Genomic DNA, 138009 nt, shown 5'->3' with positions numbered 1-138009 from the left:
TAAATCCAATAGAAAAAAACAGGCAAAAACTATGAATAAGAAATTTGCAAAAGAGGAAACCTCAAGTGTCCCCTGACAGGAAGGGGATGGTCAAGGGAATGCAAATTAGTGAATATTTAATTCAACAAAATCATACCATTATTTTGCATCATCTTGATGAAAAATTGAAAGGTCTGACAGTTCCTTAATGTTGATGGGCAATACAGGTAGATGGGGACTCATAGACTGCCAGCGGGGGTAACTAGAAATGTGTATTTGGAGCACTGTTAGACAGTATCTAGTCCATTAAAAGTATATACCCTACATGCCCAGTATTTTTGCTTTTGCAAATATACCTTAAACTCTCAGACATATCATAGGGAGACATGTGTGAGGATGTTTAGTGCAGCATGTTTGCAATAGCCAAAGATGCCATTATAGTGGAAAAGTTGTAGAATATAGTCCTCTAATGCCTACATGCTATTAAAATTAAGATGAATTAGAGTTATATGTGTTAATGGTGATAGATCTAAATGAGTTGCCAACCTTATTTATGTACAGTATGAATCCGTTTGTGTAGACTGAAATACACAACAGCCGAAGAATCTAAGGATACCTATGTGGGTAGTACATGCATAAGATTCCAGGACCCACAGCCCAGGTGTGCTTATCCCTGGGTGAGGGGGACGTGTGATCTGGAGAGAGGCACAAAGGCACTTCACCTCTGTGATAGTCATTTCCTAAAATAAGGTTGGAAGCACATGTGACAGAATGCTCGCACTTGCTCTTGTTGGGTGGTGCCTCCTCCATGTGTTTCCATACTTAGTTTTCTCATAAGTAAAAATGTAATGCATGGAGAAGGAACAGAGGACAAAAATGTCTTTTTAAAAAAGAGGAAGAGCTCTGTGTGACCGATAGAAAAGATGCTGTTTAGAATACCCATCAGCATCCTGTGGGCCACGAGCTTGTTTTGGAGGTGAGATCTTGCATTCCACAACAGCCGCTGACGCTTCTCACCATCCTGGTTTTTGCACAGGATGTTGCAGCCGCTGTCTTAGACTGCATCCTTGCAAACCTCTGAGTGCCGCCAGGGCCGGTTGGGTGGAACCTCTCTCCTCAGCTAGCCTCTCCAGCTTTGGAATGACTCACTGCCTAGAGAATTGTGAACTTTTTGTATGTGGCTCTGGGAAAAGTCCCCAGCTTCAAATCCTACCCTTCGGAGAAATAAAAACCAGGTCCTCACACTCCAGGAACCTCGTCTCTGCAGGTTGACGCAGCCATGTTCCTGGGCTGCCCGCCCCCCTGCAGGTCTGACAAGGGAGGTGCAGGCAAAGAGGTGGTCTCTAGGTTCCCTCTGGTCTCGAGAGTCCCTGGTCAATGCTGGTACAGCAGATAGACGTTGGCTGCATGTGGTAACCAATCAATACTTCTAGATGAATCTGCACAAAGTTTTGAAGTTGTTTGGGATGAAGAGAATGCCTTTGCATGACCATTTCCTCCCTTGGGTGGCATTGTTAGAACAGTTCATAGTTTCTTCCCAGGGGGTAATACACTTTACGTTTAAGCAGTTGAGTTTCTTTATTCATGAAAATGAGCATAAAATGTGCTCCAAACACAGACCTCACCCGCTTGCTCACGTTGTGAGCAGCTGTGCTCACAGATGCTAGGATGGCAGGGTGCAAGCAGGCTGTGATGGCCTTCCTATCTGAGCAGCACCACAGCATTCACTGCCTTCCCTGTAATGGCCTGGAAAGTGCTTCCAGACCCTGGAGTCTGCTTTTTCTCTTTTCTTCGAGTTGGTACCACATGGCATTGACAGCTAGGCCTCATATTTTGGCATGAAAGCCTCTTGATCTCTGGCAGTTTGTGGAAAAATATGTCTTAAGTTGGTCCAATCTAAACAGGGTACCTCCTAAAAGCTTAATATCTCAAAACCATGATAGGTCTCTCTCTGTCTCATACACACACATTCTTATTCCTTCCTATGAAATTTTACTCTCCAGCAGCTGGTCTCCAGGTGTATACACATTCTCAGAGCTGAGAGAGTTTGTACCTGAACTCTGAGACAGGATGAACAACTGACTAGTTTAGTTCTCTGCTGTCTGTGGGATCAACAAGGAGAACGACCACTGTATCTGGGTTATCCACATCCTGAGGCCCATTCTGCTGTATTAGAGGAAAAGAGAGCTGCAAGAGAAGCCAGTGCTAACATTCATTCAACCCTTGTGCCACTGTCCCAGCCCATGCAGCAGTCTCCCTCCCCTCCGTCTGCTCCGCTCCCCCCAGCTCCCCTCTTCTTCCATCCCCTCCCCTCCCTTCCCCTCCCCTCCCCTCCCCTCCCCTCCCTTCCCCTTTCCATCCTTTCTTCTCTTTCTCTCTTTCTACCAGTTATTCTATTGTAGGTTTCTCAGGGCATCTATTTTAAGCAGTTTCTCAGGGAGTAGTTGCTGAATGAGGGCTGCCTTAGAAATGGAGATTAGGGTCATGAGCCACAAACAGGGAGGGAGAAGTTCAGAGGATAGGGCGCACGCACCTTGACTCTGTTGCTCAAGTCGTGGAGTAATAAGTGCATTTAGCTTTCATTTTACATGCATGATGCAGTGTAGTCTGCAAAGCTTTAAGAGAATTTCCGTTATTGGCAGTGCTTTTCCAGTGTAAAGACACAAGAGACTCATTTCACACCTTTTCTGCCAAGCACAGAAACGAGAATGAAGTTGAATCCTATGGCATTTTGCATGTGTAAAGAGTTTACTGTAATCCCTTTTTATGCTTCTGGCTTCCAAAGATGTGGAAGAGACTTTCATAAAGGGCCAACTAGGGCCATCCAGGGAGTGAAGTGATGTTGTCTCTGAGCCTGTAGGAATCTATACCTTGCAGAACTCATATGGGCAGCTTTAAAACATTGAAATGAACTGAGCCATAGGAAAAATCCATCACAAGCTCCCTTTGAAGAGTCTAGTCATTAGGGTTATTTTCCCTTGGGGTGGGCCAGAGGATCTCTTGCTTCTTTTAAAAAAGCAAAGAATATAAAATTTTGTTCAAGAAATATAGCAAAAATATGCTTTCATTTCATATAACAGACCGATGGAAATGGGATGAGAAGAGGGGCAAAGGGAGGGTTTGGAGGAAGTGAAGTTCCAGAGAGGGGTCAGGAGACAGTGCCAGTGAGCACATGGGGGTTGCCAGCTGCTAAGCTTGTCAATCTTTCTCTTGGCGTTACCTGAGGCAATGCCTGCCAAGGCTCTGTAGGGTTGGGAACCTTCTTCCCAGAACAGGTTGATGGTAGGTGCAGTTTTGAACAAAATGGCACCAGGCAACGTTACCTGAAAGCCTGGATGGAATCAGACCTGAATCCCCACATCTGTTCCCACACACACACCAACTAGTACCCCCCAGAGCCAGGTGTGGCACCTGAGAGGCTTAGGAGGCATCCCTGGGCCATCATCAGACCTGGTCCCTGATGGGTTCTGCTTGTCCCTAAAACAAGGCAGCTAAGACTCAATAAAGCCAAATGACATTTCTAATAACAAGGCAACTGTGACCCACGAAGGGGGTCTTTGGTTCGTATTTTGAACATACATCTTCACGAAACCAGTATTACAAGTTCCTCGGACAGCCCACAAAGGGGCGCAACGGGCCACCCCTTGCCCCCAAGGGGGCTTGTTGAAACGGATGGTTGAGCCGCTCTCCCAGAGCTGCTGATTCAGCAGCTGGGGCGGGCCTGAGACTCTGCATTCTGTGAGCTCTCGTGGGCACTGCTGCCGTGTGTGTGGAGTGACCGCTGGTCGTAGGCTGTCTGCTTCTCACGGGCTCTCATTTCAGTTTCAGCCCCAGGTTAATGAAATGCCCTTGCAGTAAGGCCCTGTAGGGAGACTGATGGAGTCTCTGGAAAGGGCCCACCCAGGCCCATCCCTCTTGCTGACCCCACTCCTGCTTCCTGGAGGAACCTCTGGGAATTAGGTTTCTAAGGCCGAGTCTCCAGAAGTGTGCTTTGCACATGGGGCACAGCAACGGAGGTGTCCTCTCTGTGGCCACCTGCTCGGGCCTCCGGCTGTGACTACAGGAACTGTGTGTCCCTTGTGCAGAAACACCACTGGTTACCTCAGGGCCAGGCCCCTGTCATTCTTCCCACCCTGGTGCTCTGACCACAGAAGGAATGACTGATGAATGGAAGAGACGCAAAGATGGCAGGTGAGTCTGTCTTCCAGTGAGTAAGAACAGCTGCTGATAGTTATTTCCTTTGTGTTTTATATTTCCACTCAAATCAAGGCCCTTTGTAAAGTGTTGTCCCCAAGCAGCTTTGTGAGGTAAAGGAGGGGGGTTGCCACCACCTCTTCCTGCACTGAAACGTTGAGCAGTGGAATAAACTATAACCTGGGCACAGAACCCTGCCCACCAGAAGCTCACCTGCAGGCAGGTCTCCCATGCAGGTCCTAAATCGCAGAATGTAGTGCCCCCTCAGGTTGGGAGTGGCTGCATCCACATTTGCGGTTGGGCAGGGACAGTGTCTCCCTTTTGGGAGTTTGCCAGACTGAGTCCTTGGCTGCACCCTGCTTCCTCGGGGGGCCCTTTGCCCAGACTGGGACATTAGGTCCCCTTTAGAAATCACAATACTGGGTTTGTTGTGTGTTGCCAGGTTGACACTGAGGCCAAGAGCCACCTGGGGTCAGGATTGTTTCTCATAATGCTCAGGAAGCTACAGCCAGAGTAGGAGACCCACCCACTGCCATGGACTTTCAACATGTTTTCAATAGCATCCCCTACGAGGCCAAAGATAATGGCTGTTCATTCTGTCACCTATACATCCATCTATCATCTCTATCCATCACCTGTACATTCATCCATCAATCTAGCAATCCATCATCTCTATCACCCATCCATCCATCATCTCTATCTGTCCCCTACCCATCCATCATCCATCAATCCATTGATCCGTCATCTCTATCATCCATCCATCTATCCATCCATCATCCATCAACCTATCAATCTATCATCTCTATTACCTATCCATCCATCCATCATCTCTATCACCTATCCGTCCATCCATCACCCATCAATCTATTGATCCATTATCTCTGTTACCTATCCATCCTTTCATCATCTCTGTCTGTCACCTATCCATCAATCTATCATCATCTCTCTCTCTATGTATATGAATATCCATCTATCCAGAAGTCTCTCTTGGTAACTGAAGTTTCTCCAGGCAGATTTACAGCATGGAGGAAAATCAGAATTTTCCCTTCCAATCCTCGAGCTGCCATGACTAGCCTAAAACACTTCAGTCTCCTGGACTGAGACAGAGGCAAACTGTGTAGGCCTTTTGACAAGACACATTCCCTTGTACAGTCAGCACTGAATGGTTTGAATTTGCTTAGGCTTGTGCCTGGGGTCTGCCAGCTGAATGAGCTTTGTGTGCTGCGGGCCCCACCCAGTAACTCCTGTTTCTATCTCACCGGCCTCCCACATCTGCAAAGAGAACAGGGCATACATACAGTTTTTATTTAGTTTGGGCACACTGCCATCCCAAACCATACAAGTTTCTCTTATTAAAGAAGAAAGGAAGAATAGATAGCAATAGTACCTAGCAGCCCCTACCACCACTGCTTTCTAAAAAAATCATCCCAGTCATTAGCAGTAAAGGCTCCCCATTTTACTTGTTTCTGCTCACCTCTAATTCCATGTGAAATCCTTAGAGGACAGTGCAAACCTCACAGCCTAACTCCAAAAGACAACTCAAATTTTCCCACCCTTGTTACCAACTTCTCCCACCCCCAAACAACAACTCCTTTGAAGCTACATGGATTTCCACTGGGACAGTAAAGGAGAACGCAGGGGAGGCAGGAGGGAGAGGAAGCTGTGTACACTGGCAGCCCGGGGAGAGCAGAGGCAGGAGGCCCTTGTGGCTTCAGGCATAACTGATGACGTACAACCGTCTGGCTCGTTCAAGGTCTGGGGGACAGATTATGTGACGTCTCTGGATCATTGTTTCAATGCTTCCTTATCCAAAAGTATTTTATGAAAAGGCAGGAGTTCTCAGTGAGCCCCAGATTTTGTTCTGTTTTACATGAGTCTTTCCAGACTATGGAGTGGAGACCCTGCACTCATGGGGTTCTGTGAGCACGTGTGGCTGAAAAAAGCTCCTAATTGGTTGACCCGTGTCCTCCCAGGACCTAAAGTTTAATAGTCTCTCCATTCTCTTTCCTGTCACCCCATCCCCCTTTGCAGAACAAAGGGTCTTTTTTTTTTTTTGAGTCTATGGTGTCAAGGACAGGAGGAAAAGATGCCCTGATTAGCATTAGAATCCAGGAAAGCTGGTGCAGAAAGGAGACTTGCCATGTACCCTTTGCACCTCTCCCCATGATTTAGGAGTGGCTCCAGGCAGAGGTCTGAGCCCTTGGTTTTTACATATTTTTGGTCTCTGATACCCATCTTGGCCATGGCCCCTCCCCTTCTGACTCTTTCCTCTGGCATCCTCTCATTTCAGCCTTCCATGTTCTTGATGCATGCTATGCATGACTGCTGGGGCCTGAATTGCACTCCCCACTGCTGAATGTGTATGTTGAAGCCCCAGCTTCCCATGTGCCTGTATTTGAGATGGGGCCTGTCTGGAGGTGAAGAAGGTTGAATGAGGCCATAAATGGGAGGCCCTAATGAGGTAGACTCTGTGCCTTCTGCCCTTCCTGTGAGGACACAGTGCCTGCCAGCCAGGAAGAGAGCTCTTGCCAGGAGCCAACCAGGCTGGCACCCTGACTTTAGACGTGCAGACCCCAGATCTGTGGCCTGTGGTGTTTTGCCATAGTGGCCATGGCAAAGTAGGACACTGCCTATCCACCTGGTAGTCCTGGAAGGAAGTTAGTGCTGGTTATTTGGGGCTTTGGGACTGGAATTTATCTACTGCCAAATCTGCACTCTCTCCCCAGACATCCACATTGACGTGATAAGGCATGTCGGTGGCTTCAAACACCACCAACTCGAGCCAGACACTGTCTGCCTGCCCTCTGTCTCACTGTGAAAATGGTTTCAAACTGCGTAGAAGGCTCCACAGTTAAGAACTGATATTCTTTTCTTCTTTCAGGGTGCAGCTCACATAGGGCCATTTCAGAATCTTCAAAAATGCTTCCCAACCTAAAGACCCATTCCCTTTCTGGGTTCCCACGTGTGCTGCTTGTAACTCTACCCAACGCACTTTTGCTTTTACTTCTGTGATGGTTCTGATCGTACCAATCTAATAATGTATGGGTGTGCTTGTACAGTTCCCAGGCTGTAGGTCCCTTGAGGATGGGGACCAGTACTGTTCATTGTCACCCTGTAATCCTGGTGCCCAGCACCCTGGCCTGGTCAGGGTGTAAGCTCCATGCAAGTTTGCTAAACAAGGAGCAGGAAGAACAGTGTTTTTCAGGAATGTGCCCCGTGGCACATGGGAGGGAGGTCTACTGGCCCCTACTGGTCCTGGCAGCTGTACATTTGGCACTGAGGAAAGAGCTTGACATCTGAGTAATGCATTCTGCTGTCATTTTCAGGTAGACCCTGAGCCACAAGCAGCAAGACGGCCAGTGGAGCCAAGGGTCCAAGAGCAGGCCGCTCAGCTCACGCATTTCTGGGTTCAGTGTCTAAAAGGGGGGTGGCTGCCTTTTAGCGGCATTTGAAATCTGACTTCTAGTTTCTTCTTACTGCTTCGGCATCTGTGGATGTGCATTGCCTGTCCCATTCTTCATATGACTTCACCTTCCTGGTTGTACGGTCTGTGTTCCCTTGGTTGTGTGCCCCATCTCAGAGAACAGGTGAATGGTCACTGCCATGAAAACACACAAGAATGGGTGACCGAGTCCCCACCTCTGCCGATGCGGTTTCACCTCTGTGAGAGCTGTCTGGAGGCAGGCCCATGTTATGCTTTCATGGGCTCTTCCTCCATTAAGAAAAAGTAAAAATCATACTTTACAATTGTGTCTGTACAATGATAAATTTAATCCAGGCTGGATCCATTATTACGTATTCATTTTCATATTCCTTTTTCCCCTCTCATTTGAAAAGAGCTTAAAGTTAAAGCATTTTCATGGACCCTTAAAGGTACTGAGGGCCTGCAGCACTGTCCCTGATGTATGTGGAGATACACTGGCCCTGTGTGTCTTACCCCTGGATGATGGAGCAGAGAATTTTGTCACTGGGAACGGCAGCTGAGAGGCTGCTCAGGGGGAAGTGGTGTCCTGGGATTTGGTAGCTGCTGAAAACAGAGCCAGAGGGGCAGATTCCTGAGGTAAACTTTTATTGTCCCCATGAAGAACTTCCTTTAGCGTGGGGACCTCTGCATGTCTTCGGCTTGCATGAATGAGCCAGGACTCATCCCAAAATGGTGGTGGCCCCTGGTAGGGCACACGTCTATGGCCTGAGTGTCCGTATGCACAGAATTCCTCAGTTTCACTGGCCAGTGACCTCTGGGAGTAAAAGGTGTCAGGGCAAAGCTCAAGAGAAGAGACAGGGGCAGCCTGGAATTTTAGCATATTGCCACATGGGGGCACTGACATGCCAGCTGCTGTGCCAGGCCTGGTTTTGCACATCAGGATCTCTGAGTGTGGTTGGTCTGGCCACACAGGTCTACTGGGGTGTGCTCAGCTGCCTGAGGCCTGGGCCAGAGAAGAGCATTTATCTAGAAGGCCCCTCTGTCCCTGCCTCCATCAATAAGCCCCAAAACTCTGGGGCCACTGAAGGCAACTCAGTGCCAGGAAAACATTGATCAGAAGGTGGAACTGAGATGCCACCACTAAGCTGTCTGTCCCTGAGGAAGGAAAGTCACCTCCCTGGGCCTGGGACTCCTTATCTGAAACACTCAGTGTGGACTACAGAGATCTCTAAGACCATGCGGGCTCTCTAATTCTAATTCAGCAGGAAATACAGCAAGGTCGAAGTGCATGCTGCACACTGCTGAGGGCCAGGAGAGCAGGTTTCTTGTTTCTGCTCAGCTGTTCCTTTGGCGAGTGACCTTAGACAAGCCACTTTCCCTCTCTGGTTCTCATTTGCTTCATCTGTAACAAAGAGGCCTTTCAGTTGGATGTCAGCCTGTTGGGAGTATCCCTGGGGCCCACGTGACCTTTGCCATCTCCCTCCTGCATGCTGCCTGAGAAACAGCTGGTGGGGGCCATGTCAGAGGAGGGGGCCAGCTGGATACAGGCCCCAGGCCATCCGAACCTGGAAACCAGACCCTTCCCCTTTCCTACTGCTGAGGCCCTGGGGAACTGATGAGTTTTAGAGGTGTGGAGAAAGGCAGGGCACCAGAGCCAAAGGCTCTAGCCTCTTGCCCAACACAGGCCTTCAACCAGAGCTCTCCCCACTGCCCAGATGCCAATGCCGAATAACATCAATGGGTGGCTTATTTGAAGTGCCTCCACAGTGCCTTGAATTCTCTTGTTTTAAACATCTTGGGGCTGCCAGCACTGCCGTGAGCAGTGATGCAGCAGAGTTAGCTGGGGAGCTGATTCAAAATACAGAGCTGCAGGCTCTGGCCCTTAGATTGGTTTCCTAGGTCTGGGATAGGCCCGGAAATCAGCATTCTTTTAACCAGCTGCCCAGGTGAAATAATGCCATAGAAATGTTGAAAGAACATATACTTTTCCTTAGTAGGTGTTATTTTTTTCTAGCCCTTAGTTTTTGTTTTGTGTCATATCTCAGTACCTGGGACTTTTGAAAAAAGGGGTATAAAAATAGCCCTTTTTCAGAGCCAACTTTTCCTGCCTCTTGTTTAGTCTGCACATTGCTCTCACCGCTCGCTGGCCCCATGGTCACTGCTGAATGCTGCTGGCAGCACACATCCTTGCACCCTGGCCCTCAGCCCTCAGAGCCTGGCAGGGCCTCCACCAGGACCCCCGGAGCTATCTGGGGAGGCCAGCCTCATATCCCCCATTACCCGTGGGCTGGGAGAAGCACCTGGCTCACACAGATGAGGGGTATCTGTGTTGTGCTCAGTGCATCTAAGACACAACTGCCAAGTACTGCAGGTGGGGCTCCTTACCGGCTGGTGTGGCAGAGTCCAGTGCACCTTCCCCTTCCCACCACTTGACCCACCTCCTGGACCCCAGACCACCTCCAGGTGGTGCTGACACCAGGGGCCCCACCTGCCCTTCAGGTCAGAGCCCTCCCTCCAAGGGCACCTGTGAGACCCCCAGCCTCCATGGGGAAGGTCCTCTCAGCTGCCATCCCTTGTCGGGGCTGCCGCGCTGCCCCCCAGCCAGCGCTCTTCCAACCCCTGAAAGCTGGCTCCAAAACCAGTCATAACAACTTCACCAAAGAGGAAGCGGGAAAAATAAAAATGTTTCTTGGCCTGAAAACCCAGAACCGATTCCTTCCAAACCACTTCAGCACAGTGATGAGGCTTCTGCATGTGGCTGGGGCTCTGCATGGGGACCTGGCTCCCAGGGAATGTGGTCTCTGTTGGTCCTACAGAGCACAGCCAGTGGGCTGTGGAGAGGAATTGGCCGTCTGCAGTGTGACCACCAGGCCTGCTGTGCCCCTGCACTGCAGCTGGCCCCACCTCTCTAGAGCAACCCTGTAGCCCACCGGTCCTTCTACTCCTCCAGTGTGTCTGCCCGGCCTGCACCAACCAGGCTTTCCTCCCCACCCAGGGCCCCAGCTGCGGCCCCTCCTGCTGGAAAGGAGCACCCTCTCTTTGCTCACCCTCTCCAGGAGGGAGGGGCTTAGAGAGACTCTCCCCACACAAAGTGCCCTGGCTGCCACGGCACAGCACACAGGTAAGGCCTGTGGGATCCTGGCCAGAGGAAGGGGTCCCAGCTGCCTGCTGCCATTTCTGAGGTGGGAGAACTGCATGCTTGCCAGGGCAGGTCTTGTCAGCACCGAGCAGGAGAGCCCACGAGAAGGTACGGCTACTAGAAGATGCAGACGGGCTGTTCACTCGGCTGGAAGGCCAGTATCTATTGTCAGAGCACCGACTCAGTACCAGGCTCGCTCTTGGCTGGACAGACCAGGCTCTGGGTTCGGCCCTGCCGGCACCTTTGTGGCTACAAAACCTTGACCCTGCAAGCCAGGAGCTGGAGCCCTGATGCTTGGCCAGTGACACCAGCAACACAGCTGTGATAAGGGGCCTGCACGAGACCTGGCCTGCCTGGGGCCGGGTGTGCTTGGATGCCTCCCCAACCCATGAAGTGCAGGCCCGTGGGGTTCTTCATCAGCCTGGTCCCTGCTCCACAGCGGCCTCCTCTAATTCTGCCCCCTTAGCCCTCCAGCTCTCTGCGAAGGAACCCACAGAAGGGGGACTTGCCATACACAAGCCAAGGGCTGACCAAAGGTCCCTAATCCTAAATGACTGTACTCCCAAAAGGTGAGCATCTCCTGCTAAGAAAACCTACCTCCTCCTTTCCCTCTCCAAGCAAATGCATAATAAGGGAAAAAGCAAAGCAAGACATGTTCCCTAAGCCCTCAAACATCCTTTATTAGAGCTCTCTGAGGGATTAAATAACTGGTGGGGCCACAGAATCTTAGCCTTGGGCTCACGCACTCAGACTGCACCTGGTCCCCTGGGTTGAGACTTCAAATCGTGAGAAGACCAGAGGGCGAGCAAATGGAAATTTGGCTGGAGTGCGCAGCTGCTGTTTGTGGTGAAGAAAGCTGAGGTGTGAGCAGAAATGGCTGGAAAGGAGAAACTGCTTCCAAGAAACTACAGAGGGTCTCCTTCCAAGAGGCCGGGAGCTCCTCAGACATGATCTCATTGCCTCTCCCAGCAGGGCCTCCTGGGGGACTGGGGCCAGGGATATCTGCCCAGCCCCGAGGGCAGAGAATGCTCAACATCTGGCTTTTCTGATGGGGCCTAGACCTGGTATTTGCTCCCTGACATCAGAGGGACCAGGAAGTTTCCCCACAGCTGATATGGCAGAAGTCTCCTCAAGACTGAAATAAAGCAGTTATTCAAAGGAAATCGTTTCATTCTGTACGGAGGGATTGACTGTCCCTATCTGCTTTGTTGAGGAGAGCGAATAGGACCCAGCAGTATTAGGGTTCTCAGGAGAACCAGAGACAGTAGGACACACGTAGACATCAGAAAGGAGTTTATCAGGAGGAATGGGCTCACACAATTACGGAGGCTGAGGAGCCCCATCACCTGCCGTGTGCAGTCTGCAGACCCAGGAGAGCTGGTGGTGCTCTGGCCCAAACTGGATGACTGGAGAAGCAGAGTCCAGGGCAGGAGGAGAGAGATGTCTCAGCTTAGAAAGCAAATACTGCTTTCTTTGCCTTTTGTTAGACTCATGCCTCAGGGCTAGATGAGACCCTCCCATCTCCTCCAGAAATGCCCTCATAGGCATACCCAGAAATAACCTCTTCCCAGTCTCTGGGTGTCCCTGAGCCCAGTCAGCTGACACATAAAACCAGCCATCATACTGGCTGCAGATGGAGGGCAAGGGCTCAGTGCTGGGGGTAGAAATCATTTTGAGAATTGACTAAGCACAGTTTTGGGCTCTTGTGGCACTTAGTTAGACGCTGGAGGATACAAAGATAAGCGAGTCAGATGGTATGTACTGTGTCACCACGGGTGGGGTGTGGGTGGGGGGTGCTTAGTGTCGGAGTTAGTTCAGAAGAGAAGTCTGGTGGCCATGGGTGCTGAGCAAGTCTTCATGGGGCTGTCATTATAGCTAGCCCCATCTATCAGACACCAACTATGTGCCAGCATTGTACCAAGACATCTCAACATGCTACTTTGTTTACTCCAAACCCAGCCATGGGAGGGCGGGGAGGTGTGGGGGAACCTAGCTCATCCCACTCACAGCATGTGGCACAGTGCCAGGCACTTCCTACCGATGTTTGTGAGTGGATGGTTGATCATGATGCCCGTTGCAAAACAAGGAGACTGGAGAAAGTAGCTTATCACTAGTTGCTGAGTGTATGACCAAGGGAATCAAAGTCACACCCCAGGAAGAGTCCAAGCAGATAGCCCTGCCTAAGCTGGGCTATGCCTTCTGGGGGCCTTGCAACTTTGCTTTGGGGGATCAGGTGGGGTGGGGGTCAGTGACTCTGCCTGTGTTGATTTGAATGTGGAGATAATATTTATTTCAGAGGACTGTTGGGAAGATTAAAAAAATAATATATAAACTGGCTCAGTACAGGACTGGCCTACAGTAATCAATCAATCAGTTCTTATTTCATGAGCCTCACTTCACTACAGTGCTCGGTCTATGAAAACCTCTTAGTCTTGCTTCGTCTCCTGAGATCCTGTTTTATCATCCTTCCCTTGGTCCCACTTTGTCCTAAAACTTTGGGCTAGGTTTTCAGAGTCTTCCCATGCCAATATGAAAAGACATATGTGGCAACCTGCCCAAGGTTTTTAGCCCAGACACTTTCTTAAGGGCTTTTTTGAGAGAAAATAGGCCTATTTAAGTGGCAGACATAATTTAAGCTAGAGCCTGGATAGACCTTGCTGACCGTGATCATTGAATAACACTAAAATAAGTGACTAAAGGCTTTTAGGAACTCACCTTATCTAAACACTTTGAAAAATAATGATGTTAGGGCTAAAGATTAAAAAAGAGAAAGAGCTACAGGACCACAACCATGAAGAGTGAAAACCCATTGCTAATCAAGTTCTTCTTTGAGTCTCAGTTATGACAGCATTTATTAACAAAGATTCTACAGCTTGCATTGGTTTCATACAGGAGCACTGATAGAATCTGAGCATTGGCTGTGAAACCCTAGCTCTGGGAAACCCCAGCACTTTATCCTCTGTGGGTATAATGAACATTCAGCCATCTCTGAGCCCTGCCTGGTGAGCCAGGCCCCAACTCCAGCGTCTGTTAGTGGCTCTTCTTGCCTCCCCACTTTGGGGATGGCTGGGGGAAAGGGAAGGAGCTGGAGGCTCTGTGGTCTGAGTGGATGTAAGAACATTACATTTTCCAGCACAGCAGTTGCCTGTTCCACTTGCTGCCAACCTAGAGAAACTCAAGTACTCTTGGCAGCTGGAACAGGGAGGTGCCTTAGCTAAAATGCAGGTGGAGATGGGTGTCAGCCCAACAGAGAGAAACACTCCCTTTTCCAACACCCAGTGCTTATTTTGGCTCCAGGAAGCTGACTCCTCTGGGGAGAGAGGCTCCTAGTGGAACAGGGTGGAGAGGATGCGTTTGAAACTGCAGGGTATGCAAAATCAAAACACCCAGTTTAGGGTGTGTTGGACATGGTGGGTTTTGGGACTATTCCATGACTGCCGAGGGCAGTGTGCAGAGTTAAACACCGAGATTCCTAGTTCCTGGCAGACTTCCATTTCCACAAAGTTTTAACTAAATGGCCATGATAAATCCCCCCTGTCTCCCATAGTCATGACAAACCCCGAGCAGAGTAGTCTGGAGCAGAGCACAGGAGGTTGGTGAGGTCCCAGGGGCTTCCCAAAGTACACAGAGGTGTGTTCACCTTCCCACCCCACGCGGGCTCTCCAGGCTTGCGAGCCCAAGTTCCTCATGGCCACAGCACAGATGGAGCCTGTGTCCTTATCCAGCATCCTGGGGTGCTACCCAGGCTGCCTGATGGGCTGGAGCTGCAGATCCATCACCTACAGGTACAAAATCCCCTGGAGTTCTAAGGATGGAGGAAACCTTGTGGCCATGATTCCCTGGGCGGGCTTCGATCTGTCTTGTGAACATGCCTCATTCTGCCTGCAGGGAGTAAAGGGAGGTGGGCTAGAGAACTGAATGGCTACCAGGCTCAATCCTGGGGGCCTGGGGCAGGAGAAGCATGGTTCCAGGTGGGAGGGACTGGACGATAAGGACTGTCCCTCTGGAAGTTGTCTTGGTCTGCTACTGTCACCGTCAGCTGTGGCTTCCCACATGGATTGCCCGTTTGTCAGCATGATGTTTCCTGATTAGCAGGGCTGTGGGGGTCTCCCTGCCCCTTGGCTTACCAGGCCTCTCAACCACCTGTTCACACACCTGGGTTTTGGGATCCTTAGGACCTTGACTGGCTAAAAGGTCAACAGTTACCCTCTGTTGATTCCAAGCTGTCCCCACATCCCTCTCTCATCAAACAAAACAAAAACCCTTCCAACTGCTCAGACCTTGTCTGCCTAGGAGGAAAATTCTGGCTTGGCCAATGAAAAAGCTGCCAGATTCAAAGGGATTGTCACAGGCCTGCTCTTTGCTTCCTGACTATGAATGTCACCCAGTGAGATGGTTTGTGGAGTTTAATAAGGAGCAGACAAAAATGCCAGGACTAGTAAAATTGGGTTCAGGACGTTTGCAGACCCTCACCTCATTTCTTCTCCACTTTTGTGAAAAGTTGTCATCTTTTCAGTTCCATTAGGAGGCCTGGTTGTGCAAGACCAACCACAGAGAGGTCACCTCTTAGGCTTGAGAGAGTCGCTTCTGTGTGACCAGTGCTTTGAGGTCCAGAAAAGGACACATCATGTTAACACAGTGGAACTGCTCAGGCTGCTGAAGCCGCACAGCCCACATCGCCTTCAGGTTTCCAAGAAAGACCCAAAACAGGAAGACTTTCCTTGATTGCCAACTCTTAGAATGGCTCAGCTGTGAGAAGTAGTTAGGACTCAACTTCCCTTTGCCTTCCCCACAGCATTCAATGGGACGTGGAGCAAACTTCACTCCTGGCTGGTCTCAGATTAACCTTAGGGGCGGCACGATGCCTTATCCAGCTTTGTATCCTCAGGGCCTCACATGAAGTCTAGCACAGAGCAGGCTCCTAAAATGTTGGGTGCAGAGCAGGAAATGACAGAGTGAGCGGAGGAGGAGGAAGGGCAAAGAAGTTACCTGCAGAGCCAGAGGGTGGGGAAATGGAGCCAGGAAGGTGAGGTTGGCAATGGGATGTGAGGGTAGAGAACCCATTTTTTCTCAGATTTCTGATGCTGCCTGAATCCTCAGTTTACCCTTCTGCAGCCTCTCCTAGACATTTACCTCAGAAGCCAAAGAGAGAAGGAATCACCTAGAGACAACACGATTCTCTTGTCAGTGGCCATGAGTCAAACAGAAGGCTGCGAGCAGGGGTGTGGCACTGGCCCCAGTGACTGGCCTTCGGATACACACTCAGTCCTTGTTCACTATGAGACCCAGCCTTTGGACAGCTCCATGCAGGTCTGTGTGGAGCACTGAGTCATTCATTCTTTCTGGCATGGCTGTTACCGTCCAAGAAATGATGCTGGGCACATGCACGTAGCTGCTCATATGCAAGGCATATGCATGAGCATGTAGCCTTGGTGTCCCAGAATATAGCTGATGCCACAGGACATGCCTGCAGCTTCCTGCTCCTCACTGGCCCAGCAGCTGCGGGGTTCTGGAGGGGGATGACCAGATGACCAGGAGTTTGCTGAGACCCTTCTTCTCTTTTGTGGGGTTCACATGACTGGGATAAAGACTGCTGGAGGCTCCTCCACTGGGGTCAGCCATGAAGCAGATGTGAGTGTCCCCATTTTAATGACTGGTACACTGGAGAGACTTCAAACAAGCCTGAGGACCCAGGCTTGAATGGGCCTGTTCTCTTTTTTCTTTTTAATTTTTTTATTCAGTTATGATTGATATACACTCTTATGAAGGTTTCACATGAAAAACAATGTGGTTACTACATTTACCCATATTATCAAGTCCCCACCCATACCCCAATGCAGTCACTGTCCATCAGTGCAGCAAGTTGCCAGAGATCCACTGTGTGCCTTTTCTGTGCTACACTGTTCTCCCCGTGATCCCCCACACCAGGTGTACTAAACGTAATACCCCTCAGTCCCCTTCTCCCTCCCTCCCCACCCGCACTCCCACACCCCTCCCCTTCGGTAACCACTAGTTCATTCTTGGAGTCTCTGAGTCTGCTGCCATTTTGTTCCTTCAGTTTTGCGTCATTGTTATACTCCACAAATGAGGGAAATCATTTGGCACTTGTATTTCTCCTCCTGGCTTATTTCACTGAGCATAATGTCCTCTAGCTCCATCTATGTTGCTGCAAATGGTAGGATTTGTTTCTTTCTTAAGGCTGAATAGTATTCCATTGTATATATGTACCACCTCTTCTTCATCCATTCATCTACTGATGGACACTTAGGTTGCTTCCATAACTTGGCTATTGTAAAAAGTGCTGCGATAAACATAGGGGTGCATATGTCTTTTTGAATCTGAGAAATTGTATTCTTTGGGTATATTCCAAGGAATGGGATTCCAGGGTCAAATGGTATTTCTATTTTTAGTTTTTTGAGGAACCTCCATATTGCTTTCCACAATGGTTGAATGGGCCTGTTCTTTTTTTTTTTTGCAATTTTTAAAAAATTTTTATTTATTTTAATTTTTTAATTTTTTAATTGAAGGGTAGTTGACACACAGTATTACATTAGTTTCAGGTGTACAACACAGTGATTCAACATTTATATACATGATAATTCTAGGTACCAGCTATCACCATACCAAGTTGTTACAATATTTTGACTATATTCCTTATGCTATACATTACATCCCGGTTACTTATTTATTTTACAATTGGAAGTGTTTATATATATTTGTGAGGGCATCTCTCATATTTATTGATCAAATAGTTGTTAACAACAATAAAATTCTGTATAGGGGGGTCAATACTCAATGCACAATCATTAATCCACCCCAAGCCTAATTTTCGTCAGTCTCTAATCTTCTGAAGCATAACAAACAAGTTCTTACATGGAGAACAAATTCTTATATAGTGAATAAGTTACATGGTGAACAGTACAAGGGCAGTCATCACTTTCGGTTTTGCTCATGCATTATGAACTATAAACAGTCAGTTCAAATATGAATATTCATTTGATTTTTAAACTTGATTTATATGTGGATACCACATTTCTCTATTACTATTTTTAATAAAATGCTGAAGTGGTAGGTAGATACGAGATAAAGGTAGAAAACAGAGTTTAGTGTTGTAAGAGAGCAAATGTAGATGATCAGGTGTGTGCCTGTAGACTATGTGTTAATCCGAGCTAGACAAGGGCAATAAAACATCCATGTATGCAGAAGATTTCTCTCAGAACATGAGGGGGGAGGTTCTAAGCCTCACCTCTGCTGATCCCCATTTTCTCACCTGATGGCCCCCTGGGACTGTGCCTGTCTTAGGTTGTTCCTCCCTTGAGGAATCTTACCCATCTCTGGCTAACCAGTCATCTTCCGGGGCCATACAGGGAAATGTGAAGTTGGTAAGTGAGAGAGAAGCCTTATTGTTTGAAAAGGTTAGCTTTTTACTTCTTTGCATATTTATGCCCTGTGTCTTCTATGCCCAGCATTTGTCTTGAGGTGTCTTTACCACTTGGAAGAATTATGATACTCGGTAAATTCGACATGTGGCACGAATTCTATTTAAGGGTTGTAATTAGGTAGGAAGAAGAAAAGCTATAGAAGTAGCAGGCGAAAGAAAACCTGGGAAGATTGATTATTTCTTTGACATATCTTCTTGTAGAGTAACTTCAGCATGGATAGGTTTTAAACTACTAATTAAATTGTGCGCACACATTAACATAATAGGAGTACAGTTATGTAACCAAAGCAGATCTATAATTACCAGCCATCTCCAGTGAAACCAAGAAAACCAGTTAGGCACCTTAGGCATTTGTGAAAACTTATCTATGATATGGTGGATATTGTCCAACTGAACTTGAACAGTCTGAGAGAATTCAGATAAATTAAAACAACCCATTCCTGGGGACTGTTCACATCCCATATGTTCTTTTAACAGTAAATAGTCTGTGGTTGTAAGATTTTGGAGTGCTACAATTTGTGAATGGGCCTGTTCTTTTATGGCTACTGATGATAACGCCCCAGCACCTCAGAGGGAACCTGAGAAGTCATTGTTCAGATAATCCATTGCCCCTTGGCTGTTGGACCCTCACTCTGTCTTGGCCAGTGTCACAGGCACAGGGGTGTGTGTGTGGAGAAATTAGGAGGTGCATCTCAGGTTCTCTGTGCAAACCTAGGGCACACTGCTGTGGGAGGCCTTCCAGTGGGGGAGTGGTATGCGCTCAGGATTTGCTGTCATTCGGACAGTGAGGAGCTGCCAGGCCAGGCAAGGCCTGCCGCCTCCCAGGACAGGCAGGGGGCATCCTGGCACAGGGTGCTGGGCTTGACTCTCAGCTCTGCCCCCGATGGCCATTTGGGGAGGGGTCACTGTTTTTCCTCTCCTGGACCTTGGTTGTCTCCTTTTCAGAAAGGATGTACCAGCTTGCTGTATTCCCTTCTCTTGCCTGTCTGAGGGTAAATTCTGAAGTTGAACAGAAACCCAGCTGTGCACAGGAAAACCAGGGCCAAGACAAAACTCAGTGTCCTCAGCTGCACCCGTGAAGCATTAACTGCACAAGAGCCTCCTTCCAGCCTTGCCTTCTTCCCGGCTGCGCACTTCTGCGCTGCAGACCATGGCCCTGCCCTTGCCTGACAGGTGCTGCCGAGGCTGCCCCGCAGCTCTGAGGACCACGGGAGACTGCTGAGGCCGTGGCTGTGGGACTTGTGCTTGCGAGTGCTCAGTAAATAAACAAAGTGTGCATTGCGGGGGCAGGTGCGCAGCACACCAACCTGCTGCTCGCTGTCCTGGAGCACCTTGGTGACCAACTGCTCAGTGAACCAGGTAGTTGCTGGGTGGGAGCCCAGGCGCTCCAAAGGCAGGGCCTCTGACTAACCATCACAGAAGAGAAGACAGATCCAGGGTGACTGGCAGCATGTACTGGGTCCCATGGAAGAGGAGGCACCCCTTCCGCAGCCCCTTCAGCAGCCAGCAGAAAACTCAGGGTCTTGGGTCTCAGCCTCTCCTCCAGGCTCTCTGGGCTGACTGTGAACAGGGCTGCATGGTGCTACATCCTTAATCTGTCCAGGCTCCTCAAGCTCGGAGGTAGTGGGCCCAATGGTTTGCTATCCAAATCAGGCCCCTGACAGAGTGCAGGGGGTGCAAAGTACAGTGCTGGGCAGTAGGGACCTGGACTCTGGCAGGACTGAGGCTCCAAGCCGTGGCACAGCCCGAGGCTGCTCTGCCGGGGCTTAGATGCCTCACCTGTCCAGGGCTGTTATCCCAATGGGACACTTTCTGCCTCCAGTTCCCTAACAAAGCTCACAGTAGTCTAACTCATTTGATGGGTTGGGGGTCTACTTCACTCATTCTAGAAAAATCTCTCAAAGTGGGGCACACCTTAGCTGAACTGACCTGTAAAAGATCCAAGAGGTGTGGCCAATATGCCAGCATTGATGATATCTTCCCCACAGCCATTGGGGTCTTAAACATCTCTTCTTTGAGAGAGGGGGCTGCTTCTCATCTCTCTCTTGGCTTCCTTTAGCTGAGCAGTGACTTCTCATGCTCTCCTTCCCATAAACCCCCCACTTACCACTCCAAATCCCATCCCACCCTGCCCAACAAGACAAACCCCAAACCAGTTAAATGACCTGAGATCAAGAGAGAGCCTTCTGGATTATGCCTCTGTCACCATCGTGGTTCCTTTAGCCAAATCGTCAACCTCATCCTCCTGGCACGCACCCCTCCCCATTTTGCTCATTTTCTTTGTGTGTCACCAAGCTGTGAGCAGCTTAGAGTCACTGCTGACCCCTTCGTCCCTCTGGCTCGCTCAGGCTATTTCTCCTTGTATGTGTCTCTCACACTCCCCCTTTCCTCTCCTTTCAGCCTTCATTTGGCCTTCTCAGGGCTTCATGCTTCTGCTGCCTCCCAGCTGGTTTTCCTGCTTCTCAGTGTCGTCTGCCTGATGCTGCCAGACAGTCTTCCCAGAGCCCTGCTCATCACTTGTCCATGCTGCTCAGGAACCTGTAATCTCAGGATACTGGGCAGACTAGTGGGGATGTTAGAGGGGGCCTGGGGAGGCGCCTGCCCAGAGGCTCCGGAGTATCTGTGTGGGAGGCCTTGTGTGGCAGTTTGGCTGGAAGGGAGGGACCAGGACTCACCCTGGAGCAGGCGCACTGTTTGCTCTTCCTTTGTAGTGACACACATACAAATAGTAAAGGTTTCTACAGATGATTTCACCAGACTGTTTCATGGCTCAACAAGGGCAAGCTCACACCCAACTGGAGTGAACTGGGCACTCACTAGCTTCCACAACAGAAACACCCAGAGGTAGGGCGAGCTTCTTTCAGGTTATTTGCTTGGAAGTGCTCGGCCTGGTCAGGACTGCAGGTCGCTTTATCTGTAATTCTCCCAGCCTTGCCTCTTTGAGATTGAGCAGGGAAAGGGGACAAGGGGCATGCTTTTGTAAAATCTACTTAGCCTGAAAAAAAATCTTATTCTTTAACTTAATCTATATGCTGTTCTTCTTCTTCCAGGCCCTTAATCAACTATAACTTTATAACCAGGATAAAAGACAGACCTCTGAGGTATAAACGAACTTATGTGGTTAAAGAATGCTGAGATCTGGATCAACACAGTCACCTGAATAACCCTATTCTTAAGACAAAACTTCAAAGAAATTATTAACCACTGATATAAGTCATGCCTTATAACTATCTTTACCCAAAAGACCCCATAAAGCCCCAAACCTAAAACCCTTAAAGCACACCTCCTGTTTGAGGTCACTCGCACTCCTGTCTGGGTGTGCACTGTCTTATCAATGAGTTTTCCTGCTGCATAAGCCTGTTGCACTTCATCTCTAAATTATTTTTTATGATAAAGACAAGAATTTGCCAACCTCCACCTGCAGTGGTAAGCATCCTTGTCACTTTGCTATTTCATTCAGCTTTCTAGTCTTTAAACACAAACCTGTTTTTCTCTCTCTTTTATTTTAGACCAGTAGGGAAGTGGCTGTGGGAACCTCTGAGTAGGGAGGGCTTCTTCAGGAGCCCGGCCCCTTCCTGGGTGAGGTTTCACCTAGTGCCAGGAGAGACTTTCCCAAGATAGGGTTGCCCAGCAACACTTTCACGGGGCAGTGTGTCCTCAGGCAGGCTTCCCTCTTGGTGATGGCACAGCTGCCACACATCCCTGGGCATGCGCTTCCTTGTTTACTTCTAGGAGTGGGGAGAGGATGCCTGATTTCCCGAAAGGAGAACAAAGCCCTGCATTTCACTCTGAATTCATGGACTGAGTTTTCAGTCCATCTTTGAACAATGCCTTGACAAGAGACTTTATTGGAGCCTGGGGTTGGGTCAGTCCTAGGCACACATGTACATGGGTGGGAGATAGAAAGCCACATCCATGACCAGCAAGGGGCAGCTTGAGTGGGGGCAGCTGGTGGGGCCTCTGTGTGAGTGTGGGGTGCTGAAACCCCCTGTTATGCCTGGTCCCTGAGTGCTGGGCTTCTCAACATGAAAGCACTAGTCCTGGCAAGTTGGGTGCATTTGGGAAATAGTTGGGGGTGGGATTCTCTGAGAAAACCACCTTTTCTTTGAAAAAGGAGAAATGGAGTTTCTAGAAAGATCTCCACTTGGAGTCACACTAGTGTCCAAGAAGGATTCCTGGGAATACGTTGTGTCTAAAGAAAAGAAAGGAGAGGGATGCAGGAGCAGAGCCACCTCCGTATGCCAGTCCTGGGATCCCATCCAGTGCTGCCCAGCGCATCTACCTTCCAGATTGGGATCATCTTCCTCCACCTGTGCACACCTCCACCACTTTCTTGGTACCTTTAGAGAGGGAGAATTTTCGTCTACCCCTCGAGGTTATTCTAGCTGGTCTAAGAATCAGATTGATGTGAAATAGTTTAACAGGAGAGAACACCAAAGTTTAATTGCATATGTCTAGGAATTGATGGACATGAGATTTCAGACAGGCAGGGACAGTGAGGTATATCTGTCATCCTGAACCAAGGGGAAGGGGTAGGGGCCTGGGACTTCAAAGGAAAAGGGAATCAATTAGCAGGAATATGAGAGTAAATGTCAAACAAATGTTTGCTGGGCCACACAGGCACAAGGGGGCACAGAGAGGAATTTTAACGGAGGGACATCCTTCCCCATCTACCACACCTAGGTCATGTTACAATGTTGCCATCTATGGTGACAGCTCTCCTCCTGGAGCAGGTGCTCCCTCTGAAATCTTTTCATGAATTCAAGTTGGGGCAGGAGGCCAAAGTTTCTTGCTGAGTCTTTTGGGTCTTGAATGTTTTTGGTCCAACATCATCTACGTGTTAAAGCAACCTACCTGAGGCTGCCTGCCCTTGGCCCTTACCGTACCTGTGAAAATTATAGCCTTTTGCACAGCACACTTCCACCCAGCCCAGTGCAGTGTGGCCACAGAATAGGTGAAGAAAAAACAAAACAAAACATCCACATGCCTCAGTTTCTCCTGTGAAGAAGCAGAGATGAGTCAGCAGGAAACAATGAGAGAGGCTTCTGGTTATTAGCTTTAACTGAGAGTGTCAAACTGATACATAGTTTCCTCAGAACTGGGTATCAGAGCTTTCTGTTTCTTTTATGGCAGGAAGTCCGGAAGGCCCTGCCTGCCCAGTTAGCAATGACTTGTGACCTCCCGGGCTTCCTTTGGATAGGAAACAACAAGCAGCATGTTGCTTTACTCTGAATCCAGCCCAACACCATTTCCTATGCTGGAAAATGCATCTAACTGTTAGTGAAGGAAGGTGCCAGGGCTCCCACGATGCCACATTGGGGATCGCTGCTCTCCTGCACCTGCCTGCCCTTGGCTGGTGTTTGCTGCATGGATGGCTACCTTGTGGAGGGGGCTCCTGCACATTCTCTCATCCGCTGACTTATGTCACACAGTGGCCATGCAGAGCCACTGAGTTTGGGGGCCCCACATTTCACAGCAGTGATCCCCTGGTCTGACCTCTCTGAGCCATAGGAGGCTGGGGAATACCAGCAGGTGGCCTAGATCCCAAGTAGGGTGACCCGGAAGGACTGAATCAGGCACTGGAGACCCAGCAGGGACCCCAGAGATTGCCTGGTGCTCTCTGAGCTGATGTAGGAGACTGAGGTCTGGGGTAAGGCATGAGATTTACCACAGAATTAAGCATTGGAAAGCCATGGGATTAGGACCTGAACACTTGGCCTACCGCCTCCTGATCTCCATTCCTGGGCTTGTTATTACAAAACATCTCTTAAGTGGATACACCTCATGTTTTAAAGAATTTGTGGGTTGAATAATATGCACGTTTAATCCTTTTAAGACCTAAGAGCACACTTCAAGGCAGCTGGGGAATCTTACTGCTTCCTGGTTTGACCTTTTGGTCCCAGTGGTCTGCCATCAGAAAGGCAGGCAGGTCTCTCCATTTTAGGGTTCTAGGATAAATCATCACACCCTCTGAGGAAGCAGTTCAGAGCACGCAGTCATGGACAAGAGTGAATTGGCATGGGAGGGACCTCCCCACCTTGTCCTGATTCTCTTGGGGTATCCTGCCCCAGATGCCTTAGGAAGGGTGACAGAATGTGAGAGAGACAGAGAAATGAAGCTCCAACAGGTGCCATGGAAGTGGCTCTGGTGGCATCTGAAGTCATCAGGACTTTCACTGGGGACATGGTGGCACAGAAAGGGACCCAAGAGAACAAAAGCTGGATTATATTTTCAGGTGGAGATAGACTTCACTTATGAGGTTTTATGAGGAGTGGAGCTCAGCCTGGCTCTGGTTCTGGAAATTAATGTGGTGTTTGCAACCGAGCTCTAGGAGTTAAGCTGCCTGAGGAATGTCACTGGGGTCACACGCTGGTCCTGGGCAGTCCCCCTAGCACCTCAGTTCCCACCTCCCATTCTAGGTCAACCTCAGAAGAATCTTGTGATGAAGCATGCGGCGATCCTTGAAGACAAGGCCTGTGGGACCTCTCCTGAGATGGCGGGGAGGGCGCACCTGTGTATGGGCAGAGGCTGCCCAGGGCCCTGTGTAGGCGTGGTCACAGCACATTCTCTCTCCTTACTGGCTCCACATTCAGGAGCCAAGGATTACACTGCTTCTGGCTCACTTTTAGGAGGCGGGGTGCTGGGGGACTTGGTTGTGAGCTTCCCTGTTCCCTTCTGAGGAGGAGAGCAGGTTCTTTCCCATTTGTGACCTGAAACATCACTTTCATGAGAGGTAGGAGGGAAATCATCCCGGGAAGGAGGCAAGCCAGCTTGGAAGTCTGCAGAAAGTCCCACATTTGAAGAGTTCTTTGGCTGTGAGGTGTTCTCACCTCTCTAACTTCACTGAATGTACTTACAGAAAAAGACCCAGGCCATAAGCATTCAGCTAGTGGAGATTTCATAAACTGAGCACACCCATGAACTCAGCACCCAGCTCAAGAAACAACACAGTGCTGGTCTCTGAGGCTCTTCCTGTCCTGTCCCTTCCCCTGCCCCGTTCCCCAAGGAGAGCCGCTGTACTAACTGCTGACCGCAAGGTTGGTTGGCCTGTCCTCAGATGTGTGTAAATGGAAGCACACATTACCCATTAAGTGTCTGGCTTCCTCTGCTTGATGTTGTTTGTCCCACCCCTTTTGAAGGATCTGAAAACAAAGCAGTGTTATCAGGATGTCAGTGTGAAAGGCAGCTTCCTAACAGGACTGTGTGAGGGAAGGCGGGGTGAGTTCAGTCCAGGAACCTCCATGCAAAGCCAGAGAATGAGGCTGCTCTGAAGCTGGTTTCCCTGACATGGTTCAGAGAGGTGGCCAGCTGTCCAGAGCACTCAGGGTATCTCCAGCTGAGGCAGGCTTCCCTGTCCTTGGGGTCTGAGAAGCCCACCTGAAGGAACGGCTTTGCCGCCCACAGTTACTACATCACCCTCATGCCCGCCCTCCTGGGAAGCTTGCCCCGCTGCTTTTCCAAAATCTAAGGGAACTCTTGACCCAGTGATTTAGAAAAGAGACAACATGTATTCTGAGGGTGATTGTGCAGCAAGAATGACATGGTCTTGGAGCCTGGTGTTTGCTAGCATGAAAAAAGCTCACGTACCTCTTAAGAAATTTCTGAAGCAGCTTAAATATCATGAAAACCTTGAAATAATTTTCTTCTATTATGCCTCATGCCACTAATTGGGAGAGAGATTTTTATCTTCCACCCTATTTTACAAAAGAGGGAAATAAATGACAGAAAATGAGGTCAAGTCAGGCAGATGGTGCAGTTTCCCTCAGGAGGCATGAGTGCAGGCCACATGGACAGGCGAGGGTCAGTCCTGTGTGACGTGCTGCCAGCTGCACATATGTGTTCATCTTTCCTCCTGGATTGCAGCCATTCCCTCTCCTGCCAGGTCCCCCGGTGAGCACGCCCAAAACCCTCACGACACAGAGATACTCTAGAAACCCCTCAGGCCTCCAGCAAGCCCACACATGATTGTGATGGTACTGAGAAGCCTCATGTGTGCAGTGACAGCATGAGCACTTTTATTTGCCCACCCCTGCAGCAGTGTTCAGCCATGCTCCATCCCCTATTCCTCCCCTGGCCAGAGCTGGACAAGTTCCACTGCTTTCTGGACACTCTTGGTAATTAAAATGTAGCCTGTCTAGTTTAAAATTACAATTTATGGCCCAATTCAAAGCTCTGTACCTCTCTTTTGCACCCTTCCTAGGCTGTAGCTAGTTGTATCAGTCAGCTAGCTCTGCTGTAACAAAATGCCACACCCTGGGCAACTGGAACAACAGAAATGCATTGTCTTGCAGTCTTGGAGTCAGACGTCCACAATCCAGGTGTGGGCAGGGCTGGTTCCCAAGGGGCGAGGGAGCATCTGCGGCTCTGGCCCAGCTTCGGGGCTTTGCTGGCCATCTCTGGCTCCCTTGCCTTGTGGAAGCATCACCCTGGTCTCTGCCTCCCTGCTCTCATGGTGTTTCCGTGTGTGTATGTCTGTCTCCACACTGCCCTTCTGTAAGGGCGCTGGCATGTTGGATTGGGGCCCACCTCCTCCGGTGTGACCTCACTTTAACTAATCCCATCTTCAATGGCCCTATTTCCAAGTGAGGCCACATTCCGTGGGACTGCGACTTGGTGAGGACATCAACATATAATTTTGGGAGGACACAGTTCAACCCATGACACTCCCCAAACTTCAAGATGGCAAGAGAGGGAAAAAATAAAGAAATGGCTTTAGCTGAAGCCATGCAAATCTAATGGGCAATGCTGGAAGTCAGGGTCACAGAGCTCACTGGGAGGAAGGAGGGGCAGATGGAGCAGGCCTGCAGGAGGATTCTAGGGCCTGGCTATGTTCTGCCTCCTGCTTGCTTGTGTTACAGCCTGCTGCTGGTGTCCCCCAACTTGTATGTGGAAGCCTGACTCTCTATGTAGGGTATCCTGAGGTGGGGCCTTTGGGAGGTGATCAGGACTAGATGAGGCTATGAAGGTGGCGCCTTGTGAATGGAATTTGTGCCCTGATCAGGGTCATAGGAAAGCTGGCTTCCCCTCTCTGCCCTCAGCTGTGAGGATGCAATGAGAAGGTGGCCGACGGCAGCCTGGAGAAGGGCTCCTGCCAGAGCCCCCCATGCTGGCCCCTGGTCCAGGACTTCAGCATCCAGAGCTGCAAGAAATACCGTTCTGTTGTTTTAACCCCCGAGTCTTTAGGGTTCTGTCACAGCAGCAAACAGGTTAAGCAAATGGTTCTTTGCCTCATGATACTCATTGTCTAAATATTTATGGTGTATGCACTTTTCTCTATGTGTGTTAAACCTCACAACTTCATAAAAGTAAAAAAAGGGGGGGCATAGGAAGAAGTTTTGTTTACGTGGTGAAGTTGCAACTGGTGGTGGTAGGGGCCCTGATCTTAGTCTGGTTCCGTGGGCACCAGGGCCTTGGCCGATTGCACAGATCCTGTGTAAATGGTGGGTCTGCTGTGTGTGTGTGTGTGTGCACATGTGTGCATGTGTGTATGTATGTGTGTGTGTGTGTGTGTGTGTGTGGTGGTCCCAGGCTCCTTTGGTGGCTGGAGGCTCTCTGAGATGAGCTGCTTGTTCCTCAGGGGCCGCTCCAACAGACTCGTCCCATCTCTTTCTTGAGTCGGGGTGTTCCCTGCTCTTAACTCTCCTCTCTCCCCTCTGCTCTTTTGGGAGGACATGGGAGCCTCTGAGTCCCTTGCTGATCTCCCAGAGCCTTGTGGAGCAAGGATGGATGGCCTCTCCTCTTCCAGGCCAGGGCTTCGTAAAGCCCCTGCCAATCCAGGCCACTACAGTACCCTTTGTGCCCACCCCAGACTGCGGGGGACCATGTCATGCACTCCTCAGAGCTCTCTCCACATTCCTCTCCTGCTCAGCAGGTACCTAGCTGGGGAAGGAGATGTTAGCGTCCCTGCTTGCAGGAAGCTGGCATCTGAATGAACCTCACCTGGCTTCAGAGCAGCAAAATCTCCCATGAGGCCGGGGAAGAAAAGCCTCTCCCCATAAGGCCCTACCTCTCCTCCTTCTCCCCTGCCCAGTCTTCCACCTAAGGTGGGGTGCAGGTGGTTGTAAGGCTGGTGTTACCATCTCTGCCCTTTGGGGGGCTCCTCTGCTAGAACCTTGACCCCCTAGAATATGAGGACACAGATTCTTTTGGCTTCGAGCACGGTGTCCTAGCTGCCCTCCATAACACTGGACAGGGATCTACCATCATTTTGTACCTTCCGAACTTGTCCTCACTCAGCAAAGGATGGGGGCTGCAGGGCTGATGGATGTCTGGTCCTGCCCTCAAGGGACTCCTGTCCAGAGGGGCACAGACTGGAAAGGTGGACAACTGAGCTGTGGCAGTTAACGAACATACAGGTTGTGGAGTCACACTGAGGAGTTCTGACATCAGCCAGGCTGCTTGAAGACTGAGAGATGATCAGCATGTAATTTCACCCTCTGAGTTTCAGTTTCCTCATCTGAAAAATGAGAAATAGCTTTTTGGTGATTAAATGAGACAATGCATGTAAAATACCAGTAAGATCATGAGCACTTAATAAATATTAGTTATTTCATGTTCCATATATTAAGTATATATGAATATATTATTTAATTATTTATATTCTTTTAAATTATTATTATTATTGGAACAGATACCTAAAATGTGACGTGCTGAGACAGAAAAAATGTACCAGATGCCATTGGTGCATGAGGAAAGAACTCTTGATTTTTCCTGAAAACCTAAGAGGAGGGACATTGGATGACCTGTGAGAACTGAGCAGGAGGGCCAGTGAGCAAACAGAGAAGGGGCTTCCCAGATGCAGGGAAATCAGAGAAGGGGGCATGGCTGGTTTGGAGCTAGCAACCTGCTGATGGTTGAATCCAGAAGTGCAGGAGAGGAAGTAAAACAGGTAAGGGAGCTTACAGATTTTGTTTCATTCTGGAGGTGATGGGAAATCACAGCAGGGTTCAAACAGACAGATGACACAGATTTTCATTTAAAAAAATCAGTCTGATGGAGCAATGGAGTTTGGCTTGGAAGAGACAGAACTGGACAGAGACAGACCCAGAAGTAGCCTTCCCAGAACAGACCCTGATCTGACTTCCCTCTTGAAGTTAGGCATGGCCATGTAACTGGTTCTAGCAATGAGAAGTGAGTGGAAGTTCCATGTGTGTGTTAGTGATATTCTCCTGAGAGACAGAACCAATAGGAGGTGTGTGTATATATGTACACACACACATACCAATGTATTTTAAAGAACTGACTCCAGTGATTATGAAGGCTGGCAAGTCCAAAATCTGGAAGGTAGACCAGTAGGTTGGAGATTCAGGGAAAAGATGATGATTCAGTTCAAGGCCAAAGACCGTCTGATGCAGAATTCCTTCCTGTTCAGGGGAAGGTCAGGCTTTTGTTCTATTTAGGCCTTCAACTGATTGGATGAGGCCCACCCACATTAGGGAAAACAGTCTGCTTTATGCAAAGTCCATCTATGTAAGTGTTAACCACATCCAAAAATACCCTCATAGAGACATCCAGAATAATGTTTGACCAAAGGGGTACCATGGCCCAGCCAGCGCATACAATTAACCATTGCAATGTGTTTACCTCCAGACTGAAGCAGTTAATCACTAGTGCTCAACTTCCCAACTTCTGGCCACAGTGACCCCTGAAGCTTTGATTGAGATATCACCATCATCATTTGGTAGAATTTCAGTGCACTTGGTGCCCTGAGTGACCCTGCCAGCCCCCACTGGGCTTGTGTCATGGACAAGTTTAAGTCAGTGAGACTTTGGGATTGTTTGTTACTGCAATCAACCTAGCCTGTCTTAACCAATGAAGTGGGATTGAAATACAGCAGTAGCTGTGTGGATGAAGAAAGAGAACAGCTATGGAGTAAGTTAAGGGGTAAAATCAAACAAGGACAAGGGAGGAGTCTACAGTGACTCCTGGGTTGGACCTGGGTAACACATGGTAGTTTTTGTCATCTTCAGAGACAGGGAGATGGGAAAGCATATGTCTGGGCAGAAGAAGAGGACTCACTTGGGCCCTGTCAAGAATGAGGCAGTCACGACCTCTGGGAGGTGGCCAGGGGGCAGTCAGAGGTGGATTTTCTCTGTCTGTCATATGTGCTTTCCGTTTGAATTCCAGTCTCAACAGCATCAGCAAATCTCTTGAGCAAATTTAGGACCTTGAAAAGTGCCCTGTAAAAAATAGAACCCAATGAAGGGAGAAAATTGCCTCATGCAATCATGGAAAGGTGTCTTGCCAATGGATTTCAGCCCCAGGCAAGTTCACTATGGATTCAACGCGACCAAAGAAATGACAGTAGAACGGTCTTGGGGTGAAAGGGTTATACCCAACTTTATTTCCAAGGTGGCAGGTCAATCACTAAAATCTCATCCACTCAGAGCAAGGCTTCAGGCAGCAAGCTGGTCTCTGCCTCTGGGCCTCTCTGCCCACACAGCCGTCCTCCGGGCCCCTGTCCTCAGCGCTACCACCCCTCCATGCTCTGCTCTGCTCTCCTGCAGCCTTGCAGCTGTGCCACTGTGTCACATAGGACACTGGGTGGAGCTCTTTATGTAGAGTCAATAACAACATATTGCACACACATGTGTAGTGAGCTAGCCAGCCAGGGCCAGGTGAGAATCCTGGCCACAGAACCTTCATTTTATCCACAGAAGGGCTTTCACATTTCAGTATTTAAACCCTCTTTATCTGGTCTCCTCCAAGGGTCCTAGCTCCTGAAGTCATATCTGTTGAAGTTGTTTCACTTCCTCGGGAAGGTGGGAAGAAAGGGATGCTGACTTCACAGACACCTCCTGTGTCCATCCCCAGGTGTTCCATTTGTGTTGGGATGAGGCGGTAAACAGCACGGTTGGCGCTTAGAGCCTAGTATGAATGGGTGTATGAGCCCTGTGCTCCCAGGGTGGAGGTGGTCTGTGGGCTTGTTTGCTTAGGGCTGGATTGGCAGAGTGCATGGAGAAATGAAGGGCAAGTCCAGTAAGATCCTGTGGGGGAAACAGAGGCCAGGAATCCAAAACAAAGGTCAATCCACAAAGTGCCAGCAGCTGAATTTAGGGGGTTTCACCCCCATGTTCCACATTTGGAGAAGATGGCAGGGGTCTGGGGAGCAGGTTAGGAACAATTGAAGTACTTCAGGTGATGCTGGACTGCTTCCAGGATTCCAGGCACAACTTTCTGGGTGGCTGGTGTAGGTTCTGGCTCGGTTAGGGGTCCAGGGTCCTCACACTGACAGCTGAGGACCTGGTCCAGGAGGAATTTCGTTGTGTGGGGTTGTTCTCCATCTGAGATACACAGGCGCATGATGCTGTTTCACGGGACTCACTAAAGGACCCCTTGTCACCAGGCACAGAGAACAGGTCCCCGTGTTTCAGCAACGACTGGGCTGAAGTGCCTGAATCTTGTAGCCTGGCAGGTAAGGGCAGAGTGGTGGCCCACGTCCTGTGGGGGAGGGACCGGGGGCTGGGTCTGTGGATGGTGTTTGTGGGAACTCATCCCACTGTGATGGTGCGGAGCAGCAGAGAGCCAGCACCAGCAGCCTGGGCTCTGTGAGAGGGGGTGTAACCCCACACCCCCTTGCTCTCCCCAGCCTCCTTTCCTGAGGCCTCAGCCACCAGTCTTAAGTGGGGCCTCTCTTTTCTCCCAGCTTTCTCTTTGTTTTCTGATTCTGTGGGATTTGGGAGGGGCTGCTGTTCCTCTGTGGCTCCCCCGGATCCCAGGCCTTTCCCACTCCTGTCTGCCAGCCGAGGAATAGGAGAGCCTAGAGCCTGTTTGTCCACCAGTTCTCAGAGCTGTGGGCACAGAAGAGAATCTTCCTCCCTCTTCCATCTCCTTCATGCTTATCGTCTCCCTCTCCCTGCTTTCCCCAGGCTCTAAGATGATAAGACAAAAAGAAAAAAAAAAATGGAACCAGAAAGCTAAAATTGGACCTATGTGACCAATGATTCTGCTTTGGGCATGGAAAAAATAGACCATACTCCATTTCTTTTTTTCCCAGGATCCGAAAAACAACCTTGGCAATTTGGGCAGTTGGCTATTCCTGGGAACATTTCAGAAGAGCTCATGTTTGTTTATTATTGGGCATTTATAACCATGTTCAAGAGCAGGCTTCCAAGTGACCCACAGAGGAGCATGGGTTGCAGCACTGGCTGGGCCCGGGCCAGAAAGGGGGGATGTCACAGCCCTGGGAGGGCAGCCTGCCCTCGCCTAGCGTTTCTGCTTGCAGAGGCTGCCACATGGGGCAGGGGTGGCTGGCTGAAAGCAAGGCCGTCAGATTTGTTTCTCCACCGAGGCTTCCCTGAAAGAGCATCAGAGTTTAAATCATATTACTTCCAGCATTTGATATAGTGTGCATGCATGTACACGCGTGCCTGCATTTTGGGCTCAGGTAGAGAGTAGAGGTGGCATATCTGGAGGCACAAAGGGATGGCAGATTCCTGAGCAGCCACCCACAGACCTGAGCCACCCAGGAATGCTGATGGTGCCTGGGCACTGACATCATCTGGCTCTGGCTCTGGGAGGAGCCCTTTGACCCCCAGGCCTTAGGGCAATTACTTTTAGCCAGCAAACCCATCCTGCAGCATTCCCATGGTGTACTCAGGGAACAATAATTTCAGAGGGGCCCCTTTGACTCTACTGAGCTTCCGTCTCTGCCTCTGCCTATGAGGATGGAGCCCTGAGAGCCCATCCAACCAGTGCCTGCATTTGGTACATGAGCCTGGAGAGGTCAAGTGGCTTTCAAAAAACATTAATTAAAAAAGTGACATTATTTTACATTTTGCAAATGGTTTTAATGTCTGGCTTAATAGAAGACAGTGGATTGCAATATCTGCTTCTGCATTTAATCAGTTGCAATAACACGCATCATGTAGCTCTCACAGTTGAGGAAAACTTTTTAAGTGGAAAACTCAACTGTGAGAGAATGAGAATGAAAAAAGTACTTAATGTCTTTGGATTATTATGAAAGGATCTTGGACACCTCCAGGGGTTCCAGTACCGCACGTGGAGAACCACTGGCCAATTACAAATCTGTAATATTCTTTTTCTACTCCAGCGCTTATACTCATTCAGTTAACATTTTTGAAGAACTACCTAGTGTTAAGTTGGGAATTGAAAGAGAAACACAACATATGTGAATCTCAGTCCAAAAACTCAGAAAGAAAGAGAACTGACTTAATTTTTCTGTAACAGTGTAATATCTGATTGTACTCCCATCCCCTGCCAGACTGTTGGGAAACCTAACTAGCTCAATCCTTCTCACATGTAAAGATTGTGGCATATTCTTGGGGCCTTGACCAAGAGCTCTGGGGGCTGTCCCACGGCCCTTGATGCTCAGTCTACATGCGCCGTTGAGACACCCACTGTCCAGTATGACAACCACTTGGCCCTGCTTCCATGTCAGCCTTGGGCGGGGGACTGGTGCTCATGTTTCCATCTGCCTCTCCCTCAAAGGAGCCAAGAACATGGGCCAGGTCTTCCCCTGTGCCACCCCAGAAACCATGATCCTCTCTTGTTCCTTCTTTTCCCCCTTGGTTCCTCCATACAGCACAGATGTATCTTTTCAGAGGGAAATCCTCCCTGTGAGTTTCTTCAAGATCCCATCTCTCCATTTCTCCCAACAAAAACGAGGAAAACATGCAGGCTGTTTCTCCTTCCCAAGCTGTCTTGTGCCTCCCTTGGGATTAAATGAGTTAATAGTAAATGTGCCTGGACCCCCTTGGTACCTAGTAAATGTTGCTATTCATATTCTTGCTACTTTTACCTGGGAATATTGAAGCACAGAGTTTGAATAGAAAAAAAGGAAGATTTAGGAAGGGCAGCAGTCCTGAGTTCACATGTCCCCATGTCCTGTGACGATACCTGGCTGCCTTAGAAGTTTCTTGGTGCTGGAAGGAGGTCTGGAAACTGTTCCCAGACCCCTTTTCCTACTCATCTACTGTCCTCTGGTGGCTCACACCTCCTGTTTCATTTACGGAGAAGCTTGCTCCTTGGCCACTCCATGGTGCCCCAGGAGTGGGGGCATCCTCATGGAGTATGAGAATTGATGGGGGCTTTGGAAGCTCAGCCCTGCTGGGCCTATTCAGCCTGTGCTCAGGCAGCCCCAGCAATGGGCAACTCTGCAGAGATACCAAGTCATCTCCAGCCCCTCAGTCCACTTTGGGTGATAACCTGCCACCCCCGGACTTTTCAATGGCATTAGCTGTGAGCTCAGGGCCTCCTGGGAAGCACCCCTGGCAATCTGATGGGAGCTGGTGGGCAACCGCAGGCTGTTTCTGAGGCACAGGCCCACCAGCTCAGGTCCATCTCACAGGCTGAAATAAGGCACGGGTGCCGGATGAGAATGGCACAGGTGGCTGTCCAGGTGTGGGCTGAGAGCATACACCCTGGGATGCAGGGGCAGCTGCCACTGCCTCTCCTAATGCAGCTGGAGCTCACAGGCAGACTGTCCTGGCTCCCTGACCATTCCAGTGAGAGGCCCCACTAGCAGTGTGTGTGCGGGTGACATACTACTGTGTGGCCACAGGCACGGAGCAGAGAGGAAAAGGGCACAGCTCAGAGTCTTCTTTCTTCCTGTTAGGCTGTCAGCTGCAGTTCCCTCCACCAAGCCTCAGGGATAAGTTTGAAAGAAATGTGGCTGCTGGACAATTAAGCTTTTTAAGTGGAAAATACCCTGTGACGTCTTGGCCGAGTGGGTGTCAAGCCAGGTGAGAACTGCAGGTGGACTCTCTGTGGAAGGCTGTGGGTCTGCTCCAGGAAATGGTGGCTGCACACTCTGCTCCCAAGAGTCTGGGGAGCTGTATCCTGTGTTTCCCTGGAGTGGAAACTGGAGAGGAGCAGGATTCCTTCCAGGCCTTGCCAAGTTAAGACAGAGAAACAGGGTTAGGACTGGCCCACAGGCTCCTAGAACCTTAGACCCAGGCTTCCTGCACAAGCTGTGAGGCCTGTGGGTGGGGCTTGAGTCAAGAACCACAATAGATTACAGTTTAGGAAAAAGCCGGGAGTTGTCTGGTTCTGAGCAGACTCATTTGAGGCGAATCAAATGTGAGTCAAATGCCTTTGGGGGAGGAAGTGACTTATCAGCTGGCCTTCCCTGCCCTGCATCCATCAGTCACTTGCAGAAAACAAAGGCAAGCAAGAGAGAAGACACTTTGCAAACTTCTGGTTGCAAAGGTTCCTTTTTTTCAGGATTTGGTGGAAATGTGGTTGGCAGCCCCCTTTGGGATGGGGGCTGGGGGTGTCTTTTGGCCAAGTCGGGCCTGTTCTGTGAGGTATAGGAGTTGGCCAAAGACAAAGGGCTATTCTCCATACTTCCCATGGACTCTTCTCTCACGGATAACCTCGGCTCTTCTGGGGGGCTTACCTTGAAGGCAGACACGGCTGCCAAGGGCTGGAGGCCCTGCCACATCTTAAAGCAGCTCTTTAGAGGCCTGGTCCACTGTGTGCGATATGGTCTCCATGAGCCTGGTTACTAACAACTATATTTTTCATATGCTGTTATACATAATAGTAATAACGATATATTGTTTCTCTAACTCAGGAAATTACTCCTTAAGTTTGGGGTTGAGGTCTCCTTGCCTGACACTCATAAAGGTAGGTTGTAATGCAGGCTAACATTCCCAACTCAGTGACACACTGAGAGTGATAAGCCATTCGTATTTTGGGGGGTTGATTTGTGTCTGTAGCCTAGAATCTAGATTTTCCCCTCTGTGTTCTCACAGTGAATACAGGATTCCATCTCCATACAGTCTGTGAACTTTTCTGGGGCAACGAGATTGTCCTCATTTCATGTCACACCCGCCATGGTAACACAAAGGTCTGAAATTGATGTGGTTCAGAGACCCGAGTCCAAGCTGTAAAGATGAATCCCTTATGACAGTCTGCAACCAGGCAAAGGGATCCAGCGTCTGGCTTTAATGTGAGTGGGAAATCACTAACAGATGACTGTACCCTTCACAGGGCTGTAGTCTCTGGCCTTCCAACTCAAACTGGTTCTGATGGCAGCTCTCCCTCCCCGCATGTGCCCCACAGATGTGGGTTATTTAGAGGATGCCTGGAGCGCCTGATGCTAAATGTATAGCAGCAGGGGTTGCGTGTGTAATGGCTGAGGTCATGGTTATTCATTTCAAGCTGTAAAGACATTTGGTTTTAAAACCCCAGCGACTCCACTGGGATTGGCCTTGGAGAAGAAAAGCAGCCCCTAAGTTCTTTTCCTGTCCAAACGCTGGTGGGATCCACATTTACACCCCAGACCCCACTTAACTGTTTGGGGCCAAGGAAAGTCCTGAGACCTCTAACTTGCTCTGAGAGATTTTGCCTTTTGGAGGAAGATGGTGAGTCACAGTGATCTACTACAAACTCACCAATAATGTGTCTGATGCATATGTACCCAAACCAGGAGACACAAAAACTGCTAAGAAATTTTACCAGGGCTCAAAAACCAACACTTTGGGGTTTTGCAAGAGGCATTTGAACAGTCTGCTTCTGGAACCAGTTTCCTCATCTGTAATGGAAAAATGGTTGGGGGAGAAGGGCCAGATTATTTCTCAATCCCTCTCCAGCACTTACTTTATGCAACTCCTTAGACATATTCAACTGTGTATTATATGATTATGTTGAATCTGTGTACTGCCTCCCCCAACACAGACGTTTTCTTGAGGTCAGGGGCCATGCCTGGGTGCACACGGCTATTTCTCTACATCTTTGTGCCCCTGTGAGTTCACTATTTTTGAACCAAAAAGGTTAAATGAGAGGTAGAATGGTTATTAGAAATATTTAAAATATGCATCGCCCTTTATTTGGTATCATAGCCATGAGCCATAGAAGATGAAGAAGAGGGGATGATGATTTGAGCGATTGTGTTGGGGGCGGAGGAGATGGTGGGTAGAGGGCTTTCCTCTCTTTATACAGAGACATCCAGCTTGATAATAAATGCAAAGGATTCTGTGACAAATAATGCTCATCATTCCAAAAGGGTAACCCTTCTCAGCCCTCCTACAAAGAAGGGCACTCATCACTGTCCCCGAGCCATCTCTAAACATGTGAAACAACAGCTCGTCTAAGAAACATACCCAAATCCATGCTGTTTAACAAATTACATTGAGCCAAACTGTGCTCATGTGGAGAAGCAAGACTGCAAGGACGAAGGGTTACCATGGTAAGAATACAGGCAGTTTATATTTTCTTCTGCTTGTTCATTTGTATTTTCTAAATTTTCAACCACAAACACAAATTATTTCAGTAATGATAAATCAATCTTAATAGCATTTCATTGGTAATTTAGGAATGATAGAGCCAGGGCAAGTTTCTCAAAATGGGCTTCCTGTTGCCCCCAGGGACAGAACTACACTCTTGCTTTTCCTCCCTTTTCATTGGGATTTGGGCAGTTCTGCACACTCCTCTTCAGAGCAGGCTGACTCTGGTTTCTGCCATTGATACCAGCACCTCCCATGGAGTCCCATGATTCCATCCTTCGGACCATCCTGACCTCCTGCCACTGTGCTGGGATGAATGCTCCCTCCTTGGTAGCATTTGGCTTCTGTTGCATGTCCGTGAGCCCTGAGCTGTGCTATTTCTCATGCTGTCCTTGAAATGTTTGGGCCCCTTTGTCAGCTCCCCTCTCCATATCTTCAAGCAGGCCACTTCATTGGGGTAATTGTGTCATTTCCTTTGACGTTCTTTCTTATGTTTCCAGCTTTATGTGATATAATTTACATACAACATTGTGTAAGTTTGAGGTATACAAAGTAGTGATTTTAAATATATATATATATACTGCAAATGATCACCACAATTAAGTCGGTCAAATATTTGAACATAGACTGTGTCACGAATCTGTGTCATGTTTGCAAGGGGCCATGCTGATCCCTGGATTGTTCCGATTTTAGCAGTTGAGTTAATCCTAATGGTCTAGCTTGGTGCTTCATATATATTAAGCATTGAGAAAAAAATGCAAAATGTGATTGTTTTTGAACCGAACTGATAGCATCCTGCCTAAGTTCCTGTAAGACAAGGACCGCAATGCATCCTAGGTGAAATCTGGCAAATATGACAGAGAAAGAGGATGAGTTCCACACATCAGGAATAGGACACCTGTGAGCAGGATGCATATGCAGGGAAAGGCCATGGAATCTTGGTTGTCATGGGCCACCTGATGGCATTTGCCTCCTGGGTGGCCGAGAGGCAGTTGTTGCAGGTGGAATGACCTTGACAGGAAGCACAGCTCTAGCCATGCATCCCCCTCGTGCATGTGGTTCCTCTGCCCCTAGAGATCCACCCACAGAACAAAGGATGGACAGCATCTGCCCCAAGGCCTAACCTGAGGGAACTCAGCCCAAGGTCCTGTGACAAGAAAGGTTTCAGGTTTGGGGCAACATAAGCTTCTAGCTGTGGTTGGCACTGGGGTTTGATGTGAGCCCGGCACCAAAAGGCTCCAGCCTGAGTCTCGGTCACATTCCAGGGGTATGTTTGCAAATGGCGTGTGCGTGCGGGCCACCCAGGCTGGAGCCGCCCTCCCCTTTGCCTCTGGCCCAGCTCATGGTTCATTCATTTCCCACAGCTGTCAGGACAGAGAACAGCAGGTGAAAGCCAGCCAGGCTCATTGTTCCCAGGAAGCCTTTAGCTATGCCTGCCAGCCCCTCCGCCTGGCCCACAGACCTCCAACTTAGAGGTGTCATGCTGCGAGGCCAGCTCTCCAAGTGACTGTGACCTGGAAAGGCCTCACTGCAGACACAGCCCTTGAAAGCTCTCCATGTTTGGGCCTGGGAAGCTGCCTTGTGGTCCCTTTGGCAGGTGGGGTGAAGTGCAGGCACAGGTGTGAGTCCCTGGGGGGCTCAGTGGGGCCCTGATGGCTGCAGGTCAGAGAGTGCATTCCACTTCCAGGCCCCAGCCCCCTGTCACTTGAAGCGGCAGCCTGGGGTCTGTCAGCTCGCCTCCCCAAATCTTTAAGCAGGTCTCTTGAGAGTGGTAATTGTGTCATCTTCCTTTTAAATTATTTCTAATTGCTTAGTTGTGTGTGTGTGTGTGTGTGTGTGTGTGTGTATACTCATATATGAACCATCAAGAAATAAATGCAAGATGCAATTGTGTTTGGATGGCACTGACAGCCTCCTCTTAAATTCTGAGAAACTCTCAGATGGAGACTTCAAGGCATCCTGAGTGAATTTGCCAAATATGACGGAAGGAGAAAGATTGAGCATCAGGGGACACCAGTGAGGCACTGCGACCTCCCTCTCCTCCCCTTTCGCCTTTCCTCCCTTTAGTCTCTACACCCACATCCCGCACTCAGACAGATCCTCTGAGAGCCCCAAGTGGCCTCCAGTTTTAGACCCTGGGCAGGCGCCCACTGCCCAGAGGACTGACTCAGCCCCTTACCCTCAGCTTTAAGGCGGTCTCCTTTATGCCCTGTCCCCATTCCTCCAATGTCGCCAGCCCCCAGGAGAGCTCTGCCCACCACATGGTGTCTTCCTTGCACCCCACCTGTGCCCTGTGCCTGGCCCACTCCCACATTTCACCTCTGCTTCCCTGTCCCATGCTAAGGTGGTGGTCAAAGTTTAGTTTAAGCCTCAACCCCCTTTCCAGCTTGGACAACCTCAGGCACCTTGGTGTCCCCTTCCTGGAACTGGTCACCGCTCTCACTGCAGTGACATCTGTTGGTTCTTAGCACTGAATGAAAATCCCATTTTGGCCCAAAACTACCTCATATGACTGAAGCTTTGGGACATCTGAGTAACAGTTTCTCAATAGTCAGCAGATTCTGAATTGCCATTACAAAGCAGCCACTCAATGCAGCAGGGCACAGGTCAGACACCTGCTGGTGGCAGCCAGACCACATGGCAGGTCCTGGGAATGAGGCTGAGAGAGTGCTCTAAGGGTAGCATCACATCTCAGGGTCTGGAACACAGTGTGCCCACCCAGCTGGTGCATGAGCTAACTCATCTGGCATCTGCCGCCATGGTCATGGCCACAGGGTGCAGGGCTGGGCAGCAGGAGTTGTTGCTACAGAGCCCGTACACCTCAACTGTCCCCAAGGAACCCCTACGAACACAAGCTGGGCTGGAGTCTGGCCCTGCCTCAGGCTTCATAGTGGGATGGAAACCACACAGCTGGGGATGGCTGGCCTCCAGGACAGAAGGTGCTGAGGCCACTTGAGCATTGCTTGGGCACATCTGGGATTTGTTTGCGTGGGGAAACTGCCCTATCTCTGGGCCAAGGCTCTGTGGCAGTAGGGGCCTGCAGTCTGGTGAGATGCCCTGTAAGGTCCGGCTAACCCCAATGTCTGCTCCCTGCCGCACCTCCAGTGTCCTTCCCTCCCTCTCTTGCCCCACTGCTGGCTGACCCAGCAGCCCCTGAACTTTCCTCCTTCTCATCACCCTGCACCCAGTGCCTCCTGGTTCACCAAGCAAGTGTGGGGGAGCCGTCCCGGCAGCCCAATAAACCAGCATCAAAATAGTTTCACTAAGCCCCCTGGGGACACCCAGTCGCCCTGGCTCTCGCTCCCCATTTCTCTGTAACATGGCCCCAGCTGTGTTCACGGAGATGCTGTCACTCATCGGCTGGTGTGCAGGCCTATTTTAGGTTCAGGCCAGCCCTCCCTCCTGGCACCCCCACCAGGCCCTCCCTCTGGGGCAACAGTTACCACAGCCATGTGGTTTTCTCTTTCTTTTCTCTGTTTTGTTTAGTTTCACCCTCTTTTAATGATTAACATTTATTGTAGTATAGTTGATATACAGTATTATGTTGGTTTCAATGTACAACATAGTGACTTGACTGTTACCTGCAGTACTTAATGCTCACAGTGTTAAGTGTGGTTGGTTATCACCTGGCACCATACAAAGAAATTACAGTATTATTGGCCATATTCCTGATCTGTACTTTCATCCCTGTGGCTGATGTATTTTATAATTTGAAGTTTGTGCCTCTTTCCCCTTCAGCCTTTCCACCCATCCCCCACTGTCCTCCTCCGTGGCAACCACCAGTCTGTTCTGTGTTTATGAGTCTGTTTCTGTTTTATTTCTTTATTTTTACATTCCACGTATAAGTGAAATAATATGGTATCTGCCTTTCTCCGCCTGGTGTATTTCACTTTGCATAATACCCTCTAGGTCCACCCATGTTACTGCAAATGGCAAGATTTCATTCTTTTTTTTCCTTTCTATCGCTGAGCAATATTCCATTGTATATAGGAACCACATCTTTATTGATTCATTTAGTGATGGACACTGTGGTTGGTTCCATATCTTGCCTGTATAAACAATGCTGTAATACATGTAGAAGTGCATAGATATGTTTGAATTAGTGATTTTGTTTTCTTTGGGTAAATTCCCAGAAGTGGAATTGCTGGGTCATATGGTATTTCTATATTCAGCTTTTTGAGGATTCTCCATAATGCTTTCCACAGTGGCTTCACTGATTTGCATTCCCACCGGTAGTGTAGGAGGGCTCCTTTTCTCCGCATACTCCCCAACACTTGTTATTTCTTTTATATTTTATTTTATTCTATTCTATTCTATTAATTTTATTTGCCATTCTGACAGGTGTGAGATGATACCTCCTTGTGATCTGCATTTGCCTGATGATGCAGACCTTGCTCCGTGACCTCAAGAGCCTCCAGAGCAAAGCCCGCAAGGACACTAAGAGACTACCTGTCCCTGCAGTGGGGCAGGGACACACACAAGGCCAGGTAGTTGAGCAGACGCTCACTTGGGAGCTGCTGTTCTCCCCCAAGAAGTGGGCCATCATGAGAGGAGAGGCTGAGACCCCGTCAGCTGCCCCACTGGCACCCCCAGCATGGTGAGGCAGGTGGCCCAGCACCTGGGCTCAGGCCATGCGAACTCGGGGACTGGGAGCCACTCCTGTCCCCTCCTGCTCATTAGGATGGGTGGTGCACAGAGAGGAGGAGCCTCTTCTGAGCTGCAGGCTCTGCTGAGAACCCTAGAGGAGCTGCTGGGTGCCCAGGAGAAGCTGCCAAACTTCCTCAAAAAACAATGAAAGAGATGCTGTTTTCTATTAGGGAAGCAGACGGGTGGGATTGCAGGTCTTGGCGAGGTCAGGCCCAGTCACTTGAAGCTGCCTTCCCTGGGAGTAGGTGTAAAGGCTGCTGCCCAGGCCCAGCCTGCCCCAGGGCCCTGAGGTGACCCCCATCCTTAGGGCGTGTGGGCGAGCTCATGGTCCCAGTGCTGTGGTTTTTAAGTGTGGCGTGGAGGTAAATCACACGTCTCAGTTGTTGCAACTAGTGTTAACAGCTGTGAACATCATCACAAGCCATTGGTTGATTGCCTTAGGTACCCACAGTAAGATGTTTTAATGAAGACATGATCTGCATTTTCTAGACAATTCCAGGCTGTTTATGGAAAATGCAGGCCAGTGTGGCAGAATGAAAGGCAGCTTGGTGGGTAAGACCGGAGACTCTGGAACTTGCTGCCACCGTTTGAATCCTGACCTGGCTACTTACTGGCTGTGTACCTTGGGCATGTTACTTATCTGCTCTGTGCCTCAATCCCCTTCTGAAAATGGGGATGGAGGTAATAGCAGCATCTACTTTATTGAGCTGCTTTGAGGAAACAATGAATCATGTTTGCAAAGCTCTTAGAACAGTGTCTGGCATTATATACTTCCAGTTGTATAAATAAATAACACTTAAGATAAAAACGTGGTCTCAGCAAATGGGAAGAGATGGTATCCAGGTTTTGAGATGAGGTTTGGCAGTTTTCCAGTGTGGGTTTGTTTTTAAGCCTAGTTTCAGTTGCTTTGAATGTTTTGGGTTTCTGGGAGTGGCACATAGGAAGGAATGCTGTTCCCAAACAGGACTTCATGGGCTATGACAGTGTGGCCATACCACCTGAGAGAGCTCTTCTGTAACAGTGGCCATACTCTCCAAGCCTAGGGCAAATCTCTTCTCTGATAAATTGCTGCCTACTGATGAGAGAAATTTGGAATGGGAGAGGCTGAGCTAAGGTCACAGGATGTGGGGTCTGAGGAGGAAATTATGGACGAGACTTCCAGGGGCTGAGCAGAAAGAGGGTTCTCCTCTGGTCAAGCAGATATTTACATAATGTCATGTCCCCAATTGGACCATGCCCTCTCCAGTTCTCCAGGGCCCAGTGGAGAAGAAGGAGTCCCCAGTTAGAGAAGGGAGGTGAACGTGGAGTCAGGTGGAAAATGTGCTCCCCAGCACCCAGGGGTCCTGAGTATCACAGGGCCTTGTGGACCAGCCAGAGAGGGAGAGCCCACCCATTAGCGGGGCCCATCAAGGGCAGTTATACAGGCTGAGGGCTTGCAGTCTCGTGCTGTCTCAGGCAGGGAGAGGGTACCCATCTCTGTAACTGGCAGGGCTGCCTGGATGTGGCCTCACCTGCATCTGGAGTGATCAGGCACAACCTGACTGATGGCAGGGCAACTAGCAGTGTGGAGGTTGAGTCGTCCAAGAATACTGAGGCTAGCCAGGCATTCAGAGTCTAGGGCCCTCTGGGCAAAAACAGCACATCAACCTTATAAAAGCTGAGTCACCAATACCAGTAGCAACCACTTACAAGCACTTGCTATGTGCCAGGCACTCTTCTAAATGTTCTATCTAGAATAACTGACTCAGTCCTACCGAAGCCCTACGAGTGTCATCTCCATTGCACAGGGGAGGCAGCTGACACACAGAGAGGTTAAGTAACTTCTTCAAGGACACACAGCTTATAAACAAGAGAGCTAGGGTTCAAACCTAGCTTGTTTGGCTCCAGAACACTTGCTCTTAATTACATCAAGCAGCTCCCAAGTCACACAATTGCATATGTAGTTCTAAATACAGTACTGGACCCCACATTCAAGTTGCATCAGCTGCCTTAGCTTCTAAGACCCATATGCTTTACCTACTTCCCAGCCACTCGGCAGCACAGGGGAGCTGGTGACAAACTCACAAGAGTGTTCGGGTTGTGACTGCTTTCTACCACGTCATGTCCTTATTGGCTCACAGGGGTTTTTAAGTGATTAGAACCCTCAAGACATTTCCATGCAGCCAAACTTCCCTACAGTGTATTTCTTATTGGTTTTGACCCATTATTCTAATCTAATCAGGTCTCCTTTTTGGACACCAACTCGGTCATTGTAAGCACGTTAGCTCTGCCTCTCGGATTGTTGTCTGTGGATTTGCCCAGAATGTTTTCATTCCTGTCACTTTAACAATGAAGGCACAGGATGGGGCGAAGGGACTTTCTTCATTTACTCTTATTTAGCCAACTTTAGATGGGTCGCACTGTGGACTCACCCTGCACATTGATCCAAAGGGTGTAATAGGAATGGTCTCAAATCCCTGCTCCTCCTACTGCTTCCCTCCTGCCTGCACTGCTTTGTGGCCCCCTTCCACCTTTCCTCCCAGATCCTGTTTCTTTCTCTTACTTGGGAAGGGGGGCTCCTTGGGGACAGGTTCTGAAACTGGAGCTCTTGCCCAGCATTCCCCTATTGTCTTCAAGGCGGTGGAGCAGAACAAACCTGCCGGAGACTCACATTACAGCTCAGTGCTTGGGCAGGCCAGGGGCCAGGGGCCAGTCACAGCTGTTGCCAAGGCAACCAGTGGTACAGAAAAGAGTAACAGACAAGAGCCGAGGCCCTGCACCAGCCTCCAGGGGCCAAGCTGTTGAGGGGCCTGTACCAAAGGGGAGGGGAGGGCAGGGCAGGGGGGCACCACAGGCAGCAGAGCCCACTGAGGGGTGGGTCTGGCTTTACCCTGAGCTGCTTCTGCACCTCTGAGGGAGAGACCACGCTTTCCCCACCCTGCTGAGCTCATTTCTAAACAGATAGAGCAGATGACCATTCAACAGAGCAGGGCCTTGACTTGGAGGCAGGTGGCGAGCAGGGAGAACTGTCTCCTCTGGCCCTGGCCACAGCGGCCGATCCACACCAAGCAGGCAGGGAGGCCATGGTTCCTTCAGGTGAGGCCTGGGGTCAGACAGCTGGTCCTGGAGCTAGCTGGAGGCGGTCAGATGCCAAAAGGTGCAGTGTGAAGAAATGCTAGGGCAGTCAGGCCTGTCCTTAGTGCCCCACCTGGAACTTTGCCACACCAGTAACTTTGCCATGGCTCTTCCATCTTCACCACAGTCATATTGCGGTGGGTCCCTTCTTTGGCCTGGTGTCTCTTGTAAAGCCACCAGAATCCCTGTGCAGATCCTCCTGAAGTCCAGGCTCTCTCTGCGTGGCCCTGCATCAGGGTGGCCATGCTGTACTTGCACGGGACATGCAGCCAGGTGAAGGACTTGAGAAACTAAGATGGCTTCCCTTTAAGGAATACACACAGAAGTCGGTCTATGAATCATCTGCTCCCTAACTGTACAAGGGAGATGAGTAAAAACAACCTCTTAAGGAGGAAACCCGTATGGGAGAAAAGTGAAAAATCATTCCTCATTCACTTTGGAATGCACTGAGGGCTCTTTCCTGCTTTTTATGAGTGTGACCATTTGGTGTGATCATGTCATTTAGAAGGAACGTTTTCTATTTGGGGTTATTTATGTTTCCCTCCCTCACTTGGCACAAATATTCAAGAATGGTCTCTCTACTAAAAAACACTCTTCTTACTGGGTGTCTCCTATGTGGCCAGGCACGGAGAAGATGGTGAAACACTGTCCCTGTCCCCAGGGGGTCTGCCAGGATGTGACAGAGACCAGCACTGTATTGGCAGTACCAAGGGCCCCCCATGCTGCCACAGGGCTTGCTACGGCATCCTGTGCTCTCGCTTGTCTAATCTGGAGGTCATCAAGTTTTACAAATGAGGACACTGAGGCACAAAGAATGTGCCTCTGAAACCTGAAGTCACATGGCTACTAAACTAGATTTGAGGCAGACCATGCTCCTAACACTGCCCATGGCTGCGTGGAAGTGGAGGGTCAGAGGAGGCTTTTCCAGAGGAAGGGCCATTCCACTAAGGGCCAGGGTGGGAGGCTTCAGGAGAGGGCAGGCATGGAGAATTTGTGCTGGGTGGAGGTGGTAATCTAGCACCTCTGCAGCCAAGGGTGTACAGGGCGTGGATGGACACAGGGAGGCTGTGTGTCTGAATGTGCCTTTGAGAGGCTACTAACCTGAGTCCTTATGGTCATGGGACATTTACAATGTCCATAAAACAGCAGGTGCTGGTGAGCTAGCCACTGGGCACGCTGCCTGTGCACTTTGGATTCTGAAGAAGGAGTCAATCATTAACCAGGTGGCCCCCCAGCTGGGGAGGCTGAGGCTTTTAAGGGTCAGATGAGAGCCATAGGGAGTGTGACAGGGAAGAGGTCTAACTAGCTGAGTGACCTATGGCAAGCCTCTTCCTCCGGGCCTCAGTTTCTTCTGTGTGACACAGAGGCAGTAGCAGTCCTGGCCTCAAGGGTTGCTGGGGGGACTGGGTGAGCAAACAGATACAACCTGCAGCCCCATGGGACATTCTCTGGGTATTGGGTATTGCTGTCATCACAAAGGTCAGAGTGCTGGGTCCCGGTCCTGTTCCTGACCCTTATCCAGCTGGGTGGGTGCTACCTCCATAGCCTGTCGGGGCCTTGGTCTCCTCCAAAGTCCCCATGAGCCATTTGTGCTGAGGCTGAGACAGGTCCAGGGCTGTCTTCTCAGCGGGCCTCACTGGGGCCATTCACAGGGGCAGCCCAGCCTCTAGGCCCATGTGGTCAGCTGCCTGCTGTGTCTCCCTCACTGGTTTGTGGCAGGTGTGGGCAGTTGGGAGCTTCTCCTCATCAGATAATGAAATTCCTGGTATATTTATCAGGCATAAGAACACTGCATGCCACCCACTCCAGAGGGAGCAGCTGCATTTTTGTCTTCAGCCTCCCTGGGTCAACCTCAGAGCTGGGAGGGGAGGTTGCCTCATGGTAGAGATGGCACTGCTGAGCATCCTGGTGCCTGGAGGGGAGGTATGATAGGCAGTCAGCCTGAAATGCCAGTGATGGGGGCTGAGGGGCACAATGGAGGCCAGATTGGCTGCTGGGAGCAATTTCATGATTCTAGAAACACGACCCAGAGCTGGTTGCAGAGGCCTGGGGGTCTTAGCAGTAAGCTTCACACTGTTGTGAAAATCTGAGATAATGCACAGAAATGCTCAGCACAGGTGCCGACAGACAAACTCTCAGCTAAGCACACATCAGTTTTCTCATCTCTCCAGCTGGTTACACTGGCCTTAGATGCCCACATACTCCACCTGCCCACAGACCTCTCCCTCCTCCATTGCCAAATTGCCATATGACCTCTATGAAGTACCAGGTACACAGTGAAGACATCCCACATGGAGCTCTGTTCCCAATTAGAAAGAGGACCAGGGCACTGACATGAACCTCAGTCATCATTTGGTTAAACTGGTCACTAGCCTGCTGCACAGTTTCTCTCTCCTTACATCTCACTTCTGTTGGGGCCTGGCCTTGGGTTTAATTCTTGGTGAAACAATATTTGTAAGACTTTAAATGACCTAGTGGCCTGTCATTTGCTTGTCCTTGGTTATGTGTTAAATCTCCCTGAAATTTAGATTCCTCATTCTGTAATGCAAGCAGACACGGCAACACTAATCAGGCCCAGATTTGTGGCATAAAAAGCTATGAGAATAAGTGTTCTATCAGCGTCACATCCAGACACGAGGAAGCATTTGGGTGTTTGCCACAGAGGGATGATTGGAAGAGAGGGTGTGCTCAGGAGGCCCCCAGCAAGGAGGCCCACCGCAGCCCTTTCTACTGTCAGGCCGTGAGGAACCTGTGGCTGCAAGGTCCTGGTGGCATGAGGACTGGGCTAACCCTGGGGATTTGTGGTTATTTATTCAGAGGACTACAGAAATGACAAGGAGAGGCCAGAGAGCCTCAGAGGCCTCGGGGGCACCTCCCCCTCTCAAAGCCGCCTGCCTGGCCCAAGGCCAGGTGGCCCTGTAGCTCCTCCGGAGTGATGGCTGCACGGGGCCTATGTTAGGACCCTGCTGACACCTGGGTCACTGCCCTGCCTCCTCCTCTAGAAGGGGCTGGCACACCCTGCAGAGGTGGCTGTCTGAAAGATGCATCTCAGAAGGAACCCAAGTGTCCAGGACCTTCCCCACCACCCAGGCACGGCATCTCTCAAACACTCTGCACTTGGCCTACCCTTATCAAGTCGACAGCCAAGAGGGGAGGAAATACACCCACCACTGGAAGTGCTTCCAGGACCTGCAGTTATTCCCCTCCCACCCAGAATCGACTGTTCAGGCACATTTATCCAGCTGTGGGACTTTTTAAAAACACCCCTGGGCCTCAGGTGTGGAAGATGTGAGCAGGCGTGTTCTTTTTATGAATGCAGCTCCTCCTCCTTTTTTCCTGGGTCCTACAGGGCTTGTGACAACTGTCCCAATCAATCACGGCCATAGCTATATTTTCTCTTCCTCTGCTTTGCAAATCCCAGACACAGTATGCATTCAATACATTGTGTGAATAAATATCAGATTTATATAGAATTACTGTATCAATAACTTTGGCTCCCCAGCCTTGTACCCATTTACCTAAAGAAAACTCTAAACCCAGTGCATGGTACCTATTAGGGCACTCAATGGATATTTGTTGAATAAATCCTGCTCCAAGAATTCTTCCCTCCAGATCCAACACAGGGATGCCAGGGACAAGGACCTGGGGCCTTTGTAATGGAGGGGTCTGGCACTGGGCCTGGGCAGCAATTAGTTTGAGTGTCCAAGCTCAGAGGGGGCACATTCCCATGCATCAGACACACCTCCCATGTTAATAAACAGGTAAATGCATGAAGAAAAACGCAAGGCTATGCAAACCACATCCTGAGTAGTAGCTAGAACTTGATCTACAGACTGATGAGTTCCATGCAGAACCCTTACCCTGCAGAGGCCCAGCCCCTGCCATTCAGAGAAGTTGTGCAGTCTGTCCAAGGTCACACGGCTGGTAGCACTGAGATGCCTCATTGCCCTCTGTAGTCTTGTCACCTGTTGGACAGAGCAGAGGTTGCTGGAGGGGAAGAAAGGAGGCCAGAGTAGTTTGTCTCATAGCGACAATGGCAATGAAGTCCACCTGGTACATGGGAACCAAACCAACCCCTGATTCAAGGGGACAGGGCTTCGCAGATACTCATTTTAGTGCCAGAAGAGCAGCTCACACTGAGCGCCTCCTGTGCAGGGTGCTGGCTGGACCATGGCCCACCCAGCCGAATGCCCAGCAGTGGGCAGTCAGTGGGCAGCCTTTGCCATGGCACTGAGGACAGGAGTGAGTCACATTTTTCTCATTTTTGTCCGGTGTTCCTAAGAGCTAGAAGGCTGTGATGGACCTTGCAGAGAAAACACATGTGGTAGGTCAGCTCGTTCAGCACTATTGGCCAGGACTTCAATGTTAATATCTCAATAATATGCATTAAATAGGAGGTCTTTAAACAAAAACATACAAAACTGGGTTATGTATTGTTCAGTTGATGAAAATGTTGATACAAGAGGCTCAAAAGAGCCTAAGCCTATATTTCCCCTAGAAGTAGTGGTTTAGTATTTGCTAAATCAGTGTTCCACAGACTTTTAAGAACATAACTACCATGAATAACAAGAATCGACTGTAGTTTGTCTAATTAATACCAGGTGAGAAATAAGGGAAAAAAATGAAAAGAATCCCAAAACATAAAGCAAATCGGCTTCAAAGTCCGAGATAACCTAGTATTTACTATTTTCTTAGATATGCATCTCCTTGCCCTTCCGTGTTGGGAACAGATGTGTCCACAGATGTGTCACCTGGGCCCCCACTCTCCTCCCTTCTAGCTTCTCTCCACGGTTCAGGAGGTATTTTGACACTTCAATGGTCAAAGCCAAGAGAGACGGATACACTTTCTGAAGTTTGCCTTCAGCACTCTCTCTGATCATTTATTCTATGTTTTTGTAGGGGAACGTGACATAATGTTGTAAAGTACATAAAACAATAAGCGTTGATGAATTGTTACTAGGTGTACACCTGTGAAGTCATTGCTGGATCAAGGTTTAGAATATTCCTTTGATCATTTTATATCTGAGGAGCATACCTCATTATACCTAGTGAGTGACATTATTTATGCCATCATCTGGGCATTTCACCTCCTACACCCACAGTAGGGGTGTGGTTTTTCTATTTAGGCTCATTAACACAGCCATATATTAATAAAACATGTGATTCATGATTCATATCATAAAATAATACAAAATATGCACATGTATTGGAAAAGGAGGGTTATTCCCTTATATCATGATGAAAAAATAATACTGGTATTTAATTAGCTGATTCTTTTAAAACTATTATTTAAGGATGCCAATTTTGAATGAGGTAATCTTCACCCTTATTACTGGGCAAATATTTATGGATAGTTACTGTAACAAAATTTATTTAAATCACTATTTCTATTATTTGGCTCATAAATATTTTGATGTTTTGGAAAGTCAAATGTGTGAAGTATGTTTGTTTCCCACAAGATGCCGTTTTGTGAGAGGACTCTCATTCCAGTCTGTCTTTTGGGATTTAGAGCTAGCTTTACTTTTGAGCAAAATTACCTACCAAAGCCATGTGTGATCATGAGTGTGAAAAAAAACCTTAGAGTAGCTTTTGTTAGAGGTAATACACAGTAAATTTTTTAAAAGACACATGCCTGTGGTCTTGCATTATAGGCTTTTGCTATGCAAGGACCCAGAGCAGCCCCCATTTCAACACTGGAGAAGTTAGCTCCAAAGGTCGTTAACTATCTCTGGCACTGGGAGGGACTTCCCTGCCCTACCCAAAGCTCATCACTCACAGAGTTGTCCTAGCTACCAAAAAACACACTGAAGGAGTACTCATCGCTGATCCTGGAGGGAAGGAGCTCATCACCACTTTGACTAAGGGAGGATGACAGGGACTGGCCCCTGCCTGTGGGCTCATTCCTGAGAAGAGGCTGGGGTGGGGAGGGTTGCCATGGCGATGGCCAGTCAACACAATAAAGGTGAAAAGAGGAATCTGGTTTAAATGAAGTATGAGTCTTAAAGGGAGAAGGGGGAAAGGAAGGCAGTGGGGTGTTTAAAGGCCTACAGATGAGGGCCTATCACACAGGGACAGAAGCTGGCCTTGAAAATAACTGCCCACGGTCCAGAAACCAAGGGTGGGCATGACCACCAAAGTGAGTCAGGGTGAGGCACCCGAAGCTGGGAGAGAAGCAGGTTGACATGTCTCCTGCTTTTGTGTTATGTTCTTTGACAGTGTTGTCTGGATTGGATTTGAACATGGGCGTGCATTTGCATTTTTTTGCTCTTCTGGAGATGTGCAAGCAAAGAGCACCCATGGGAATACGTTCTGCCCCAGCTTGGATTCTCATGACCAGGGTGTCATGTTCTGCCTTTCTTTTTTTTTTAATTAAAAAAAATTTTGGTATCATTATTATACAATTACATGAGCAGCATTGTGGTTACTAGATTCCCCCATTATCAAGTCCCCACCACATACCCCATTACAGTTACTTTCTATCAGATTAGTAAGATGCTATTTAGTCAATACATGTCTTTTCTGTGCTATACTGCCTTCCCTGTGCCTCCCCGTATGTTATGTGTGCTAATCATAATGCCCCTCATTCCCCTTCTCCTTCCCTTCCCTCCCATCCTCCTCAGTCCCTTTCCCTTTGGTAACTGTTAGTCCCTTCTTGGGTTCTGTGATTTTGCTGCTGTTTTGTTCCTTCACTTTTTGCTTTGTTCTTATACTCCACAGATGAGTGAAATCATTTGATACTTGTCTTTCTCCACCTGGCTTATTTCACTGAGCATAATACCCTCTAGCTCCATCCATGATGTTGCAAATGGTATGGTTTATTTTCTTCTTATGGCGGAATAATATCCCATTATGTATATGTACCACACCTTGTTTATCCATTCATTTTACTGATGGACACTTGGGTTACTTCCATGTCTTACCTAATGTAAATAGTGCGGCCATAAACATTGGGGTGCATATATCTTTTTGAATCTGGGATCTTTTTTCCTTGGGTAAATTCCTAGGAGTAGAATTCCTGGGTCAAATGGTATTTCTATTTTGAGTTTTTTGAGGAACTTCAATACTGCTTTCCATAATGGTTGAACTAATTTACATTCCCACCAGCAGTGTAGGAAGGTTTCCCTTTCTCCACATCCTTGCCAACATTTGTTGTTGTTTGTCTTTTGGATGTTGGCCATCCTAACTGGTGTGAGGTGATATCTCACTGTGGTTTTTATTTGTGTTTCTCTGATGATTAGCTATGTGGAGCATCTTTTCATGTGCCGGTTGGCCATCTGAATTTTTTCATGGAGAAGTGTCTGTTCAGATCATCGGCCCATTTTTTAGGTGAATTATTTGCTTTTTGTTTGTTGAGGTGCATGTGCTCTTTATATATTTTGGATGTCAACCCTGTATTGGACCTTTCAATTATGAATATATTCTCCCATACTGGGAGAATGCCTTTTTGTTCTACTGGTGGTGTCCTTTGCTGTACAGAAGCTTTTTAGTTTGATATAGTCCACTTGTTTATTTTTGCTTTTGTTTCCCTTGCCTATGGAGGTATGTTCATGAAGAAGTTCATGTTTATATTCAAGAGAGTTTTGCTTATGTTTTCTTCTAAGAGTTTTATGGTTTCATGGCTTACATTCAGTTCTTTGATCCATTTTGAGTTTACTTTTGTGTATGGAGTTAGACAGTAATCCAGTTTCATTGTCTTACATGTAGCTGTCCAGTTTTGCCAACACCAGCTGTTGAAGAGGCTGTCATTTCCCCATTTATATCCATGGCTCCTTTATCATATATTAATTGACCCTGTATGTTTGGGTTAATATCTGGACTCTCTATTCTGTTCCACTGGTCTATGGTTCTGTTCTTGTGCCAATACCAAATTGTCTTGATTACTGTGGCTTTGTAGTAGAGCTTGAAGTTGGGAAGTGAGATTCCCCCCTGCTTTGTTCTTCCTTCTCAGGATTGCTTTGGCTATTCGCGGTCTTTTGTCATTCCATATGAATTTTAGAAATATTTTTTCCAGTTCATTGAAGAATGCTGTTGGTATTTTGATAGGGATTGCATTGAATCTGTAGATTGCTTTAGGTGGGATGGCCATTTTGACAATATTAATTCTTCCTACCCTAGAGCATAGGATGAATTTCCTTTTGTTAGTGTCCTCTTTAATTTCTCTTAAGAGTGTCTTGTAGTTTTCAGGGTATAGGTCTTTCACTTCCTTGGTTAGATTTATATCTAGGTATTTTGTTCTTTTTGATGCAATTGTGAATGGAATTGTTTTCCTGATTTCTCTTTCTGCTAGTTCATCATTAGTGTATAGGAATGCAACAGATTTCTATGTATTAATTTTGTATCCTGCAACTTTGCTGAATTCCGATATTAGTTCTAGTAGTTTTGGAGTGGATTCTTTAGGTTTTTTTATGTACAATATCATGTCATCTGCAAACAGGGACATTTTAACTTCTTCCTTGTTAATCTGGATGCCTTTTATTTCTTTGTGTTGTCTGATTGCTGTGGCTAGGACCTCCAGGACTATGTTGAATAAAAGTGGGGAGAGTGGGCATTCTTGTCTTGTTCCTGATCTTAGGTGAAAAGCTTTCAGCTTCTTGCTGTTAAGTATGATGTTGGCTGTGGGTTTGTCATATATGGCCTTTGTTATGTTGAGGTACTTGCCCTCTATACACATTTTGTTCAGAGTTTTTATCATGAATGGAAGATGAATTTTGTCAAATGCTTTTTCAGCATCTATGGAGATGATCATGTGGTTTTGGTGTCTGCACTCCTGGGGCAGATTACTAGGGCTGGTTATTTAGCAGTCCTGTGCTTCTACTCCCTACCCACTCTGAATTGTTTCCTCTCACTGGTAAGCTGGGGTTGGGAGAGTGCTTGGGTCCCGCCTGGTCACGGCTTTGTATCTTACCCTTTTCTGTGAGATGTTGGGTTCTTGCAGATGTAGCCTGGCTGGTGTACTGTATCTTCTGGTCACTCTTTTAGGAATAGTTGTATTTGCTGTATTTTCAAAATATATTGGTTTGGGAGGAGATTTCCACCACCCTACTCATGCCACCATCTTTTCCTCCTCTTTCTGCCTACATCTTATGCTTAAGATTGTCTGGACCTCCTCACCTGCCAAATCATATGAGATAAAGGGAAAACAGTCATCCCAAAGAAGAAGAGTGTCCTGGCACTGCTATCCCTGCTCTTCTGCTTCTTAGGGATACTGAGAAGTGAGAAGCAGATGTAGGAAGAAGGCATATGAGGGGTCTGGGGCTTCAGTGGGCACAGGCCACTAAGAAGTCCAATGTCCTTGGTGTGTCCTCATGGAGCCTTGTCATGCAAGGGGCTAGGGAAGGACGCTGGCTGCTGGAGAGATCCAAATCAGTCACCACTGAGCATTTGGCAGCAGGCATTGCCTTAGCCAACTAAGATGAAGTGCAGGGGCTCCTACTGGCTGTCTGGGCTGTCCACCAGTCTCGGGAGAAAGCTCTCAGAGGTGACAGAACACCAGATTATGGTAGGCATGGGGTCCCATCACAGTCACCCTGTATTGTTGCACCCTTCCTTCCTGGGTGGCTGAGTTGTGTGTGGATGTGGTGTTCACCTTATTTCCTGGAGGCTGTCCTGAATTGTTGTAAGCTCTTCCAGCCACATACTCATCTCCGGGCACCTTGTCTCTTGTCTGAGTCCTCAGGGCTCAGGCCAGCATGCCCTTCTTTCCCCCAGAGGTGAGCAAGCCTCAGAGAAAAGCAGGAAGAGAGTCTGAGCCCCTGCCTCTTGCCTCCCAGGTGTCTCATCCCAGTGCCTCTCCAAGCCTGTCTGAACAGCTGACTCCACCCTGAGTCACACTTTCTAAGCCAGAGATGCCCCATTCTGTGGCTTAATCCCCAAAGACAGACTCTATAAACCTCTTTAATCTGCATTGAGGAAATTGAGAAATCCAGTCATCCTGGACCTCCATTTTCCTGAGCAGAACAGAATGTGTATGTGTGGATGAGAGGTGTGGGAGTCACATGCTTGTCATGGAACTTAGAGCTGAACTTTCCAAATGTTCCAGCAAATTGGGGTGACCTCTCAGAATCTGCTGGGCCTTTGATGAAGGGCTGTTGCCTCAAAAATTCTCATCAGCCAGTGCTTAAAAAGACAAAAGAGGCTCATTTACATACAGATCATTCAAGAAAACTTCCAGCCCCAGCCATCACTGGAAGGCAAAGAAATAAGGCAATTCATTATTTTGGTATCCATCTATTAATTTGGTATCCACTTTTGGACCTGTTAAGCGCATCTATGTGTTATTCCATTAAACACAACAATTCTGTCAGGCGAGTGTGACAGAAGCAATGCAAAGTGTTTTTCAAAACATTTCATTTTCCACTTTTCCTGCCCCCATTTTTTTTTTTTTTTTTTTTTTTATTGAAGGGTAGTTGACACACAGTATTACATTACATGAGTTTCAAGTGTACAACACAGTGGTAGAACATTTATATACATAATTCTAGGTTCCAGCTATCACCCTACCAGGCTGTTACAATATCTTGACTATATTCCTTATGCTATACCTTACATCCCGGTTACTAATTTATTTTACCATTGGAAGTCTGTCCTTTTTTTTTTTTTTTTTTTTTTTTTTTGTGAGGGCATCTCTCATATTTATTGATCAAATGGTTGTTAACGACAATAAAATTCTGTATAGGGGAGTCAATGCTCAATGCACAATCATTATTCCACCCCAAGCCTAATTTTTGTCAGTCTCCAATCTTCTGAGGCATAACAAACAAGTTTTTACATGTAGAACAAATTCTTACATAATGAATGAGTTACATAGTGAACAGTACAAGGGCAGTCATCACAGAAACTTTCGGTTTTGCTCATGCATTATGAACTATAAACAGTCAGTTCAAATATGAATACTCATTTGGTTTTTATACTTGATTTATATGTGGATACCACATTTCTCTCTTTGTTATTATTATTTTTAATAAAATGCTGAAGTGGTAGGTAGATACAAGATAAAGGTAGAAAACATAGTTTAGTGTTGTAAGAGAGCACATGTAGATGATCAGGTGTGTGCCTGTAGACTATGTGTTAATCCAAGCTAGACCAGGGCAATAAAACATCCACGTATGCAGAAGATTTCTCTCAGAACGGGGGGGTGAGGTTCTAAGCCTCACCTCTGTTGATCCCCAATTTCTCACCTGATGGCCCCCCTGCGACTGTGCCTGTCTTAGGTTGTTCCTCCCTTGAGGAATCTTACCCGTCTCTGGCTAACCAGTCATCTTCCGGGGCCATACAGGGAAATGTGAAGTTGGTAAGTGAGAGAGAAGCCTTATTGTTTGAAAAAGTTAGCTTTTTACTTCTTTGCATATTTATGCCCTGTGGCTTCTATGCCCAGCATTTGTCTTGAGGTATCTTTACCACTTGGAAGAATTATGATACTCGGTAAATTTGATATGAGGCACGAATTCTATTTAAGGGTTGTAATTAGGAAGGAAGAAGAAAAGCTATAGAAGTAGCAGGCGGAAGAAAACATGGGAAGATTGATTATTTCTTTGATATATCTTCTTGTAGAGTAACTTCAGCATGTATAGGTTTTAAGCTACTACTTAAATTACACACACACATTAACATAATAGGAGTATAGTTACATAACCAAAGCATATCTGTAATTACCAGCCATCTCCAGTGAAACCAAGAAAACCAGTTAGGCACCTTAGGCATTTGTGAAAACTTATCTATGATATGGTGGATATTGTCCAAATGAACTTGAACAGTCTGAGAGAAATCAGACAAATTAAAACAACCCATTCCTGGGGACTGTTCACATGCCATATGTTCTTTTAACAATAAATAGTTTGTAGTTGTAAGACTTTGGAGCGCTACAATTTGCACTTCTCCAAATTCTTGGTTGAGTTCCAACAGTATAGATCCAGTCCAATTTTGTTGTTTTACTGTATGCACAGGCCAGCTTAGATATCTCCTTCCTCATTCCCATGGCAGGTCCAGGAACTGGTGGGATGAGTGCATCTACAGCTGTAGCAGTGCGTGGATCTTTGTTGGGGTTTTTTGATGATCATCTTCTGGCATGAGTCTTCCAGAGGGTGCAGATGTTGGAAGTTCTTTTTCATATCGTATCTTAGTTCATTTTCGGGGTAGCCAAATTAGGCTTTGATCCTCTGTATAAACACAAACAGACCCTTTGCCTACACTTTTATATGTCCTTTATATCATTGTGTAGAACTCATTAGAGGTCACCACATAGGAACTGCATTTTTTTTTTAATCATTAATCTACACTTACATGACGAATACTTTGTTTACTAGGCTCTCCCCTATACCAGGTCCCCCCTATATACTCCTTTACAGTCACTGTCCATCAGCGTAGCAACCTGTTGTAGAATCACTACTTGTCTTCTCTGTGTTGTACAGCCCTCCCCTTTCTCCCACCCCGCTATGGATGCTAATCTTAATACCCCCCTACTTCTCCCCCCCTTATCCCTCCCTACCCACCCATCCTCCCCAGTCCCTTTCCCTTTGGTACCTGTTAGTCCATTCTTGAGTTCTGTGATTCTGCTGCTGTTTTGTTCCTTCAGTTTTTCCTTTGTTCTTATATTCCACAGATGAGTGTAATCATTTGGTATTTCTCTTTCTCCGCTTGGCTTGTTTCACTGAGCGTAATACCCTCCAGCTCCATCCATGTTGCTGCAAATGGTTGGATTTGCCCTTTTCTTATGGCTGAGTAGTATTCCATTGTGTATATGTACCACATCTTCTTTATCCATTCATCTATCGATGGACATTTAGGTTGCTTCCAATTCTTGGCTATTGTAAATAGTGCTGCTATAAACATAGGGGTGCACTGATCTTTCTCATACTTGATTGCTGCATTCTTAGGGTAAATTCCTAGGAGTGCAATTCCTGGGTCAAATGGTAAGTCTGTTTTGAGCATTTTGATGTACCTCCATACTGCTTTCCACAATGGTTGAACAAGTTTACATTCCCACCAGCAGTGTAGGAGGGTTCCCCTTTCTCCACAGCCTCGCCAACATTTGTTGTTGTTTATCTTTTGGATGGCAGCCATCCTTACTGGTGTGAGGTGATACCTCATTGTAGTTTTAATTTGCATTTCTCTGATAATTAGCGATGTGGAGCATCTTTTCATGTGTCTGTTGGCCATCTGTATTTCTTTTTTGGAGAACTGTCTGTTCAGTTCCTCTGCCCATTTTTTAATTGGGTTATTTGTTTTTTGTTTGTTGAGGCGTGAGAGCTCCTTATATATTCTGGACGTCAAGCCTTTATCGGATGTGTCGTTTTCAAATATATTCTCCCATACTGTAGGGATCCTTCTTGTTCTATTGATGGTGTCTTTTGCTGTACAGAAGCTTTTCAGCTTAATATAGTCCCACTTACTCATTTTTGCTGTTGTTTTCCTTGCCCGGGGAGATATGTTCAAGAAGAGGTCACTCATGTTTATGTCTAAGAGGTTTTCGCCTATGTTTTCTTCCAAGAGTTTAATGGTTTCATGGCTTACATTCAGGTCTTTGATCCATTTTGAGTTTACTTTTGTATATGGGGTTAGACAATGGTCCAGTTTCATTCTCCTACATGTAGCTGTCCAGTTTTGCCAGCACCACCTGTTGAAGAGACTGTCATTTGGCCATTGTATGTCCATGGCTCCTTTATCAAATATTAATTGACCATATATGTCTGGGTTAATGTCTGGATTCTCTAGTCTGCTCCATTGGTCTGTGGCTCTGCTCTTGTGCCAGTACCAAATTGTCTTGATTACTATGGCTTTATAGTAGAGCTTGAAGTTGGGGAGTGAGATCCCCCCTACTTTATTCTTCTTTCTCAGGATTGCTTTGGCTATTCGGGGTCTTTGGTGTTTCCATATGAATTTTTGAATTATTTGTTCCAGTTCATTGAAGAATGTTGCTGGTAGTTTCATAGGGATTGCATCAAATCTGTATATTGCTTTGGGCAGGATGGCCATTTTAACGATATTAATTCTTCCTAGCCACGAGCATGGGATGAGTTTCCATCTGTTAGTGTCCCCTTTAATTTCTCTTAAGAGTGACTTGTAGTTTTCAGAGTATAAGTCTTTCACTTCTTTGGTTAGGTTTATTCCTAGGTATTTTATTTTTTTTGATGCAATTGTGAATGGAGTTGTTTTCCTGATTTCTCTCTCTGTTGGTTCATTGTTAGTATATAGGAAAGCCACAGATTTCTGTGTGTTGATTTTGTATCCTGCAACTTTGCTGTATTCCGATATCAGTTCTAGTAGTTTTGGGGTGGAGTCTTTAGGGTTTTTTATGTACAGTATCATGTCATCTGCAAATAGTGACAGTTTAACTTCTTCTTTACCAATCTGGATTCCTTGTATTTCTTTATTTTGTCTGATTGCCGTGGCTAGGACCTCCAGTACTATGTTAAATAACAGTGGAGAGAGTGGGCATCCCTGTCTAGTTCCCGATCTCAGAGGAAATGCTTTCAGCTTCTCGCTATTCAATATAATGTTGGCTGTGGGTTTATCATAGATGGCCTTTATTATGTTGAGGTACTTGCCCTCTATTCCCATTTTGCTGAGAGTTTTTAACATGAATGGATGTTGAACTTTGTCAAATGCTTTTTCAGCATCTATGGAGATGATCATGTGGTTTTTGTCTTTCTTTTTGTTGATGTGGTGGATGATGTTGATGGACTTTCGAATGTTGTACCATCCTTGCATCCCTGGAATGAATCCCACTTGGTCATGGTGTATGATCCTTTTGATGTATTTTTGAATTCGGTTTGCTAATATTTTGTTGAGTATTTTTGCATCTACGTTCATCAGGGATATTGGTCTGTAGTTTTCTTTTTTGGTGGGGTCTTTGCCTGGTTTTGGTATTAGGGTGATGTTAGCTTCATAGAATGAGTTTGGGAGTATCCCCTCCTCCTCTATTTTTTGGAAAACTTTAAGGAGAATGGGTATTATGTCTTCCCTGTATGTCTGATAAAATTCCGAGGTAAATCCATCTGGCCCGGGGGTTTTGTTCTTTGGTAGTTTTTTGATTACCTCTTCAATTTCGTTGCTGGTAATTGGTCTGTTTAGATTTTCTGTTTCTTCCTGGGTCAATCTTGGAAGGTTATATTTTTCTAGGAAGTTGTCCATTTCTCCTAGGTTTCCCAGCTTGTTAGCATATAGGTTTTCATAGTATTCTCCAATAATTCTTTGCATTTCCGTGGGGTCCGTCGTGATTTTTCCTTTCTCGTTTCTGATACTGTTGATTTGTGTTGACTCTCTTTTCTTCTTAATAAGTCTGGCTAGAGGCTTATCTATTTTGTTTATTTTCTCGAAGAACCAGCTCTTGGTTTCATTGATTTTTGCTATTGTTTTATTCTTCTCAATTTTATTTATTTCTTCTCTGATCTTTATTATGTCCCTCCTTCTGCTGACCTTAGGCCTCATCTGTTCTTCTTTTTCCAATTTCGATAATTGTGACATTAGACCATTCATTTGGGATTGCTCTTCCTTTTTTAAATATGCTTGGATTGCTATATACTTTCCTCTTAAGACTGCTTTTGCTGTGTCCCACAGAAGTTGGGGCTTAGTGTTGTTGTTGTCATTTGTTTCCATATATTGCTGGATCTCCATTTTGATTTGGTCATTGATCCATTGATTATTTAGGAGCGTGTTGTTAAGCCTCCATGTGTTCGTGAGCCTCTTTGCTTTCTTTGTACAGTTTATTTCTAGTTTTATGCCTTTGTGGTCTGAAAAGTTGGTTGGTAGGATTTCAATCTTTTGGAATTTTCTGAGGCTCTTTTTGTGGCCTAGTATGTGGTCTATTCTGGAGAATGTTCCATGTGCACTTGAGAAGAATGTATATCCCGCTGCTTTTGGATGTAGAGTTCTATAGATGTCTATTAGGTCCATCTGCTCTACTGTGTTGTTCAGTGCTTCCGTGTCCTTACTTATTTTCTGCCCAGTGGATCTATCCTTTGGGGTGAGTGGTGTGTTGAAGTCTCCTAGAATGAATGCATTGCAGTCTATATCCCCCTTTAGTTCTGTTAGTATTTGTTTCACATATGCTGGTGCTCCTGTGTTGGGTGCATATATATTTAGAATGGTTATATCCTCTTGTTTGACTGAGCCCTTTATCATTATGTAGTGTCCTTCTTTATCTCTTGTTACTTTCTTTGTTTTGAAGTCTATTTTGTCTGATATTAGTACTGCAACCCCTGCTTTCTTCTCACTGTTGTTTGCTTGAAATATGTTTTTCCATCCCTTGACTTTTAGTCTGTGCATGTCTTTGGGTTTGAGGTGAGTTTCTTGTAAGCAGCATATAGATGGGTCTTGCTTTTTTATCCATTCTGTTACTCTGTGTCTTTTGATTGGTGCATTCAACCCATTAACATTTAGGGTGACTATTGAAAGATATGTACTTATTGCCATTGCAGGCTTTAAATTCGTGGTTACCAAAGGTTCAAGGTTAGCCTCTTTAGTATCTTACTGCCTAACTTAGCTCGCTTATTGAGCTGTTATATACACTGTCTGGAGATTCTTTTCTTCTCTCCCTTCTTGTTCCTCCTCCTCGATTCTTCATATGTTGGGTGTTTTGTGCTGTGCTCTTTCTAGGAGTGCTCCCATCTAGAGCAGTCCCTGTAAGATGTCCTGTAGAGGTGGTTTGTGGAAAGCAAATTCCCTCAGCTTTTGTTTGTCTGGGAATTGTTTAATCCCACCATCATATTTGAATGATAGTCGTGCTGGATACAGTATCCTTGGTTCAAGGCCCTTCTGTTTCATTGTATTAAATATATCATGCCATTCTCTTCTGGCCTGTAGGGTTTCTGTTGAGAAATCTGACGTTAGCCTGATGGGTTTCCCTTTATAGGTGACCTTTTTCTCTCTAGCTGCCTTTAACACTCTTTCCTTGTCCTTGATCTTTGCCATTTTAATTATTATGTGTCTTGGTGTTGCCCTTCTTGGATCCTTTCTGTTGGGGGTTCTGTGTATTTCCGTGGTCTGTTTGATTTCTTCCTCCCCCAGTGTGGGGAAGTTTTCAGCAATTATTTCTTCTAAGATACTTTCCATCTCTTTGCCTCTCTCTTCTTCTTCTGGGACCCCTATAATACGGATATTGCTCCTTTTAGATTGGTCACACAGTTCTCTTAATATTGTTTCATTCCTGGAGATCCTTTTGTCTCTCTCTATGTCAGCTTCTATGCGTTCCTGTTCTCTGATTTCAATTCCATCAATGGCCTCTTGCATCCTATCCATTCTGCTTATAAACCCTTCCAGAGTTTGTTTCATTTCTGCGATCTCCTTTCTGGCATCTGTGATCTCTTTCCGGACTTCATCCCATTTTTCTTGCGTGTTTCTCTGCATCTCTGTCAGCATGTTTATGATTCTTATTTTGAATTCTTTGTCAGGAAGACTGGTTAGGTCTGTCTCCTTCTCTGGTGTTGTCTCTGTGATCTTTGTCTGCCTGTAGCTTTGCCTTTTCATGGTGATAGGAATAGTTTGCAGAACTGGGACGAGTGACGGCTGGAAGGACTTCCTTTCTTGTTGGTTTGTGGCCCTCCTCTCCTGGGAGAACAGCGGCCTCTAGTGGCTTGTGCTGCGCAGCTGCGCGCAGACAGGGTTTCTGCTTCCTGCCCGGCTGCTATGGAGTTAATCTCCGCTGTTGCTGTGGGCGTGGCCTGGCTCGGGCAGCTACTCCAAAATGGTGGAGTCGCGTTGGAGCAGGAGCTGCTGGGAGGCTATTTATCTCCGTAAGGGGCCTCCCTGCTCCTTGCAGCCCAGGGGTTAGGGTGCCCAGAGATCCCGGATTCCCTACCTCTGGATTAAGTGGCCCGCCCTGCCCCTTTAAGACTTCCAAAAAGCACCCGCCAAAACAAAACAACGACCACAAAAAAAAACAAGAAAAAAAATTTTTTTAATTAAAAAAAAAAGGTGGTCGTTCGTTTTTCTTTATTCTCCGGTGCCAGCCTCAGGCCTCTGCTCACCGGTCTTTCTGCCCTGTTTCCCTAATATTGGTGTCCCTGTCCCTTTAAGACTTCCAAAAAGCGCTCGCCAAAACAAAGCAGCAAAAAAGCAAAAAAAAAAAAAAATGGTCGCGCGCTTTTCTTATGTCCTCTGTCGCCCAGCCTCCAGTGCCTGCTCACTGTTCTTGCTGCCCTGTTTTCCCTGTATCGAGGGCCCTGCACTCTGGCCCGGATGGCTGTGGCTGGGTGTTCGGCAGCCCTGGGCTCCGTCTCCCTCCCGCTCTGCCTGCTCTTCTCCCGCCGGGAGCTGGGGGGAGGGGCGCTCGGCTCCCGCGGGGCCGGGGCTTGTATCTTACCCCCTTCGCGAGGCGCTGGGTTCTCTCAGGTGTGGATGTGGTCTGGATATTGTCCTGTGTCCTCTGGTCTTTATTCTAGGAAGGGTTGTCTTTGTTATATTTTCATAGATATATGTTGTTTTGGGAGGAGATTTCCGCTGCTCTACTCACGCCGCCATCTTCCGCCCCTTCCTTCCTGCCCCCATTTTTAGACAGGAACCACTGGATGTGGGCTGAAGTGAATGTACAACACTTGCAGGCTAGCCTAAAGCTCCTGTGCAGAGGGTGCAGGGGGATGAGGGGCTGTAGTTGAGTACATGTATGGGAGAAACCTGGGTCCCTGAGCGTGGAGAAGCACCACCCAAGTGAACTACGCAATCACCTGGCTTACCTGAGTGACACATAAGTGGTCTCTTGCATTTAGTTACTGAGATTTGGGGGTACTTATACTTGACGAATACAGCAGGTCTTATATACACTTAACAATGACACAAATGCCACAGAAAGAATATGTGGTAGAAATCATGCCTAAACTCAGATCTGCCCAACTTCAGAGCCATCCCCTTCAGGAAGTCTGGGCGGCTGCCTTTGACTTTCATTTCACTGAGATTCCATCTGTATGAAATGGGGAAGTGCTGACCCACAGGGAGAGCTGCCAGGTCCCAGTCTTCTTGGCCTTCAGCCTTAGCCTGTGGGGTGAGCCCTCAGTAGCTGGGGCCATGAAGGTTGTGATGATGGGGCACTACCTGTTCAGGATGTTCTTCTTCCTTTACAGGAATGTTCCAGGTGAGAGGGACTTTGAGGATGTTTTGGGGGATACAACTCCCCGAGGGACAGAGACACAGGAAGGGCAGGCCATTTGGTTGCTGTCACTCAAGTGTTTCAGAGAAGGAAACATAAGGATTGTTGAGAAGCCATTTTTGGGCTGGTGCTCTCAACTGGCCACGTGGTCTGCACTGGCCGTCTGCACTGAGACCTGTTATTTGAGTACTTACTGTGGGCCAGACATTGTGCTAGGAAACACAGTCCTGGCCCTCCAAGTTCAGTCTGGGAACCATTTGGGCTGCCATAACAGAATACCATAGACCAGGGGGTTTAAAAACAAGAGATGTTGATCCCTCATGGCTCTGGAGGCTGGGGACCAGGGTCAAGGTGAGGCCCCTTCCTGGTTCGCAGACACATCTTCTCATTTTTTCCTCACTTGGGGAGCAGAGGGGGCTCTGGAGTCTCCTTTATAAGGACACTGATCCATCATGGGGGCTTCATTCTCATGACCTCATCACCCACCAGAGGCCTTGCCTCCTGACACCATCCCCTGGGGGTCAGGTGTGAGTGCATGAACTTTAAGGGCACATTCTTGCATAGCAGCAGAGATATAAAGGAGCCATTACAGGGCAGGAGGTAAGTGCCGTGCAGGTGGCCACTGAGACATGGCAGGGGGATGGTGCTCAGTCAGCCTCGGGATGCATCAGGGACACAGGGAGACCTGAATGGAGTGCTGGTGGCATATGGTGTCAAAAGCAACCATTCGAGGCTGCTGTGGGGACCCTGCTGTAGATGACAGTGGACTGGAATAAGGCAACAGCAGGTAGTGAATGGAGCTACTGCAGCCAACACCCCTGTTGGGGAGGCCACCTGGGCCAGGCTGGGTGTGGGCCCCATGCTGGCTGCTTTCTCCTCTCTGCATCTTTCAGCCTCAGTGAGCTGGAAGGCAGCAGCTCTCCAGGTGGAAGGATGCAGAAGTGAGGTCAATCGGTGCAGAGTCACAGACGGCACCCTGAGACTTCAGGAGCAGGGAGTACTGTTACCCAGGCTTGGCACTGTGCCAGAGACCTGTGACAACCACAAGACACCCACGACTGCTGAGATGGTGGAATGGCTGGGGTCGGAGAGGGAGGCCTTGATGCAGACAGCTGCACTCATGGAACATGGTGGAGTCACTTCATTCTCAGAGGCGAGCAGTCTTGACTCAACCCCGAGTTGCCATGAGGCCAGCAGCACCCTTCTTGAGAGCCATCCTCCCACATTTATGGATAGGAACGGGCCTGGGCCACAGAAAGCTGCAGAATTAAGATGGCTTGGCTTCCCTGGGGAGCCTGCCATTCCTTCAGAATGGAGCCTCTGGAGTCCCTTTGTCTCCTCTGAGGAAGGTGGACACTTTAAGGCCTAAGAGAGAATAACCATGACCATTTCTCAGTGCCTTCCAGCAGCCCGCTGTTTTTGGCATCTGTACTTGGCAGTGCACCTCCAGGAGGTTTCTCCTCTGAGATGTGCAGTAGACTGCACTGGAGGTCAGGTTTTCACTGACTCAGAAGCTGGAGTGTTGACACTCCAGCTAGAGTCTAGACCCAGCTTTGATGAGGGCGCTGCTACTGCAGGGCTGTGGGGCACCTTCCTGGGATGGCTGGGATGCATTGACCTCACAGCCTGCAATCCACTTGTGTGGTTTTGTTTAACCAGGAATGTGCAACCAGCCAAATCCCACTCATCCCTGGTTCCTGGGGTCCCCAAGGTTATGTACAGAGTTGAAATAAAAAGAGAAACCCCCCAAATGGTGTTACTGCTTTGCATTTGAATTTCGTGCCCCACCACTGTGTTAAAATTTTCATGTCTTTAGCTTTTTGTTGGAAGATTTTACACACATATGAAAGTGAACAGAATGTGGTACTTGGCCCTGTGGACTATCTAGCTATTTCCTTATCATCAATGATCAGCTCACAACCAAACTTACTTCTTCTGTATCTCCCTTATGTCCCCATACATTTTAAAGCAAATCTAGACAACACATCATTCCATTCTTAAAAATGTTGGTATGGAACTCTGACCAAATCTTTTTATTAGAATGCTAAGTAGAGAGGAAATTAAGTGCTTTAAGTTTATCCTTCTATGTCTACTAAAGTTTGAAAAGAAGAGAGAAGAGGAAAAATAGATGCCGTCGATTGATGTTGAAGACTTGCCCATAAATAAGGGGTCTCAGTGGTGGCTGGGTGGTCTGTTGGAGGCTAGATCAGGAGGGGGCCCACTGCGCTCAGCTGTTGGTGGGCGGGATTTGCGCGGGGTGTGGGAGCAGGGAGGCACCTGCACAAGGGCTTCCAGGGCAGAGGGGGCAGGCAGCAGGCAGCCAGCCTCCGACTGGTCCTGTAAATCACCTTGTGAGCCCACATATGTGTCGGGCAGAAGCTAAGCAGGTGTTTTGTGAAGGACCTGGGAGACGTGGAGGTGAGGAGAGGCATTTCATGTACCACAGTGGCCCCCAGAGACTTGGGCTCTGGGAACCCTGGGAGCAGCAGGCTGGGGTCTTGGCCACCCCAGGGGCGCACCAGCAGCAGCGATTGTGCTGAGATGCCTGAGGGCCTCAGGAAGCAGACGGCAAAGCTGTGGTGGCACTGTTGTTGACAGGGGCTGATGACTGGTCAGAGGAGCAGTAAGTCACCCCTATAAGCCACTGTATCCTGAGACACGGGTGTGGCAGTCAGCCCTTTCTCTGACCCTAAGAGCTAGCTGCAGAGCAGATGGACCCAGCATGGAGGTCAAAAGGGTGGAAGATTAGGAACAGAGCACAGGGTGGTGGCCATGGCCAGGAGCAAGGAGGGGGCAGCATGAATCACCATGAACTGGGGGAGTCAGTCAGGATGGGGGTCAGAGGCCATATACCCTCGCTCTGCCACTTTGAGCTATTACCTTTGGGAAGCTTCCTTGACCTTTCTGTGCCTCAGTTTCCTTATCTGGAGATGGTGGCTCTCCTGTAGAGAGAGGGCTGTGAGGACTGAAGGCATGTGGTGTCAAATATTCAGTCTGCACTCCACACGCATTAAACACTTGTGCCTTGCGTCATGGCTACCTCACTCTTATGGTTGGGGTGCTGATACAAAGTGAGAGGGAACACTGTCTCCTGAGCAAAGTCCAGCCTCCTAAGTACCTGTGTGGGCCCACCTGCTGACTCACCTACTGACTCACCTTCCTGACATGGGTTCCTGCTCCGAGTACGTCCAGTGCAGGCCCTGCCCTGTTTGGTCCCTCCCCTCACTAGCTGTTAGACCTGAATCTCCGGTCCCAGTTCTAGTCCTCTCAGTGCTTTCTCTGGAGCACCTTCTCTGGGGAGCATCTTGGGCATCCCCCCAGAGCAAGTATACCCCCTCTCCTCTGCTCTCTGCTCTGGGGGCTCACGCCTTTGAGAACCGGTGCTGACCATGCAGTGGGGCTGTAAATCCTGACCACAAGCACTCAGACTTATTTAATCCAACAAACATGAATGGAGTTCTGCACTGTGCTCGGCCCTCGATGGGTGCTGGAGATTCAAAATGAGAAAGACGCAGCCCCATCCGAATGTCCGGCTGAGAGCAATGAGTCAGCAAAGCCAGGCGAGGTAATGGGACCACAGTGAGACCCCAGAAAAGTTCTCTGGAAACCCCAAGGCATGACCTCTTAGTTAATTTTCATGACTTCCACAGGCACACTGTCACATATCAGCAGACACTCAATAAATAGGTTGCCTAAAAGGAAGAATTTACCCATTATAGACTTCATCTGGCTCTCTGTGGACTACTGTGTACCATGACCCTGGGCTAACCCCTCCTTCATGACTTACAGAACAGTTGGGGTTCTGAGAAGGGTCTTCTTGGGGTCTGTGGCACCTGGCCTGTGATTCCCCATTCTGCCCTCTGCCCTTCCAGGTCTAACTCACCCAGTAGGGACAGAAGTTGTCCTCTGGTTCAGATGTCCTGCTCTGAGGCCACCAAGGATGTTCTGTGTCCCATCCTGGGGACAGCATGATGACTTCCCCTTGTTGGGAGCCACTCGCTGGGATGTGGTATCCAGGATGGGAAGGCAGGCCAACAGGAAGGGAGCAGACAGCCGCAACCAACGCTGCCTCCCCCCACCCCCCTGCCCCTTTATAAGAAAGCAGTTCTGTGTGGACAGGACTGGACTAAACCAAGCCTAAGGAAGGATTTTATATCAGGGTTTAATTTTCCTGCATTCTCTATAAACAGCCATTGACTGATTGCTTGATTTGTAAGACTGTTTAAAATAAAATAGAATGTTTCTTTTAGGCATCCAGATCACTTAGGAGATCATTTCCAACTTGTTTCCAAAGAATCTCTGGACAGGAACAGTCTGTTATGGCCCACCCTGTGGCTGTTCCCCCCATGTGGATCTCTCCCTATCTCGCACACACTCACTGGACACAAAGCTGAGAAAGAGGCAAAGACTCAAGTCTGTTTCAGACAAGAACCTGAAGTGACTAAGGGGAAGTTCTGCAAAGAACAGTGTGATTTTAGGTGAAACCTGGCTAAACTCTGCCTGTTAGTTTTGGTTGTGTGCCAGTGTTTAAAGTTTAAATATTCTTCGCATTTTTCCCCAACACTGCAGTTAAATTAGAAGCTGGCTTAAAGGACAGATATTTATAGATGCACATGCCTGCTGATGAGGCCTTGCTGCCTGTGAGTTTTTGAGCCACCGGGGAAGGTGTGCTTTATATATAGAGTCTGCATGTTTAATGTTCTTTGAATGATGATTGCAAGGTTCTCAGACAAGACTTGACTTTATTTAGACATTCTATGTCTTCGCAGTTTCCTCTCTGGGCTGACTCTTGGCTCTCTCTCCAGACAGTGTGTGTGTGTGGTAAGAAAAAAGCTATGTGTGGGGGCTTGGGGGAGGGAAAGATCAGGGAGATAGATTTTTTTCATATGGGGAGATTGTATTGTTCACACTTGAAATTCCCCCTGGAACAATTTGATTAAATGTACATCTGCATAAAGCTGAGTTATGGCTGCTAGATGAGCTTCCCATATAAGGGAGACTTGGAGGGGAGTTATGGATCGTATCATCTGTGATTTCTTCTGGCCTGAACACATGGAAACATGCCATAAGCTTGAGCTGGAGCAACCCCATATAACCCAAAGAGTCTCCTGCCTCCGAGAGAGGATTTCAGACAGGAAGCCCTCATCACTAGTAAAGAACAATAGAAACACAGCTAGTTGATTCATGGAGAAGAAAATACTAGAGCCGTCCCCAACAGTGTGCTCCTTGTTTGAAGCTCAGTTCAGGAAGTATTTTGAAGTACCTTCTTTGTGCAGACACCCTCTCTCTATCGAGGGTACTTGGGGACTTGAAGATGAGTGTGACACAACCCACAGTGAATTTTTTAAGTCCTGGGGGCAGGCAGCCCACCTGCTGTGAGAGCTCTGCAGAGATGCCATCCCCTGAGAAGGTGTCAGGGACTCTACAGAAGATGGGCGACTCGATGGGGGAGTGCGGAACGGTGGCTGCTCCTTCCTGGTCCCGGTGAGGACAGCCACCTCTTCCTCACTTCTGGCCAGGAGCCTGCTTCTGAAGCAGGGGGCTGGAGCACACAGTCTCCTCCCCATGTGGGGGCCTGGTGTCCCATTTCATGGGTGGGCAAGAGCAGATGCTCCTGAGAAGTGTAGGAGCAGGCTCCAGCTCTGTCCAGCCTTAGATGCCGCCCTCCCAGCTTCTGGGCTCCTCCAGGTCAGAGGAAAAGGATGCACACAGGGGTGTGGGGTTGTGGGTCCCTGGTGGCCTCCTTGACCCAGGCACTACAGCTGGCCTGCTCCAGGGGTGCATTTCTTCCCTGGGGGAGGCCCTGCCACACACACAGGGTCCTGATGGGGGAACCCTCTCCAGCATCTCTCTGGCTTGACGCCCTTGACTGTCTCGCTTCTTGGTGAGCCTGCTTTGCAGTTGCATCCACTTGCTCCTGGAAAGACTTGTGCTTGGACCCTCAGGAGGCCCCCAGGCAGGTGCTGCATTCAGTCTTCCTTCCTGAAGATCCTTCCAGTCTTCCAGGCCCACATGCCCCATGCTTCACCAGCAGGGGTGGCAGTGGGATGGTCCCTGGGAGGCAGCACCTCTGCAGACAACTTGACCAGGAGCTCTCTGCAACCCTCACTGCGCTGTGCTAAGAACCTGGGGCTGAGGCTGGACCCTTCCTGCCCCTCCAGGGGGAGGACGACCAGGGCTTTGGCCTCTGGGCTCTCCAAAGGGAGCAGGAGCCTTGAGAGAGCTTGTGATGAAGGCTTATGTGCAGTACCAGCATGGGTTGTGTGCCTTCAGGTCTTGGAAGGGTGGGGCCCTTTGGCTGGCATCTCCAGGGATGCAAGGTTGAACTTGTTCTGGAATTGTAAAAACACAGAATCTATTTTGAAAGAAGCTGCCTTTGATGCATTGTTTGGTGGCACTTTCACACCAAAGGCCAAGATCGGAGTTACCCTTGGCTTCCCCTGCTCCACATACAGGACATGTGAGCTGTTGAAACATTTGATGGAGTTCCTCAACCCAAGGGCAGGCCTGGTGGCTGTTGGAGATGTTGGGCCTGAAAGACACTGAGGTCTTCATACTTCCAGGAGGCCCTTTTGATGTGGGATGGGAACTGTGGTGAACTGGGTGGGGTCCCCGGATGCCACCAGGTGCCCCATGCAGGGGAGCTCAGCTGGGGTACAGTGGGGCAGAACCTCCTAATTATAAGGACCTTCTCCCAGTGCTAGGTGGAGTGCTCCCCTCTCATCAGAAATGTTCAAGCAGAGTCTGCACGTCCGCCCTGCTCCTGCCAGCCCTACCACAAGGAGAGTCCTTGAGAGAGCTCAGAGCCCCAGGGTGGGGCTTGGAAGCTCCTTCATCAGGCCCAATTGCCTGGCCAAGCTCTTCCATCATTTCTTCTGGAGGCTCCTGAGATTTTGTGGTTCTGTTCCCACCCTCATGAGGTCAGCTGGGTGGCAGGGTGATGGACCTAGGGCTGGAACTCACACAGCCCTGGGGTTCTCTGGCCCTGGGAGAGGCTTTGATGGCAGCACCTGCTTGGGCCCCAGCCCTGGGCACAGTCCCCAGCGTACAGCGCCCCCAGCATGCAGTCTGTAGGCCCGCCAAGGCTGCTGCAGGTTTGCCATTCATGTATGGCTTTACCAAGGGATCGAAGGGGGTCAGGAAAGGGGACTCTGGCCTCCTATGCCATGTATTTTTATAGTCAGAAATTGCTTGTAACAGTCACGAATCACTTTTGAAATAAAACAATGCAAAAAATGTTTTCACAGGTCTCACTTGGAACCAGGTGATCCCCATGACAATGCAACTCCCTTAGGCCTGGAGCTGACTCACTAACCTAGTAAGACCCTCTGAATCCTGAAGCATGCTAGCTCATCAAATCACCTGAAACAGGGTGACCTGGAAGGGAGGAATGTGTGACAAGTCAGCAGAGCATTGGGTTTACACACAGTGGGTGGTGGGATGGAGGGGAGGGGGACATTTTAGATTGGGGTCTCCAAGGAAACCCAGGGTCATAACATCCCTGGGCTGCAGGGCACTGTAGGAACCTGCTAGCACAGTATTCTTCAGTTGCGCTTCCTAGAGACCCAGGGGTTGTGGGGGTCTTCTTCCATTCCCTCTTCCCACCGGAGCCCCCGCTTTGCTGTGCTTTCTAGGCTGGTCGGGCAAGGGCTCTTGGCTAACGAGCATGAAGCTGCTGGCCCAGCCTACAGGCCTCGTGCACAGACAAGGGTCTGGAGTTAGAGGGCAAGTGTTCACAGGCATCATGTCACTAGGCAGGCCTGGAGTGGGGTTGGGCCTTCCATGCAGCCAGGACTGGCAGCTGTTGGGGCCAAAGGAGCATACAGTGAGGGGCCAAGTCTTTTCTGAGAAAGGTCAGGGGTCCCACATTTAAAAGGGCAGCTCAGGTGTGCATGAGGGCATGGCCATGGGAGGCCTGAGGAGCTGAGGGCTTCCAGTCCAGGGGTCTATAGAGGGGCTGAGAGGAAGGCTGGGCCAATACCCCAGACTGGGACTGCCTTTGCCAGCCCCAAACCCTAGGTATGAGTCAGGAAATCCTGAACTCCTGACCTCCTGCAGGAAGAGTGTGTGTGGACATTTCTCTGAGATGAGATTGTTGGGGAGGTGGGTGGAGTGTGCACACTCTCAAGGGTTAAGTGCCACTTCTGACTTCTGCCTCCTGGAGACCTGTGCCCACATTGTCTAGCTTTCTCCAAGCAACTTTAGCTGCTCCTGCACCTCCTTCAGGCTGGGAACAAAAACCACACTCAAGACTCTGCTGCTGGATTGCTCATTTCTGTGTGGGGAGAGGCGGAAGGCCGTGCACTTCAACAGCACGTGTGCACGCATGTGTGTGTGTGCCTGAGGGACAGGCATTTGTGGGCTGCTGTGACTTGGAGTTGGAGGCACCCATGTCTCTTACCTCTTCCTTCTTTGTGCATGGACTCAGACCCCTCTGCTCTGTTCTGTTGCTCTGAAACTCCTTTTCTTCTCCTCTGATCTGTGCTGCCTTTCAGGGCACAGCTCTGAGGGGGTGCCAGCAACTTGGGCCAACGGCAACAGTGGAAACTGGGACAGCTCTGGAAAAATGTTTAATTAGCAGAAGCAATCTGTGTGAGCCTCTGAGGCATCAGATTCCATTTTTAACTGGCTGACCTGGAGCCGAGCCTGATTAATTTTCCTGCAGGACTGTTTCTGATTTTGAAGTGACTAGTTGGTGCTTGGCTCCAACCTGAATGCTGGCCCAGGAAGGTTGATGCATGGCCCACTCAGACCCTGCTTTCTCTTGGCGGGCAGTGCCAAGCACACTTGGTGGGGCCTTGAGGGAAGTGTGGGACACCCGGGGTCACATTAGCCTGGGTGTGATGCCACATAGACTGGGCTCATCCGGATGTCTCCTTGGGTGAGATGCATTGCTCTGTGAGTGTGGAATGCTAGCTGACAGGAAAGTGATTTCAGGGGAAAATGACTTGGGGGAAGCAGAACCCTGTAAGTCACAGGGCCTGTGGTACTTACGGCTCTGGATCTGGTGTAGTAAAGGAAATGCCAAGGGGATCCTCAGGGCCCCTAAGGGCCCTCAGAAAGAAATTCGACTGGTATCACCCAGGTACATGGGCAAGTGGCTGGTCTCACAGAACCTTCTCAATTTGGCTTTAAGAAAAAGGGGCCCATGAAAACCCCACGGTCCCATAGAATGTCTTCTGGAAAGGGGATAAGCCCAAACCTCTCAACCTCAAGGTTTAGGTTTCTGAGGATCTTGGATCTCCAAGAAATGGCCCAAATTGTTCTCAGATTCTAAAACCATCCTTGTCACTCTAGAATTCTCTTCAGGACTTGGGGCTGTGCCTGTGTCCGTCAGATCTTTCTGGGTAAGGGCACTTAGTCACCTTGGTGGGAGGCTTGCCATTGTCTAAGGGGAGCCTTTTACAGAAATGTGGGCGCTCTGCAGGGGGCCTGGGTGCAGGCCTTCTGGTCACCCCTCCAGCATACCCTACTCCCTGCCCCAAGGCTGGCCTGTGTGGGCTCTCCCTTACTTCCTGCTCTCTGCTGGGGCCAGCAATGGGGAGCCCCAGTGGGAGCTCAGAGGGAGGAGAGAGCCATGCAGGCATTTATTCTGCCTTCCTCCTTGCTGTTTCTGTTAGTCTCCCCGTGTCTCTCACCCAGTGTTACGGGCCTCTGAGCCTTCTCTCTCTTCTTCCATTTTATCACCCCTCTCCCCCCACCCCTGTCTCCTCTGGTCTCTGAACCTGCCAGGTTTGGTGCACTGCAGTACCCTGGGGCTCCCCGCAGTCTGGGTATGCCTTTCTAGCCAGCCGTCTTCCTCAGATTATTCTAACTGGAGTTTGCAACTGTTTTCTGCTGGGTCTCTTACTGACAAAGCAGGAAAGCCATCTTTCTAGATTTTCTATAAAGTGACTTTTTTTTTTTTTTTTTTATAATAATTATTTTTTATTGAAGGGTAGTTGACACACAGTATTACATTACATGAGTTTCAAGTGTACAACACAGTGGTAGAACATTTATATACATAATTCTAGGTTCCAGCTATCACCCTACCAGGCTGTTACAATATCTTGACTATATTCCTTATGCTATACATTACATCCCGGTTACTAATTTATTTTACCATTGGAAGTCTGTCCTTTTTTTTTTTTTTTTTTTTTTTTTTTTGTGAGGGCATCTCTCATATTTATTGATCAAATGGTTGTTAACGACAATAAAATTCTGTATAGGGGAGTCAATGCTCAATGCACAATCATTATTCCACCCCAAGCCTAATTTTTGTCAGTCTCCAATCTTCTGAGGCATAACAAACAAGTTTTTACATGTAGAACAAATTCTTACATAATGAATAAGTTACATAGTGAACAGTACAAGGGCAGTCATCACAGAAACTTTCGGTTTTGCTCATGCATTATGAACTATAAACAGTCAGTTCAAATATGAATACTCATTTGATTTTTATACTTGATTTATATGTGGATACCACATTTCTCTCTTTATTATTATTATTTTTAATAAAATGCTCAAGTGGTAGGTAGATACAAGATAAAGGTAGAAAACATAGTTTAGTGTTGTAAGAGAGCACATGTAGATGATCAGGTGTGTGCCTGTAGACTATGTGTTAATCCAAGCTAGACAAGGGCAATAAAACATCCACGTATGCAGAAGATTTCTCTCAGAATGGGGGGGTGAGGTTCTAAGCCTCACCTCTGTTGATCCCCAATTTCTCACCTGATGGCCCCCCTGCGACTGTGCCTGTCTTAGGTTGTTCCTCCCTTGAGGAATCTTACCCGTCTCTGGCTAACCAGTCATCTTCCGGGGCCATACAGGGAAATGTGAAGTTGGTAAGTGAGAGAGAAGCCTTATTGTTTGAAAAAGTTAGCTTTTTACTTCTTTGCATATTTATGCCCTGTGGCTTCTGTGCCCAGCATTTGTCTTGAGGTATCTTTACCACTTGGAAGAATTATGATACTCGGTAAATTTGATATGAGGCACGAATTCTATTTAAGGGTTGTAATTAGGAAGGAAGAAGAAAAGCTATAGAAGTAGCATGCGGAAGAAAACATGGGAAGATTGATTATTTCTTTGATATATCTTCTTGTAGAGTAACTTCAGCATGTATAGGTTTTAAGCTACTACTTAAATTGCACACACACATTAACATAATAGGAGTATAGTTACATAACCAAAGCATATCTGTAATTACCAGCCATCTGCAGTGAAACCAAGAAAACCAGTTAGGCACCTTAGGCATTTGTGAAAACTTATCTATGATATGGTGGATATTGTCCAAATGAACTTGAACAGTCTGAGAGAAATCAGACAAATTAAAACAACCCATTCCTGGGGACTGTTCACATGCCATATGTTCTTTTAACAATAAATAGTTTGTAGTTGTAAGACTTTGGAGCGCTACAATTTGCACTTCTCCAAATTCTTGGTTGAGTTCCAACAGTATAGATCCAGTCCAATTTTGTTGTTTTACTGTATGCACAGGCCAGCTTAGATATCTCCTTCCTCATTCCCATGGCAGGTCCAGGAACTGGTGGGATGAGTGCATCTACAGCTGTAGCAGTGCGTGGATCTTTGTTGGGGTTTTTTGATGATCATCTTCTGGCATGAGTCTTCCAGAGGGTGCAGATGTTGGAAGTTCTTTTTCATATTGTATCTTAGTTCATTTTCGGGGTAGCCCAATTAGGCTTTGATCCTCTGTATAAACACAAACAGACCCTTTGCCTACACTTTTATATGCCCTTTATACCCTTGTGTAGAACTCGTTGGAGGTTACCACACAGGAACTGCCCTTTTTTTTTTTGCTATCACTAATCTACACTTACATGACGAATATTATGTTTACTAGGCTCTCCCCTATACCAGGTCTCCCCTATAAACCCCTTTACAGTCACTGTCCATCAGCATAGCAAAATGTTGTAGAATCACTACTTGCCTTCTCTGTGTTGTACAGCCCTCCCTTTTCTCCTACCCCCCCATGCATGTTAATCTTAATACCCCCCTACTTCTCCCCCCCTTATCCCTCCCTACCCACCCATCCTCCCCAGTCCCTTTCCCTTTGGTACCTGTTAGTCCATTCTTGAGTTCTGTGATTCTGCTGCTGTTTTGTTCCTTCAGTTTTTCCTTTGTTCTTATATTCCACAGATAAGTGAAATCATTTGGTATTTCTCTTTCTCCGCTTGGCTTGTTTCACTGAGCATAATACCCTCCAGCTCCATCCATGTTGCTGCAAATGATTGGATTTGCCCTTTTCTTATAGCTGAGTAGTATTCCATTGTGTATATGTACCACATCTTCTTTATCCATTCATCTATTGATGGACATTTAGGTTGCTTCCAATTCTTGGCTATTGTAAATAGTGCTGCAATAAACATAGGGGTGCATCTGTCTTTCTCAAACTTTAAAGTGACTTTTGACAGTCTCATTCTCTGAGGACAAAGCTCCTCAAAGACATGTGCTGGGGAGTAGAGAAATGATGGAAAAGTTAAGAAACAATCCTGGGGCACAGAGCTGTGGTCTCTTGTGGCGTTATGGCTCACACTCGGCCAGGCTGGTGCCATGCCAGGAGATATAGGTAAGCAGGCAGAGCAATGGCAGTGCTGTGGCTGAATCTGAGGGTGAGGTGGTCCATACCTAGCCACAAAGGTGTGGATGAGAACAGGGGTGTGCATTTGTCTCATAGGAGCCCTCATCGAATGCTGGCAACTAAAGGAATCCCATGTCAGGGACCCAGGCTGGCCACAGGTAGGTGGACGTGGGACCAAAGAGAGAACCTGCTGCTGGATCAGCCAGGGTTCTCTAGAGAAGCAGGCTAACAGGATATGCCGAAAGAGACTGGCTCATGAAATTGTGGACCAGCTGTCTGCAGGCTGGGGCCTAGGACAACTGCTGGTGTAGTTCCAGTTCAAACCCGAAGGCCTGGGAAACAGGAGCACTGACATCCAAGGGCAGGGGAAATTGGATGTCCAGCCCAAGCAGAGAGAGCAAGGTCCCCCTTCCTCAGTATTGGTCCTATTTGAGCCTTCAGGACTGGATGAGGCCTCACACTGGGGAGGGTTCTGCTTTCTTCCATCTACCCATTCAACTGCTCTTCTCTTCCAGAGAAGCCCGCACACATACCCAGAATCATGTTTCACCAGCTTTCTGGGCATCTGCCCCATCAAATCAATGCAGAAAACCGACCATCACACCAGGTGGAATAGCTCAGGACAGAAAACGACAGAATTTCTAGGGTCATCCTAACAGGCTCCAAGAGCTTTCACCCTTGGCAGGGTCTGCTGGGCTGACGGAGATGCAGGAGAAGGAGCCCAGGAATGGGATGTTGCTTTCAGAGGTTGGGGCCCAGGCCCTCGGGCCCCTCTCCAGTTTCCCAAGGTGTAACCATCCCAGCCTCTTCTCTTTGCTCCCTTGGCCTCAGGGGTGATGCTATAGACATCTCTCTTTACCTGTTTAGCTACCAAGTTCGCAATTTCAAACCCATGTGAGTATTTGTACTAAATCTTCTCTGTTCAAGTAATGGCTGTGGGCTGTCCTCTCTGAACCCTGACCCTGCCTTTATGGTTTGTGGGCGTGAGTGATTTCACCCTGGCCTGTAGGAGGTTGGCAGGTTGGTGGAGGCAGTGGGAGAGATTGCAGGAACCATGGCAAGGGGGCAGAGGAGGTGAGGCAGCTCTGAGGGCAGCTCTACTCACTTCTGCTGCCTGAGAATTTTGGTGGCTTGGAGTAGGCAAGGGCCTGGGTAATGTTGGAAAGAAAAGTCAGGAAACCACTCCTCTCTCAGGGACTCAGAGTCCTAGGCATGCAGGCAGAGTCTGCTGACAAAAAGGTATGCTCCACACTTGGCTGGCTCATGGTGCCTGCTAATAGTCCTGCAAGGAGCCACCTGGCCCAGTGTGGGTCTAACTCCCGGCCCCTCTGCATGGTGCACAGCAGCCTTCCCATGCATGGTGAACAGGGCTGCTTGTCTGCTGGGTCTGCCGGGGCCTGTTAGGACCAGTAGAAGAGGCTGTGGGGGTCTGGCCTTCATGAGACACTGAATTACTCCAAGCCCAGCTTGGGCCCCATGCCCTTCCCTGAGTTGTCTCTCTAGAATCCTCAGTACCTACTGCAAACCTCTCCCTGGCCTGTCCCAACCAGTCCTCCAGGCAAGCACCAACCAGTTCTGCTGGCAGTGGCTGCTTTAACTTAAGCTGGGCCCTCCAGAGGCCCAGAAACTGCTGGAGAAGTGAGATCCTTGAGGGAATAAGGCTCCCTGTTGCAAGCTGAATTCATACTTTGAAACCATAATGCTCAGCACTTCTGAAGGGGACTATATTTGGAGATAAGGTCTTTACAGAGGTGATTAAATTCAATTGAGGCCCTAATTCAACCTGGCTGCTGTCCCTCTAAGAAGAGTTTAGGACACAGGGAGCAACCCCACGAGTGTGCGTGCACAGAGGGACAGCCACGTGAAGGGGATAGCCACGTGAGAGGCTGGCCAGCTGTCAGTCAAGGCAAGAAGTCTCAGAGGAACCCAACCCTGACAGTGCCTTGATCTTGGACTTGCAACCTCCAGAACTGCGAGAAAGTGGTGTCTGTTGTCTGAGCCACCCGAGTATACTAAGCCAGTCTCCATTACTTCCTCCAGCTGATTTGAATCCTGTACTGTTCAGATTTCCCTCTGTATTTGTTTCCTATGGAGGTGGTAACAAATTGCTACAAACTTAGTGGTTTTAAGCAACACAAATGTGTTCCCGCATAGTAATGGAGTTCAGAAGTCTACAAACAAGGTTTCAGCAGGCTGACTCCTCCTGGGGTCTGCAGGGGAGAATCTGTTTCCTTGCATTATTCTAGGGGCTGCCTGTGTTCCTTAGCTCATGGCTCCTTCCTCAGATTACTCTACCCTCCATGAACTGCTGCTGACTCTGACCCTCCCACTTGCTTCTTGTGCAGAAAAGCCAGCGGTGTGGTGCCAGTCTAGGCCTGAAGGCCTGAGAACCAGGAACTGGATGTCCCTTGTCCAGTGGCCCTGTGGTTACATTGGGCCCCCTGCGTAATGCAGGGTCATCCCCCATCTTGAGCCTTAAAACTTAATTACATCTGAAGAGTCCCTTTTGCCATGTAAGGTCACATGTTCACAGGTTCTGGGATTAGGGTGATGTCATCTTTGGGGGTGGTGTTTCCCTGCCGACAACATCAGCCCCTCCACGTGGCTCTGTGACTCATACCACCTTGCTTATTCTTGGAAGCTGCTGGGAAACCCAGAAGCCAGCAAGGAAACAAAAGATAATAGGGTCTCTGGCCTCCCACCCTGGCTACTGCCTTCTCTTGCACTTGGCTTCTACTGTGCGGAGCCCATGAAGAGATTGGGGAGGAGGGGGTACAGCTGGGGACTTGCCCTGGTCTCGTCCTGCTCTGAAAGCCCCTGCCTGCATGGCATCAGACATGCTGGAAAACTGGATGGAGCTATTTAAACCCAGGGGCTGGGCTAAGAGCTCTGCCATCGAGTGTAGGTGGCCCTAATAGTAGAGGCTTTGATGGTGCCTGAGAGGAGCTCCTCAGGAGGGGTGAGTGAGACGGTTAATTATGGCTCTTCTGTCACTTATCTGCTGTGGGGTGTGGAGGAGTCCCTCTGAGTGAATGGGGTAAGTCCCAAGGCTGGAGGTCACCCTGAGACCGATAGCCCTTCTGTGCCAGAAGGCGCTGCACACCCATGAGGCTCTGAATGCGAGTGTGGGCAGTGGGGCCAATTCACCCAGGGCTCCAGTGGGAACTGAACTTGCTGTCACCCTCAAGGCCATACCCATATATCTGCTCCAGAGACAGACCGGATTCCAGGTGTGGCCACTGCGTGCCAGCCTGAGGGATCCGTTCAGGGCTGGGAGGAGGCTGGGGGCTCTGCAGGAAGAGTGGGGCCTTGGGTGGGACTCACCAGATCCTTGAGGCCTCAGGCAAAGTTACACAACCTCTGGTCTCCATTTCCTGATCTGGAGATTGGAGCAGTGGCCACCCCTCCTCGGGTGGTGGTGAGGTCACACAGGCTAATTCAGGTAGGTTCCAGTAAATGAAGCCAGTCCAGGGCTCATCCTGGCACCTGGTGCGTAGTTCTCAGTGGTGTCAGCACATCAGCCCTCAGGAAGCCCAGCCTCTTGGCACCTGCCCCCAATTAGTGGCTTTTTCCCCCGTCCCAGTTCCTGCTCCCCATCCCGCCACCCCCTCCTCAGTCTCTGCGCAGAGGAGGCATCTGGAGAGTCTTGCCAAAAGGCTCATTTACCAGGGCGGTCCCAGCCAGGTTCCTGTTTGCCTAAACCAAAGCTTGCAAGTCCTTCAAAGGAACCTAGCAAACCCGGATAGAAAGGTTTGTTTTTGTTCTCATACAGAAGAAGGAGACAGACAGAAAAGTTTGCTGAGTAAGTCAGGCCCCATTAAGCTCGTAAAAAGGCCCTTTGTTCCAGCTGAGACAGGTGAAAAACTAGAAGTGGTGGAGGGCGTGGCCTTATCTCTGTTCAAACCATCAGGTGGGACTGGCACCACCCGCTTTTCCTGCCTGAGCCCCTGGCCTGGACCCTCCAGCAATGGATTGTGTGTTTGATAGCAGAGGACTGGAGAATGACTCAGCCAGAAGACTTGTCTTTTAGTCTAACTGGATTTTTATCTTAAAAAGAAACTATACATAGTACTTATTAGGCCACACAGTTCCTGCAGCACTTGCCCAGGCTGTACATCCTTGGGAACAATGCCCCTAAGGCTCCTGCCTCAGGTCAAACAGCTAGTTCCCACCTGAGCTGGGGCTGGAGGAGGCCAGGTCATTTGGTACTCAGCCTGGACTTAGCATGTTGTCCTACACTGTTATTCCTGACACTGGTGTAGGCAAGTTGGCTTGTTCCTAACCCTTTGTTTGTAGTAAAAAGAGATGTATATTAAGGTTGGTTTGTTCCTATTAAATCATAAATCCCTTCAGGCAGGTCACCAAATGACTGCCCCCTTTTGCAGTTGTGCAACCTGTGAGACTCAGTGTGGTGACCCTGCCTCCAGATAATCCAGTGGTATTAATTCATCCCTCCAGTACATGGACTGATGTGCTTGGGGGGAAATCATGCCTTTATCCTAAACTGGGTGGTTCTAATGTGCAGAATCCAGTATAATTGAGCCCAGCTGTGTTGAAAGACACCAGCAAGTAGGCCAGGAAGAAAGGGTCTCCCACCCCTGGACACCTTGGCTGCAGAAGGGGCCCATGTGCTCCCAGTAGGCCTGGCTGGGTGTCTGGGTGCATTGGCTAGGAACCAGCCCTTCAGTGCACAGAAGGGGAGGGTGCGTCTGGGCCTCTGGGATGGAGCTCTCAGTCCCAGGTTTCTGCCCGAGGCAGCTAAAGAAGAAAGGTCAGTTGCAGCTTCTGCCTTGACTCAGAGTTGAAGTGTGAGTGTAGGAGCTTTTCTCCCTCTGGCTCCAATTCCTTATCTGTTAAAAAAAAAGGCAGGGCAGGGCCTGGCCTACACCATTTCTTAAGGACATACTGAGCAAAAAGGGCTGGCTTTGTGAAATAGCTCTGGGGCTAGCTTCGTGTCACCATACTTGGTGTGACATGGTGTGCGGGCACCTCTGGGGACAGCTGGCCTGAGTGCTGAGACACAGTGGTGATTGCAGGGGCTGCACCTGGGAGCGTGCCATTCTTTCGTGCCACTAAAGAAATACCCTTCCCATCCCAAGTGTTTCTTTTGGAGTGAGACAGCCCTGAGTTAGGATTTTTTAAAAATAGCTTTTTGAGGTGAATTGACATATGAGAAACTGCATGTATGTAAAGTGAGCAAGCTGATACATTTTGACATGTGACTACACAAGTGAAACCATCACCCCAAACAAGACAGTGAACATAACGGTCACCCCCGAGAGTTTCCTCTGCCTCTCCTGCCCCTACATCCAGGCAACTGCTGTCAATGTTAACAAAGATACTTTCCATGTAAGATGTGTTAAGTCCGGAGGAGTGAGCCTGTGTGGTTGAGGAGAGGTTAGGAAGGGTTTTCTGGAGGATCGAGGATGGGACAAGCATTCAAAGGCATGGTAGGGGCAAAGGCCTTTATCCCTAAGTGACCTTTGGTCTTTGCCAGTGGAAAGAGCACTGGCAGGCCCAGGTTGGAACCCTGTCTGTGCCACTCTGCTGTGTGATCTTGGGCAAGTCTCTAACCTCCATCAGCCTCAGTTTTCCTATTTGGGAAATGAGGATAATGATAGCCCCTCCTAGGTTTGTTACGAAAACGAAATGAGTCTGTGCAAAGTACCCAGCATATGGTAGGCACTCAAAAAGTGGGGCTGCTGTACCTCCACTGTTTGTGAACTGCAGAGATGTCTACCAGAAGCATGTGCTCTCAACCCCCACAGGGCTTGGTGTCATCCTACATTTACTACTTGACTAGAGTACAGCTGAGGGGCCAAGAAGTGAACCACCCACTGTGCCTAGAGCTGATGTTTATTCAGTACTGACTGTTCATGCTGCTCTTCCCACCTAGCATTTCATCTTCCCTTTTCTGAACCCATCATTCAAGGATTCACCACCTCCAGGAAGCCCCCCTGATTAGGAATCTAGGACTCAAGTTGCTTTCCTTCTTAGACCCCTAATATTATCTGAGTTGTCACCATACAATCTCACAATCAAGAGTGCAGTGTTCTGCACTGTTTTCTGTGTTGTGCATCTCTATTTTGATTCCCATTTTGAGTACTAGTTTCTTAAGGTCTGGAATTTTGTCTCATGCTTCTTTGTGCCTTCAGCCTCATTCTTAGGACAGAGTTAAATGAGGGTAGGCATTCACCAAATAGGTGAGCAGTACTTTAGCTGGACACTGCAGAAAGTATCACGGCCAGTCCTCACGGCCATCCCACACATGGAGAATATTCCCAATGACAGAGGTAAGTGTGAGGCTGTATCTTAGTCAGCCAGCTGCTCTGACAGAACTCCACAGATGGGGCAGCTTATAAACAACAGACACTGATTCCTCTCAGTCCTGGAAGCTGGAAATGCAAGATCAAGATGTCAGCAGATTTCAGAGACTTCACAGACAGTGTCCTCACTGTGTCCTCACATGGAGGAAAGAGCAAGGGGCCTCTCTGGGGTCTCCTCTATAGGGACACTGATCCCATGATGGGGGCTCCACGCTCATGTCCTCATCACCTCCCAGAGATCCTGCTTCCTGACACCATCACATTGGGGATTAGGGTTCCAACATATGGGTCTGGGGGGACACACTTGGTCCATAACAGTCCATGTATGGTGACAACGGGGCTGCTGGTCATGCTAATCTGTCTCCCTGATGAGCAAAGTGCTTCAGCATGTGCCCCCAGGATGCCCACACTTGAAGGTGGCCCTCACCACCTGCAGCATTGCAAATAAGGCCCTTGGGTGGGTCAGCCACAGACACCATCAGGCAGCCAGCCCTCTCCTGCTAGGGTTCTGGCCAGTCATTGGGCCGGCACTATAGACTAGGAAGAGTGCCTTTCGGCTCCAGCACACTGGGCCCCCAGGTGTAGAACCGAGATGGCTTTTCATCAGCTCTCCATCACTGACTGGTCAGCCTGTGGTCTGACCCAGGGCACCCCCTGGGGGCTGTCATCTCTGTCCCATACACACATAGAGTGCCGCCTGCCAGACTGGGCTCCTTGTAGCTGCCCACCACGTGAAGTCCTCCTCAGCTGACCCCGTATGCTCTCCGGACCCTGTCTGCCCAGCTCTTTGATACCTGCTTTTGGAGTGACTCATCACCAGCGCTTCCTGTCAACAGCACACTCCTGGAGGAGGCCCAGGCCCTCCTTGGATCAACATGTTTTGAAATGAACTGGAAGGGGAAAACCATTATGCAAAGGGATTTGCAGGGGAAGAAGGAAGAAGGAGAAGGAGCCAGAACGAGCACAAGGCGAGCCAAACCACGAGCCTGGGTGACTGCTCAGCAGGTTGGCTGATGCGCCTCCTGCTCTGCTCTGCAGGGACCAGACCCCCTGTCCACTTGCTCACTCACCCCTCCTTCCCTACTTATTCACCCACCACCCTCCCAGGAGCCTTCCTGGCCCAGGGCAAGATCCTCACTGGAGGGCCCTTTGCATCATGGGCTGGCATGATGGGCAAGTGGTGTTCCAGGACACACCCTGATGTCTTCAGGAAACAAGGAGAGCAAGGCCTGGCTGTGGGCCCCACTGTGCTGCCTATTAGCTTTATGGACAAGTTACCCGAACTCATGGGATCTCAGTTCTACATCATTAAAGTGGGTGTGATGCCCACCTTCATGATCTCTGTGAGGACTAAAGCTGACTTAGGTGAAGTGCCTGAAACATACGTGATACTTATTACCTAATAGCTAATCTCACTTAATTAAAGTCTTCTTCTCTCAGATAAGCTCTCTGGGTCTTGTACTATAAAAAGAAACTGAGTTAGCATTCGGGCCTTTGGTGGACATGTGTGGCTCACTTGGCAGAGTGTGTCTATTGAACCTGGTCTGTCCTGGGATCCGCCATCCCCCGACCCTGACTTGGAGTTTGTATACATGTCTTATCCTATGGCCTCCCTCAGCAGGCCCAGGCCAGATGTGCAGCAGCCTCAGGGAGGCCAGTCCCCACCAGAATGCCTCTGTGGCCCCTCTCACCACCTGAAGGCAGGTGCCATCCCCAAGGCCATGGGACAGATGGTTGCCTGGGTGGAGATCTGGATCACTGGATGCCTCCTGGGGGCAGCATGGTTGGCCAGGGAGCAGGCCCCGGGAGGGCCCCCCTTGGGCTCTTAGCACATGGATTGCTGGCTGGCCACAGAGGAAGCCCTGGGCTCATGGGGAGACTCAGAAAAGAAACCTGCACCAGCCAGGGCTGCAGGGCACAGCCCCCTGGTTATAATTTCTAGAGGACACCTTTCACTCCAAGGAAGGGAAGGCTTTTCCATGGGTAACAACAAGTACTTCCTAGTCAGGGGGATCCCCTGCCCCCTACCCTCTCTGATCCTGCCTACCCAACCTCTGGTGCCAGAGGGGATGTTCAGCTTAAAGACACAGTGAAACCATGCTGTGCAATCACATCACAGTAGAGTAAGGAAGATTGCTTGTCTTCAGCTTCTGTCAAAGCAGACGTGTCTGAACTAACCCCCCACCGACCCCCACACTGACCTCCAACTACCAAGTCCTGCCCCAAATCTCTATACTCAGTGGACAGACCAGTTAAGCAGTGCTTCTCAGAAAGTGACATGCCGTCAAGGCTCATTCCTGTCCGGGTGTGTTCACGTTACAAAAGCATTCCTACACGGCATTTCTCCATTGGCCTTCTAACTGCTTCGTAGGGGTGGGGGGAGGAACGGCCTAGTCTTACCTCCATTTGATAAAGAAGGAAATAATTGCTTGAGGTTGCAAGGCTAGTAGGTAGCAGCTCTGGGAGAAGAAACCTGATCTTCTGGCTCCTTCTGCTAAGCTTTGTCTAGAAAAGGAGAGCTACCTCAGGAGTCTCTGCAGGTCCAAACAGACATCAGGTGACTGTGGGTCTGATCCTTTAAGAGTCTCTGGAACCCAAATCTGTACTTTTCAAACATTCTCTTGCACTACTGGTAGGAACAGGAGTTGGCATAATTTGTAGGAGTGAAATTTTGCAACATGCACCAAAAACTTTAAGGATGCCCATATGCTCTGGCCAATTAATTTCATGCTAGGAGTGTGTTTTAAAGAAATAATCAGAAACAGGTAGCAGGTTAAAAAGGGAGATATAGAGTTACCATGCGATCTAGCAAATCCTCTCCTGGGTGAAAAAGTCCATCCACACAGAGACAACTGCATGTGAAAGTTCACAGCAGCACTGTTTACAACAGCCCCAAGTGAAAATGACCCTTCGCAGTGGGTGGGTAAATGAAATAGGTCCATTTGTACAATGGGGTATTACTCAGAAATAAAAAGGAAGGAAGCAACAGGGCTAAGCCATCAAAGCATGCTCAGAGAAAGAAGCCAGGACCACACATTGTGTGATTCCATTTATATGTGGAATGTGTAGGATTTGTCTCTCTTGGCAAACTGATAGGGACAGAAGGTAGATCAGTGGTTGCTTAAGGCTGGGGTAGGCAAAAGGTGGGTCATGAAGACTGACTTACTAATGGGTATGGGGTTTATTTTAGGAGAACAAACACATTCTAAAATTAGATGGTGGTAATGGTTGTGCAACCCTGTGAATATACTTAAAATATAAAGTTATACCCTGCAAATGGGGGAATTGTATTGTATGTTGCTCAATAAAGCTGTTAAAAAAATGGGCACTAGAGTGTTTATCTTAGCATTTAAAAAACAATAATAACAAAATATTTGGAATTATTTAATCCCTAAGAAGACAGAATGACATTCCATAAATGAAATGTAAATCAGCCAGTAAATATAAAAGATAAGAATATTTTATACAATGAGGAAATGTTCATAATTTAATATTAAATGTAAAATATAAGACATATATAGTCCCAATTTTATTTTTAATTAAAAAAATCAAATGTTTTGAGAATTACATAGTTAGATGCAGTTTTAAGAAATAATATGAGAGATTCAGTGTACCCTTTACTAATTTTCCCCAATGGTAATATTTTTTTCTTTTAATTCTGCAGCATACTTTTTAATGGTTGCATGTTTATAGAAATAAAGCTGTTGGGTTATGTGATATGCATGTATTTTTTTTTTTGAGAGGGCATCTCTCATATTTATTGATCAAATGGTTGTTCACAACAATAAAATTCTGTATAGGGGACTCAATGCTCAATGCACAATCATTAATGAACCCCAAGCCTAATTCTCAACAGTCTCCAGTCTTCTGAAGCATAACGAACAAGTTCTTACATGGTGAACAAGTTCTTACATAGTGAATAAGTTCTTACATGGTGAACAGTGCAAGGGCAGTCATCACAGAAACTTTCGGTTTTGATCACGCATCATGAACTATAAACAATCAAGTCAGATATGATCATTCGTTTGATTTTTATACTTGATTTATATGTGAATCCCACATTTCTCCCTTATTATTATTATTATTTAAAATAAAATGCTGAAGTGGTAGGTAGATACAAGATAAAGGTAGAAAACATAATTTAGTGCTGTAAGAGGGCAAATGCAGATGATCAGGTGTGTGCCTATAGACTAAGTATTAATCCAAGCTAGACAAGGGCAACAAAACATCTACGGATGCAGAAGATTTCTCTCAAAACGGGGGTGGTGGTGGTGAGGTTCTAAGCCTCACCTCTGTTGATTCCCAATTTCTCACCTGATGGCCCCCCTGCGACTGTGCCTGTCTTAGATTGTTCCTCCCTTGAGGAATCTTACCCATTTCTAGCTAACCAGTCATCTTCCAGGGCCATACAGGGAAATGTAAAGTTGGTAAGTGAGAGAGAAGCAATATTGTTTGAAAAGGTTAGCTTTTTACTTCTTTGCAGATTTATGCCCTGTGGCTTCTATGCCCAGCATTTGTCTTGAGGTATCTTTACCACTTGGAAGAATTATGATACTCAGTAAATTCGATACGAGGCATGAATTCTATTTAAGGGTTGTAATTAGGAAGGAAGAAGAAAAGCTATAGAAGTAGCAGACGGAAGAAAACATGGGAAGATTGATTATTTCTTTGACATATCTTCTTGTAGAGTAACATAAGCATGTATAGGTTTTAAACTACTAATTAAATTGCGTACACACATTAACATAATTGGAATACAGCTAATCCCAATGGTAATATTTTGCAAAACTTTAGCTCAATATCACAACCAGGATATTGATATTGATCCACAAGGAACAGAACATTCCATCACCGCCTTGATACCCTCATGATCTTCCATAGCCACACTCATTTACCCCTTTGTTCCTGGCAATTATTAATCTCTTCTCCATTTCTATAATTTTGTCATTGCACAAATGTTATATAAATGGAAACATATAGTTACAACATTTTGGTATTAGATTTTTCACCCAGCGTAATTCTCTGGAGATTCAACTAGGTTATTATTTATGTGTCTAAAGTTCATTTCTTTTTAGTGCCGAGTAATATTCCATGGTGTGGGTATGCCATGGTATGGACTGCCATTCACCCACTGAAGAACATATGGGTTGTTTCCAGTTTGGGTCCATTATAAATAAAGATACTATAAAACATTTGTGTATCTTTTAAAGAGTGTGATTGTGCAGTGAGAGGAAGAGAAGGAGGAGAAGAAGAGGAAGAACTTGATGAAGGACAGGAGAGAACAGTCATTTAAAAAAAAATTGGTTGCAAAGTAATAAAATTCAGAAATTACAGAGCCCCCAAGTGGATTAAAGATGGTGGCATATGAAGGCAAGACGAAAACCTCCTCCCATAAACACATAAAAGAGGAAAGCACAGCAAAAGCAACTAGACCTGAAAATGACTTGAAGACTACAGAACAGACCCCCTACACCTGAGGAAGAAGAGAGGACAATGCAGAAAAGGGTGAGGTGGCAAAGCAAAGATGAGTGGGAACTTAGCTCTCCCCCCACCCCCAGTCTACAGGCAGGAGAAAGAGGAATGGAGCAGGGCAGTGGTAGGAGCCCAGGAGCACTGCACACTTGGTCCTGGAGATCTTCTCTGGGAGCATGAGCCCACATTACATTGGATTCTGGTGATTAGCAGGGATGGACACCGGGGACAGATGGAACACTCTGGGAGGCTGAGACTCCTGTGTGCTGCTGACAGACAACTCACTTGGCCCAGCAGCAGCAGCAGACTTTGCTGCCTTGCAGGTAGTCACAGACTCTCCCAGCTTGCCTGGCTCCATTTCGGTCCAACCAGAGAGCCACCTGGAGGAGCCAGCCCCAGGAGCTCCTTCCTCCCTGTGGGTGTCCAAACCCAGTGCTGCAGGTCCAGTTGGGGCAGAGCCACACATTGGTCCATCCACCCCATTAACTCTGCAGCCCCGTCATTGCTACAAGCCACGCAGAGGGCAGCCCCACCCACAACGAGCTCATCAGAGATTCCTGAGCTGATTACAAAGGCAACAGCAAAAGTAAACTGCCCACCCAGACTTAGTCCACCACAGATGCCAGACAGAAAGGTGCACCACCCACAGCATGCCAACAGCTGGAGCTCCAGCAAAATAGAACCAAGCACTAGAGAGTAAAGAATCTTGAGCTTCTGGGCACCATAGCACACCTTCTTCATGAAGCTATTTCCATAGGCCAGAAAGGATAGCAGGAGATCTAATATAAAGGAAGAAACACAGAAAACCTGAAAAAGAGCCACTCAGAGATGAAGAATATAGTATCTGAAATGGAACATATAATGGGGGAATTTAAAAGTAGATTGGAGAAGATGGTAAATGAAATGGAAATTAGACAACAGGAAAACAAAGAAGCTGAGAAACAGAGAGAAAAAGGGATCTCTTGGAATGAAAGAATGATAAGAGAGCTATGTGACCAATCCAAACGAAACAATATTCACTAAATGCATACCAGGAGGAGAAGAGAAAGAAAAAGGGATAGGTCATGGAAGCACAGAGATCCCTAACAAAAGGAATCCCAGCAAGACAACACCAAGACATATAATAATTAAAATGACAAAACCCAACTAATTACCAAGCAAGTAAGAAATTAAAACAAAACAAAAGAAGCAATATCAGCTATATATAAAATCAGTCAAAGGACACACAAAAAGTGCAGTTATGACATCTAATAAGAAAAATGTGGAGGAGGAAGAAGAAGGAAAAAAAGTACCTTTAGATTGTGTTTGAAATACAATAATCAGCAATTTAAGACAGACTATTATATTGTAAGGAAGCAATCATTGAACCTTTGGTAACCACAAAACTAAAGCCTACAATAAATATGCAAACAAAAAAATTAAATTAATTTAATAAAAAAGAAGAGAGAAATCCAATTATAACACTAAAGAAAACCATCAATAACAAGAGAAGAGTATAAGAGAGGAAGAATGGAATAGAGAAGAGCTATGAAAAACAGCTAGAAAACAATTAATAAAATGTCAATAAGTACATTTCTATTAATAATCACCTTAAATGCAGATGGACTGAATGCACAATCAAAAGACATAGAGTGGCAGAATGGGTAAGGAAACAAGACAAATCTATATGCTGCCTACAAAAGACTCATTTCAGACCCCAAGGCATACACAGACTAAAAGTGAAGGGATGGAAAAAGATATTCAAATAATAGGAAGAAAAAAGCAGGAATAGCAGTACTTATATCAGACAAAGTTGATTTCAAAACAAAGAAAGTGACAAGAGATAAAGAAGGGCATTACATAATGATAAAGGGGTCAGTCCAACAGAGGATATAACCATTATAAATATCTATGCACCCAATATAGGAGCACCTAAATATGTAAAACAAATACTAATAGAATTAAAGGGGGGAATAGATTGCAACACATTCATTTTGGGAGACTTTAACACACCACTCACATCAATAGACAGATCAACTAGACAGAAAATAAATATGGAAACAGTCAATGAACAATACATTTGATCAGATGGACTTAACAGATTTCTACAGAACTCTCCACTCAAAAGCAGCAGGACACACATTTTTCTCAAGTGTATATGGAATGTTCTCCAAAATAGATCACATACTAGCTCACAAGAAGAGCCTCAATAAAAGAATAAAGATCAAAATTGTATCACACAGCTTCTCAGACCACAATGGTATGAAACTATAAATCAATTACACAAAGAAAACAAAAAGACCTACAAACACATAGAGGGAAAACAACATGCTTCTAAATAATCAGTGGATCAATGAGCAAATTAAAATAAAAATAAAGCAATATATGGAGACAAATGAAAAAAAAAAAAACACAATAGCCCAAAATCTGTGGGAGGTGGCAAAGGCAGATCTAAGAGGAAATTACATAGCAATACAAGCTTACTTCAAGAAAAAAAGAACAATCCCAAATAAATAGTCTGAAATCACAATTTAAAAATCTAGAAAAAGAAAAGCAAATGAAGCTCAAAAGTAGTAGAAGGAGGGACACAATAAAGATCAAATCAGAAATAAAAGAGAGCAGAATAAAACAATGGAAAAAAATCAAAGAAACCAAGTGCTGGTTCTTTGAGAAAATAGATAATCCCCTAGCCAGACTTACCAAGAAAAAAAGAGAATGTACACAGATAAACAGAATCAGAAATTAAGAAGGAACAATCACAATGGATACCACAGAAATACCAAGAATTATTAGAGAATACTATGAAAAATTATACGTCAATAAATTGGACAACTTAGAAGAAATGGATGACTTCCTAGAAAAATACAATTTTCCAAGATTGATCCAGGAAGAAACAGAAAATCTGAACAGACCAATTACCAGCAATGAAATCAAACTGGTAATCAAAAAACTCCCAACAAACAAAACTCCAGGTCCAGATGGCTTCACAGCCAAATTCTACCAAATATTTAAAGAGCTAGTACCCATCCTTCTTAAAGCATTCCAGAAAGTAGAAGAGGAGGGAATACTTGAAACTCATTCTATGAGGCCAGCATCACTCTACTATCAAAACAAGGCAAAGATACCACATAAAAGGAAAATTACAGACCAATATCCCTGCTGATCACTGATGCAAAAATCCTCAACAAAATATTAGCAAACCAAATCCAAAAATACATCAAAAGAGCATCCATCATGACCAAGTGGGTTTTAATCCAGGGATACAAAGATGGTATAATATTTGTAAATCAATCAATATTATATACCACATTAAAAAAAGGATAAAAATCACACAATCATCTCAATAGATGCTGAAAAAGCATTTGACAAAATTCAACATCCATTCATGATAAAAACTCTCAACAAAATGGAAATAGTGGGCAAGTACCTCAACATAATAAAGGCCATATATGACAAACCCATAGCCAACATCATACTTCATAGTGAAAAGCTGAAAGCATTTCCTCTAAGATAGGGAACATGACAAGGATGCCCACTCTCACCACTTTTATTCAACACAGTTCTGGAGGTCCTAGCCATGGCAATCAGACAAAACAAAGAGATAAAAGGCATCCAGATTGGTAAGGAAGAATTTAAACTGTCACTGTTTTCAGATGATATGAGATTGTACATAAAAAACTCTAAAGAATCCATCAAAAAACTACTAGAATAACTGAATTCAGCAAAGTTACAGGATACAAAATGAATACACATAAATCTGTTGCGATTCTATATACTAAAGATGAACTAGCAGAAAGAGAAATCAGGAAAATAATTACATTTACGATTGCATCAAAAAGAATAAAATACCTAGGAAAAAACCTAATCAAGGAGGTGAAAGACCTATACCCTGAAAACTATAAACCACTCATGAGAGAAATTAAAGAAGATACCAATAAATGGAATTACATCCCATGTTCACGGATAGGAAGAATTAATATTGTCAAAATGGCCATCCAAGCCTAAAACAAACTGCAGATCCAATGCAATCTCTATCAAAATACCAACAGAATTCTTCAATGAACCAGAACAAATAGTTCTCAAATTCATATGGAACCACAAAAGATCCTGAATAGCTAAAGCAATCCTGACAAAGAAGTACAAAGCTAAGGGGATTATTCTCCTTGATGTCAAGCTCTACTATCAAGCTACAGTAATCCACACAGTTTGGTACAAGAACAGATCCATAGATCAATGGTACAGAATATAGAGCCCAGCATATAAAAGTGTAGGCAAAGGGTCTGTTTGTGTTTATACAGAGGATCAAAGCCTAATTGGGCTACCCCAAAAATGAACTAAGATACGATATGAAAAAGAACTTCCAACATCAGCACTCTCTGGAAGACTCATGCCAGAAGATGATCATCAAAAAACCCCAACAAAGATCCACGCACTGCTACAGCTGTAGATGCACTCATCCCACCAGTTCCTGGACTTGCCATGGGAATGAGGAAGGAGATATCTAAGCTGGCCTGTGCATACAATAAAACAACAAATTTGACTGGATCTATACTGTTGGAACTCAAGCAAGAATTAGGAGAAGTGCAAATTGTAGCACTCCAAAATCTTACAACTACAGACTATTTACTGTTAAAAGAACATAAGGGATGTGAACATTCCCCAGGAATGGGTTGTTTTAATTTGTCTGATTTCTCTCAGACTGTTCAAGTTCAGTTGGACAATATCCACCATATCATAGATAAGTTTTCACAAATGCCTAAGGTGCCTAACTGGTTTTCTTGGTTTCACTGGAGATGGCTGGTAATTACAGGTATGCTTTGGTTACGTAACTATACTCCTATTATGTTAATGTGTGTGCGCAATTTAAGTAGTAGTTTAAAACCTATCCATGCTGAAGTTACTCTACAAGAAGATATGTCAAAGAAATAATCAATCTTCCCATGTTTTCTTCCGCCTGCTACTTCTATAGCTTTTCTTCTTCCTTCCTAATTACAACCCTTAAATAGAATTCGTGCCTCATAGTCAAATTTACCAAGTATCATAATTCTTCCAAGTGGTAAAGATACCTCAAGACAAATGCTGGGCATAGAAGCTACAGGGCATAAATATGCAAAGAAATAAAAAGCTAACCATTTCAAACAATAAGGCTTCTCTCTCACTTACCAACTTTACATTTCCCTGTATGGCCCCGGAAGATGACTGGTTAGCCAGAGACGGGTAAGATTCCTCAAGGGAGGAACAACCTAAGACAGGCACAGTCACAGGGGGGCCATCAGGTGAGAAATTGGGGATCAACAGAGGTGAGGCTTAGAACCTCACCCCCCGTTCTGAGAGAAATCTTCTGCATACGTGGATGTTTTGTTGCCCTGGTCTAGCTTGGATTAACACATAGTCTACAGGCACACACTTGATCATCTACATTTGCTCTCTTACAACACTAAACTATGTTTTCTACCTTTATCTTGTATCTACCTACCACTTCAGCATTTTATTAAAAATAATAATAATAAAGAGAGAAATGTGGTATCCACATATAAATCAAGGATAAAAATCAAATGAGTATTCATATTTGAACTGACTGTTTATAGTTCATAATGCATGAGCAAAACCGAAGGTTTCTGTGATGGCTGCCCTTGTACTGTTCACCATGTAAGAACTTATTCACTATGTAAGAATTTGTTCTCCATGTAAGAACTTGTTTGTTATGCCTCAGAAGATTGGTGACTGACGAAAATTAGGCTTGGGGTGGATTAATGATTGTGCATTGAGCATTAACTCCCCTATACAGAATTTTATTGTTGTTAACAACCATTTGATCAATAAATATGAGAGATGCCCTCACACACACACAAAAAAAGTATACACTTCCATTGGTAAAATAATATGTAACCGGGATGTAATGAATATAGTCAAGATATTGTAACAGCTTGGTATGGTGATAGCTGGTACCTAGAATTGTCAAGTATATAAATGTTGAATCACTATGTTGTATACCTGAAACTAATGTAATGTAATACCGTGTGTCAACTACCCTTCAATAAAAAAATAATTATCTACAAAAAAAATAAATAAATAAATAAAAAATAACCAATGTGAAAAAAAAGAATATAGAGCCCAGATATAAACCCACACATCTATGGTCAATTAATATATGATAAAGGTGCCATGTATATACAATGGGAAAATGACAGACTCTTCAACAACTGGTATTGGCAAAAATGGACAACTATATGTAAGAGAATGAAACTGGATTATTGTCTAACTCCATACACAAAAGTAAACTTGAAATGCATCAAAGACCTGCATTTAAGTCATGAAACCATAAAACTATTAGAAGAAAACAGGCAAAAATCTCTTGAATACAAGCATGAGCAACTTTTCCCTGAACATATCTCCTTGGGTAAGGGAAACAAAATAAAAAATGAAAAGTGGGACTACATCAAAGTAAAAAGCTTCTGTACAGCAAAGGACACCATTAACAGAACAAAAAGACATCCTACAGGATGGAAGAATATATTTCTAAATGACTCATCTGATAAAGGGTTGACATCCAAAATATGTAAAGAACTCACACACCTCAACACACAAAAAGCAAATAACCCAATTAAAAAATGGGCAAAGGACTTAAACAGACACTTCTCTAAAGAAGAAATACAAATGGCCAACAGGCACACAAAAAGATGCTCCACATCACTAATCATCAGGGAAATGCAAATTAAAACCATAGTGAGGTATCCCTACACACCAGTTAAAATGGCCACTATCTAAAAGACAAGAAACAACAAATGCTGGAAAGAATGTGGATAAATAGGAACTTTCCTATACTGTTAGTTGGAGTACAAGTTGGTGCAACTGCTGTGGAAAGCAGAGTGAAGGTTCCTCAAAAAACTAAAAATAGAAATACCATTTGACCCAGTAATTCCACACCTAGGAATTTACCCGAAGAAAACAAAATCCCTGATTCAAAAGACATATGCACCCCTATGTTTATTCCCACACTGCTGCAGTAGCCAAGATATGAAAGTAACCTACGTGTCCATCAGTAGAGGAATGGATAAAGAAGATGTGGTACATTTACACGGTGGAATGTATTCAGCCATAAAAAGAAAAGAAATCCTCCCATTTACAACAACATGGATGGATCTAGAGGGTATTATGTTCAGTGAAATAAACCATGCAGAGAAAGTCAAATGCCATATGATTTTACTTATTTGTGGAATATAAAATAAAGCAAATGAGAAGGAGCAAAACAGCATTTGATCCATAGACACTGAGAAGTGACTAGTGGTTATGAAGGGGGAGGGATTGGGGGGGATAAAAGGGCAGACTGATAAAGAAAAAAGGAATAAAAAGATAGAGAAGTGTGAATGTAAGCTTTAATTTTCTGGGACAAAAGCCTAGTTGTGTGGTTATTGCATCTTTGCATGTTTTTTTTTCTTAAAAATCTGCCAAATCCTTTTCCAGAGTGGCTGCGCCATTTTCATTCCTAGCAGAGACTGAGCAATCCAGTTCCTCCACTTCATTTTCAGCATTTGATGTTGTCACTATTCTGACTTTAATCATTCTGGAGGAATATCTCTGTGTGGTTTAATTTGTATTGTCCTAATGAATAATAATGTAGAGCACCTTTTCATGTGATTATTTGACACTCTTTTCTCTTCTTCAGTGAAGGTCTTCTCGTGCTTTTTGACCATCAGTTTTTAATTTTATTTTTTTCTCTTTTTTTTTTTTACTGTTAGTTTTGAGAGTTCTTTGTATATTATAGATATTAACTAGTGCCATGTCAAATATGTGGTTGCAAATATTTTCTCCTAGTCTGTAGGTTGTCTTTTCGTTCTCCAGACAGGGTCTTTTGGGGAACATAAGTTTTTAATTCTGATGGAGTCCAGGTTATTATTTTTTTCCTTTTAAGAACTCTTTGCCTAGCCCCAGACCCCAAAGATCTTTTTCCTTAAAGTGTTACAGTTTTACCTTAAGTCTGTGATCCATTTTGTGTTAAATTTTTGTATAAGGTATGAAACTTACGTTAGGTCCAGGTAATTTAATTTTCTGACCCAATTGCTCCAGCACCATTTGCTGAAAAGTCTGTCTTTCCTCCCATGGACTATCAAATGTCAGTTGCATATATTTATGTGGGCTTATTTCTGGCTTCTTTATTCAATTCCACTGCTCTATATTATGCCCATCTCTGTGCCAACCATGCCACAAAGTCTGGACTCCTGTAGATACATAATAAGAATTGAAATTGGGTGCATTGATTCCTCCCACTTTTTAATTTTTTTCCAAAATTGTCTTAGCTATTATAGTTCCTTTGCCTTTCCATATAAATTCTGGAATCATCTTGCCATATCTACAGAAATCTTGCTGGGATTTTGATAGGAATTGCTATTTGTCAATTTAAGGAGAATTGGCATCTTTAATGTTGTCTTCCATTACTGAACACAGTGTGTCTTCCCCTTTGTTTAGATCTTCTTTGATTTCTTTCAACATTTTGTAGTTTTCAGCATGCCAGTGCTATATGTATTTTGTTCCATGTCCTCTGTTTACAGGTCATAGTTTTGTGACCATAGACCCTGGGGAAGAAGCTTTTTTGAGGACAAGGACTTTGTTTTGCTCTTCATTGGCTCCTCAAAGGTGTTCCAGTAGAGCCTGTTAACTGAGTAGTAAACATAGAGGTATAGATTTCTGGCTTCTGTAGAAAGCCAGACAAAAACAGATGAAATTAGAGAAAAAAACAAGAGTTAGGAGGGATTCCCAAACGACTGGCATGAGCCTCTGTTCTTGGTTTCCCTGTGTGTCTGAGATACAGGATATTTCAAGGGAACTTCCCCTCTGGGGCATGCCTGCAGAAACAAAGGCAGAGGCCTGGATGAGCTCCTACTGTTTCTGGCCTTGCTCCTGCCCTGTGGCCAGAAGGGAAAGGCCACTCAAAGGCTTTCATGCTACAGGAAGGAAAGCAATCTGTAATAAGGCTCTGTCCAGAGACCAAATTCTTAAACAACTTGTGATAAATAGGAAAATATGTTAGGTCAGCATGGCTGAACTGTTTGTGGAAAGAATTGCAAGGCACCAGGAAAGATAGGGGGAGAGCCAGGAGTGAGAGAAATGAAGGCACAGAGACAAAGCCATAGGAAGGTTGGAGAGAAGACAAAGGAGAAAGAAAGGGAGAGGCAGAGATCTCAGATAGACAGATGACAGTGACAGCAAGGGGGGGTGGGAGAGAGGAGAGAGTCAGAGAGGGAGGAGGAGGGAAGGGGACAAGGTGAAGAATGGAAAGAAAACAATGAGAAGATTTTCAGAGAATTGAAGACGGTGAGCATTAGAAATAGAACATGGACAGCATGGACGGGCTGGTGAGACAAGTCCCCAAATCGGAAAACGGACGGATTGTGGAGAGGCAGAGGTTGGAGGATATAAACTGAGCAGACGCTCAGCGCCACAGTATCTTTCCTTGACATTTGTGAAGAGCCCAATTTTACTCTGTTTGTGACCTGTGAACATGGCCTTGGGGTAACCTCTAGGGCTGAGGATCTGGGGCTCCGACATGACTTCTCTTTGTCCTCTGAGGGGAGAAAGATGGACCCAGAATCTGATGTTTGGGAGAGTTAGACACTCCTGGCATTCAGTTTTTCACCCAGAGGTGGATTTACCTTGATGACAGGTGAGCTTGAGCATCTGCTTCAGGCCCTGTCTGGTGGGACCCATTCCAAAGCCCTACAGTGTGTTCACAATGTCCTATGTTTTGAACAATTTGCAAAGGACGTCTGTTTAGTGCAGTCCAGGCTGCTTTCCCTTCCCACTCTGATGTAAGCAGTTTGCAGCCACTTCGTGCAGTTAAATTATCCAGATGTCCTGGTAGAAAAATGGCTTCTGGCATAGTGACACGAAGGTACAGAGCCTGTGCTGATACTGCCACACAAATGTATCCTGTGCAAATAGGCCCCAGAGGCTGGACAGTGGAAACAAATGGGGTTTGAAATTTATATACAGAGTCAGAAGGTGGGCTGAGGAAAATTGCTGCACCCATCAGAGGTAAAGTAGTAAGTGCAGGATTTAGTTCTTTTCAGGCCTAAGAAAACGGAGGTTCTCATCTACTGGGAATGTTTGCCATAACATAGCCTGTGCAGTCATGAGGGCACCAGCCATGCCTCTTTTTCTCACTTGGATGACACCACCAGTACCAGAGAGGTTTGAATGCTGAGGCATCTGCAGCTCACCTGTGGGTGTGGCTTGCTCACCTAGCTGAGGGCAGGAGTTTCTCAGTCTCTAGAAAACAGCACAGTATCAGGCACATAGCAGACTTTCAACAAATAATTGTAAATGCATGGATGAATGAAATATGCATTGAAAGAAATACTTTCATTCTCCAGAAGCCATCACTATGCCTTTGTTTTTGCTATAAAAGAGCCCTGATTAAAATAAAGCTTTAACTCCACAGGAAGGAGCTGTCCTCTCTTCCCAGTAGCGCCCTCCCTTCCAGCAGGTTGCTGGTGAGAGGTGAGGTTGTGGATGGGGTCAGATGCCACATGCCCTTCCTTTGACTGTGGACTGTCCTGCGTTCTGGGTTAAAGAAGTCTGGGTTAGCTCTATGGAGTCCTGGATGCCCCACAGCTTTGAAATTGAGGGCGTGCTTGTTGCAAAACTTCCTTCCCTGTTTTGTTCCCTGTTAGTGGAAACTTATGTTTGGGAACATACCAACATTTCCCCACAGGTTTTGGGTTGCAGATAGTCTTGCTCCATCCTAGGGTCTCTCCTTTGGGAACACTGTTTTATTTTGTAAGTTATGACTGTGCTATATCTGGGACTTACATAAGGCCACAAGACTCTGGATTCAAGAACCAAAATTCTACTTGCAAAATGAGGCAGAGGACTTTGGCCAGGGGGTTTTACAGGGACAGCCTGGTTCTCAGGCATGCTGTAGGTGTCTCCAGGAGAGCTAGCAGAGTTTTCATGCATAATCTGTGGCACTTACAGGGCCAGCCCATGCAGAGCCATCAAGGGAGATTGGAAAGCAGAGCCCGCTCCCATGGAGAGGGGCGCTGTTTGGGCTACATTCTCTCCAGTTGGGTCTCCTCTGCAGACATTGCAAAATCTGTGCTATTGTGAAATTCTTCACATCTAATCAAAATCTCCTCTGCAGATGTTGGAGACCATTTCTTGGGTTTAGGTCTTACTGGAAAAGTTGATCCATGAGTCCTTACCAGCTTCTGCCTACTGTCCTTTTCTGAGTTGAAAGACCTTCATGCAGTCACTTTGCGTTCCTTTGGCAGGGGTGATGGCGAGTGCAGAGGGGCCGCTGGGGGAGAACTTGGGGTCTCAGGCCGGGCTGATCGTGCATTCTGGATTGTTGGGACCTCTTTCCCCACACGATCTCCCTCCTGGCTGAGAGAGCCCAGGCAAAGGTCTAGGGCTTCAAGCCTGCCTTGGAAGTGGGAGCTGAGGATGAGTGGGATGACAGGGAAGAGACCAGGTTGTGGCAACAGGGGAGTGAAAAGTAACAGGAAGAGGGAAATGGATTCCTAAGGTGGAGAGGCAGAGCTTGGGGCGAATTCAGGGAAGGAAGAGGCGAAGAGGACCTGGACAACTGGCTTGATGGTATCATCCTTGACCGAAATTGAGCTGAGAAGGAGAAGGGTTGTTTTATTCTGATGGATGGAGGACAGGGAAGGAGGGACAAGATAGTAAGGTCCATTTTTTCAGTCTTGTTGATTTTTAGGTAATGGTACTCAACGGCCAGCAGAATGAGTTTGGGGCTGGGCTGGGAAGAAGACCTGGGGAGCCATCTGTGTACCCGGGTGCATGAAGACATAAAAGTGGGTGAAGCAGCTCAGGGGGAGTGCGGAGCATGGACGGAGATGGACCAACAACAGCGCCTAACTCACTCGCTGCTGAGCAGGCCCACCAAGGGGCCCAGACTTGGCTTAAGCTCTGCCATCACCACCATGACATTCTTAGTAATTTTTATGTTGTTAAGATACAGGGGTTGGAAGTCTGAGATCCAGGCCAGCAGGGCTGGTTTCTCCCGAGGTCTCTCTCTGTGGTTTGCAGGCAGCCATCTTCCCTGTGTCCTCACATGGTCGTCTTTCTGTGTCCAAATTTCTGTTTCTTATAAGGACACTAGTCATACTGGATTACAGCCTACCCTAATGGCCTCATTTTACCTCCAGGAAGACCCTATCTCCAAATGAGGTCACGTTCTGGGGTTCTGGGGCTCAGGACCCTAACATGTGAATTTTGGAGGGAATGTAATTTAGCCCATAGCAGAGGACATGTGTCTGTCCTGATTGCCTGTCCTCTGGCTCCTGTGGTGTGAGTCTGGATGGGTGGCGGGGCTCCCTCCACAACAGTAGCCGAGAGGCTCAGATGACCAGCATCTGTAGTCACAGGGATGTGGGCAGTGCCGAATTCTCTCCTGGTTGTGGTGGCTGCCTCCAATTCCTCTGGGTGGCAGTGCCCTGAGCCCCCACTGACAACCAGTGCCAGGGCAAGGGGGCCTGGAAATGCGGGAAGCTTTGATGACATGCCCTCTGCAGCCAGCCCGACCCTGACCCAGCAGTTCTCAAGCCCTGGGCCTCCTCAACTGCTAATTCCCTTCTCTTCTCTAGGTCCCACCTGGCAAATTCTGCCCAGACATGGTTTCCACTTCCAGGCCTTTCCTACTGGCCACTCCCAGCTGGTGTCCTGGGCGGCTCTGCTACAGCTCTCATAGTCCTGCAAGGCCAGCCTCTTTTTAGTGTGACTCTGGGCAAGTCTCAATCTTCTCTTCTCTAAGAGGGGCTAATGAAAGTGGCTGCTGCAGCCCCTTGCTCTGCAGATTAAACGAGCTAATCTAGTGCGTGCCAAGCACTTCACTTGGTGATCCCAGAATGGAAACCAGGACTATTCTAGCCCTTCGCCCCTGGCACTCCCTGACTCCCCTTCCCTGAGCATCCAGTGCCTGGCTCCTGCCTCTTAACCCCCAGAATAGCAGCATGGTGGGATGCTGGCAAATGGGGGGCCAAGGCCATTCTCAGAGATAATTTCTTTTTCTTTCTTCATTTTTTGGTGAAGTGATGGCTATCTACCCATACGTGAGTTTTAATTTTAAATAACTCTGCAGGAGCAGTGGAGTCATTTTTAGTTGGTTCATTCCAGGAGCCTTTGAACAGTCCCTGGAATCTGTGAGGATCAACAGGAGCTGGCAGGGCTGGGCTGTGTTTGATTTAAAATTGGAAACACAGGAGGCAGAGGAGTGGGTACATATATATAGTCTGGGAGGTCCAGGAGCCCTGAGCACTGATTTATGAGAGGCTTGCTGAAAGCACATGGGAGCCCAGGCAATATTTACAAATTCCTTCCCCCAGGGTGGATGGAATGTTCCTCTGAGCTGCAGTCAGATAGCACCTTTTTGGGGGATAAAGGGAGGTTGTTTAAGCCCAATTATTCAGTGACTGAGAAAGAAACAGGGAATGTGCATGAGGAGAATCTCCCAGGAAGCCTGTCCCCAAGGGCCTGGGCATGGGAGGCCCCTGGAGGCTGGGCTCCAAGCTCACATCCTCAGGGCCTCCCTTGGGGACTAGGGGTATTGGTGGCTCCTCTCAGGTGCTCTGGCCCCAGGCTTCCCCCTGCCATACTCAGCAAGGCCAGGGGCCTCACAAGGCAATTACAGGGACTGCATCTAATAAACGAAGCATCTGTCTTGCTGTCTGGGGCAAGACAGGTTTCTGGTGGCGTGTGGAGGGTGAAGGGAAAGAAGATGAGGGTGAGGGGACTGAAGTCAGGCGTAAGTGTGCCCCAGGGACCCCAAGTCCCGAGTCTGACGTGTGACTAGACACACTGAGCTGGAGCAGCTGATGCCCAGTGTGTGGAGGCTGTGAGGGGCCGCATGGCTTCCGGCCTGCTGGGAGGCCCACACACCCACTGGCCAGGGCGGGACACTCCCCCAGAATCAGAGAGTGCCTGCCCAGCTGTGGCCCCTAGGCCTGGCATCCCTAATCCACTAGGTTTGGAGAGGGACCGAGCCACATGGCCCAGGTGGCTGATGACCTTGCCCGAATGAGAAAGGATCATGGAAAATGTTTTTGTAACTTGTATTCCAGAAAGTAAAACGAGAGGGAGGGCAGGGAGCCTGTCCTGCTGCCGGCCCACCTTGGCCCTGCTGCCGCAGGCATCCCATCTGTGCTGGAGAAGAACCCCAATTATCACTGATCTGTGTCTGAGGGTGCCCCAGGGGATGTGCTCCCTTCCCGATGCTCAGTGTCAAAAGAGCTGCGGTGGAAATGACAATGTGCTGTTGTCTTGTCCAGTGGAGAGATGTCACTTTTGCTCATTCCAGCTGGCCTCGGAACCCCACTCACAGCCTGGCTCCTGGAGCGCTCACTGCAACCCCCACAGAAGCCTGCGGTGGTCCTGCCTGCCACGTGCCTTCACAGGATGACCTGTTGAAGCTAAATCGCCAGGAGACTGGGTGGGGAGCACAAAATGATACCTCCTCCCCTTGTAGCTGAAGTGGCAGCAGACACATTGGTCCCCAAACTTGCAAGGGTTTAGATAGGATGCCACTGGGAAAGATAGGGGTTACAAGCCAGGTGCATGCTGGTGGCTACAGATGGGTGACCTGTGTGAAGGGGGCCTCGGAACCCAGCCCTTCCTTACCTCTATTTCCTTCCTTCCTGAAGCATTTAGGAGACTCCCATGAAATACCCTGGGGTGGGAATCCTTCTGTCCCTGGGGAGACGCCCATGTTGCTTTTGGCAGGTGGGGCTGTCATACCTGTCAGGACGTCACCGGCAACAGCTTGCTTGGTCCTTCTGCCCTTTCCTGCTCTGGGGTTGTGCCCACCTCCGACTTCAGGCGTTGCAGCAATCCCTACTGCTGAGGCCACAGAGGACCCGTGTAAAGAGGTGGGATCTGCAAGACCGCGGGTAGCCTGGCCTCCTCTCCTGCTTGGAAGCAGCTCCATAGCTGCTAGCACTGGGGCCACTACCATCCAGGAACCCATCCCCTTCCTGCCCCCACTCTGCCCTTGCGCCATGCTGAGGGGTGGAAATGTGTTGCCAAGCCTCACAGTGTTGGAGTTAGAAGGTGACAGCAACAGGAGCTGACATTTATTAAACACCTATTGCCCTCCAGGCATGTTAAGAACACTTTTCCAAACCTCCCCAAAGCTGGGGAGAGGCACTGTGGTATGTCAGGTTGCAGGCGTGGGGGCAGTGTGGTGGCATCAGGTTGTGGGCTTGCCTTCAGCCCCATCTCTCGCTCAGCAGTGGGGGTCAGCAGGCTGATTTCTTAAGCTGTCTGTGTCTTTGTTTCCTCCTCTGTAGATGGGGAAGTACTCAGATCAGGTGCCCCATGGGAAGGCAGTTGGGACCAGCACGCGGAGGGTCCACGACCCTGGCACCCGGGGGCTGAAAGCACATTTGCCATCACCAGGGATAGAAGCCATCTGAGCACCGTCAGCTGGGCAGTGACAACGCAAAGCCACCCATCCCTGGCCATGCACCCCAAAGCCCATGTTCATTTTATATCTGAGGGAGCATGCACAGTGGGGAGGGGTGTGGTGGAAATGCCCTTACCCAAGATTGGCCACCTGCTCTGTGACCACCGCGGCTAGCAGTGATGTGTCCACCCCAGAAAATGCTACCCCACTTTGGAACTAAAATCGCCTCTGACAAGGTCTCTCCAGCCTCCGGGAGGTATCTACCGCGGGAGCACCAGTTCTGGCCCCACATGCACTGGCAGGCTGGGGGTACTCGCTGCCTGCAGGTCCTGAGCCACAGGTACCACAGCAGAGGGGATTGTTGGGGTAGCACCAAGGGATCAGAGTGCCCACTGCTGCCAGCCCTCAGCTCTTCAGGGCCCTGCCTGGACTTTAAAATGCTCTTTGCTACTGATGGATCCATTTTAGTTGAAATAAATATTCTAGATTTGCTTTACCTAGGCTTCCCTCTTTTCGCTATGCTCAACAAAAGAGATTTTGGTGCATTTTCAAAAAGCACAAAAATGCAGATTCCTGTCTCATTTAAACCCTGGACTTAATGAACAAGGATCATGTCAGTGGGAACCAGAAAAAAGGAAACATGAAAGAACCACAAGAGTTTTTATTCCTTTACAGCTTTCCTCTCCCTTGCACACAAGTCTCCCTCCGTGAAGGTGAATTCAGACCTGCTACAACTGACCCAGGTTTACTCCCAGCTGGCAGAGATGAGTCACGGTGCTCGGTGAAGGCAGAAGGGAGCGCACAGGCGCCCCGTGGAAGGGAACAGATCCTTCTGGAGGCCTGATGTCAGCTGTCAGAGCTCCATGGCCCCTCACCCCGGGCCAGACTCCTCCTCCCCCCTGGGACTGCCAGCGAAGACGTCAGTCAGGCCCTGGGGACTCTGCCCTGCGGGCTCGTGGTGTCAGCTGCGCTCCCCGTGGACAGAGGGGTCAGTGCAGCTCGGGGGATCCTCGGCCCATTGTCTGTGCAGGGCAAGGCCCTTCGGTGCTGGAGTGATGGAAGCACCAGGGTTTGCTGGGCTTGGGAGGGAGTGGCGGGAAAGGAGACAAGGGAGCTGTGGAAAGCTGGCTGAATCAGCCTTGCCCGAGGAGAGGAGAGTGGGTGCGGGGTGGCTGGAGCGGACCCCGCCCTCACTTGGAGACCAGCACGCGCACGAATTCCTCATAGTTCACCTGCCCATCGCCGTCCACGTCGGCTGCCCGGAGCATCTCGTCCACCTCCTCCTCACTCAGCTTCTCTCCCAGCCGCGTCATCACCTGCCGCAGCTCGGCTGCGCTCACAAAGCCATTGCCATCCTTGTCAAAGGTGCGGAAGGCCTCGCGGACCTCCTCCTCGCTGTCCCTACCCTGCGTCTGCTTGGCCATCATGCCCAGGAACTCGGGGAAGTCCACGGTGCCGCTGCCGTCGCGGTCGATCTTGCCCACCATGCCCCGGAGCTCCGCCTCCGTGGGGTTCAGCCCCAGGGACCGCATGACAGTGCCCAGCTCCTGGGTGGTGATGGTGCCATCTCCGTCCTTGTCGAACAGGGAGAAGGCCTCCCTGATCTCAGCCACCTGCTCATCTGTCAGCTGGTCCGCCATGGTGTGTGGCGGTGCGGGACACGGGTGGTAGCAGCCTCAGGGTGCGGTGGCTCCCAGGACAGGTGGCCACTCGAGGGACGCTGGCTGGCAGGCAGTCTAGCCCTGGCTCCGCTGGCTGGTGCTTAAGAAGGAGCAGAGCTCGCCCTCACATTCAGACTCCCCACCCTGTGGTTGCCTGAAGGCCGGGTCCTGTTTGAACAGGAGTCCAGTGCCAGCAGCCAGGTTAATCTGTTAATTGAGCTGACGCCGGCGCCTCTGGTGAATGGGGCCAGCTCTCCACCCTGACACCCGGGACTGGAAGCCTCAGCACGTGCCCTGTGAAGGCGCAGTGCACATCTCCAGGGAGATTGCTGGCCTTTCCTGTGGATCTCCCTCCCCTCCCCGACCCAGATGTTCATGCCCTTCACTCACGAAAGCCACCAGCCCCACATGGCTTCAGCTGAAGAATTTGGCAGGAGGAAAAGCAGAAACTGTCTTTGTCTGAAAGGAACTTCCCTCCTTGTCATTGGTCTCCAAAACATGAAATCCTTAGGATTTTCAGAGAAGGAACACAGGTTTTTTCTTCAGGTAGAAGGCAGTCTTGTCGTCTTTAGAAGAAATGTAACTGGAGGGGGATTTCCTCCGTCATTCACTCACTCTTCACCCATAGGTACTTAATGACTGCCTACGATGTGTGGGTACTATTCTAGAAGCTGGGAACAGTGCTGTGCACAAGACAGGCAACTCCCAGTCCACAAGCAGCTTATATCCACAAGACAGCTAGTGAAACTAACAAGCAGCATTCTTTGATATTTTTGATAAACACTTGGAAGGAAATAAAGAGGTGATGATGGGGGAATACGGGGAGGTTGCTTCCCTAGGGATGACCAAGGAGGGCTTCTCCACAGAGGTGGTCATGGAGGAGACCTGGTGCAGAGGCTCTTCCCAGGCGGGGAGGCCGGAGGGCTCCAAGCCCGGTAGAGCAGAAGGCATGGCATGGCCAAAGTCAAAGAGGTGGCTTGTGGGGCCACAGCCTCACAGGTGAAGGGAGAAAAGAAGGAGAGGAGGGCGGACATGGGTGAGGTAGCCATGGTGTGGTGGGGCCTCACGTTTTATTCTCTGATCGATGCAGAAATGCACAAGGCACATCTGAAAGGCGGGGCCCCTGGCTGGGGGATGCGCAGAGCTGAAGTAAGGGGTATTGGTAAGAGATTTTCTGAAGAAGAGAGGTGGGGTGTACACCAGGCACACAGACCCAGATCTCAACTCTGGGAGGCCTTGGGGAATGACTGCCCACCATGCAAGAAGCAGCTGCTTTGCCCAGTGGGTGAAAAGCCAGACGGGGAGACTGGAAGAGCCCATTCAACACTGAAGGGGAAGAAGAGAGCTGGAGACTGACACTACCTGGCTTCAGAACTCACTGAAAGCTGCAGCAGTCAAGACAGTGTGTTGGTGGAGGAAAAAGAGACACATTGATCAACAGAACAGAAAAGGGAGCCCAGAAATAGACCCACACAAATAGAGTCAACGGATGCCGACAAAGGGGCACAGGTGGTGGAACAGAGCAAAGACAGTCTTTCCAAGGCATGCTGGAACCCCCAGACAGCTACATGCAAAACACAAATATGGACAGGGACTCGCGTCCTTCATGAAAAGTAACTCAAAATAGATCATAGACCAAAATATAAGGCACAGAACTATAAAGCTTCTAGAAGATAACAGGAGAAAATCTGGATGAGCTTAGGTTGAGCAGTGATACCCAAACATAAAGTCATCCAGTTTGGGTCTGGGTTGTCTTTAGACATGACGTCGAAAGCCCAACTCATGAAAGAAAGAGTAGATAAACTGGGTGCTGCAGTCCGAATGTCCCCCCAATTCATATGCCAACTCCTTACCCCAAAGGGATGCATGAATCAAACAATACCAGGGCAGGAGCAGGAATGGAAGGGGAGCCACAGGGATGGGCCTGTCATGACAGTCCTAGAGGACAAAGTATGAACCTCATGGGGAAACTCGGGTCTGAGATGTCTGAGGATGGATGCATCCATTCTTGCTTCCTGCCTGTTTCACCTAGAAGAGGGCAGCGGAGGTGTGCAGCTTCCTGGATCATGACTCCAACCTCCAGCCTCCATTTTCAGAGTGTCAAACTTGGTGAGGACTTTTAAACTGAGTCACTCATCACTCACAAAGACAGTGCTGGGATGGGCTAAACTGTTGCAACTCACTGGCTAGGAAACTGTGACAGAGGGAATGTTTTTATTTCATGGGCTCCTGTAATTCTGTCCCTGCAACCTCTCACTGCACTGACCCATTTCCCTATAAAATCTTAGGACCATCTAAACATTTGGAAACCACTGAGGATTCCAAAGGGCTTTCTTTTATGTGCAGTACATCTGTCAACCTTTACTGGGTTTGAAATTAGAATCGACAAAATCTTGAGATCCTTAAATATATTTTTTATGCTTTTTGTAACTTTGAAAAATAGAAATTAAAAACCCATTATATGTTAGCATAAATAACATAGTTATGTGAAAAGTAATTATATTCTTAAAACAAAAATTTACAAGAGTAACACCTAAAATAATTATTTTGTGAATTCTAGTCTCTAATGTCTGGGTTTATAGAAGTGTGGCTGCTTCTGCACTGTGTCTTGGGGGTTTGTATATTGTTTTGATTTGAAGTTTAGGATAATCCAGCTTCGCACAGATAGTCTGTTGGAAAAGGAGAGGACATTTAAATGACTCTTTCAGATCATTGTGGATATTCATTTGTGATACCATATCAAAATTTAACAAGTGGTAGTTTCTTACAATTTAGTTGCAGTGTGGAATCTGAAACCATGTCACTGAACTTTCGATGCTGTTACACTAAAACGCACTGGTCTCATGCTTTGAATGGAACTCTTCCCCACACATGGTTCTGTAATGCCGTGCATGGGTCACTGCTTTCTGTTCCTTGAACACTCCCAACCTGATTTGCACCTTAGTATCTCTGCATGAGCTGCCTTGTCTGCCTGGACACTCTGTCCCTGACCTTCAAGTGGCTGCCCCTTCTTGTCACTTCCAACAAGGTCAAATTTTGCCTCCTCATGGGGTCCCCCAGGCCACCACTTTTACTTAGCCCTCCTTCCCCTCATCTCTTCTATCAGTCTTCCTCTTTAATTGTCCTCACAGCTTACACTCCTACATTGATCCTACACTGATCTTATTTGTTCATTTGCTAGCTTATTTTCTGTTCCTCCCCATGTAAGTTTCACAAGAGGCAGGTTGCTCCTGATTTCTCGTGGAGCCCTCATTGAGCCCTCTGCCTTGGGGGAGCAAACTTCCATCAATGTTTGCTCCGCGAAGGGTGTGCGAGAGGCAGTCAGGACAGGGCAGCACAGCCTCCAGCTGCACCAGGACAGCTGCATGCATCTCCCCTCCAAGTCCTTCTCGAACGGCCTAAACTTCCGTGGTGCTTCACGTGGCCTTTCCCAAATGTTCATCTTCTCCACCGCATGTTGTCTGTCATTCCCCCCACGGTCCTCAGGTTTGCTCAGTGGCTTCTGGGGCCTGGTGTCCTCTGGCTGCCCCGGAGCAGCTGCTGCTGCTCCCCCGGACACCTTCCCGGGGCTCGCCCTCCCTCTCACATCTCTGTGCTGCCGCTAGATCAGCCCCCCTGCCCCACGCACACCCTTGTTACTGCCCAGGCTGTAGGAAGATCGACTCATGCTCCCAACACCCTGCAAACCATCTGGTACTATGGCTTTTTTATCTGATTTGCTTTTTATTATGGTCACCGCCCTGGGATGCCGACAGGGGCTCCTTAGAGAGCGGCTAGAGCACAGTGGGAGTGAGGAGAGCCAGCAGGTCTGGGGGTGATGTGGGACCTCTCCTCAAAGCCAGATGTGAAAGTTACGCAGACCTTCTGACCATTGTTGGTCTAGAGGGAGCAGGCAGAGGACCGAGGAAAGATCCTGAGTAGAGGTGGGGAGGGTCCTGGGGGCTCTGAGCATGGCCAGGTGCTGAGGTGGGGCCTCCAACTTCTCCCCTGGGGGTGGGTACTTCTCCTGTGGGCTTAGGGTTACTCTGGGAATGTGTCAAAGGGAGCCCCTGGGGGGCGCCTTGCTGGCTATCTAGTTCTCCTTTGGGGTCTTTGGTCTCAGCTGCTACAGCTCCTACCAGGGACTTCCCTTCAGGCCCTCCCCTCTCATCCTCCAGAAATGAGTGGTCGCACTAAATTGCAGGGGACACATGGCTGCTGTTCTGGGATCTCTGCAGTTCTCAGTCTAAGGAGCAACAATGATGCAGACAAACGGACATAATGATGAGACATGCACGATGTCACTGAGATTGGCCTGGGGACGGTGGTGGCATCATGTGCCACTGTGCACAGGTGCTGCTGACCACTACTTCTGCTGCTCCTTGCTTTCTGCACTGGCTGGCAATAAACATGCCTTGCTCTGTATTCCGACGTATACTGAGCATGGCCACCCTCATTGCTAGGAGAGGGTCTTCTCAACTCATCGGGGGCCTTGCGTGGGAACCAGGGTCCTGGGCCCGTCTTTCTCACCTCCCCATTCAAGGCTGCTCCAGATTCCATGCATGCCCCAACTCCTATGATGATCTTTGGTCAGTCCTGTATGAATCAAGATTCCTCCAGGGCTGTCCTGGGTGGGGCTGGCATTCAAGTTCAGGGAGGAGATCATTGTTCTGGGTCAGAGCTGGGTTGTTTATTTTATCTGTTAATAAGCAGAAGCGTCCTCGTGCCGGGGCTGCTCTGTGACATGAGAACACCTTTCCCGGAATTCACAGGGCAATGGCACGTTGCCTTACTCTGGGTCAGACTGTGCAGTGTGGCTTGCTTTTGTGAAGAAAGGCCTCCCCCGCAGAATGAAGTCAAGTGTGAGGCAGCTGAGCTGCTGGGCTGTTGTGAGAGTCCCCTGGGTCTTCTGGGGTCGGCCTATCCTCACATCGGGTCCCACAGCTTTCCAACGGTGGCTTTATGAGGCCAACCTCTGGGCCCTTGATGCTGCATCAAGCTTCTTAGCGGTGCAGCCGCCTAGGCTAGGCCAGTGCCCTCTGATCAGAGCCCTGTCAGCATCTGGGGGCCACACGATCTAATTCCTGACAGTCGCTGTGCAAATCAGGATCGAATGAGCTCCCCTAATGCAAGCAAGTCACTAGTAGGTCTCACAGTAAAAGCAGCCAAACAAGTAAAAATCTCCTCAGACTTCCCATGCTCCTGGAAGAAGGGCGATTTGTTGTGACATGTGTGGGTCTTGGTAACTTCTCCCAGGCAGCTGGCCACGTGCTCACTTGTGGCCTCCCCTGCACTGCGTCCAGCCCTGGGGAGCGGAGGGAAGGTGGGGGGCAGAGGAAAGTGGTGTGCTGACTCTGGAAGGGCTCATTTTTATGACCCACCAGCCTTTCAAACTTGATGCTTTGAAAGAAGTTGTGTAGGGTAATGCTGCTGCAGGGCCAGGGCTGCGTGCTGCAATTCCTTTGATACCAGGAAGCACTTGATACGACTAAGCAGGCTCTTCATTACTTAAAGCCACCAAACCTTGGGGGTGTGGCAATCACCTTAAAGAAAACAAGGTGATTGTTCTTCCTGAGGGGTATGAAACTCACTAAGAGGCAAGAAGGCCATTTGTTCCAAGTTCCAATTCTTTGAAGTTTATGATTACAGTGAAAACCTTTGCATTTAAGACAGAAATACATGTGTATCCGTGTATGTGTACATGGCTCCAACAAGTATGTATTTCTAAATAAAGGAAACAATCTGAAATCAAATAAAAAGATGGGTGTAAGCGGAGACGAGGTTATCAAGGGAGAGAGAAGGTCAAGTGAGAATCAGAAGGCAGCTTGTCCCAGAAGACAGGAGGATAATGGCAGCCTTCCTTCAATGTAGAATGAAGATGTGGAAGGTAACTGTGAACGATGGTGTTCCTGGTGGAACCCTATCCCAGGTTTCACAGGAATGTACTGAGAACGGACTATGTCTCAAGTCTATTTCCGAAGTCACCTCATCTAAAATGTAAAATGGACGCCAGATACTAAGTGTGAGAGGAGGAGCTGAGACTGTACCTCCACCTCCTTCTGGCACAGCTCCGGTCTCACCATCCTTCCATGGGCCACTACCCTTCTGCCAGATTGAGGACAGCTCCTGGGCAGTGCTGGGGCGTCACCTGACACGGGGACTGTGCTTTGTCACAGTGCATGCATGGTGGGGCTGTGACCACCCGGTGGAGGCCCCTTCTGCTGCTCCTGCCAGGCTCCTGCTATCTTCCAGGGCCAAAGGAAGGACAGGTGAAGCAGTCAGGCCCTCCGAAAGTCAGATTAGTCTTGACTGTTTCTGCGCTTATTGTGTGAGTCAATTACCTTGGCCATGGACACGATGGTGGTGAGACCAGCATGAACCAGAGCCAGGGATTGCAGGAAGAGCGCCATGCCATCGGCCCCCACATTCACCCAGCCTCTGCTCAGCACCCAGCATGTGCAGAGAAAGCAGACTGCCTCCCCTTAGGCCTGGCCAGGGAGACAAAAACTAAACAGAGGCCCACACTTGCCACGCTCAGCTGAGTGCCTGGACCAAGTGCCATGCGGGAAGGGGAACAAGTGGGAGGGCAAGAGCGGCCTCCTGGTGGCGCTAAGTCTGGGGTGATGGCAGGGTATGGCCTGAGACCGGCCGGAGGTGGGACGGGCTGCCAGTCCACCCTGAGGGGAGGGCAGGTTACGGAGGGCTCCACTCAAGGAAGCACGGTGGCCTTTGGGGCTGATCTTTGCACCCTGTCTCCGAAGGCCACTCCAGTCCCTGCCTCTGTTTCTCTTCTTTCTGACTGCAGACAGCCAGCTGTAACTGGTAGCAAGCACCAGCTTCCCTCTCTGGGCTGTACAGGGACAGGAATCTAGGGGTGGGGCCAGGCCCCCTCTTTCCTTCACTCTCCCCAGTCTTGTCTCCCCTCCTCTGAACACAGTCTGCCTGGGCTGCAGCTGCCTGCAGACTCTGAGCCTGGTGTCGGCACTCAGTCTGCCTGGAGCTGCATGTGGCTATGCCTGCTGTGTGGGATTTTTGTGCTCGGAGCAGGCAACTCGGTGAACATGGCTCCCACTGAGGCAGTGGGGCAGTCGGTGCTGGTCCCCGTCTCGTCCTGTATCTGGCACACGGAGGACCCTCTCCTAGAGGATGACAGCCTTCCCAGGGGTCACCAGGCCACCCCTCTCGTCGGGTAATGACGTCCTGCCCTGGTTAGGCCCTGAGCTTGTCAGGCAGGCGTGGGGCCAATCCCTATGAGAGTAGGGCCTCTGCTCGGCTCCCACCCGGTTTGGCCAGTGCCCCCTGTCTCTGCATGCCAGCGTTGCCAAGGACAAACATGGAGGAGACCAAGTACTACACGATCTTGTGCCCGTCCCTGTCCTCTGTTTTGTTACGCCGGTAGTCCATTAGGACCCAGGAAGTGTAACAGCTGACCAGGAGACAGGAGGTGGGAAGGACCAGTGAGAGGAATTACTGCTACCTGGGCACGTCTGGAGTGTGACCATGCACCTGCCTCTCTCCCTGAGGTACTGCTCACTATGACAAGACTGAGTACTCCATGTACTTTGTTTACAATGATGGGAAATAAAACATATTATATATACTTTAGGAAGGTTTCCTCAAGACGGTTAAAGTTCAAATGCTTGGTGTTTAAAGAGCTAAGTTCCTGTTACCTGGAAAATACCTTACTCAGAGCACTTCTGGCCAAAAGTGCTAGATAACTGGGGTGCCATTGCCAGCAGGCCATAATGTGTGGGGACTAGGAACAGACAGGGGTGTGTGCCCTGCAGAGTTGCCAGGTGTGCCACTGACCGAGAAGAGGTGCCCAGTAAGTCTGGGCAAACTGTGGGCACTGGCTGCAGCCACGCCAGCAGACAGTTCTGAGTGCAGAGCAAGCAAACGCACAAGCCTCACAGCACACAGGCATGTGGTAGGTCTCTCTTGAACATAATCCCTATGAGAGTAGGGCGTCTGCCATCTCCGAGGTGACTCTCTGTTAGCCCAATCATGCCTTTGCCTGGACAAGGGTCTAAAGCGGAAAGGTGACGTCCAACTCCTGAGTCCTCACAATGTGACCATTTCCTGGAAAGTGATGTCCATCCCTCGATGAATCACTGCTCCAGGCTGCGCACTAGGAATAGAAGAACGAGCAGGTCAGACCTTGTACCACTGACAGCAGGTATTTAACATGGTCTAAGACTTTCTGAGAGCTCAGAATAGCCACCCTGTCTGCTTTGGCCTGGAAGATGCTTGCAGGCAGTGGAAGTCTGGTGAGGGCCCAGCAGAGACGTGACACCTGGGTGAACGGGCGGATGAGTGACAGTAAAGCTCCTATTAATGTGCGTTCACTCTGTGCCATGTACTGAGCGAATGTTTTCCCTGCAGCTGGCTTAAGTGTCTGCACCCCTTAGAGGGCAGGAACTGGTACTATTTCCTGCACAATGCAGGCAGCTGGCGCTGGGGCAGTGAACTCGCCTGCCCCTGCACACAGCCCATGACCTGGGAAGCCAGGGCCACAGCCCACGGCTGCCTGGTTCCAAAGCCCAAGATGGACATGCTGACCCGACTGCTGCAGCTTTCAGTGAGTCCTGAGGTCAGGTAGTGTGTCTTCGACTTCAGTATGTCTTCCCCTTCAGTATGGGGTGGGATCCTCCAGGGGCAGCACACAGCTCGGTGTTCCTACTGCTCACCTTGAGAGGTGGCAGGGGGCAGCTCTGTGAAGCTGGGGCTCCCCTGGGGACGGAGGGCCCTGCACAGGCTCTGTTCTTGTCATCATGAGCCCTCGTTGGGGGATGAGGAGCCCAGGAGCCTCTCAGACCGGCCTTACTGGTTTCTCACCAGTATTTCGCCCACAAAGCCAGTCATGGGAGGCCCCAGGGTGTCTCTGTTCCTGAGTCACATCCTGTGGACACTGAAGCCACCTGCTCCTTGCCCGCTGGCTCTAGGGGCCCCTTTTGAGCACACAGAGCTCCCCATGCAGCTGCCATGACTCTGTGCCCCTCAGCATCTTCCCGTGTCTCCTTCACTCAGCAGGGGGAGGGCACACACTGATGTGGGCCATCTTCTCATCTCACCTCTCTTCTGAGCATGCTTTGGGCTCTTCCCAATGGACAACCTTCTCCCATGACACAGGGAGCCTGGCAGAGGTGCTCTCTGAGCTTTCTCCCACTCCCTCTGAGAAGCTGGGCTGGGCGCTGCACCCACCTGCAGGGGTAGAAAGGGCTTAATGAAACTCGCTTAGATTTTGCACCAAATGCCAAACTGTGCCCCTTTCCCCAGCCCAGGTTTGACTGTCAGATGCCCTGTGATGTTGGTCGCTCATGGGCAGCAGGCTCAGTGAGGTCGAATGCTCGCGTACTCAGGCTGGGAACTGGGTCTGGAGGGGTAGAGAGACGACTCCAGTGGGAATAAAACTCTGTTCTAGGGGAAGCAGGAGGACCAAACGGTGCATGGAGGATGGAGAGGCACTCAACCAGGGTCTAGATCTCTTCCCAATACTCCTGGGTGGCCTGGGCACAGGACTTCACCTCCTGAGACTCCATCTCCACACGGAGACAATGAACGTCAGCTAATCATCACCTTCCCGTCCCGTGATGACCCTCAGCTTGATGCTCTAAGTAGAAGCCTCCGCTCTGCGAGGAACTCCAACTGTTAGGGTTGCTGTCCAAGAGCTGAGTAACCTTCAGAGGCTTGGACTGTTTGATGTAACTGAAACCCCCTGACAGACAAGTTTAATTTATCAGCTCAATTCAGAAAGTATAATAAAATGGAGAGTGAGGTCCCCTTCAAGGGGATGTTATCTTGAGCGTTGGTTTGCATCAAACACAAACCAGCTTCCTACTAAACATGAGGTTTATCACAGAGGAATAACACCTCCTATTGATCAAAGACATATTGATCTTTGCTCCTGGTGCCCTGGTTAGATACGGTGGATGCATTATTTTTATTGATGAACATATTGAGATGTTTCCAAATCAGGGATGGAGCTAGAACGAAGCGCACAAGTCCCCTGATAGTATCTGAAAAGCTCTCTGTTGTTTATGATGTTAGTTAATGCCAAGGGAAAATAAGAAAATAAGCATCTTGGATTTTTAATCACAAGTCCTGATGATAAGATGAGAAGAAAAGGAAATTTAAAGTATTGATTTATATCTTCAAATATTCTTAAAAATATAGATGAATGAAGGAGCTGATCTGATCCTGGCTGTTGGGAGCCCCACCCTTCCTTTGTGCTTACCCCTGAGCTGGTCTCCCAGGTGGACCCTTAGTTCCACACCATACTGCCTTTCAGTTTCATTGAGAAATTTGTTACTCAGTATTTGTGGGGGCCTCTGTAGAAGCCCAGCACAAAGATGAAAGAGCAGTCCTTCGAGATGTTTCTACAAAGGGAGTTAGGCAACTGGGGCCTTCCTTTGTGTCTCTCTCCACATTGTGGTGCCCTAGACTTGGGGGTCTCGGGGTTTGTGTGCAGGGCTGAGAGTGGGGAGATGTTTGCCTGGCTGTCCTACAGGGAAGGAGACAGTTCTCAATCTGTTCGATGGGTGAACCAGAAAGAGATGGAATTGGTAACATTTCTCAGGAGGAGAGCAGAGCAGTTTATTCCTTACTTACAGGCAGAGGTCAGGCATGTCTTGGGTATTAGAGGGATCAAGAGGGGATCTCTCTTGAAAGTCACTGTTGGGACCCCAGTGTAACTGTACCCTCACAGGCTAGGGTTTCACTTGCTGAGGACTTAGAGACAGTTCCCAAGGTCTGAGCTCTCCATCTAAACTGCTCCTCAGAGCACTGGGCAGAGCTGATTTCCTTCAGGGAACAGGTAAGGTTTTGGGCCCGGAGGCACCCAGCCTTGGTTTCTGCACTTGGGGCTGATTCTGAGCACATCTGCAGGCCAGGCCAAGTGAAGTTCACTGTTTCAGCACCAGGTCCACATCCTTCTACCCCAGCCTCTTCAGGGCTGGCCTGCTCCGGCACCCAGCTCTCCTGCGGCTCTCTGGCAAGATGCGTTCATGCACATGGACAAGCGCCCCTGTCCCTCCCGTGACTGCATCAAGAAACTTGGACTTGATAGGATGGAATCAAGAGCCAGGGCCCAGCAGAGAGGTGCTCTGGGAATAGATAGCCATTTCCTCACCTCTGAAATCACATTATGGACATTCATCTCACAAACAATACCCACGTCCGCTCCTGGTTCTGAATGCAAACCCGCTCCCTGCTTTCTCAAGCACCGGCTGGCTACCGTGTCTCTGTCTATCTGGCCTGGGAATTTGGTGATGCCCATGGTTCCACCGGTTAGGACTCCACTCAATTCTTCCACCATCTGCCTGCACCAGCCCTGCCCTGGTGGACAAGAGCTGGACCAGAGCTGAACGGCAGCCCCGCGGGAGGAGAGCAGGCGTACCACACACAGCCTCCCACCACATGGGGCCTGCTGTGTCCTCTGAGGGAGGGCCCTGCCCCTTCTCAGCCTCAGCCTCTGTGTGCTGGGGAAGCTGTGGTGAAGCCCTCAGCTTGGCTGGGCCCCTATGAGGACAAAGGCTTCTGGAGCAACGTGGTGAGCTGTGGGGCCGGCAGAGGCCGGCTGCCCTGGATGGCCACGTGCTGGCTCCCTCCAGCCTCTCCTGGGCGGGCCCTGTTACTCCGGTTCCTGCATTTCTTGTCTGCAGCTGCCTTCTTGTCCCTCCCTGGGAGGAGGGTTTGGCCTGGGGACATGGGAAGGGTGGGGAGCCTCCCTCCTCCCTTTACTCTGACTGCAGAAAAGGAGGGGGCTCCCACCTATGGCAAGGCACCGCTGGAGCTCTGACCTCATACAGACTCGGCCTGGCACCCTGACTGCGGGTCCCCAGCTCTGACGTGGGCCTGTTGAGCTGGCAGCAGGCTAGGAAGCTCCGTGACACGAGTGAGCAGCATGGAGGAGCAGCTGTCTCAAGAGCAGGTGGCCGAGTTGAAGGAGGCCTTCTCCAAGTTTGACAAGGACGGGGATGGCAGCATCAACACTCAGGAGCTGGGCGCCGTGATGCAGGCCCTGGGCAAGAATCTGTCGGAGGCCGAGCTGAAGGAGATCATCAGCAAGGTGGACACAGATGCTGACGGCGTCATCAGCTTCCCAGAGTTCCTGGAAGAGATGGTCAGGAGGATGAAGGCCTGGAGGAAAAAGCAAGGCCTGCAGGAGGCCTTCCGTGTCTTCGACGTGGACGGCAACGGCTACATCAGTGTGGACGAGCTCAAGCAGGTCATGGCCAAGCTGGGTGAGGAGCTTTCCCAGGAGGTGCTGGAGGCCATGATCCACGAGGCTGACGTGGACCAGGACGGGCAGGTGAACTACGAGGAGTTCGTGCGCATCCTCTCCCAGAAGTGAGGGCCCAGCCACCTCCTTCCACCTGATCCTGGTTCTCATGCTTTTTTGGGGCCCCTGCTTTTGTGGTGGGGTATAAAGGGAGGGTCTGGGTGGTGGGAATTGCCTACCTGGTGGGAAAGCCTTGCCACTCTTGGGCCTGGGAGATGAGCCCCTGGGGCTCCTTGGGAGGGAGCCCCTCTACCCTGTATCCCTAGGCCAGTTCCTGTTGCTGTACCCTGCAGGGAAATGGGGGTGCTCCCTACCACACAGGGCTGCTGTGAGGAACCCCAAAGCCATGTGGTGGTCAAAATAAAAGGAATGTGATCTCCGAGGGCATGTGCACTGGTGTTTGAACGTTTGACTGGGGATTGTTAGGTCACGGGTCCCCCAAACACTGGTGTCTGGGGTTCCTTTGAGTCTCTGTCCCTTTTCCTCGGCCCTGGTTGGAGAACCAATACGAGTTTGCTTCTCTGATACTTGTAACAGAGGAGTGGGTGGGATCATGGGATTTGGAAGGGGGATGGAAGAGGCTCAAGGGTCTGCCCGAGCTGAGTCAGGACCAGGGCCCGGATCCTGGACCACAGGACGAGAGCACTGCCTATGCCACAAACAATAAGGTTTATCATCCTTGCATATAGCCAACTGTTCTTCAGGCTCTAATTAAAAAATAAATGTGTGTGTGTGTGTGTGTGTGTGTGTGTGTGTGTGTGTGTGTGTGTGAGTGCATGCGCACTCATCTCGCCTTTGAGATACAGGATCTTAAAGACTGAAACAAACACACAGAGGTGGGGGCACTGAAGATGGGGCCGCCTCACTGGACAGTTGGGGAATGGAAGGAGCAGCAGTGCTGTGATGGGTGAGGGGGCAGGTGGGCTGGCTTGAGGTGGGGGCTGCAGCCAGACCCTGGGGGACAGGCTGAGGGGCATAGCAGGTCACCTGTGAGAGGTTTCCTCCCCTACTGCCCCCCAGGAGCCAGCCCCCTACTGCTGCCCAGACCTTCCTGGCTGCAGCCCCTCTTGGCCCTTCTGTGAGCTGGAGGCTCTGAAGTTGTTCCCCAGGCTGGGGGTGGGGGTGCCCCACCCTGGAGGGGCTGGGAGACAGGGGCCCTGCCTGTGGTTGCTCCACCCACCCTGAGGTCAAGCAGAGCTGTCCTTTGAATTGAGTTTGGGACACTGCTGGGTGCCTGTGAAAAATTAGACCCATTTGGGGCAGCCTGTCTCAGCTCTGAGTTTCCAGGCTCCCTTGTCCTGATTCTGAGAGACCATCTGCTCCACGGGCTCAGGCAGCTACCTGGAAATGGAGGCCCAGGCTGGGTAAGGGAACAGTCGGGCTTGGAGTAAGAAGCTGAGTCGTCGGTGGTGCCAGACTGACATGGGGCAGCCGGGGAGGTGAAGGGTCACCTGGACTCAGGATTCAGAAACACATCATTTTTCAGCATGGTCTGTAACCAGCCCCGTGCTCTGGGTGTCACTTAATGGTGGGCTTCTGCTTCCTGCTTCATGAAATGGGTTTTTCTTGCTTTTAGGGACATTTTTATTTTTGGTGATGGTGCTTTTGTATCTTGTCCTAGCTTGTGCCAAGTCAGTGGTTCTCAGCTCAGGGTGGAGAGACAGAGCTGGCTTACCTGGGGGTTATTGCAAAATACTGTCTCCTTACCCAGCCTTTATCCTGGCATTGGTGGGGGTGAGTGACAAAGCACATCGGTTTGTGCCCAGTGGGTGGAGCAGGGCTAGGTCACTGAGGTAGGCCTGCTGTGTATGGATGGATTTTCTTACTTTTCTCCCCTTTGACATTTCAGCAGGTCACTCTGGTCCCCTGTGACCCTTGCACACTGCTGCCTCAGGGGCTGGCCAAGTGCCTCTGAGCACAGTCAGTGCCGGACACAGTGAGGGGAAGTCCTGGGTGGTGGCCAGTGTGCTGGGGACACTGGAGAAGAAGGGAAGGGATCATGTGAGTCCTACAGGTCTGAGCTGGGACAGGGATGGGCTGGTGAGGTGTGGAATCAGATAAGAAAATGGGGCCGGCAGCTACCAGACTGCGTGTGGGGCATCTGAGGGGCATGGGGTGACAAACGCCCCCTCTCCGTCCAGGATGGGGTGTTTCCCTCTGGAAGGTCCCAACCTCTTAGAGACACAGGTCACAGAAGTCTGGGTTTCTAAATTAGTGAGTCCTAAATGCCAAGGTGATGCAACATGAAGTTTTTCTAAGCTTTGTGTGGAAATGAGAAAAACCAAGACTTTTTGTCTAAATGTATTCCTTTTTTTAAATTGTAAAAATATGTTCTTTCTATATTTTCTGTGACAAATGGCCTTTCTTTCATGAAGCTACTGTGATGGCAGATGATAGTTTTCTGGGTTTCCTTTTTTCATGTTCTTACTCTGATAAATGGAGAGTCCTACCAGCGCCCTAAATTGATTTTGACAGCTAACTGTCCCATGAGGCCCAAATGTCTGAGAGCCACTGCTCCTGTCTGTGGAGTGTAACATCAATTTTCATTTTTTTAAAAAAATACTTTTTTTTTTGGTGACTCTGGAAAAATATGTGTCTCATAAATGGGAAGAGTAAACTCCAAGTTCAGGACTGATGTCTCCTCTGGAGGATAGGAAGGGATTGGGGAGGGACAAGGGATCCTCACCGACACCTTCATATTGGGTTTCTTAAGCTGGTCACGGGCTGCACAGATCTAGCTATTTGATTCTCCATATCTTCATGTGTTTAAAATATGTTAGACTAAAAATAATGCATGAAATGTGTGGACCATTAGAGCTCACGGATGGCAAGAGAAATGTAGGCATGGACAGCCCAGGGAGGCAGGTGGTCTGGCTGCTATTAGAGGTGGGCCGTTTGAGGCTATCACTGAAGAGTCCTTCCTAAGGCCACAGGGCAAGAAGAAAGCCACAGAATCTTCTCTACCTATTGGCCCAGGAGAACAAGAAGTGAGTCTGAGGGTCTGGGGGAGAAAGTGACTCACTTCGGCTCTGGGAGGAGAGAGGGCCTGGGATGGACTTTGAGGGCTCAGGATGCTGCCCCTCCAGTAGTGCCTCCTGTCACCTGCGGGGCTGGTTTCAGGTGGAGGTTGCTGGGCCACCTCTCCTGGGTGGCCTGCTGGTCAGGACCCACAGGGTGGAATGTCTCCTGGAAGCCAGCAGCCGTGAGTTGTCATGAAGTCCTCCTTGCCCCTGACCCTCTGCAGGAGACAGAGACATGGCTTCCGTGTTAACTCAGAACCCCTTGCAGACCTTTGCTGTTACATACCCCCCGGGTCCCAATGTGGCCTGGCCTCAACGTAGGACTCTGAGAACTGGACAGTGTGTGAGCAGCGTCAGGAGCCAACTCGGCTTGAGGTCACTCTGGGGAAACCCACTTCTCTGAAAGCCACTTCTCTGGAAGCCAGTTTGCCAAGGCTAGTTCTGCAAATGGTCAATCTGCTGGTATTTCCCAATTTACCAAAAAATTATTTTAAAAAACACTTTATAACTTTTGCAGAGATCCCCATCAGGGGAACTGTTTTACCAGTTTTTGAATATTCCTCTGAAGTTTCCCTTGTCCAGCGAAGGTCTCTGCCTGTTAGTTTTCTGGAGGTGCCCTGTAGTAGCTATGGTCACCTCTCCTAACATTGCACCACAGCCTGGCAAGGAGGAAAGTTCCCTAGGTTTTTTCAAATCGTGTCAATGATTTGGGAAAGGAGACCCAACTCGTTTTGAGATTGAGGATTTGTACATGTTTCTGATGTCAAGGGTTTTATGAGTTGCAGATGGGCAGGTTTCTCGCTTCTAATAGATTTCCAAGGTATGCTAATCCTTTAGTACTTCTTTTAATTTACAGATGTACTAAGTTGTCAATCACACAAATATGTTGTGTATGTTTTAAGTATTTGGTAAGTGCTTGGTCTCTGAAACATGAATCACATACAAAACTAGCATTCTGCTGAGCAGAACTGAACTGGTGAGTCCTCTGGAACTGGTTGGGGAGAAAGAGCTTTGGTGAAAACAAAACAAAACTAACCTGAACTCAAGCAAAATTTCTCTTAAATCTTCATGGCATTAATTAGCATATTGATTTTAGATGAATTATTCTATTTCTGGTCAAAACAGAAGTTTCAATGCAATATACTAAATAATAAATTTTCATTCTGAACTGCCCTTTGACCTTTTAAATCTTCATTTATGTTTAGTATGATGGGCCTTTGAAGGTCTGTTTTTAGGCCTGTACAAATGCCTCCTACTCCAGGAAGTTTTCCAGCATGGACCTGGCACACAGTAGACATGCTCTCCCAGTGAATGATAAAATCTTTCTCTCTGTGTACAGTTCTCATCAAGGTGCATCTTTTAATATAACGCCTGTGAACAAGGCCTAGTCTCCTTCTTCAGAACAAATAATAAAACTCATCAACATTCACACTAGATTGTAACCTGTCGCACATGGGGTATCTAGACCCCTGGAGAATGGTGGGTCTAGTACATGCCCTCCCATGATCTGTACGAGATGCAGGAGACTGTCTGGGCTCCCTCACCCGTGAGGAATTACCTCTGCCCCTAGAGTGAGTTCTCCAGTGAAAATGGGGTTCCAGGGATTGTGCAATGTCAGACTCAACAGGGAGGGGAAGACCAATGGGGACTGGAGGGAGGTGGTGCCTCTTTATGGCCCAGCTTCTGAGAACCCTGGACACAGTCCAGGCAGGATCCCCAAATCCCAGCAGTTAGGGTTCTCCAAAGCAACAGAACCAGTAGGATACATATGATGCATATAACTCTACAGGAGGAGATTAATGATAGGAGTGAGCTCATGTGATCATGGAGGCTGAGAGGCCCCACAGTCTCCCCTCTGCAGTCTGGAGACCCTGGAGGGCTCGTGGAATCCGTCTGAATGTGAAGGCCTGACAACTGGAGATTGATGGGAGGATGAAGGCCCAGGAACCAGGAGCGCCACATCAGAGGGCAGAGGAAGGTGACGTGTCAGCTCAACCAGACAGCGAATCGGCCTTCCTCCCCTTGTGTTCATCCGGACGTTGGATGGACTGAACGGTGCCCACCGCACTTTGGAGAGCCATCAGCTCCTCTGTCTGCCAGGTCAAGTGCTGTGTCTGCTGAAAACACCCTCACAGACACACCCAGAAGTAATGCTTCACCTGCTTTTCTGGGTGTCCTTTCTCACAGCCAAGTTGATGCATAAAATGAACAATCACAAGTTCATTCCCTCTTGGTGTGGAAATAGGGAGACTTCTTACATAGAACTCGTAGGACAAGGGTTTAGATGTCAGCCACTGGCACCAGCTCATAGGATTTCAGATCGGAGCGCATCCCTTCACAGTGCACATCCCCTCCCCAAAAGTCATGAAGAGCAGAGTCTCAACATATACAGATTTTTAGGAAAAGTCTAGGTAAGTCACCCTGTCCCATTTCCTATGCAAAGTTGTCCAAGTTCTGAGTTTGGGGTCATAACATGAGGCCACCCTACCCCTTATGCACTGGGACTATGCTCGGTGCACCCGTGGAGGGATCCGAGGTGGCCTTTTGCAGCCTTGCACCATAGAACAGGGTCTGTCTAATCTCTTGGCTGCTGCCCAGCCCAGCGATGACCTCACCTGCTCCTCCCTGTACTTCTCTCTGGCTTCTCTATAACCTGGGAAGGACCAAACACCTCATTCTGCAAGCTCCTTCTTGCTCTTTGGCAGTTATTTACGATCTCAGCTGGTCTTTCCCACTGCAGATGGCCCTCACCCCAGGGCACTAGCATGTGTTTTCCATCTCACCAGTGCCTTTCCATCCTGTGCCTGCCATTTTCTGTAATGCTGTGATTCTCTGACCTGGCTGCATGGTTAAAGACCTGGAGAGGTTTAGGAAAGGGCCATGTATGGGCCTCTTATGGTTTGGCTCCCCTGATGGACTGGGTGGTCCCCACTGTTCTGACTCCCAGACTTCCAGTGCTGGGCCAAGCCTGCTCCCCTCACCTGTTCTTGTCACTGTTGCAGGGCTGCCTGCCGTTGGACATGGCTGGCCTCTTGCCATGTCAAATGGTGAAACATGTTCAGTGCTCAGAATGCTGGAGTCACGGGGAGGCTGAGGGGTCCCAGTTACTAACAGGGCCAGGGCAGAGTGTGGATTCTATAGCCCTGGGGCTGCCCAGATGGGCGCCCTATGGCCTGGCTCCAGAAATGGAGGGGAGGAAAGCCAGGTTGGTGCTCCTGGGAGGAGTGGCCCAGGGCCTCCTGCCCTCCCTGTGCAACCAACTCCCCAGAGAGGGTCTGACCCCCACCTCACAGAGGAAGGCAGACCCCCACCACCCCAGCTCTAGCATGTTTGGGTGGGGGCAGGGTTTTCTGAGCTACCCTTGGCATGTGTGTGTTGGGGTGTGTGTGGGGTTTGGGTGTCAGGGAGGAGACAGGAGGTGTCCCCGTGTGCAAACAGGAAGCAGAGCCTTCCCAGACCTGGCTCGGCTGGGAGGGGAGGAAGGGGCACACTGAGTCTGTCTTCTCTGGTTCTGCCTTGCCCTCTTTTCTTCCTGTACAAACGTGGGCAGAGCACAACTTCTCCCAGGCACCGTCTGTACTGGCTGTTGGTGATGCAGGAAGGCTCCTGCCTTGAAAGCACTCCACCTGGGCACCCACAGGCACAGACGATGCTCTTGAGAATGAGGCATGCTCGCGGGAGAGCCATCACACAGGGGTGTGGGGCCTGATCGTGCCAGCGGCGGAGGCTGCCAGACAGGACAACTCAGCGGGGCCTTACAGCATGCTGGGGACTAGGAAGACTACTTGGATAGTAGGCAGCGCGGTCTCAGGGGTGACATTGGGTATCACTGCAGTGTACCCCCTTTCAGGCCCCTTTCTGCCCACCTTTTGGATCATGGTTTTTTCTGCCAGGGAGCGGACTTGTGACTGTGAGAAGAGGATGGAGAGGGTGGGCTGCCAGAAATGCCCCATAACCCTCTTTTTCCCATGTCATGGAGCTCAGCTCTGCAGTTCCTATCCTCAGGAGGAGCCTTCCCAGTGTGATCACCTGCCCACCTTCCCCTGCACTGGCTGAGCTCCCCTAGGGGGAGATGTCTATGATTTGGGGAGAAAAAGAGGGGGTTACCAACAGGGAGGCAGGAGGGGCTGACTGCTCCATCCATTCATTCAGGACTGCCTCAGCTGCTCCTGTCGCTCGGGCCTGAGCATGAATGGCAGCTCCCGCTAGTCATAGCCGTCATAGCAAATGAATGAGTGGGTAGAAACTGCCAGGTACTCACAAGTGAATGTGCAGAGGGGTCACACAGGTCGTGTGGCTTCTTCAATGGGGAATGCCACTCGGTTCTCCCCATGCCCAGGCTCTGATGGGACCATCAAGTCCTTGACAACACAAACTCGGAAACAAATGAACCGTTCAACAACCTTATGGTTTGTTTGGTAAAAAGACAATTTGTGGAGTAATAGGGGCCTTGGAAGGAAAAGAGTTGGGAGCTGTTGGACTAGGACTTCTTCAAGCCCCTCCAGCTGAGAGACCAGCACAGAAGTGAGCACAGGGGCTTTGCTGGCCAGCGAGGCAGCTAACAGTGAGGCCCTCCAAGTAGGAGCCAGAGATGTGGGGCACACCACAAGGGTTCCCTCTTGAGCCCAACTCCACCTACTGCTTTTAAGTAAGACAGGGTGGGGCTTGGGCAGGGCCTTCTGATTCACTTTCATCTCTAGAAGGCCCAGGAAAGAGCCTTAGTGAGAGACCCCACATGAGGCAGCACTCAGCGCCTCGGGTCCTCACTCATGGCCTGGCCCTGCCGCCTCCCTGAGGCGCAGATGTTCTTGGCTGAACTGAGAAGCGCTGTTGGCAGGGATGGCTCAGGTTGGCGCTTGGCGCATGCACCCATCTCTATAAGTAGCTCAGCTGTACCCTTGGGTGTGGCAGAGGCAAAGACCCCTGTTCCCGTCATTCAGGCCAAGCCTCTTGGCTATGATTTTCTTGTTTGGAACACAGACGTAGCAATGCCTCTTCCTGTGCAACCTTTATTTAGGTATAAGTGTGGAAACCACATTGGACCTGGCAAAACATGGAGTAAACGCAACCGGAAGAGGCCCTGGTATGAGTATCCTTCAGGCTTCCACTCCCTGTCAGGGGTGCTCAGAACCCCAGACTCCCAGACCTGGAATTAGGTGATGGGCCTGTTTCACTTCTGTGAATTGGGCCAAGTTCTCAGGGGCTGCTCTACTCCCTTCTCTGGGTTTTCCATGAGGAAGAAGGGGGCTTCCTGTCAGGAACCACCATGGTGTCTGTCAGGGCCAGGGGGAGGAAGGCTGGTGACTGTTATCTCTCCCCAAACAATGCTGGTCCCTTGTTCTGAGGGCTGGCACTGGCCGAAGAAAGGCTTTTCAGACGTGTTCAGGACAGAGTATTGTATTCCTTTGTATGCTATGGTGTACGTATGTATGTTATAATAGCAGCTGGAAAGAGAGGAGAGAAAGAAAGAGAGAAAAATGGATAATTAAACTGGTCTCTCTAGAAGGGACCCCAGAGATCTCTAAGTCCAATTTTGGCTAAAGTTTGAGATCCGTGTAATTGATGATACTAGTAATGATGTTAGGACTTAGCTGGCAAACGTAACAAAGGTTAGAGTGAACCACCTCCCATGGCCCCCTTCCACAGACGAAGGACCCCAGTGGGACTTGGTAATAGCATTTGGTGTCCGAGACTCTGGCTCTTACTGTTTCCTTCTATTTATGGCAAGGATGCTGGTTTACCACTTACAATCATGGCATATAAAATGGTGACTTAAAATACATTTACTAAATGAAGAACATGCAGATTAAAAAATATTCAGAAGGAGTGGCATAAAAAGCACACGATGTGATGGTGGCTCTGAGATGGTGATGCCTTTGGAAACATGGGTGTTACCAAAATTGCCTGTGGTGCTGAGGAAGGGACCCTGGCCTGGAGGTGTTGGGCTTGACAGAGTCCTTAGAGAGAGGCTGTGATGTGGATGGGCATGAGAGAGCTTCAGGCTGCAGGTTGGGATACGGAGCAGAGATGGTGAGGGACGCAGGTGAAGAACTTCACCTGCAGACTCCAGGGAGGACCCGAGGCTGAGGGGCTGGCTCCTGGGAAGGGCCACACCACCAGGTGCCTTCTGTCCCTTTTGCAAGCCTGGGGGAGCTCAGGACTCAAGCTGGTGGCCAAAATTTGGCTGCAGCCACAAAAGGGAACTTTTATGATACAGCTGCCAAATCTTCAGATTGGTTTCCCCAAAGGGTTTCAAAATTCCTTGAGGCCTCAAAACTTCTGTTTTTGTTCATCAAGAAGAGCACTGGGGGCCTCTTTTTCTCTCATGGCCTGTAGATTTCCATCCACCCCAGAGCAGGTGCTTGCTCAGAAATTGGCACAGTTTGGCCTGAGTAAGGGAAGCAGAGAGAGCTAACCATCCTTCAGGTCTAGAAAGGTTGGGATTTAAGAGGCAGGAAGGATTTAAGACTGAAATCAAGACATGAGGACAGCAGGCAGACCATGTGGTAGACCTGCGTAGACCTGAAGTCAGGAGCTAAGGTTGTCAATTCTGGAAGTTTCTAGTGTTCATAGAAGTCTAGACGGAAGTCTAGTGTGGAGGTTCAGAGGGTGAGGGATTTTCCCATGATTACCAGGTAAAACCTGGGAAAGATGACAGAGCTGCCAGGGCTGTGAAGCTGATGCCACCATGCTGGACCTGGAGCTGGCTTCTTAGTGAAATGGGAGAGCTCTGAGTGGCATGAACGAGAGACCATTAGGGGGCTGTCAGCTATCCCTTGTACTTAGTAGTGTGAACTTGCATTTCTAAAGACAGAGAGCTTTCTGTGGAGGAGGGCGAGGGGGGGGTGTCAGTCTGAGGCCTCCAGTGGTTAGCATCCTAGAAAGTGAGTCTTGACGAAAATACTGCCGGGTCGATTGCTTTTACTTTATCACACAGTTTTGGCTAAATTGCTGGGGAACGTTCCTTAACTTAAGCTTGTGTAAATTTCTTTAGTTCCTTTGAGCTCACCATTTCAGTGGGGTTCAAACATTTTAGGACTTTAAAAACACAAGCCCCTTTTCTCTTCCCTGCCTGCCTGAAGATCCACTGCTACCATGATTGACACAGTAACTGTCTGGGCTGGGAAGTTCATGATCAGGTGGCTACTTCAGTGGAAGCAATGGTCATGGACGTCCTTCAGCCTGGGAAGGCAACAGCGCCTGAGAGGGACATTGGGGACAGCGAGCCAAAGCACACAGGCCCACCCCGGATGTCTGCTTTCTATTTGCGTTCAGAGCCCCCACTGATGGTGGTGGGGCAGCTCACTTTGGTGTGAGTTACGATTCTTTGGATTATGCAAAACAAAGTGAACCCTAATACAGACCTGTGAGACTTGGGCTGTCCCAGGAGGAAAGGCCTTAAGGAAACAGCGACAGGAATGGCAAAACTATAGGAAAGGGCCGGGGGATACAAGGCCTGTGCTGGTGCTGGCATAAAGAGAGCTGGAGACTGGGCAACACAGGCATGAAGATTCTGCGGCTACTTTATCTGTGGTGATTGTGCTGCTTTGTCATGAAAGGATGAAAAATCTAAGAACTTAAAAACAAAAAAACCTCATGCAGAGGTCGGAGGAGAGAAGTGTTCATTGATTTGCGTGAGTTTATTTCACGAGTTGGGATTTGTACAATGAGTTCAGGAAGAGCTGGCTGCGCAGGCATTTCCCAGGAGAGCTGTTCAACACCGTCAGGAAGCCAGTCCCGCAGCTGTGCCCCTGCAGAGGCCAGACCTGTGCCTGTCACTCTGAGCAGTGCATCTGAGATCCTGACTTGGGGCGGATATTATTTGAAGCCCCCATTTGCTATGTCCATTCGTGGCATCTTGACATGTACAGCACATGTGTCCCCATCATATTCTTGTGGGAGGTGGGGAGGCTCAGCTGCTGAGGGTCACTGTCAGTCTCTTTTGAGATGTCTGCTGCATGCCCACCATACTCCCCAAAGTAAACTTCAAGAATACTTAGCCTCTGAGTTTAGGTCAGATCACTCCAATCCCTACTCTGAAAGTCAGTGAAAATACCTCTCTGGCCATTTTCTTATGAGACAGTAAGAGGAAATACTTGTGAAAATAAAGCAGCTAAACGGGAGCAATAAGGCATTTGGGGGCATGCATAGAATTACAACTGGGGAGGAATGCATGGTGATTGTCGCCTCCTTGATGTGCATGAAGCAGCAGCAGTCGCTCACTACAGAGGCCTTCCCGGTGCAGACTTGACTACGGATGATGAGGATGACCTGGCAGATGAAGGTCACCTTTGGGAATCCCCTGTGGAACTGGGGGCTCCAGCTGTGTGGCACTCTCCCCAGGCATGGTTACTTGGCTGGGCCTGCCCAGTCAAGGCCGGCAGCAGGTGGGACTCAGGTCAGCCCACGATGATGCTCTTCTGCCCCTTCAGGGAGCCCATGGGGAGACTGGTGACCTGGGGCCTGAGAGCAGCGGAGGAAGGCAGCAGGGGGAGGCAGCCCTGCACCACAGTCTACAGGGCACTGTTGGCCTCTGGCTTGGGCTTAGGCCTCTGCCCTTCACCTACCAAGACCCAGGGTGCGGCTGTTTGGTGGGCGTAGGGTGGTACAATGTATGGGGTATGTGACAGGGCTTGGATGTGTAGGGTGGTATGATGTGTGGCAGGAACACTGTGTGCAGGTGGTGGGCACTGGGCATTGTTATCCACCATCATGCTCACGTGCCTACCAAGCATGAATTGTTGGTATGTGTCTAGGATTCAGATGATCAGGAACATTCTGTGTGGGAGACAGAGGCAGGGGAAGAGAGGAAGCAAAAAGCAGAGGAGGAGAAAATGAGATGGCCTGCTCTCTCGCCTCTGAGGGGCACGGCAGCCCGAGCAGACCAGGCTGCAGCCGGGGTCCCTGCCCGGTTCTCAGGGCCACGCTCCAGCTGAACGGCATGGACAAGTCAGTTACCCTGCTTAAAATCAAGAGACCCTGAGTAGGACCACGGCATCCAAAGTCAGCTTGTTCGCTTTGTCCCCTGGGATGTAGGCTGGGAGCCTCAGGACAGAGACTGGAGCCACGCCTGGGCAATGTCTGTGAGACCTGCTCCTTCCTCTGCGCCCTGGGAGATGAGCTTTGGTTACTCCTCCTGAAATTGATTCATTCCTCTGGTTTGGTCCAAAAGCAAGGTCACAGAGGAGCTCCTGGAGTCTGGGCTCCCCCATGGGTCTCCCCATGAGAGCTTTAACTCAGCCGAGCTATCAGGTCATTTATTAGTGCTTGTTGCCTAACCGATGATATAAAAACCCTGTAGCTTAACACAGTCACAAACATGCACCACCTCATGATTTCTCTGTGAGCGATGCAGCGAATGTCTCTGGCTCAGGATCTTTCACGAGGCTGCGGCCTCTGAAGGCTTGACCCTGCGCTGGAGGGGCCGCTCCCCAGGGCTCCCCCACACAGTGGCCAAGCTGGTGCTGGCTGAGGCAGGGGCCCAGCAACTCACCCTGGGCCCCTCTCCACAGGCAACCCTGGGGGTCCTTACAACCCACCCTCGGGCTTCCTCCACTGTGAGTGACCTGGGGCAGAGCAAGCAGAGGCAGTTTGGAAATCACACCCTGTCACATCCACCTTATTCTGTCGGTCATGGAGACCAGCCCAGATTACATTATGGGAGGGAGTGGCGGATGCATGAGCTCTCAGGATCCCTGGAGGCCATCTGGAGAGCTGGCGACAATAGGGCCCTTGCTGGTCTGAAAGTCTGTGTGTCTTTGATCAGTCTGTTCTCTGTGCCATCAACTCTTGAGAACACAGAACTGAAATAGTTTAGCCTGTCTGGTTTGTTCAGCAAATACATTTGAGCACATTTTCTGTGTCATGAAAGTGGTAGGTGCTTGGGACACGAAGATCAAGAAGCTTACAGAGGAGCAGAGATAGTGACACTCAGCCTGGGAAGAGGTCAGTGTCATGGGGTCAGAAACAGACACCTGGTGGGGTGAGGGGGCCAAGTGGGAGCAATGGGTGTACAGGGATCAGAGTAGGCTGCCTACAACAGGTGGGGCTCTGCACGGTCCTGAAGGAGAAGCATGAGGTCACCAGGCAGTGGGAGACAGCAGCCAGAGGGACAGAGTTCCAGGGAGGGAAGCATGTGAGCAAAAGGTGGAGCCGTCCCAGCCTGGCTCACGGGGACTCGAGGTGCTGGGTGCTGATAGGCCACGGTGTCATTTTCCCCATGTGCTCTGATTTCAGAACCTCCCAGAGTCACTGGATGGGAAACATCCTTTGAATGTGCGCTGCTTGGTAGGAGGTGCCACGGCTGCCCTTGTTTGTCACTGCCAACTAGGGAGCTCGTGGGGAAGTCCTCGGGAAGGGCAGCGCTGGAGGGCCGGCCTGTAAGAATGACACACTATTTCCATTTGTGGAAAGATTGTTTCATGCTGTTCCCTTTGGCAGACATGATTCCATGGTTTCAGGGAGCCCTCCCAGCAGCTCCCAGGGTGTGCAGGACTGTGTATCTCTCGGCCTATGTGTCGTTTTCCTTTGTTTTGGAAAAGTGTACTACCCACGGGCATCGGTCTGCCCTCATAGGTCTGAGAGCATGCAGCATCTGTGGGCCCGCCTGGACTGGAAAGTGAAGGCAGTGCAGAGTTTTCAGCTACGTGTGCTGCCCTGCAAATGCACTAGACCGTGATGCTGTGGAAAAGTAACGTGCTGTTTGTCTTGTGTGTGGTCAGCAAGGGTTATCCTGTGGTCGAAATCACGTACTCCTTTGGGCCAGAGGTCCTGTGCTGGGTGGGTGCTTCCCTCTTGCCCTGTGCACCCGAAAGGGTCGACAACAGGGACTCAGTTCCAACCTGTGCCTTGTTCCCCCAGGACCTACTGAGTCTGTTGGGCCCACCCGCCTGCCCCCTGCCTCGTGACATCACTTACGCCTGCAGCCTTCCTCCTTCTCCCTCCCCATCATCACAGATGCCACATGTTTCTTTGGACAGCTGCGTGGGGAGCTGAGGGCTGAGCTTGCACCTGGAAGCCACCCAAGATGAAGAGCACCCTGACAGGCCCCATGGGCAGGGTGTGTTGGGAGCCCGCCAGGGTCTGTGCTTGATGTTTGGCAAAAGTACGTAATGTCAGATAACAGAATGTTTCCCAGCCCTGCTGCAGTTTCCTGCAGCGCAGGGAGGACAGACACCAACCTCTTCTGTCACATTCAACCACTAGTTTGAGTTACAGAGGATGGACCTGGAGGGGACAGAGGAATGCATCCGACGAAAGGGGCAGCATGGCCCTCAGATCTCATGGCTCAGACTTGCTGGGCGGAGAACTGGAGGTGCAGCCCAGCACCACTGTATGGTGGGAAGAGGAGGGTCCCTGTGTCTGACCTCAGAGGAGGCGGCCTGGCCCCTGTCCCACCAGACGCAGAGATGAGGAGGGGCAGATGCAAAGGCCGTGGGCCTCGGCCAGAGTCTGACACTCAACTGAGTGGGGGATCCAAAAGCAGCGAGGAGCTTCTCTCCCCACCCAGACTGGGGTGCTGCTGACAATGTCACCCTCCTTCCTGGGTCCTGAACTTGCTCTGTCCTCTACTCGTGATGGACAGGCTTTATTTTTTTAGAGCAGCTTTAGGGTCATAGCTAAATAAGGTGAAAAGTGTAGATTTCCCAGACATTCCTGTAGATTGCCCTGTCCCCCCTCTCTTACAGCCCCCCATCAACCCTGCCCACCAGTTGGTACATTTGTCCCAATTGATGAACCTGCATGGACATGTCATTGTCACACCAAGGCGATGACACTGGGGTCACTCTTGGTGTTGCACATTCTGTAGGTTTGGACAAATGCATAATGACATGTGCCTGTCATTTTGGGTTCAAGGCCCTAAACTCCTGTGTGTCTGCCTGTTCCTCCCTCCCACTCTGAACTCCATCCCTGGCAACCACTGAACTGCTTACTGTCCCCACAGCTTTGTCTTTTCCAGAATGTCAAAGAGTTGGAACTGTGCAGTATGGGCCTTTCCAGACTGGCTTCTTTCACTTAGGATGTGCATTTAAGGTTCCTCCATGTCTTTTCATGGCTGAGGGCTCATTTCCTTTCGGTGCTCAGTAATACCCTGTAGTCTCAGGGCTGGACCTGACTGGTCTCTAATTTGAGGCTTTCTCAGGGCAAGCCAGGGTGTGCAGGAATATCCATCCCACAATGGGCTGCAGAACCTGGCCAACCCTCCCATGATCTAAACCAGGGAAAGAGGGGGTCACATCCATTGCCCTTCACCCCTGCTTCTGCCAACCCTGCACCACTCTCCTCCATTTCATACAGAAATAGCCCACGAGCTGTCCTGGAACGGACGGGTCAGTGCACAACACTATAGGGCTGTGAGGGATGCCCTCTGCCAGCCTCCCCTCTGGGCTGTAGAGCCCAGCTGGAAAACACTCCTCTCCCACCCACACAACTTGGGGTACCCATCATGAACACTGTGAGAGGGGAAATGTACACTGGGTTGGAGCCTAGTGTCTAGTTCCATCTTTGTGAACTGCTAGCTTTGTGGCCTTGGGTAAGACTTACAGTCTGAGCCTGCATCTGTACAGCCAGGAAAACAGAGCGCATTCTGCTCATCTCAGAGTCCCTGTAAAAGTGATGCTTGCTTTGAAAAGTGTAAGGGCTCAAGCAGATGGAAAGAACTCTGATTTTTTGTTTCTAATTTGAGAAGTGTTTAGCTTCTGGAAACAGAATGAAATGTTTCTGTAGTGCTGTCTAAAGATTTGGGTGTTACCAGCTGCCTATTCAGTGGGGGAAGGTATGACTGTCCCTGATACTCTCTATCCACAATATTCTCATCCTCAAGGTCTCTCTGCAGAAGTTGACAAGGAAGGTGAACTAAGACAAACTTTACAGCAGGCTGGTAGCTGGGGCAGTGCCTTCAGTGGCACACACACAGGCCTGGCACATAGCTGCCTTTAACTCCAGCTGTGCCACACATAAGTCTGTGTGTGACCTTGGGAAAGTCACTGGACATTTTTAGATTTTAGGTGCTGTAGCTGGTAAAGAGGGGATGAGATTAAATGCTCTGAGTCTCTAGGCCTAACTTGATTCATCCATCTGTTTTGTCCAGGGCAGAAGGGAATCAAAAACCTGCTCTTCCCTGAGAGGCAGCAGCAGTGGAAAAATCTGACTTCTGCGGGAGATTATCCGAATTCTTTGAATGTAGTTAATTTGCCTACCTTCTGGTCTCCTCAATAGCACAAACACTATTGTAATGGTTTCTCCTCCCTAAGAAACAGGCATGTCATTAACACACTGGCCCTTGCTGGAAGTTGTCAGGTCGGGCTGCACGGGGTTGCTCCACTGGGGGAGCGGGAACATACCTGCTGCCACCCAGCCCCGGCTCACCAAGGGCAGCATGAGTGTGTGTTAGAGGAAAAGGGGCGGGCCAAGGATCAGGGGACAGACGGAGGGAGATTTAGGGAAAAGGAAAGTAGAGGATGGACAGGGGTCATATGAATTAAACGATTGCCAAGCTATAAGAGACAGAGTATGAGCATCGAATTGAAGCAAGAGGTTTGAGTTTCTGTGCGGTGGTAGATAGCAAATGCTGCTGTATTTGATGAACATTCTGCCTTTAGTTTGAAAAGTGATGGCTGGGGTTTGGGGAATTAGGAGGTTGAGAGATTGGAAACTTTCTAGATACTTGATATTTTATAAGCTCTTTTCCTTTTCAACTTTTTTTTTTTTTAAATAATTATTTTTTATTGAAGGGTAGTTGACGCACAGTATTACATTACATTAGTTTCAAGTGTACAACACAGTGATAAAACATTTATATACATAATTCTAGGTTCCAGCTATCACCCTACCAAGCTGTTACAATATCTTGACTATATTCCTTATGCTATACATTACATCCCAGTTACTTATTTATTTTACCATTGGAAGTCTGTCCTTTTTTATTTATTTATTTATTTATTTATTTATTTATTTTTGTGAGGGCATCTCTCATATTTATTGATCAAATGGTTGTTAACGACAATAAAATTCTGTATAGGGGAGTCAATGCTCAATGCACAATCATTAATACACCCCAAGCCTAATTTTCGTCAGTCTCCAATCTTCTGAGGCATAACAAACAAGTTCTTACATGGAGAACAAATTCTTACATAGTGAATAAGTTACATAGTGAACAGTACAAGGGCAGTCATCACAGAAACTTTCGGTTTTGCTCATGCATTATGAACTATAAACAGTCAGTTCAAATATGAATACTCATTTGGTTTTTATACTTGATTTATATGTGGATACCACATTTCTCTCTTTATTATTATTATTTTTAATAAAATGCTGAAGTGGTAGGTAGATACAAGATAAAGGTAGAAAACATAGTTTAGTGTTGTAAGAGAGCAAATATAGATGATCAGGTGTGTGCCTGTAGACTATGTGTTAATCCAAGCTAGACAAAGGCAATAAAACATCCACGTACGCAGAAGATTTCTCTCAGAACAGTGGGGGTGAGGTTCTAAGCCTCACCTCTGTTGATCCCCAATTTCTCACCTGATGACCCCCCTGCGACTGTGCCTGTCTTAGGTTGTTCCTCCCTTGAGGAATCTTACCCGTCTCTGGCTAACCAGTCATCTTCCAGGGCCATACAGGGAAATGTAAAGTTGGTAAGTGAGAGAGAAGCCTTACTGTTTGAAAAGGTTAGCTTTTTACCTTTTCAACTTTTTTAAATGAGAAGTTCCAAACATACAAAAAGATGCAAAAAATATAATGAATTCTCATTACATCTCATCTGGATTCAGCAATTCTTAATTTACGACCAATCTTGTTTCACTTTTATCCCCAATCATGCTCTTCTTGCTCCATTATTTGAAGGACATCCCAGACAGCATACAGTTTTATCCACTGATGTTCCAGTATTTGTCTCTAAAGGGACTGTAATCATACTGCTGCCATCACACATGAAAACCTAACTACTGGACTACAAATATCATCAATACTGGGTACTTCTGGATTGTTTTATTTTATATAAAAGTTTGTTTTAGGAGCTAAGTCCATACATTGCAATTGTTTGGTATGTCTGTTAAGTCATTGATGTTTCTCTTTTATGGTTTTATTTTGTTGAAGAAACTATGTCATTTGTCTTCGAGTTTCCTGCTGTCACAATTCAGCCTGATTTTCTTGGCAAGATGGCTTAGGTGGCAGTGTGCACTTGCATCAGGAGGCACGTCGTGTCTCGCGTTCCATATGAACCAACACCCAGGTCCAAGTGCTCGTGAGGGCTTACAAAATGATGTTCTGTCATTCCTTCTTCACTGATTGGCTGGGCGACTGCTGTGAGGAAAACCTTCCCCTGCTCAGTTTGGTTACCCTGACGTGGTTTGACAAGGGTGCAATAAATGCTTGTTTTTTTCCTTTATCAGTTTTCTAGGTAGTAAGTTGGTTTCCTGAAACACTCCAAAACCAATTTTTTTATATAGTATTATTCTGAAGGTATGGATTTAAACTTGTTTATTATTCTAACTGCTGCTCCCATTGTCTCAGGTACTTGTGATACCAAATTTAAGTACTTCTGAAAAGCACACTCAAGAGATACATATTACTTCAATAAAAATTATAGAACTGTCAAAGGTGGTACAAGTGTGAGAAGACTGGCTAGAAGTCTTGTAGATGGTACTTTTCGACCATTATTAATAATAATGTGATACTAGTGCTTACACTAATGTGATACAGGTGTGAAACTAGTGCTTTGCGAATCCATATGAAAAAAATTGCATCCTTGCTTTCCAGCATGTTTCCCTAAAGAAAGTTGTGGCAGACTTAGCCAGTCTTAACTTGGGGTCATAGACACATTTGAGGAATTACCCCTGGTCCCCTAATTTGTGCATTTCTAGAGAGAGGGCTCGTTAGTCTCAAGATAATCATGCTCTAAATAAGATGATGTGCTACTGGACCCAAGGAATCACCCATGATGTCTTCACACTTGCAGTCGGGTATGGAATTGCTTAAATGTGCAAATACCAAAAGTACTCCTGATCTAGGAAGTTCTAGATGCTTTTATATCAAGGAAGATTTTCTTTGCTAGAACATTCCACTCATGGGAATTAGGTTCTATGGACAAAGGGATATAACTTTTTTCATTGGTGTTCTCCAATGCTGATTAAGAAAAGCCTAAATTTATAGGTTAAACTATCATCTACCTTCAACTCCTAGAACTTCTAAACAATGGAAGCAATGCTACTAGCTGGTCCATCTCTAGGGATGGGCAGGAAGTTTAATTGAGGGGTCTGATGAAGGCAAACTATAAAATGTTCAGTTTAGCCTTTCTGTGTCGTCATCACGGTTGACAGACAGGAGCCTTAACTAGGCATTTGCTGATATTTGTAAAATTAATTTAGTAACATGGTAGGTAGCTATATATATATATAGACACACACATATATATATATATATATACATATAATTAAAAACCAAGTACTGTGCTGGATCTGCATATTCAGAAAAGCATAAAGGCAGACAAGCCAGCACAAAGGTGGCCAGTCCCCACCTCCTGGGGCAGGTGAGGAAATGCCAGTGCTGATTCATGGGTGATTCAGTGACACTATGACCCCACTGACTGATAGTTTATCAGATGCCTTCGCTTCCCTTACCACCTTGTGAGCACACATCCCAGGATGGAGCATAGCTTTAAAAAGACCTTGCCAGGTGGAGACTATCTTTTGCTCCTAAATATACAAGCACACTCACTGTTTTTTATGAAGTTCAAAAAGAAAAATCAGGTTACCTTCAACTCAGACTCTGAACAGTTTAGACAAGCTGAAAACGGTAGATGTATGTCAATACTTACGTATCATTTACATAATGGCTGTTGGCTAGGTCAGTGATTACCAGATGTAGACCCAAGGAGGGAATGTTTACACATACTAATCAACAGCCCTCTGCTTCCTACCCCCCAAGCTACTGACTCAGTGAAATGGGTGTGTGTGTGTGGATGAAGCCCTGTGACCTTTTTCTTGAAGCACCCTTGGTGATTCTGATGCCTGTACAGGTTAGAGAACTATGGGCCAGATCATCAAATGTTCTCAAATACAGATGCAATTTCTGAAGAATGTTCATTCC

At 48.4% G+C, this 138009-nt stretch overlaps 2 protein-coding genes and 3 long non-coding RNA genes across 6 annotated transcripts; 2 read left to right on the top strand and 3 right to left on the bottom strand.

The window, feature by feature from the left end:
• Window positions 1-27715: 27715 nt before the first annotated feature.
• LOC118915915 (uncharacterized) lies at window positions 27716-86577 on the bottom strand. 2 transcript variants are annotated; one of them, XR_005026227.2, is made up of 4 exons: window positions 80111-86577; window positions 72608-72764; window positions 30196-35027; window positions 27716-28633 (listed from the first exon to the last, which is right to left on the bottom strand). It is a non-coding gene; the product is annotated as an uncharacterized LOC118915915 (long non-coding RNA). The 2 variants fall into 2 exon arrangements; XR_005026226.2 differs by lacking the exons at window positions 27716-28633; window positions 30196-35027 and adding an exon at window positions 43650-49093.
• A 7626-nt stretch (window positions 86578-94203) lies between these two features.
• On the top strand, window positions 94204-137714 carry LOC118912362 (uncharacterized). The gene is made up of 2 exons (XR_008996339.1): window positions 94204-94420; window positions 137586-137714. It is a non-coding gene; the product is annotated as an uncharacterized LOC118912362 (long non-coding RNA).
• Window positions 103614-107846, bottom strand: LOC130682906 (uncharacterized). Its single transcript, XR_008996338.1, has 2 exons — window positions 107601-107846; window positions 103614-103859 (listed from the first exon to the last, which is right to left on the bottom strand). It is a non-coding gene; the product is annotated as an uncharacterized LOC130682906 (long non-coding RNA).
• On the bottom strand, window positions 104628-105738 carry LOC130682903 (calmodulin-like protein 3). Its single transcript, XM_057498173.1, has one exon. The coding sequence runs from the start codon at window positions 105619-105621 to the stop codon at window positions 105172-105174; it is 450 nt and encodes a 149-aa protein (XP_057354156.1). The 5' UTR covers window positions 105622-105738; the 3' UTR covers window positions 104628-105171.
• Window positions 117371-118283, top strand: LOC130682904 (calmodulin-like). Its single transcript, XM_057498174.1, has one exon. It carries the CDS (start codon window positions 117524-117526, stop codon window positions 117971-117973), a length of 450 nt encoding a protein of 149 aa, XP_057354157.1. The 5' UTR covers window positions 117371-117523; the 3' UTR covers window positions 117974-118283.
• Window positions 137715-138009: the final 295 nt, after the last annotated feature.

The sequence above is a fragment of the Manis pentadactyla genome, chromosome 3 (genome assembly GCF_030020395.1).
Source record: "Manis pentadactyla isolate mManPen7 chromosome 3, mManPen7.hap1, whole genome shotgun sequence".
In the NCBI taxonomy this organism is placed as follows: domain Eukaryota; kingdom Metazoa; phylum Chordata; class Mammalia; order Pholidota; family Manidae; genus Manis; species Manis pentadactyla.
The sequence above is the reverse complement of the archived record's forward strand: the minus strand, read 5'-3'. Positions and strand labels throughout refer to the sequence as shown.

Excerpts from the sequence above, each read along its gene's own strand:
- LOC130682903 (XM_057498173.1), bottom strand. The coding sequence starts at position 105,621 with ATGGCGGACCAGCTGACAGATGAGCAGGTGGCTGAGATCAGGGAGGCC.
- LOC130682904 (XM_057498174.1), top strand. The coding sequence starts at position 117,524 with ATGGAGGAGCAGCTGTCTCAAGAGCAGGTGGCCGAGTTGAAGGAGGCC.